Source organism: Bidens hawaiensis, unplaced genomic scaffold, assembly GCF_021521415.1.
Source record: "Bidens hawaiensis isolate Kalapana, Puna unplaced genomic scaffold, B.hawaiensis_p1.1 tig00006888_1, whole genome shotgun sequence".
In the NCBI taxonomy this organism is placed as follows: domain Eukaryota; kingdom Viridiplantae; phylum Streptophyta; class Magnoliopsida; order Asterales; family Asteraceae; genus Bidens; species Bidens hawaiensis.
This window is the reverse complement of record NW_027491469.1, coordinates 149,161-293,339: the sequence shown is the minus strand read 5'-3', so window position 1 is coordinate 293,339 and position 144,179 is coordinate 149,161. Positions and strand designations below refer to the sequence as shown.

The 144,179-nt window shown below is 35.1% G+C and overlaps 13 protein-coding genes and 3 pseudogenes across 16 annotated transcripts; 10 read left to right on the top strand and 6 right to left on the bottom strand.

Annotated features, from left to right (window-relative positions):
• Window positions 1-7,434: 7,434 nt before the first annotated feature.
• On the top strand, window positions 7,435-8,930 carry LOC143633728 (protein CHUP1, chloroplastic-like). Its single transcript, XM_077101975.1, has 3 exons — window positions 7,435-7,561; window positions 7,651-7,718; window positions 8,278-8,930. The coding sequence occupies exons 1-3, from the start codon at window positions 7,435-7,437 to the stop codon at window positions 8,887-8,889; spliced, it is 807 nt and encodes a 268-aa protein (XP_076958090.1). The 3' UTR covers window positions 8,890-8,930.
• A 338-nt stretch (window positions 8,931-9,268) lies between these two features.
• LOC143633727 (uncharacterized) lies at window positions 9,269-9,964 on the top strand. Its single transcript, XM_077101974.1, has one exon. It carries the CDS (start codon window positions 9,269-9,271, stop codon window positions 9,962-9,964), a length of 696 nt encoding a protein of 231 aa, XP_076958089.1.
• A 1,021-nt stretch (window positions 9,965-10,985) lies between these two features.
• LOC143633756 (GDSL esterase/lipase APG-like) lies at window positions 10,986-13,969 on the bottom strand. Its single transcript, XM_077102003.1, has 5 exons — window positions 13,677-13,969; window positions 12,784-12,914; window positions 12,176-12,406; window positions 11,506-11,761; window positions 10,986-11,347 (listed from the first exon to the last, which is right to left on the bottom strand). The coding sequence occupies exons 1-5, from the start codon at window positions 13,930-13,932 to the stop codon at window positions 11,151-11,153; spliced, it is 1,071 nt and encodes a 356-aa protein (XP_076958118.1). The 5' UTR covers window positions 13,933-13,969; the 3' UTR covers window positions 10,986-11,150.
• An 8,556-nt stretch (window positions 13,970-22,525) lies between these two features.
• LOC143633739 (thaumatin-like protein) lies at window positions 22,526-24,060 on the bottom strand (annotated as a pseudogene). Its single transcript, XR_013153720.1, has 2 exons — window positions 23,660-24,060; window positions 22,526-22,995 (listed from the first exon to the last, which is right to left on the bottom strand). The product of XR_013153720.1 is annotated as a thaumatin-like protein (transcript).
• A 33,266-nt stretch (window positions 24,061-57,326) lies between these two features.
• LOC143633755 (F-box/LRR-repeat protein 13-like) lies at window positions 57,327-61,109 on the top strand. The gene is made up of 4 exons (XM_077102002.1): window positions 57,327-57,381; window positions 58,826-60,379; window positions 60,481-60,654; window positions 60,748-61,109. The coding sequence occupies exons 2-4, from the start codon at window positions 58,901-58,903 to the stop codon at window positions 60,964-60,966; spliced, it is 1,872 nt and encodes a 623-aa protein (XP_076958117.1). The 5' UTR covers window positions 57,327-57,381; window positions 58,826-58,900; the 3' UTR covers window positions 60,967-61,109.
• Window positions 61,110-62,826: 1,717 nt separating this feature from the next.
• On the top strand, window positions 62,827-63,912 carry LOC143633726 (jacalin-related lectin 19 pseudogene; annotated as a pseudogene).
• A 2,081-nt stretch (window positions 63,913-65,993) lies between these two features.
• On the top strand, window positions 65,994-67,009 carry LOC143633738 (jacalin-related lectin 19-like). Its single transcript, XM_077101985.1, has 2 exons — window positions 65,994-66,428; window positions 66,511-67,009. The coding sequence occupies exons 1-2, from the start codon at window positions 66,249-66,251 to the stop codon at window positions 66,799-66,801; spliced, it is 471 nt and encodes a 156-aa protein (XP_076958100.1). The 5' UTR covers window positions 65,994-66,248; the 3' UTR covers window positions 66,802-67,009.
• A 992-nt stretch (window positions 67,010-68,001) lies between these two features.
• LOC143633725 (jacalin-related lectin 19 pseudogene) lies at window positions 68,002-69,409 on the top strand (annotated as a pseudogene).
• Window positions 69,410-70,437: 1,028 nt separating this feature from the next.
• On the top strand, window positions 70,438-80,377 carry LOC143633754 (jacalin-related lectin 19-like). Of its 2 annotated transcripts, XM_077102001.1 has the most exons (3): window positions 70,438-70,745; window positions 70,878-71,072; window positions 71,151-72,822. In XM_077102001.1, the coding sequence occupies exons 1-3, from the start codon at window positions 70,743-70,745 to the stop codon at window positions 71,508-71,510; spliced, it is 558 nt and encodes a 185-aa protein (XP_076958116.1). In that variant the 5' UTR covers window positions 70,438-70,742; the 3' UTR covers window positions 71,511-72,822. The 2 variants fall into 2 exon arrangements, 1 of the variants encoding a protein (XP_076958116.1); XR_013153723.1 differs by lacking the exons at window positions 70,438-70,745; window positions 71,151-72,822 and adding an exon at window positions 79,924-80,377 and having other exon boundaries at window positions 70,755-71,072.
• Window positions 80,378-89,135: 8,758 nt separating this feature from the next.
• Window positions 89,136-89,955, top strand: LOC143633737 (jacalin-related lectin 19-like). Its single transcript, XM_077101984.1, has 3 exons — window positions 89,136-89,197; window positions 89,299-89,493; window positions 89,577-89,955. The coding sequence occupies exons 1-3, from the start codon at window positions 89,195-89,197 to the stop codon at window positions 89,946-89,948; spliced, it is 570 nt and encodes a 189-aa protein (XP_076958099.1). The 5' UTR covers window positions 89,136-89,194; the 3' UTR covers window positions 89,949-89,955.
• A 1,831-nt stretch (window positions 89,956-91,786) lies between these two features.
• LOC143633753 (jacalin-related lectin 19-like) lies at window positions 91,787-92,636 on the top strand. Its single transcript, XM_077102000.1, has 3 exons — window positions 91,787-91,862; window positions 91,964-92,158; window positions 92,242-92,636. The coding sequence occupies exons 1-3, from the start codon at window positions 91,860-91,862 to the stop codon at window positions 92,611-92,613; spliced, it is 570 nt and encodes a 189-aa protein (XP_076958115.1). The 5' UTR covers window positions 91,787-91,859; the 3' UTR covers window positions 92,614-92,636.
• Window positions 92,637-92,863: 227 nt separating this feature from the next.
• Window positions 92,864-93,619, bottom strand: LOC143633751 (ESCRT-related protein CHMP1A). The gene has a single exon (XM_077101999.1). The coding sequence runs from the start codon at window positions 93,489-93,491 to the stop codon at window positions 92,880-92,882; it is 612 nt and encodes a 203-aa protein (XP_076958114.1). The 5' UTR covers window positions 93,492-93,619; the 3' UTR covers window positions 92,864-92,879.
• Window positions 93,620-104,422: 10,803 nt separating this feature from the next.
• LOC143633724 (anoctamin-like protein At1g73020) lies at window positions 104,423-108,194 on the top strand. Its single transcript, XM_077101972.1, has 16 exons — window positions 104,423-104,563; window positions 104,635-104,704; window positions 105,210-105,325; window positions 105,410-105,536; window positions 105,620-105,720; window positions 105,804-105,895; window positions 105,983-106,087; window positions 106,157-106,387; window positions 106,628-106,760; window positions 106,839-106,952; window positions 107,041-107,111; window positions 107,195-107,325; window positions 107,392-107,474; window positions 107,561-107,668; window positions 107,757-107,915; window positions 107,996-108,194. The coding sequence occupies exons 1-16, from the start codon at window positions 104,423-104,425 to the stop codon at window positions 108,125-108,127; spliced, it is 1,914 nt and encodes a 637-aa protein (XP_076958087.1). The 3' UTR covers window positions 108,128-108,194.
• Window positions 108,195-111,835: 3,641 nt separating this feature from the next.
• LOC143633750 (uncharacterized) lies at window positions 111,836-118,290 on the bottom strand. Its single transcript, XM_077101998.1, has 16 exons — window positions 118,110-118,290; window positions 116,178-116,776; window positions 115,954-116,083; window positions 115,354-115,555; window positions 115,101-115,187; window positions 114,955-115,014; window positions 114,786-114,872; window positions 114,471-114,542; window positions 114,348-114,403; window positions 113,990-114,075; window positions 113,814-113,904; window positions 113,580-113,737; window positions 113,355-113,446; window positions 113,188-113,262; window positions 112,973-113,046; window positions 111,836-112,296 (listed from the first exon to the last, which is right to left on the bottom strand). The coding sequence occupies exons 2-16, from the start codon at window positions 116,731-116,733 to the stop codon at window positions 112,221-112,223; spliced, it is 1,902 nt and encodes a 633-aa protein (XP_076958113.1). The 5' UTR covers window positions 116,734-116,776; window positions 118,110-118,290; the 3' UTR covers window positions 111,836-112,220.
• Window positions 118,291-125,718: 7,428 nt separating this feature from the next.
• LOC143633723 (uncharacterized) lies at window positions 125,719-133,289 on the bottom strand. Its single transcript, XM_077101971.1, has 13 exons — window positions 132,789-133,289; window positions 131,345-131,568; window positions 130,573-130,631; window positions 130,041-130,118; window positions 129,584-129,930; window positions 129,243-129,311; window positions 129,075-129,163; window positions 127,395-128,941; window positions 127,158-127,314; window positions 126,984-127,061; window positions 126,777-126,888; window positions 126,621-126,671; window positions 125,719-125,999 (listed from the first exon to the last, which is right to left on the bottom strand). Exons 1-13 carry the CDS (start codon window positions 133,287-133,289, stop codon window positions 125,949-125,951), a joined length of 3,363 nt encoding a protein of 1,120 aa, XP_076958086.1. The 3' UTR covers window positions 125,719-125,948.
• A 1,233-nt stretch (window positions 133,290-134,522) lies between these two features.
• Window positions 134,523-141,206, bottom strand: LOC143633749 (serine/threonine protein phosphatase 2A 55 kDa regulatory subunit B beta isoform-like). Of its 2 annotated transcripts, none has more exons than XM_077101997.1 (14): window positions 140,837-141,206; window positions 139,150-139,253; window positions 138,944-139,042; window positions 138,515-138,634; window positions 138,222-138,425; window positions 137,558-137,649; window positions 136,669-136,787; window positions 136,403-136,526; window positions 135,795-135,918; window positions 135,553-135,621; window positions 135,368-135,459; window positions 135,213-135,290; window positions 135,065-135,129; window positions 134,523-134,962 (listed from the first exon to the last, which is right to left on the bottom strand). In XM_077101997.1, the coding sequence occupies exons 1-14, from the start codon at window positions 140,952-140,954 to the stop codon at window positions 134,835-134,837; spliced, it is 1,536 nt and encodes a 511-aa protein (XP_076958112.1). In that variant the 5' UTR covers window positions 140,955-141,206; the 3' UTR covers window positions 134,523-134,834. The 2 variants fall into 2 exon arrangements, with proteins under 2 accessions (XP_076958112.1, XP_076958111.1); XM_077101996.1 differs by having other exon boundaries at window positions 138,219-138,425; window positions 140,837-141,205.
• Between the last annotated feature and the right edge of the window lie 2,973 nt (window positions 141,207-144,179).

The following is a 144,179-nucleotide window of genomic DNA, read 5'->3' as shown; positions in this document are numbered from 1 at the left end:
AGCGTGGGCTTGTGTGGTTACCACTAAAAGGTGTTACATTTTACTTATTCACGTTATTAATATTAAATGGAAATGTACCACTAGAAGGTACACGTTTGATGTCTACTTATTTATCTTGATTTAAATGCACAATTTCAAGATTTTTTTATTTATCTTTTTTAGTGTTCTAGAGTATGTGTTTATGTTGTAAAATGTGTGTGCATATTTGTTCTTAATGTTTAAGTAGCAATGTGAATTTGAAAACCTGAAAATCATGTGGGTTTCGGGTTGAACATGTTTAGCTAATTAAACGGGTCGGTTTGGGCAACCATGTGGGTTTACGGGTTTAACCTGTTTATTTATTAATATATTTTTAAAATGTGTTTTAAGTAGTAAATTAAATTGGCTGAGTATCTTACGTCAAAATTTTAAACTAAAAAAAAAATAAAATGATATTTTGTAATTAAAATGTAAGTGTTTTATGTTAATTTGTTTTCTTTGTTCTAAAATGTAAATCTCAAGTTTTGATATGTTAAAACAATAATTAAATAAGAAATTTGTAGGGTCAGACATGTCGTCTTCGATACAACCAGCAAATATTCGAGTCATGTTTGGGTTCCTTGTGACTTTCGTGATTTTAAGATTCGGGTTGGATTCGCCAACATACGAACACGGCTCGTTTATGTTCATGATGTTGTACATGAAACATATGACGAGTATTCAATTATTTAACAAGAATCATATTTATATTGTTTTCTAAAGTTTTCAAAGTATCTTATTAGGATTTTGTGATCTAGCCTTTAGTATATTTGGATATCAATTTAATTTGTTAGGATTTTATGAATCTAACCTTTAGTATATTTGGACATCAATTTAATGAAACTTTGCACTTGGGGTATTGGTACACTTGGCTATACAGAAACTATGCTTTTATGTGTATGTACTTAGTTTATTTCCTTTTGGGAACGATATAGTAGATCAAAACAATATAAAGTTAAATTCACTTTCACATATAATCATTTAGGACGAAATTGTGATTATATATATTTAGATTTTTTTGATATAAATAGTAATTGATTCTCGAATGTTAGAATGTTGTTTGCTTCCAACCGGTCATCGATCAAATAAATGTTCACCGAACTACTATGTATGCTCGAATCTACTATTCCATTTTATATACATCATAAGTGATAAGTATCATAGTACTATATCTTGCAAGTTTTATAATTCGTAAAATTATGGATATCTGAATCACGTAAATATCATTTTTAGACCAAAATAGTGTATTTGAAATTCAATTGGAAAATTACAAAAAAACGATGAACATGTTTTTCTGTTATGCGAAAAAAGTATTAGAAGATAATACTTGAGGAATTATCACAACGTTTAAGTTGAAACAACATAACTCTTCATGAAAAAAGATGTATGCCGGCTATTAGTGGTTAAAGTCGTAGGTAACAATTGGTAGTTAATGCTTATGACCGGTTTATCAATAATAAATTATCATCTAACTTGTTGATGACCATATTGATGTTGATCTAATTAAGTTACTACTAATCAGCTATGCTAATGATTAACATCATATATACAACTTTTCATCTAACATGAAAACTTCTAGGGGCATGCCCCTTCGAACCGCACCAAGAAGGCAATGCCTTCTCAAAACCCCAATGTTTATCAATATATATTAGGATTTTTTTTTGTAGCTTTATAACAAAAATCATTTAACTAAGACGACTTAACAAAACCAATATCACAATCACGTTGTATTTCATAAAATATATTGTAACATTAACGGAGAAGATGCTAGATATATTTTGACTAACCCATTCAAAAATTTTTATACAAATGATAGGTTTTATTTAATCTTGTGAAATACTAACACCAAAATATGAGGAAATAATACATGAAAATGGTTTAAATTATGGTACAATTTAAGGCGTTTTATGTATGCATATGCATTTGTTTAAATCAAAAAATAAAATGGGTTTAGGGAGTGAAGTGGTTGGGGGATGAATGAATGCGGCATCCATGTGATCGTATTAAAAAGCTTTCCATATTTCGTTTTGAAGACAGCTATGCTACACATGGTCTCCTACACCTTCGTACACCTAAGTTAACCCACACTCACCAATTACTTTGTCTATTGGCACCAAATTATCCTGCTTTGTATTGGCCATAGATCAATAATTCAAGTTTACATTTAAAATGGGCTTAAAATGCTTGTTGGAAAATAATTATTGTATATTAAATTGTAATTATCATATAATTAAAATGTAACATCACAGTCAGTGGTGAAGCTGGACGAAAACGTCAGAGGAGAGGTAGGGCTCAAAAGAGAGATAATTTGTAAGAAAAGAAACGAGTCTGATGAAATGAATAACCTGATAAACTGATATAGGATATATAATTTGTAAGAAAAGACACAAGCCCGGAGAATTGAAGTAAGATGTTGATGTTGTCTTTTACACATGACTTGTAACGTGTGGATATTTCTTGTATTCTTTTTTTTATATGTATATACAAAGTGTATATAAATTTTCAATACATAACATGCAATGCTCTTAAACGCAGTTTGAGAACTTGAAGGCTCAGTTAAAATGGGAATTAACTTACGGTGATGAAAATACAAAGTTTTTTTTACGGTATTGTAAATGGTAACCCAATAAAGGCGATGATCAGTTGAAATTTATTTTATTTTCGTCTTATGTATTGAAATGAAAAGTACACAAAAGCTATACTAGCTTCTATTTATTTGATTTTTTGCTGCTTATGAATCTATAAACATGTTTTTTCAACTTATACTATAAAAACGAAAATTTTATGCTTTTATTAACTTGAGTATAGTTTGATTGTAATTTAAAATTTTTTATTCAATTTTGCGTAAAACGATGCCTCCAAAATTATTTGCAGGATACGTCTAAGTTGTGCATTTGTGTCTCTTCACATATGCCACACTTCCGTATTACCTTTCACACTTTTTCTTAATTTTGATGCTTTTAAGTTTTAACTTAACATGTTGCCTCTCGATAGAGTATAGATTTGGAATGTCACGAAAAATTCTTAATTCGGATGACTATACCTCATGAATTACTTGATATCGATAGTATATATCGGACCCTGATTTTATACACTGAGCGTGGTACATTTAAGTTCGTTTATAAAAGAATCTAAATACTTATATAAACATAATACCATAGAAAAACATATTCTTCTACAATCCAAGTGAGTTTATAAACTTACTAATGAATGATTATTCCAACTCAGGATGAGGATATAAAATAAAGTTTGAATTAAAAGATGAATTAAAGTATATATTTTAATAATGCATGGAGTTGAGTTGAGTTGGATTGGAGTTAGTGGTCAGGAGTTGACTTTAAAAACTGCTAGCTCTTATTTGTTAAGGAGGTGCGTTAAGCGTTTGAGTTGGGAGATGGACATCACTTTAATGCCTTTGAAAGCGAAACCTTCGATGTATACATCACTACTGTACTGCTCCTTAGACGGTCATCTGGTTAAATAGTTCATTTATCCACAAAAGAACAAACATTGATACGTACGTTATGTGTTGTGGTTTAACTAGCAAGCAGAGATAGTTAAAGTGTCACGTCACTGTCACGCAGACAGTGTGATCACCTCAGTTGTAACGCCGGGTTTTTTACCTCCGCAACGAGCATCCTTATAGCTAGTAAATATGAAGACAAGGATAAAAAAATCCATAAGTTTATACATAAGACTTATGATTTTAGTTTTTATTTGTAGCTACCTACACTTTTAAAAATCAGTTGTAATTATTTTGATATAAACTTTAGAAATTTAACCATATAAAAAGAGACCAACACGTTAAAGTTTTTAAATTCGAGTGCTTTTTAATAAAATTCATAGAAGTGGTTTTTAATAATTCAGTTTTCAGTTTTTATTATGAGAAAAAAGTGTGGTTCTCGTCTTGATTTGTTCACATTTGTTATTTTAGTCTTAAAGTGTAAAATTTGTTTTTTCTGTCCATAAAGTTTCATTCTTGTTGCAAATTTTATCCATCTGATTAACCAATTTTGGACTGAAATAGCGTATTTTAATAAACCACAAGGAAAAACAATTGCTACGAAAATGAAACCATGTGGACGAAAAAGGCAAACTTTAAACTTTTGGACTAAAATAGTGAACAACCGCAGATACGAAAACCGCATTTTACTTTTATATATTTTGGTTCTATTATTTATTTAATTAAGTCGAAAGTTTTTGTTATTTTGACCAAGTCAAAAATTTCTGGTTACATGTATTTCGTTTAACCTTCTACTCGATATATTTGTTATTTTGACTAAATGCTTTATCACGTTAAACCTGCCAAATTCGTTTTTACTCGTAGCATTTAGAGATTGTTACGAGTCATTTTGATCAAGACTGGCATTTTTGCTTATGACACGTCTCACTTAACCACCAAAATCGGCACTAACATTAGCTCTAAGGATTATGTTTTGCTTCCGTTTTTGAACATCATATCGAAACCAAATATTGGCGATAACTAATTTTTTTAACCGGGCATAACTATGTATATGTTTTGGTACCAAATATTACTTTTATGAAATGTGAGACTAAATTTAAAATCCAACTAAACCTAAAAAAATGTCGTAGGTAATGTTCTTGAGAAGTAACCACCTCTTCAACGAGTTCCTGTCCTTCGATATCTTTGATGATATTGTTGACTTGTGTGGTAACGGTGTATGGTTGGATGCTGTCTCTTAGATATTTATTAGGGTAGTAAATATCTCTGATATATATTTAATGGTATGTTTTTCTATTATAATGTTTAAGTTGCAGACACATATCTAAAACTAGTTTTACTATAATTTGTTTTTCATGTGTGAACTTGGATTTGATCATGGTTGTACTATGATATTTATTATTTGTTACATAAGTAAAATGTTTGATCTGTTTTGAACATCTTTTAATGTTGTCTTCAACATCATGACGACTTATTTTCTTAATCGGTGACAAAGCATGCGTGGTAGCAATGTTGACGGTGGTTAATCGCTGTGACAACGCAAACATGGTGGATAACGGTGGTCTTGATACAATTCTGCTTAACATGGCAATGAATATTTTAAAAATTAGGCTAATATATACAGTAACAAGTCTTTCATCTGTTTAATGACATATAGACAGTTTTAAAAAACCGCTAAGTTTCAAGACCCGTGCAATTAAATTCACGACCAACCTTATTATATATATGTAACATGAATAAAGAAAACAAATGGTTAAGTGAGATGGAGGGGCATGTTTATTTTATTTTATTTTTTGGTGGTCATGGTTTCAATCTTCGTAAGTGTACAATATACTTAGCTGTTAAAAAAAACGAAGTATTACAACAATTAATATGGAAATTATAATACCAGTAAATCAACTAGCATATTAAATTGAACTGAATTATTATGTAGACACTTTACAACTAACATCTAATTATCTCTAATAAATCAACTAATACATTGCTAAGCATGAGGCAGCGTGTTTGAAGAATCAGCACGTGTTCATTCCATTTGCCCTCGACACTTTTGGATCCCTGGCTTTCGAGGCGGTTCGCTTCTTGGAGCGGGTGCAAAAGGTGGTCCACAGTGACTCGCAGAGCCCGAGGAACCAAGGATTTATATTTAGTAGAATAGGCTTTGCGATTCAAAAAAGGATAGCGGCACAACTTGTTGTTCGCTTACCCATTATTCAGATGTAGCTAGGTCTGTGTTATATATAGATAATAATGTCCGTAACAAATATAGGTTTATTTACTAAAAGAGTATACAAGTTTGATTATTAACCTTATGGCGTACAAATATGTGAACTATAACTTTAAAAATTACAATTCTGTAACCATGTCCAGCAAATATTATGACCATCTATTGAACAATGCTAAGGCCGAACGTGCCTCATTCTTACTTGCCATACCCACTTCCTAAACACATTTTAAAGCTTGTCATATTCCCTCCTTTGAACATTATTTGTCTCTTAAATGTATTTTTTTAAAAATGGGTTTTAAAAAAAATACTGTATTAAAAAAAACTAGCAATAAAAACGCTTTCTCTAAAAAAAAATTAAAAATATGATTACTTTGAAATAAAATAACGTTTTACAAATCCAAATACAACATTTTCTTCTTGCTTCAAATTAAGTTTTACAAAATCTAAATACAACGGTGCAAGAAAAAAATCCAATCGAATTAATACACAATACCAACCAAAACAACATCTAACAACTCAAACTAAGACAAACATCATACTAATCACAAAATGATGATCAAGAAAAAAAAACAGTTTAGAAGATGAATACCAATGCATATGATCGATCAAACACTTTATTATTTTAAGAGAAAACTGACTGAAAAACTCGTTACAATAATTCTTTATTGATCAAGTCACATATTTATGATCAAACCCTAAGTTGGTGACCAAAACATTATCATAATAATCATAATACAGTTAGAAAACTAAACCAACTTGACTGACTTGTCAACTTAGGTCCTTTCATATTCATCGAAATAAAGAACCGAAAGAATAGAGAAGGTGATGAAACTTAGACGATCCTTCGAATAGAACAAGACGAATTGATTCATTTCACTAAACGCATATGTGCCTTCTCTCGTATGTATGACACAATGGGTCCTGAGCCCAACTGTTAGCTTTAGCCCAAATTAAGACCAATCATCAACAACCCTTAATAGTACTCGTATGGTCTTATAGGCTTATTAGCCACAATTAGACGGCCCAGATCCATCACTCTCAATATATAATATGAAACACAAAACTAAACAAGTTAACCAACGACTTGTGTTTGAAAGTACATATGCCTTGTTTCAACGGTCCCTTGACAAACAAAAATTAGAATTTGAGGTGTAAAGGGTTCAAATCGGTCGTAAGATAATTATGATTGGTTCGCTAAAAGTAATAACTGTGTTCAACTTAAATGAGCTTAAGCTGAGAATTAAGTGTGTTTGTTAAACGCACTCAAGTTTCATTTATCCATTTCAAGTAGGCTCGCTAGCTAGCCAGGAGCTATTTCTTGTATTTTTATTTTATGTCAAATATATGTTTACAACGTAATTATTATTTTATTCACCAGACATATGAAACATGTTCTAGGCGTGTGATTCTTTCAACTCATAATAATTTTCTAAAAATACAACCATTATTGATCTAATAAAATACAATAATTTATTAATGAAGATAATGTTTAATCCTAATTCACCTGTAAACCATTGTCTCTTTATAAGTATTCCCCAATTTTGTTCCCAAATTAACATCATATATATACATTAAGGGTTTTGCTAATTCATTATTTTTCTCAAACGGGACATGTTTATAATTTGATTTTAGGATGAATCGAAAGCCGGTACGACGATCAAGAACGTGACAACAATTGCATGCTCCCATTAATGGTGAAATTTCTTTAGGGGTTGCATTCATCAAACAAATGGGGAACGAAAATATAGATATAGCCCCGGGAATATGGAAATTCGGGGCGGCTTTAGCATTGTCTCTTGGTGGTGTTCTTTATTCATTGATCATACACAAAAGATCGAAAGCTTCTCGAACCCCATGTGATTATCGTAAACATTCGGGTTATGTTGTTTGTTTTCCTACAAAAATTTATTTGTTCATAACTTTCTAATGAAGAATGTTTGTTCAGATTACAAAAGGCATGCGAATTCAAAGAGCAATCATCTCCATTTTGATCCTCAGGCATCAGATAAACATGTAAGAACCTGTTTATATATACCAATTTTGTTCTTTTATCATCTTTATATTTAAGATTTTTTAGTCTATAATAGTTATATAAATAATGGAAAATGGGTCAGTTATTGTGTATTATATATGAGGCTGGTTCTATGCGGAACAAAGTTGTTTGTCACTTGTGAAAAACAAATAACAAAATAAATTATTTATCTCTTTAATCTTAAAGACAACAAAAAGTATAAGGAAAAGATTGAAATACAAATTTTATTCATCTCACTTAAATATAAAAAAAAATATAATTTATGAACCAGTTTAATTTTCTATGTATATAACCAACAGATGTGTAAGTCATCTGTAGGTTATCTAATCTAAATATGTGTATATATATATTAAGTTATAAACATTTAAAAGTTAAATTAAATATATAAACATATTAATCTAATGATTTTTTATATACATAACATACACATAGTATGTAAAATGAAAACATCAACATTTAATAACAAGATTAAATGATTAAGATTTACTGTTTTTGTTCTTGCAATAATTTAGTGAAAGTCTTGGTTTTCTGGTACTGTAGGAGGAAAACAACACCGAATCTCGACAACCAAATATAGAATCTCCCAAAGGGTATTCACGAGCAGAAAAGGATACTCATGAGCAAGAGATCAAGAACCTAAGAAACACGGTCAGAATCCTAAAAGAAAGAGAGAGTAACTTAGAGATCGAGTTACTCGAATACTATGGTTTGAAAGAGCAAGAAACTGCGGTCATGGAGCTTCAAAACCGTCTAAAATTGAATAAAATGGAAGCTAAATTTTTTTCTCTAAAAATAGAGTCTTTACAATCTGATATTAGAAGATTTGAGGAACAAATGGCTGACTACAAGAAAGTTGTAGCGGATCTTGAAGCTGCACGAGCCAAAATAAAGACGTTGAAAAAGAAGATTAAATCAGAAGCCGAACAGAATGAAAAACAAAGTTTGGATTTCCAACAACGATTTGAAAAAATGCAGGAAGATGAACAAAAGATTGTGTCGGAAGTTGAAGAGTTGAGAAAAACTAACCATAATTTGCAAGCGGAAAACACGGATTTAGCTCATAGATTAGATTGTGTTCAAAATCTAGCTACATCAATGTTAGAAGATGGTGAGGTAAGCGGATCAATCCGATTTCTTTTACTTTATTTCTAACAAATTTTTAACTGTTTATTTCTCTGGGGATGATAAATAAACCCAATCCTGACGGGTAATGAGTCAAGTATGGGACCCATCACCCATATATGAGATTGGTTTTAAAATTTTCACGAATAAGATATTAACTGATACCTTACTGGTCATCAAAAATATGCATATCCGTTTACCCAAATCATATTGTGAACATTTTTTTATTAATGTTTTTTTATTCATCCTTTGGTAATAGAATACTTTACCAATTCACTAATTCTTAGTTTATATTTCTAATTTTATTGTATACTACATCTATATGAAAATTAAAATAGTAAAAAGTGTATTTAGAAATCCTAAAGAGTAACATTTCTCAATTCTCATGCCTTGTTGATTGAATCAGCAGATGGAAAAGGTCAAAGAAGAAAACGAAAATTTGAAGAAACAAAACGAAGATTTATCAAAAGAAAACGAACGATTGCAAGCAGACAGATGTACAGATGTGGAAGAACTCGTTTATCTTCGATGGATTAACGCATGCTTACGATACGAACTTAGGCATTATCAACCAGGACCTGGTAAAACCGCAGCTAGGGACCTTAGTAAAAAACTAAGCCCAAAATCCCAAGAGAAAGCAAAACAACTAATCCTCGAATATGCGGATAAAGAAGGTGGCATAGACTCCGAACAATGGTCAGTTTCTCAAGCCTCTATTATCACGGATTCAGGAGAGTTTAACGAATCTTTCATCGACAATCAGTTACATCACAGAAACGATAACGATACGTTCTTTGGTACGCTAATGCGAGTGATAAGAGGAAAAGATAGCCATAATAATGAGAATATTATTCCATGCAGTCCTTCTGAGAATCTAAGATTAAAATTACCATTAGGGGAGTCAAAAAAATTAACTCACAGCCATAGTGAATCAAACTTTTATAAATATCTTGAGTCAGCCGGCTACAATGGCGGTGGTCGTCGTCGTCGTTCGAATTCATCAGGTGGACATAAATCCGAGTTAGCGAAATATGCAGAAGCTTTGAAAGATTCTCGTCCCAAATCAAAGTCTCACAGAAGCTCCCCTTCAGGTTGTTTCTTTTAATTGTTTTCTTTTTTACAGAAAGCAAATGTATATGTATGATTATTATTTGTATCATACTAAATTAATTAGTAATCTTAAATACATAACAAATTAACAATTCAAAGTATTAAAAAAAAATAAGCCCAAATAAATCATTTGTATCATAATGATTATAAGATATAGCGGATCACGGACTGAGGTAAGCATTTACATCATCATCATTATCGTACTTAGTAAATCCCACCAATAGCAAAACTATGGTAGAGTCTGAGTAGGGTAAGATGTAGACAGTCTTACCTCTACCCCATAAGAATAGAGTGGCTGCTTCCGGTAAGACCCCCAACACGATAGTAGTTTTGCATCAAGCTTTGAACATAAGGCACATAACACTCAACCATCGGGAGACCCCGATTGGTGCATGTATACCATTGTTTTTCGGCTATCAACGCCACCACATGATGCCTGATTAACCTTCCGCCACTTTTAACGATATTTTCACGAGATTAGTAAAATAACGTCAAAATTAGTGCAATTTCACTTTTGCCTACCCGAGGGTTCACACATATAACATTATATGCGTGCACCGCAAGCAGGGTACTTTCAACCTGTTTTATTATCACGTTTAAAGTTGCGTAATTGTTTTTTTTTATCACATTTAAAACAAAAGTTAGAGGTACTTTCAACCCGTTTTATTTAAAACTCTTTTTATAGTAATATGATATTTGAAGTTCTTTTATTTAAATTAATATGAAAGAAGATGTAGCAAATGAAGCAAGTTCTTATGATTGTGATGTTGGTAGTTTTGTTTTAGTAGATAAGTAGTGTCCTAGTAACTCAGAGTTAGATGTGTAGATCAGTCTCGGTTTAGTTGTTTATTTCGATGAATATACAAACACATACGTGTAAATACGAATGTTGGATCTAATTCGGATATATGGTCTTGTAAATGAGTTGCAATAGATGAACAATAATTGTAGAAATAAGTATTGCTTTGAATCAAACAAATGTTAGATTATTCAAATATTTAATACACTCTTGTAAATAAGTTGTAATTGATGAACAATAACTGTAGAAATCTGAAACAAGTCTTTTACATGTGATATAAATACACAAGCAGAAAAACAGTAGTGGATGTAACAGAAACACAATTAACAGTGTACATGAATTATACAAAGTTTAATAAAAGAGTGCAGTAGTAATTATTTAATCAACTGATGAGTGAAATGCCTTGGAGGATTAAAGCATCAGCAAGAACTTGGTTAGCAGCTTCAGATGGATGAACACTGTCCCAAAACACAAACTGAGTCGCGTTGCTACATGTACCTATCGATTTCGGATTGCATAAAAACACGGTTGTTTCCACCCTTCCTGTTCCACAACACCCTCTTGTAGCCTCCACAAAACCTTAAGGAAATAAACACAAAACAATCATTAGTTGGCTAAAAAGATTCAAACAAACAGACACCAACTATTAAATGCAGGCTAAAAGGGTTCAAAACCATTACATTCTTGTCATAAAATAAAAAAATTTTGATTAAAAAATTTCGGTCAAATTATATTACCATGAGAAGCAGGATCTTTAACGAGGTCGTAGAGCGGTTGAAATATGTCAAAGATAACAATTTTGAGACCGGGGAGTTGTTTCCCGAGTTGGGTTGCTGCTGCATTCACCTTCTTGTTGAAGGCTTGAGCATCCGTGTTGAAACGGGCTACACATCCCTTTTCATGGGCCCCAAACAATGTTCTAACCGCAGGCAAGCACCCCAATGGTGGGAGCGATGTCACTCCGATTCTCCTTGCTCCTAACCCATACAAATCCTGTGGTTTGTTTGTAAAACAGTTATCAAATTAATTGATGCATTTACACATTGGCTAAGGAACTTGAACCCGACTGGTAAACCCGAAACGCAAAACATCCAAGATAGGTATTTGGATTTGGGACTAGTGTAAAAAAAAATCATTAATATGAAATGAGAGTATGGTAGTAGCTGATACCCGACCCAATTACCTGAAACATGCATAACCGTCTACCCAAACAATACTTGTAAACATTTTCTCTTTATTTTTATATATGTTTTGGTGTAATAAATAATCTACTTTTTTTTTAACAATATTTAAATGATCTACTGGTTAACTTTTTTTTCCTGAACGGTAAAATTTTAATCATTGTCATATGTGGGACCTGAAGCCAAGACTTAAACAGCTCCAAAACATAAAGGATAACAATATTACCTTAACAAAGCTTGAAAAGATTCCGACAAGGTACGATCCATACTGGTCCGCAGTGTATAGCTTGTTAATAAAGGGATTAACATAATAATTCTGAACGAAATCGCTGTTGCCCGCGCTAATCAAGTACAAAGCATCTTTAATTATGGAGGCTGATTTACTTCCTGCCACCTGTGCTAGTTTTCCTTGATACTCTTTGTAGTATGCCAGTTGTTGTGATAATGGAATTGCATGCTGCAAATTCACATAATTAACCTTTAGTTTATCATTATAAAAGTTACTTACATTACACTAACGAGTAAGGTCGTCTAGGAGGGGATACAAGGCTCAGCCGCCGTCTAAAGCATGTTGCCCAAAATTTTTAAATAAATTTATGTATATGTATATATATTAAAATAGTAAGAGATTGGGATGTTTTTTTTAATTATAATTAGCTTAAGCCTAAATTTTATAACTATAAATATAAATATAAGACGAGTTCACAATAAAGAAATTTTAACAAAATAATAGTTATATATAATAATATAGGGCCCATTTTATTTTACTCATATGAGACATCCGAAATCTCAGAAATAGCCCCGGCAACAAGATGTTATGGTTTGATGTTTTACGCTTGCAATGGCGGTTTTGTCATCGTAACCAGCTCCGGCAGACGCAAAATTAGCTCCGATCAGAAGCTTCTTTCCGGTAGCCTCCGGGCTGAGATACGCCGGTGGGTATGTGCTAAATCCCAGGGTATCAGCTGCAGTAAAGGAGCAAAGATTAATTAGATTTGTTGGTAGTTTTTAAGTTTATATAATATGTTTAAATTCTTAAAGAAAGTAGTTTGAAATAATTAATATTTTACAAAGACTACTAAAAGAAACCTATATCAATTAAAAAGTCACATAAAAAATAAAATTCTACATCCCAGCTAGCTAGGGATGGCAAACGAGTTCGAATCTGACAGGAAAACCTCAATTTCAAAATATTCGAGAATATTTGGTATGGGATCGGGTAAGGTATTTAATTTAGAGATTTTGAAAGAATGGGATGTTTATGATATCAAATGTCGTCCATCCCGAGTACATAAGACGTACATATACGCGTTTATCTGAACCATACCTACAAATGTTTTGGTTTTATTTTGTTTTGCCTTGTTAATCTATTAGTTTACTAATTTTTAAATTTTCTATAACAAAATTATGCAAAAATTAAATCAGTGACCTATTAATTAACTAAATTTTTAACTTTGGATAATAAAATTATAAAAAGTTAAATCATCAAGAATAGTATTTTGAAATCTCAACTTGTAAGTTTTAATAAACTAATGTCTATATTCAATTTCTATAACCAGCAGATATTGAGCCGAGTATGTAATTTCCGTTCAAAACCCGTATCATTGTCATCCCTAATCCAAACACTCAATAATGATATTCAACCTCTAAAAATCAGTTGTTTAAATAAATTTTAAAAAAATAAAATAATAATAATAATAATAATAATAATTTTCTAGTAAAGTTACCAGTGATATCAGTAGCTAGTTTGCCATTGCAAAATCTCCCAGTAGGTTGATGGTTCACAAAGTCACGTCCATAGGGCGGATAATTAGCTTTAAAAATAGTGGGAAGGTAATCATTGTTACCGACATCAACCGCGGAGTCACCAAACGCAATAATAGCTGGGACAACCGACGAGGAGTCTTGGGCTTCACCAACAGCGACAACAATAGCAACCACTGCTACAACGAGCCACCACATGGGTCTAGAATCCATGAACATGTTAAGTTAGGTTTGGAAATTGGAAGAAGTGTGTGAGTGTGAAGATAGACAGCAGTACGTGTTTATAAAGATGTTGCATTTAATGTAGGTCGTCAATGTTGGTACAAGATCAATAAAAGCAGTTAAAAGAGATATAGATGGGTGTTCGTTATTCAATATGCATTGATCATGGTTTTGGTTCGACATATGTGCATGACAAAAGCTAGTAGTTTTGAGCGTGGGCTTGTGTGGTTACCACTAAAAGGTGTTACATTTTACTTATTCACGTTATTAATATTAAATGGAAATGTACCACTAGAAGGTACACGTTTGATGTCTACTTATTTATCTTGATTTAAATGCACAATTTCAAGATTTTTTTATTTATCTTTTTTAGTGTTCTAGAGTATGTGTTTATGTTGTAAAATGTGTGTGCATATTTGTTCTTAATGTTTAAGTAGCAATGTGAATTTGAAAACCTGAAAATCATGTGGGTTTCGGGTTGAACATGTTTAGCTAATTAAACGGGTCGGTTTGGGCAACCATGTGGGTTTACGGGTTTAACCTGTTTATTTATTAATATATTTTTAAAATGTGTTTTAAGTAGTAAATTAAATTGGCTGAGTATCTTACGTCAAAATTTTAAACTAAAAAAAAAATAAAATGATATTTTGTAATTAAAATGTAAGTGTTTTATGTTAATTTGTTTTCTTTGTTCTAAAATGTAAATCTCAAGTTTTGATATGTTAAAACAATAATTAAATAAGAAATTTGTAGGGTCAGACATGTCGTCTTCGATACAACCAGCAAATATTCGAGTCATGTTTGGGTTCCTTGTGACTTTCGTGATTTTAAGATTCGGGTTGGATTCGCCAACATACGAACACGGCTCGTTTATGTTCATGATGTTGTACATGAAACATATGACGAGTATTCAATTATTTAACAAGAATCATATTTATATTGTTTTCTAAAGTTTTCAAAGTATCTTATTAGGATTTTGTGATCTAGCCTTTAGTATATTTGGATATCAATTTAATTTGTTAGGATTTTATGAATCTAACCTTTAGTATATTTGGACATCAATTTAATGAAACTTTGCACTTGGGGTATTGGTACACTTGGCTATACAGAAACTATGCTTTTATGTGTATGTACTTAGTTTATTTCCTTTTGGGAACGATATAGTAGATCAAAACAATATAAAGTTAAATTCACTTTCACATATAATCATTTAGGACGAAATTGTGATTATATATATTTAGATTTTTTTGATATAAATAGTAATTGATTCTCGAATGTTAGAATGTTGTTTGCTTCCAACCGGTCATCGATCAAATAAATGTTCACCGAACTACTATGTATGCTCGAATCTACTATTCCATTTTATATACATCATAAGTGATAAGTATCATAGTACTATATCTTGCAAGTTTTATAATTCGTAAAATTATGGATATCTGAATCACGTAAATATCATTTTTAGACCAAAATAGTGTATTTGAAATTCAATTGGAAAATTACAAAAAAACGATGAACATGTTTTTCTGTTATGCGAAAAAAGTATTAGAAGATAATACTTGAGGAATTATCACAACGTTTAAGTTGAAACAACATAACTCTTCATGAAAAAAGATGTATGCCGGCTATTAGTGGTTAAAGTCGTAGGTAACAATTGGTAGTTAATGCTTATGACCGGTTTATCAATAATAAATTATCATCTAACTTGTTGATGACCATATTGATGTTGATCTAATTAAGTTACTACTAATCAGCTATGCTAATGATTAACATCATATATACAACTTTTCATCTAACATGAAAACTTCTAGGGGCATGCCCCTTCGAACCGCACCAAGAAGGCAATGCCTTCTCAAAACCCCAATGTTTATCAATATATATTAGGATTTTTTTTTGTAGCTTTATAACAAAAATCATTTAACTAAGACGACTTAACAAAACCAATATCACAATCACGTTGTATTTCATAAAATATATTGTAACATTAACGGAGAAGATGCTAGATATATTTTGACTAACCCATTCAAAAATTTTTATACAAATGATAGGTTTTATTTAATCTTGTGAAATACTAACACCAAAATATGAGGAAATAATACATGAAAATGGTTTAAATTATGGTACAATTTAAGGCGTTTTATGTATGCATATGCATTTGTTTAAATCAAAAAATAAAATGGGTTTAGGGAGTGAAGTGGTTGGGGGATGAATGAATGCGGCATCCATGTGATCGTATTAAAAAGCTTTCCATATTTCGTTTTGAAGACAGCTATGCTACACATGGTCTCCTACACCTTCGTACACCTAAGTTAACCCACACTCACCAATTACTTTGTCTATTGGCACCAAATTATCCTGCTTTGTATTGGCCATAGATCAATAATTCAAGTTTACATTTAAAATGGGCTTAAAATGCTTGTTGGAAAATAATTATTGTATATTAAATTGTAATTATCATATAATTAAAATGTAACATCACAGTCAGTGGTGAAGCTGGACGAAAACGTCAGAGGAGAGGTAGGGCTCAAAAGAGAGATAATTTGTAAGAAAAGAAACGAGTCTGATGAAATGAATAACCTGATAAACTGATATAGGATATATAATTTGTAAGAAAAGACACAAGCCCGGAGAATTGAAGTAAGATGTTGATGTTGTCTTTTACACATGACTTGTAACGTGTGGATATTTCTTGTATTCTTTTTTTTATATGTATATACAAAGTGTATATAAATTTTCAATACATAACATGCAATGCTCTTAAACGCAGTTTGAGAACTTGAAGGCTCAGTTAAAATGGGAATTAACTTACGGTGATGAAAATACAAAGTTTTTTTTACGGTATTGTAAATGGTAACCCAATAAAGGCGATGATCAGTTGAAATTTATTTTATTTTCGTCTTATGTATTGAAATGAAAAGTACACAAAAGCTATACTAGCTTCTATTTATTTGATTTTTTGCTGCTTATGAATCTATAAACATGTTTTTTCAACTTATACTATAAAAACGAAAATTTTATGCTTTTATTAACTTGAGTATAGTTTGATTGTAATTTAAAATTTTTTATTCAATTTTGCGTAAAACGATGCCTCCAAAATTATTTGCAGGATACGTCTAAGTTGTGCATTTGTGTCTCTTCACATATGCCACACTTCCGTATTACCTTTCACACTTTTTCTTAATTTTGATGCTTTTAAGTTTTAACTTAACATGTTGCCTCTCGATAGAGTATAGATTTGGAATGTCACGAAAAATTCTTAATTCGGATGACTATACCTCATGAATTACTTGATATCGATAGTATATATCGGACCCTGATTTTATACACTGAGCGTGGTACATTTAAGTTCGTTTATAAAAGAATCTAAATACTTATATAAACATAATACCATAGAAAAACATATTCTTCTACAATCCAAGTGAGTTTATAAACTTACTAATGAATGATTATTCCAACTCAGGATGAGGATATAAAATAAAGTTTGAATTAAAAGATGAATTAAAGTATATATTTTAATAATGCATGGAGTTGAGTTGAGTTGGATTGGAGTTAGTGGTCAGGAGTTGACTTTAAAAACTGCTAGCTCTTATTTGTTAAGGAGGTGCGTTAAGCGTTTGAGTTGGGAGATGGACATCACTTTAATGCCTTTGAAAGCGAAACCTTCGATGTATACATCACTACTGTACTGCTCCTTAGACGGTCATCTGGTTAAATAGTTCATTTATCCACAAAAGAACAAACATTGATACGTACGTTATGTGTTGTGGTTTAACTAGCAAGCAGAGATAGTTAAAGTGTCACGTCACTGTCACGCAGACAGTGTGATCACCTCAGTTGTAACGCCGGGTTTTTTACCTCCGCAACGAGCATCCTTATAGCTAGTAAATATGAAGACAAGGATAAAAAAATCCATAAGTTTATACATAAGACTTATGATTTTAGTTTTTATTTGTAGCTACCTACACTTTTAAAAATCAGTTGTAATTATTTTGATATAAACTTTAGAAATTTAACCATATAAAAAGAGACCAACACGTTAAAGTTTTTAAATTCGAGTGCTTTTTAATAAAATTCATAGAAGTGGTTTTTAATAATTCAGTTTTCAGTTTTTATTATGAGAAAAAAGTGTGGTTCTCGTCTTGATTTGTTCACATTTGTTATTTTAGTCTTAAAGTGTAAAATTTGTTTTTTCTGTCCATAAAGTTTCATTCTTGTTGCAAATTTTATCCATCTGATTAACCAATTTTGGACTGAAATAGCGTATTTTAATAAACCACAAGGAAAAACAATTGCTACGAAAATGAAACCATGTGGACGAAAAAGGCAAACTTTAAACTTTTGGACTAAAATAGTGAACAACCGCAGATACGAAAACCGCATTTTACTTTTATATATTTTGGTTCTATTATTTATTTAATTAAGTCGAAAGTTTTTGTTATTTTGACCAAGTCAAAAATTTCTGGTTACATGTATTTCGTTTAACCTTCTACTCGATATATTTGTTATTTTGACTAAATGCTTTATCACGTTAAACCTGCCAAATTCGTTTTTACTCGTAGCATTTAGAGATTGTTACGAGTCATTTTGATCAAGACTGGCATTTTTGCTTATGACACGTCTCACTTAACCACCAAAATCGGCACTAACATTAGCTCTAAGGATTATGTTTTGCTTCCGTTTTTGAACATCATATCGAAACCAAATATTGGCGATAACTAATTTTTTTAACCGGGCATAACTATGTATATGTTTTGGTACCAAATATTACTTTTATGAAATGTGAGACTAAATTTAAAATCCAACTAAACCTAAAAAAATGTCGTAGGTAATGTTCTTGAGAAGTAACCACCTCTTCAACGAGTTCCTGTCCTTCGATATCTTTGATGATATTGTTGACTTGTGTGGTAACGGTGTATGGTTGGATGCTGTCTCTTAGATATTTATTAGGGTAGTAAATATCTCTGATATATATTTAATGGTATGTTTTTCTATTATAATGTTTAAGTTGCAGACACATATCTAAAACTAGTTTTACTATAATTTGTTTTTCATGTGTGAACTTGGATTTGATCATGGTTGTACTATGATATTTATTATTTGTTACATAAGTAAAATGTTTGATCTGTTTTGAACATCTTTTAATGTTGTCTTCAACATCATGACGACTTATTTTCTTAATCGGTGACAAAGCATGCGTGGTAGCAATGTTGACGGTGGTTAATCGCTGTGACAACGCAAACATGGTGGATAACGGTGGTCTTGATACAATTCTGCTTAACATGGCAATGAATATTTTAAAAATTAGGCTAATATATACAGTAACAAGTCTTTCATCTGTTTAATGACATATAGACAGTTTTAAAAAACCGCTAAGTTTCAAGACCCGTGCAATTAAATTCACGACCAACCTTATTATATATATGTAACATGAATAAAGAAAACAAATGGTTAAGTGAGATGGAGGGGCATGTTTATTTTATTTTATTTTTTGGTGGTCATGGTTTCAATCTTCGTAAGTGTACAATATACTTAGCTGTTAAAAAAAACGAAGTATTACAACAATTAATATGGAAATTATAATACCAGTAAATCAACTAGCATATTAAATTGAACTGAATTATTATGTAGACACTTTACAACTAACATCTAATTATCTCTAATAAATCAACTAATACATTGCTAAGCATGAGGCAGCGTGTTTGAAGAATCAGCACGTGTTCATTCCATTTGCCCTCGACACTTTTGGATCCCTGGCTTTCGAGGCGGTTCGCTTCTTGGAGCGGGTGCAAAAGGTGGTCCACAGTGACTCGCAGAGCCCGAGGAACCAAGGATTTATATTTAGTAGAATAGGCTTTGCGATTCAAAAAAGGATAGCGGCACAACTTGTTGTTCGCTTACCCATTATTCAGATGTAGCTAGGTCTGTGTTATATATAGATAATAATGTCCGTAACAAATATAGGTTTATTTACTAAAAGAGTATACAAGTTTGATTATTAACCTTATGGCGTACAAATATGTGAACTATAACTTTAAAAATTACAATTCTGTAACCATGTCCAGCAAATATTATGACCATCTATTGAACAATGCTAAGGCCGAACGTGCCTCATTCTTACTTGCCATACCCACTTCCTAAACACATTTTAAAGCTTGTCATATTCCCTCCTTTGAACATTATTTGTCTCTTAAATGTATTTTTTTAAAAATGGGTTTTAAAAAAAATACTGTATTAAAAAAAACTAGCAATAAAAACGCTTTCTCTAAAAAAAAATTAAAAATATGATTACTTTGAAATAAAATAACGTTTTACAAATCCAAATACAACATTTTCTTCTTGCTTCAAATTAAGTTTTACAAAATCTAAATACAACGGTGCAAGAAAAAAATCCAATCGAATTAATACACAATACCAACCAAAACAACATCTAACAACTCAAACTAAGACAAACATCATACTAATCACAAAATGATGATCAAGAAAAAAAAACAGTTTAGAAGATGAATACCAATGCATATGATCGATCAAACACTTTATTATTTTAAGAGAAAACTGACTGAAAAACTCGTTACAATAATTCTTTATTGATCAAGTCACATATTTATGATCAAACCCTAAGTTGGTGACCAAAACATTATCATAATAATCATAATACAGTTAGAAAACTAAACCAACTTGACTGACTTGTCAACTTAGGTCCTTTCATATTCATCGAAATAAAGAACCGAAAGAATAGAGAAGGTGATGAAACTTAGACGATCCTTCGAATAGAACAAGACGAATTGATTCATTTCACTAAACGCATATGTGCCTTCTCTCGTATGTATGACACAATGGGTCCTGAGCCCAACTGTTAGCTTTAGCCCAAATTAAGACCAATCATCAACAACCCTTAATAGTACTCGTATGGTCTTATAGGCTTATTAGCCACAATTAGACGGCCCAGATCCATCACTCTCAATATATAATATGAAACACAAAACTAAACAAGTTAACCAACGACTTGTGTTTGAAAGTACATATGCCTTGTTTCAACGGTCCCTTGACAAACAAAAATTAGAATTTGAGGTGTAAAGGGTTCAAATCGGTCGTAAGATAATTATGATTGGTTCGCTAAAAGTAATAACTGTGTTCAACTTAAATGAGCTTAAGCTGAGAATTAAGTGTGTTTGTTAAACGCACTCAAGTTTCATTTATCCATTTCAAGTAGGCTCGCTAGCTAGCCAGGAGCTATTTCTTGTATTTTTATTTTATGTCAAATATATGTTTACAACGTAATTATTATTTTATATAAAAATGAAAAGGTTAAATAATATACAATACGTAATATGTAAAAACTAACACCGTGAATATAAATAAAATGAATTATAAAGGTTTATAAGTATGTTGAAAATATAAAATGATAAATAATAACGAATGGAGCACGGACATGAAAAAGTACTCGCATACTAAGCTTGAGCTTCCCGTATTACGCTTCAAACGCTCCAAACAAGTCAAGCTCTAGCAGTTTGTTGTTACACCCCAACTACAACCAAAGTATATATATTTTAACTAATCTTCAATTTATCATGGCCTAATGAATGGGCCGAAAGAACTCAACAAGCCGTTAGTCCACCACCATATCATCCTACAAACGGCGCCGTTAAAACTCCAGATATTTAGGGTTTTAAAATACTTTACCAAAAGCAGTCAAACATTTATGTCTCCATCAACTACAAAGGTACAAACTCAAATCTTAAATTTAAAAACACCTAACTTTTTTGGTTTCTTAGAATCCAAAGCATAAAAGACAAGCCCATAACACAACCCCATATCATGTCATAGGTATATTAGATCTAGACAACATAGAGAGTCCATAAGACTTTTAACTAAAAATTATATAACATGAATGTTATGTCACTATCCAGGATTCCAGGGCCGTCTGGGATGGGGTGGTAGAGATGTCGACCGCTTTAGACCCGAAAATTTTTAAAAAAGTTATATGTATATATAACTTGTATTAGACTCGATCAAAAGTTTTGTTTAAACAGTACCCAATAATTCCGTACCCAAAAAATCCAAAGCATATACAATACTCGATAACTTATTATATTTGAGTTATCGAAATTGTATTTTACTTAAGGCCCGAATTCATTCTCGCCTTCAGTCCAAATACTTTTTAACAATTCTCGGAGACGGCCCTTTCACTATTATGTAAGTAGTGAGCATTAAGCAACTTATCATTTAGCAACCTCGTTGTAGTTTAACTAAAAAAATAATAGAAAAAAAGTGTGATTTATTGGTTTGAGATGGACCTCATCTCATTAATACAACTAGGGGGTTAATGGGTTGGCGTCAATGGGTTTAACGCCCAGCTTTCATAAGCTCGTCTTGATGTTTGGCGATGACAAGGCTTTGACGCCCGTAAGGTTAATTAGTTAATGCCTATAACATGTATCCCAACACACAACTCAAAATGCCCAAAATGACATTGCTTTAAGATTTGATTGCTACAAAAACGAGATCTGAATAACCAAATTTTACACTATTGGCTTATAGAATATAGTTCATAACTCATTTGCTTTTTTAGAATCCAAAGCATAAAAGACAAGCTCAAAACACAACACCATAAGATATCATAGATATAATAAATATAGAGAATCCATAAAAACATAACTCAAAAACACAAAGATCCAACTAGCTAAAATTTAAAAGCTATAATAATAGTTTAATCAATTCATCAATGGTGAGGACAGAAAGTAAGCAAATAGCTAGCTCCGGTGCAAGTAGCAATACTAGTCGGGTCATCGTAAGCGTACGAATAAGCTCTCGGACAAGCGACCTTAAATATCCTCGAATAAGCGGTCGGTTTGCACGTTTGGGGGTTACCAAAACTCCCGGTACAACAAAACCTCGGAGAGTTAAAAGCCGAACATGCGCTCTTACACGCGACCACTCGTCGCTTGTCATGTGACCTCACTTGCAATCCCACCGGACACATCATGTTTAGATCGCTAACGCACCCTGCGTACATGCATTTTTCCCGTACCCTTAAATGGTGTTATAGCAATTGGAAGGTTGTACCTGTTGGAAAATGTAGTGAAAAATTGGTTTTTAGTAACATTGGATACAAATAATATATATTTTTACATTTAAGTGAGTTTTTATTTACTTATATTTACTCGTTTTATGTACACCATATTGGTCATTGGAAAGCTTCAAATAAAAACGGCTAAAATACTTGAAAACTAAAATACTTGAAAACACGTGAAAACCACATTTCAACATTATTATTAAAAAGTTTATTTTTCTCTTTTTATATATTATATATTATTAATATTTTCCCAAAACAAAACGTACATGAATATATATAGATACATGAATTTAAAAAAAATATATATATACATAGATCGTAATCTATATATATTTATATAAGATACATGAAATTAAAATAAATAGTGTTTAAAAATGGTTTATACAATTATACAATTTTCGAGTTAAATGTAGATTTTATTTATAAAATATTAGAATGAGTAAATGATAACGGGTACTGATAGATAGTCTGATATTAAATCGGTACCAAACCGTACCAGGCCATTTTTCGGTACCAACACTTTTTTTTTATTTTCCAGAGATCTATCAGTACCGAGCTCGTCCATACTATAAAGTACCCTTATAAAATAAAACAAATAACTTTATTTAACATTAACATTATTATAATAAGAAGTGAACCTAAATGGTACATTACCCGTCAACCAGACTAACATCATAAAAATCCTGCTCAGCAGTGAGCGTGATTTCAGCCAACGTGGCCGGTGGGGCTCCACCGGCACCGTTGCAAAAAAGTGCGCCACCGCAGTCTCCGGTCACGCACTTCCCGCGACCGGAAGCATCAAACGCGCACCCCTCCCGGCCCCAGAGTCGGCCAGACCAGCCGGGAGGGAGCGGAAGTGTGTAAGACTTTTTAGGGGGCAGTTTAAACCCGCCTCTGGCAAGGACCGGGTGACCCGACCCGGGTTGGATTCCGGGCCAGATTGGGTGGGTGCATTTGTTGATCATTGTGATGGTGGTGCCTGAGATGACGTGGATGGAGATGAAGAAGATGGTGAAGAAGGTGAAGATGGAGTTAGAGTTAGACATGGTGTTGTAGTGAGAAAGTGAATGTGAGAGTGATGAGTAATGGTAAGTGTTGACTCAGAATAATGTTGGATACTTTCACACTATTTAACGTTGGATTTTATGCTTTTATGTTTTATGTTTCTTTCGGATACATTTATATTTTTTAAAATATTATATGTAGTGTGTTTTACCATGTGTTGGATTTAGTGTTCTATGTGGTGTGATACTAAGTGTCGTAGAACTTGTTAGATATTGTCTGAAATGTGAGTTGGGACTAACGATTACATATTCTTATATATATATCAAGTTTATAAAACAAAGTTTTTCAGTTGATCGATTTTGACCAATGAAAAGTATTGGTTGATGATTAATTGATGTCTTGACGTGATTTTACAACCATATTATACACTTATATCTTACATTTAAAAAAACAACATTTTGAAGTTGTGGTTTTTTACTTTCTGTGTTACGGACTAATGAAAATTGTTTCCATTGGGGCCCATCAAGTTAAAAATCAAAGTAACACGTTTGTAAATTGTAATTTGAATGTTACCAAACAACTAGGGGCTGTCTTGAGGAAGGGCAAGGTGAGCGACGCTCCTAGGGCGCACAAGTTTTAAATTGCTTTTTACTTTTTATGTATTATATATATATATATATATATATATATATATATATATATATATATTAAAGTACAACAGCCCATTTTCTCTACATGCATCGGAGATCTTAGATTTTTGAAATTTTTTGGGGACTACCTTCTTATAAACTCATTTAATATGTTTAGATAAGCAGATTAAAAAGTTCTGATTTTGTTACATGATTTTAAAAGTGTGCGGGTTATGGTTAATGGTCAAGTAGTCCTTTCACCAAATTACATGTGAGTTGTGACCTTCAACACCTGCCCCCGTTCGTGATAAACTATCAAATCTAGTTAAGCAGCCATGTGCATATCAACATGTAATGTGCAAACAATTTAATAGAAAAAATTGACAGAAATAATCATAAAACACTAACAAATAATACAACCTTGTAATAGCAAGTGAACACATACCTTTAGCAGTTGTAACTTATAAGTGTGTATTAACCGAAAATATATAATAACACGTTACATGTCAAAAGAGCAAAAAAGTGTAATGTTTAATTTAAACACAAACATGTCACAACATATCACACTAACTTAACAGCGAGAAAAACCGATGCCCGTGCTCTCCTCTTCTCTCGTCTCCTGCTCACCACGTTTTCGTCATTGTTTATGTCGTATCTTTGAAGATGGTCTTTTACCCGCAACTTAATAATCATATAAACAGTTTATATAATTTGTTAATTAAGTATTTATATTTGATATATTGGGATCGTACGAACATGTGTGACAGTGGAATCGGCTGACACCCATTGAATTAATCAAATCAAAGGGTGTGGTCACGTGACCACTCACTGTATCCTGCAGCTCTTTTACTGGCATCCACAAACAAACCCTTTGGATTTTTTCAACATCCTCTGTTCCCATTTTGATCTAACCTTTGGATTCACATGTTCACAAATATAAAAATATCTAGGCTCATGTTACTGATTTAACTAAAAAACACTAGACACAAGATATAAATTTTAATGTATTATTGTTAACATGTATTATTTTTTATATAATTATATAAAAAAGTTCAGCATGGTTTCTAAATGAGCTGAGCCAGAGCCAAAGTAAGCCCCGCTCATTAATTGGTGTGCTCACACGCTCGTTTGGATAGTATATAAGTCAATATTCCGGTTCAGACTGCGCTGAAGGCGGAAACAACTAACAAAGTTGCAGAACATGGTGTGTTTACAGAATTAAAACGCGTATATTATTTTTGCTTTCGATACATTTGGTTTCCTAGCTTAAAAGAATGTGAAGTTTTTGAATAGAATATAACGGGTCGTGCATGTAAAATTTTCGGCTCCTAATAACCAAAGCTTTGTTTTTAATTTGGTTTGCTAATCAGAAGAGGGTTACAACGAAACTTGTTACTTATTTACCCAAAGTTTTATTATAATCGTATGAGTCAATGAGAGATTCACATAATTAAAAGCAAAATGTGTTTATTAGAAATATTACTATCCGAGTGTAATTTTGTTTTGTAGCAATGGATGATTCATAGTTTCATACCCATGTTACAACAAGATAAAATGTAGTAAGAAAATAAATATTTTATTAGAAAAAGCAAGTTTGGATGAAGTATTAAATACGGATACATGTGGTACGTGGAAACATTATGAAATGTGAATAATGAATGTTTTAATGATCCAAACTTTAGGCAAATCTAATGCCCAAGATATTAAGGGAAAACTCATATGGGCCTAGCCTAAAAGAGAGAAGAATGGGCTTGAGAAACATAAATCGATGGTTCAAGCCTCTAGATGTCATCAATGTTTGGCCCATATGATGATAGCTAATTTTCTTCTTTATTTATTTGAAAGCATAGGAAAAAAACATCCTCACTTACTACACAAGATATAAAACAATAACATGAATATCAGGAAAATAATGAAGATTACAAAATGGTTATCACATTAAGCCAGAATCAATAATTCATAGAGAAGTAAAAAAGAATCGTATAATACACATGTATAATTTCTCAAAAATTAACTATACATACGTAATTAATTTGATTTAAAGGAACATCAAACACGCAAACGGTCCCTATTATAATCCAAATCCAATCATTAGAGTAGGCATACGAGTCAACCTCCATCGTTAACGTCAACCAACCAAGATGAGAATAACGCTCATTGTCAAGGTTATATCTATACTCTATAGCACTTAATAGTGAAGGCTTCTCGCACGTAAGTACGTAACCATCTTTATATAAACAAATATTTATATGATTCAATTAATTTTTTTTTTTTACAATTACTCGTCTTGTACGTATTTCAAAACATTAATGATTAATAACATAATAATATATAACAATTTAAGAATTTTCTATAACTTTACAAACGAAAATTTATAAACACATTAACCATACACTGTTAATCCAAAATCATATAAACTTTTGGCAACCTAAATTCGTACACGTTCTACTACGTACAAGTGTTTCATGCAGGTCACACAGTATCGTAAACCCGTTGATACCAAGGTAGTAAAAAAGGATTACTATGCATGGGAAAAGGTAACCCTAACACAACATTATTATTAACAACCTTTTCACTTACACTATATGCATTACCACTTGTACCATATCCAACTTGCTCAAATGCTTTCACTTGTGACCTCAAAAACTTCAAATAATTAGCAGCTTCATCAGGCATAGAAGCAGTATCCATTTTACTCCCACTGGGTACCAGTTTCTGCAAAACCCTAATCCGGTCACTTATCTTCTCCCTACGCCGCCGTGCCACCGCCGTCTGTGGGTCACTTGATATCCTCACGTTCTTCCTCCGTGGCTTCTCCACCACCTCCCGTCGGAAAAACTCACCGGCCAGAAAGCTGCCGTTCGGTATATCATCTCCTTCATTGTCTCGCCGGAATATTCTGTTTCCTGACGGAAATTGATACCGGATGACGTGGATTGAACCGGATCTGATCTGGGTTTCTTGAATCTTGGAGGGTTGTCGTTGAAAAACATGGAACTGTGGTTTGGTTTTTTGTCGGATGAGCATTGAGAAGACATGACGTCATCTGGTTGTTTTGTGACGTCACTAGGGTTTTTGGTAATGTGGGTACATAAGTTTTGGTAATTTGAGAAAATAACGGAAATGTCATCTTCATGATCACGCGATGTGTATGTATAAGTATCGTTATCTGTAGTGACGGACTCAGGACTTTTTATTGAGGCAGTGGTGGTGAGGGGAATTACGTTTTCGCCCTTGTGTAAACTATTGACTGGCGTCGTTTGAGGGTAATATTGACTAGGGTTGTTATCTGTGGTCACGGACCTAGGATTTTTTACTGTGGTGGTGGTGGTGAGGGGAATTATGTTTTTCTCCTCGTGTAAACTATTAATAGCGATTGTTTGACGCCAATATTGGCTAGCGGAACCAAAACTTGAGGCTACATAATCGGGTTTTGGAAGGTCTTGGATCGGGTTCAAGAAGATATTATCCGATCCAAAACTGAAGCTTTCTTCGATTTCTTGTTGGTGATGATTGAACCAACTCAATTCTTCCATATTCGTTAAAAATTCTTGGCGATTATGACACTTTGTAATGCATAATTATCGGATTATCCAAACTAGTGGATGTTGCAATTGAAGCAAAATTTTCTAAAGAGTTATGAAAGTTGAAGAAGAATATAATTTAGAAACCAAAGAGATGGAAGAGTTAAATGTGAGGTTGTATAATTTGTGCATGGATATGCTCATTGATGTTGTATGTTGTATATATAGTGGAGAAAGAGAGAGCTAGCTAGCGCATGTGGGACAACTTGGAAGTACAAAAACGACTTGTTAATTCTATCCACAATCCTAAAGAAACTTGGTCAAATCGATTTCTAACCCATCACATTTCTTTCAACGCATAACAAAAGAAGAACAAAAAATATTTTTTTGTTAGGCTGAGTGTTGTGGGCTAACGCCCAGAAGTCCACGACAAGCAAAAAAGACGCCCGTCCATATCCCTTGCTCGTTAACCCACTAGCGTTACTTTGATAGAATTTAATTGGGTACCATCCACTAACAACCAATCAAACTTTTTTTTTTTTTGTATTTTATTTAATTCTAGTTAAGCCACAACATATTAATTAAATAATGAGTTATTTAAAACTTATTTTCTCTGTGACAATGATTAACGATATGCACTATTAAGTTAGTACATAACATATAACCATATAAAACGAGTGTTCAATGAATTGATTTACTACTCTTAAAACATATAACTTGGTCAATCTAATTTCGGTGCATAGTGGAACTAGGCAACACATCACGACAGCCAATCAGACAATGAATGGGTTCCCATTCAAGATTCTTTTTAGATGTAAAAACTTCACTTTCATTTTTGTCCCGCCCTCCCAGTTATCATCATTAATCTTACTATTGTTCAATACCAATGTTAATTTGCCTGTTTATAAAACAAATAATTATATTTTTGTTTACATATTATAGTAGGAAAATTAAATTTTAATAACAACTATGATTTATTGCACGTGCACGACTTCTTGGGGGACCTGGGCTGGTCTCGGTCACTGCCTTTTATTCAGTTAATAGAGTAAAATTCGTAGTTTTTTTCGAAAAATTTTTATAGTTATTAACCGTGGTCACCCCTGATGTATTTTTCCAAAAATCTAACGGTCACCACTGATTTTTTTATATATTATACCCCATCTTTTGATTTTTTTTATGGATTCCGAATAATAAAAGCTTTGTTTTTATAAAACTCAAAAGTTAATGGGGCTATTTGTAAAAATAAAAACTTGCTTAAACAACACAATAAAAAAAGAAAAAAAGAGCGGGGATTGCAATTTTTGTTAGGGGTTGGAAAATAAGCGAACTGTTACCTCACGCCCTCACTTGCACCCCTATTCCTACGGAGACCATCATCCACTGCTGCCCACCGCCCATCGCCCTTTTATCAGCTGTTGGCAGCATGTAATAATTCACCTTTGTTTTGTTGTTAATCATTGTATTGCATTTATATTGATCAGTGTTGAAGGATTATAAAATTATAGTTTGTAATTGTGGAATTGGGGATGTGAGTAAATTGATCAACTAAGTTTATAGTTGGTATTGTATGGTGAAGTTTTAGTTTAACTCAACCATACGTAATCTTTTTAATTAGGTAAATCATGGGAAAGCAATGAAAATATTCAAGAATCGTCATTGCAATCAGATGTCATATGAATATGTCTCGAAAGCTTGATGGTTTACATAGAAAAAGATATTGCTGAAACATTTGATTCGGAATCCATAATTGAGGAATTCAAATAACTTAAAGGTCGTCAGGCTGCTTTGTAATTCTTCTTCTAGGTACTCACCATTCCTTTCGCATTATCATGAATATTTTAGGTATTTGTTGGTTAAAATTTTCTCTTGTTTTTTTATTGTAAAAACAAACGTTTGAATGAATAAAGAAAAATTAGATATGTAGATGTCATATTATTTGATTCGACCTGAACCAAATCACCAACACGAATCAAATCATCAACCCAAAATATTTTAGGTCCGTGACTTCGGTCACCCCATGACTAAGCGAAGGCTTCGACAAATGATAATACTAATTTTCACTTTTGTTGTAAAAAGAATCTAACTAACATAATCATCATAAATTTATATTTGATTCTCACTCATTTTCTCTCACATGAATAATGATTATAAACGAAAATGAGAAATGTAGTACAAAGTTGAGTATAAATTAAATGTACATTGAGTATATTATATATCTATGATCATTATCACACATGGATTGCTCGTGGCAACAAAAATGAATTAAGCTAAAATTATCATTAGTCTAAGTGTAACTTTGGATTATTATTGGCTAATAAGTGATAATTTGGATGATCAAAATCCGATTTTCCATTATAATATATTAATTTGCAAGTTTGATAGCCCAACTTTCAATAAGTTACACAACTAACCCCGTAACCTTTTAAATGATGACTTTTAAGTTCGTTAAGTTACACAAACAACTCTATACGTTTTCCTTTTTACATATAGTTGTACTCCTCAACTTTCATTAAATTACACAATTAATCGAACAACTTTTTTTAATTTTATTAACCCTCAAGTTCCAAAAAATTACACAAACAACCTAACAAGTTATTAATATGGTACCGAAGTCAAATCAACCAAACTCCCACCGCATCACCGTACGTTGGTTTTCTTTCACTCTATACATAGCCCCCCCCCCCCCCCCCCCCCCCACCACAACAAGCATGAACAAGCAACTAGTTTAGGTTAAAAAAACTAGTATAGGCTAAACAAACTTAAAACTAATAAATACTTTTGAATGAAAAAGAAATATGACGGTCCTACCCTCGTAATCAAAACATCAAAATCTTCTTAAAAACAAATGTGGAGTGTTGCTGCTTTTTTTTATCCGTGTGCTTGTTGCTAGGTTGTACACGATCAATATATCAAACCATATGGTATGGCTCCTCTCACATGTGAACCGCACACTTTTATTGACACGTGGCTTCATAGTACTGGTGTAATATCCACCTTCATGATCTATTTCCATGTTATCGTTTGTTTTATGAGGCTGGGGACCAAACAATAACATCCTTTGTACCTGCACCACTCAATACATAAACTCTTAAATTAAATTCAACAAAAATAGAGAGCAATCACAATTGGCAAAATAGATTTATATGTAAGTAATTACTGGGAGATTACGTATAAATTTCATGCAACATGCAATTCCAACACGAATTTCCAAAACAAAATGTTAGCCATAGTTTTGCTAAAGTATTGCAACAAAATAGTATAATAAAGATTTTAGTCGGAAAATTGTAGCTAACTCTCCAACGGAAAAAACATTTATCAGTTTCGTTAATTATTTTCATTTATAAATTATAATTAAGAGAATATCTCATAAAATAGTAATCAACTTCTAAAAGTGTTCCAATAGTAATCAATTTTTAAAAGTGTTTCAATTATTTTTCATTTATAAATTAGGTCACTGAATATTTTCCTCAAATCGGATCACTAAATCTTCAAATCGAGTCTAACCGGTTTTTTTGTGCGTCAAGAAAGAAATGGAGGATAAGATGTGGGGGTCGGAATTTGCAACATATGTAGTTATATTTTAAAAATTTTTAAAAACCGTTAATTATTTTAAAATTCAAAAATAATATATAAAAGTCACATCGCCACTCAACGTCAACATCAAAAAAGGCTAAAAAGATTTTTTTATGTGAAACTAAAAAGAAAAACGCTATAAAAACATGTTAAAATATGTAATTTAATAAAATATGAATGTTGAGTGACTTGATTGAAACACTTTGTAAAGTTGAGTGAATAAAGTTGTTGGGAAAAGGTTGGAAATGATTTTTCCAACATGTGTTTTTTCCAAGAAAATTTTTGTAGGAGAATCGACGAAACATGGAATATCAAGTTCAATTAATTACTTATGTTGTTCTATATAAGTGGTTATTTAACGATTGATTACGTTTTCATGGTTATTATTCCCTGAAAAAAATCTAATTGTATCTTTTAGTTTACTATAGTGATGAAAATTTTTGTGACCCGACCTGATCCAACCTGAAAATACAAGCGTCAAGTAAAGTTACTTCCGTGCATAAAAGGCCGACTACAGTAGAAAACAAACTTTGGTCTGCCATCTCACATATGCTAAACAAGATGAGATCGAGCTCAGCTCGACTCTTTTACAACTCTTTTGGAATTTTCCTTAGGAGGGGTCATATGTTTAATAAAAAACGAACAAGTTTTATTTATTAAATTGGTAAGAATGTTTGGAAGTCAAAAACTTTTTTTCCAAGAATGGTTAATAGGCCAGGCTACAAAACAAACTCAACTGGGTCAACGTCCAATGTTATTATCAACCATAATGAAACCAACTATATTGGACCACATGTCTAATGACTGATCTCGACCCGAGCCCAATTTTGAAACAATTAGTTTGAACAATTAATTAACTTCCCAATTATGAAACCATACATAAATAAGGATTATGACCATCTCATGTTGCCATGTTGGTTATGCTAACAAAGTCAACCAAAGGGCATTAGGCTCAATGGCATCCGGGTGTGTAATAAGTGTTCCTACCTTGGAAGTCGAGGGTTCAACCATGTGGTAGCCTGGTAGGCATGTCATAAGTAGAGTATTAGTTGTACGAAAAAAAATAAATCGACTAGAGTTTATAATCTAAAAATAATCGATCAAGCTCTCTCAAAATATGCCATTACAAGGTCTACAACGTAATTTGTCATAGGGCTAGTAAATTATGGTATGATCTGTTATTTGTTAACATTATATAGATTAACATGAAGTTAAACGACTTAGGGTTTATGTTAAATAAGTTCATGTTATTAATGGGTTGGTTAACATGTTAATGACACAATTAAAATGATGTCTAAAAGGGTTTAACATGCTAACGCATTTATAGTATGCACAACACATTTAACCATGTGTTTTAAATTGGTTAGCAAGTCCTTTATTTAAAAAAGCGTGTCTAGGGCTCGACTAGGCACTAGGTGCACTATGCTATACTACGCCTCATTAAATTGGTTTGCAAGTTCTTTGTTTAAAACAGCGTGTCCGAGGCTTGACTAGGCACTAGGTGCACTTACGCGCAAAGCCCATTGCTTTTGACCACCTATGGCACACGTCGTTCATAAATCGCACTTAAGGCACACTAGGCGTACTGAAAAACAACCCGAGGTGCTCGTGAGGCATGCACCTTTTGTACATCAAGTGTTTTTGCGCATCAAAATGTTGTACAATTTGCATCGTAGGCTGTACATGCATATTGTTAATATGATAATCATATATATAGTTTGTTTATAGATAACTTTGACCCTCGTACGAAAATCGGTGCGCCTTTGTAGTTCACGCTTTGTGCTTCGGTTTTAGACTATGTTGCTTTTGTGCTCTTCACGCTTTTTTAAACCCATAATAAGTCCACACAGTATGTTTAAGACTCATTTTTAAAAACAGCTTAATTTATAAGTTTTTAGATAATTAATGTGTCACACTTAAATTCCATTATGTAACCGTCTAATATAGTTCGTTAACAATCTTTACAATTATCGTGTTAGTTATGTCTTGTTATATTTATTACTCGTGTTTAGTGTGGCTATGTCATTCGTGTAATTACAAATACCTAATTTCAATTTTGCTAAACAAGTCGTGTCATATGTGTTACTGAATTAGTTATATTAAATGTGAAGTCCCAATTTCCGCGGAGAATATCATCAAGAACCGTGTCGGCATCCAATCAGGTTGGAATTTTCAGAGATGATGCAAAGGTCGGCATCATCTAGAACCATCTAATGTATTTACGATGGTGTATTGTCAACAACATTTGATATAAGTTCCATGAATCTATACAACCGAACTTGCCTTCATGATGCACTTAATCCATGAAAATTGATGTCTAAGGGTCCCTTGGCCCATGAGGACCTCTACCCCTTGTTGCAAACGGATATAAGATATAAGATATAAGATATATGCGACAAAAAGACCACACGGATTATTTATGATCTTGAGTTTAAAATTGAGCTATGATAAATTGAAACACTATATTTTTTTTCAATACTTTAGAAATAGTTATTGTATTAAATATGTTTAAACAATACTTCTAATAATTTAATAAAACAGTTCCAAGTTACACCATTACACATAATTTAATGAAAACATTTTTTTGTTACGTATTTTGAATGAAAAGTTAGTGAGAGACCCATACATGTGTGACAGTGACATGACGAGACGTCTTTTTCTTTTTAGTCCAATCACCACACATAGCTTAAGTACGTATGACCGGTGTAGGTTAATAAACATATATGCATAACCACAAACCATGAAGTGAGATAAATTAATACATGTGACCAAATACCAATGTAAGTTAAGATCATTTGCATCGGTAGGACGCTACTGGATGACTGTCAACCCCCCCCCCCCCCCCCTCTTATTATTTTCTCTTACCAACTTCACCCGGCCTCACACCACTCATCCAGACCAGTGGCGAAGCTTGGACTGAGGCACCGGGGGGGCCGAGCTCAAAATGCATACAAAATTTCACAAATGAGGGGGGGGGGGGGGGGGGGCGGAGCCGGAGTGCCGGACTCAAATTTTCGGCCAAAAAAGGCTAAACTTACACTACGTATAAAAATTTTCGGCTGAAAACGGGTAAATTTACACTACTGCACAAAAAAAACAGGGGGGCCGGGGCCACCCCTGGCCCCAATGAAGATTCGCCTCTGATCCAGACACGTTCACAACGTTGGACCCGCCATGCTCTCTCTCTCTCTTCCAGCGGGGCTCCAGGTTGGATACAGACGTGGAAGAAGAGCACCTGTTATGTATGGATACGGACCGTATTTATGTTTATTTAAAAGCCACCTCTATTACCCGAAAGCGAAAATTCATCCGGTTAGAGTTTTCTTTTACACGAGCCTCAAATATTAAACTGTTCCTTTTTATCACAAAAACTAACAACTTTTGGGCCCTACTTCAAATCATATAGCCTTGTTTGTTACAATAAAGCCCATTTATTATTCCACTCATCTAAGGCCCATGATCCATCAATACCTCCCCATAACATTCCCATCCTTCACCAACTCTCGATCACAATATGATGATAATTTAACCAGAAAATCATCATTTTTTTAATTTATCTATATAAAAATCACTTTTCACTTTATTTTACACAATTATTTCGTATACATTATTATGTAAGTGTAAAAAGAAAAAAAAAGCTAAAAAAGAATAGAATAAAGAAGTACTCCGTATTAGTTAATCCGTAATCGAATAGAAATGGCATGTAAACACTACGTTTTAATGAAATTAGTTGTATAAAATATCAAATAAATATAATAGTAGAAAGTCGGATGTGATGATCTATAAAAGGTGAACAAAGTTACAAGAATAAATATGTTTTTTTGGGTTAAGTTACAAGGTTGAGGCCAGGGGTGGCCCCGGCCCCATCCGTTAACATGATGAATATTAATTATTGTGTAAAAGATGGAATTGTTAAGGGGTTTAGGGACTTTCTGTGTTGTTAATTGTTACCATGATCATACTGTGTAAGGGGTGTTCACGGTTCGGTTTTTGAAATTTTGAAAACCGTTTTGTTTCAGTTTTTTTTTAGCTTGGGTTTGGTTACGGGTTTTTCGGTTTTGCAATTTGAGCTAGGGGTGTGCACGGTTTGGTTTAGGTCTGTTTTGGGCTAAAACCGAACTAAAACCTAAACTTTAGTTTATGAATTTTAGAAAACAGTTAGGTTTTAGTTTTTAAGTTTTCGGGTTGTGTTCGGTTTGACATTTGAGCTTGAAAGCGCCGGAAAAATAAATTAATCTATGCAGTCGATATTGCCGATATATCGGTTATCAGTCACTTGATAAAATATTGGTCAGAATATTGGTACTGATAATATCGACGATATTGAACCGATATATCACCGATATTTCCAATATCAATGTTTGAAGTCTTAATTATCAATTTTTAGTGTTCGATGTTAGTGTTTTAAGTCTTAATTAGTTCCTACTAGCGATTGACAATGTTTTGCTAGTTGCAAAAAGTTAATTTGTTAATGGTTGGAGAGTATACTTAATGTTTAGTGTTGAATTGCTATATATATGAATTTTACAGGATATTAAAATTACCGATATTTCACTGATAACTAAAATATCGGTCATTGATTGATATCCGATATTTTTTCGCATTAACTTCTTAGAAAAATAATGATTTGGGCATAAATCATTTTGTTAGTTCATAACTAATTGATTATAATACACTTGGACTAATTATTTGAGTTATAAATTTTTAAAATTGTTATAAATTACATACATGAAAATTTTAAATCTATAAATTTGGTATGTTCACTATGCGGGAGGAAAAACTGAATATGAGTATTGCCAAAGAGGTATGTTCACTGAGCCAGAGAAAAAACTGAGTATGGGTCAAAAACTGAATCGGATTTTATGACCCTGCGAAAGAACTGGATCAATATATATATATCCCTGACGCCACCCCCGCGGGCCGTTAGAAATTTTGCCAGAATTGCCAAAGGGGTATGTTCACTGAGCCGGAGAAAAAACTGAGTACGGGTCGAACCACTGAATCGGATCAGAAATTCTGTCTTGGTGACCTATATACAATTTTTAATGACCCTCGAGAATCGAATCAATATATATGCCCTGACGCCACCCTGCGGCTCGTTCGAAATTTTGCTAGAATTGCCAAAGGGGTATGTTCACTAAGCCGGAGAAAAAACAGAGTATGGGTCGAACCACTGAATCGGATCAGAAATTCGGTTTTGGTGATCTCCATACAATATTTTATGACCATTGGAAAGAATCGGATCAATATATATGCCCTGACGCCAACCCGCGACCCGTTCGAATTTTTGCCAGAATTGCCAAAGGGGTATGTTCACTGAGCCGGAGAAAAAACTAAGTATGGGTCGAACCATTGAATCAGATCAGAAATTCGGTCTTGGTAACCTCTATACAATATTTTATGACCCTGCGAATGAATCAGATAAAAAAATATGCCCTGACGCCACCCCGCGGCCCGTTCGAAATTTTGCTAGTATTGTCAAAGGTGTTTATTCACTGAGCCGGAGAAAAAACTGAGTGTGGGTCGAACCACTAAATCGGATCAGAAATTCGGTCTTGGTGACCTCCATACAATATTTTATGACCCTGCGAAAAAATCGGATCAATATTATGCCCTGACGCCACCCCGCGGCCAGTTCGAAATTTTGCCAGTATTGCCAAAGGGCTATGTTCACTGAACCGGAGAAAAAACAGAGTATGGGTCGAGCCACTGAATCGGATCATAAATTCGGTCTTGGTGACCTCCATACAATATTTTATGACCCTGCGAAAGAATCGGATCAATAACTATGTCCTGACTCCACCCGTGGTCCGTTCGAAATTTTGCTTGAATTGCCAAAGGGATATGTTCACTGAGCCGTAGAAAAAACTGATTGTGGGTCGAACCACTAAATCGGATCACAAATTCGGTCTTTGTGACCTCCATACAATATTTTATGACCCTACGAAAGAATCGGATCAATAATTATGCCCTAATGCCACCCCGCGGCCCGTTCGAAATTTTTCCAGAATTACCAAAGGGGTATATTCACTGAGCCGGAGAAAAAACTGAGTGTGGGTCGAACCACTGAATCGGATCATAAATTCGGTCTTGGAGACTTCCATATAATATTTTATGACGCTACGAAAGAATCGGATCAATAATTGTACCCTGACGCCACCCAGCAGTACGTTCGAAAATTTTCTAGTATTGCCAAAGGGGTATGTTCACCGAGCCGGAAGAAAAACTAAGTATGGGTCGAACCACTAAATCAGATTAGAAATTCCGTCTTGGAGACTTCCATATAATATTTTATGACCCTACGAAAGAATCAGATCAATAATTATGCTCTGACTCCACCCCGCAGTCCATTCGAAATTTTGCTAGTATTGCCAACGGAGTATGTTCACCGAACATGAGGAAAAACTGAGTATGGGTAGAACCACTGAAACGGATCAAAAATTCGATCTTGGAAACTTCCATACAATATTTCGTGACCCTATTGAAGAATCGGATCAATAATTATGCCATGGCGCCACCCCAGGGCCCGTTCGAAATTTCGCCAGTATTGACAAAGGGGTATGTTCACCGAGCCGGAGAAAAAAACTGAGAAAAAAACTAAACTAAACTAGAGAAAAAAGAATAAAAACTAAAACTAGCACTTTGCGCGTTGATTCCTCGGCAACGGCGCCATTTTGATTGATGTCGAAAGGTCAATCAAAAACATTTATAAATTACCTTTACTAGCAAGGGCAAGTAAGGTGTCGAATCCACAGGGAATCAGTGGAAAGTGCTAATCAAGTTCATACTTTATAAAATATTAAACTAAGTGGACAGACGATGTCAAGCGGTTTAAATATTGTTTGGTTGTAAAACAATTAAGAGAAAGATAACCAACTTCAGGTTTCAGGTTTTGAAGCAGACTAGACCAATTGATTAAACTTCTTTGGAAAATTCTTTTGATTACACCTATAATCAAAAGACTAGATATTTGACCTTACTGATTGACAGAACTTAATCCGAACAATTGGTTTTGATGAATAATAACCTAATTGATTACCAGTTTTAAGGTTTGATAAATGTAAGTGATTTAATGGTAAATGATAAACGGGCCAATGACTCAAAAGAACTTAATCCTAAAAGTTGATGACCACAAATCAATAAACTGATTAAAACACAAAACATTCAATTACAAAAAAACTGTTGAATGCATAAACAAATGTAAAGATTCAACTAACCGAATGATTAACCAAATCCAAATCCAATATTAAGGTTCAAAACCAAAAAGTCTAACCACAAACACAACCCTACGCCCGGAGATGGTCACAAAAGCTTTAGCCTAGCATATGCATCTTGAGGATCTTGATTCTTGGTTGTGATGATGATAACATGGATGATTTGTATGATTAGAATGAGTTTTGGTGGTATAAGATGGCCTCCAATAAGTCCCCCAACTGATAATTATTGAATGAATTCGATATTAGGGTTTTTGGGACTTAAATATGGAAGAAAAATCACTAAAAACCCGTTTTCCGTCAGACCAGACCGTAAGCTACGGTCTGGCCACCGTAAGCTACGGTCAGACCGTAAGCTACGATCTGGAGAGAGTGCTTTACGGTCTGCTAGGCCAAACACTGCTTCCTTCATAAAATCTTCGTTTAACTCTGTTTTCCTCCCCGTTTGCGGTCACGTCTTCGTAATTCAATTCCCTATCATCTCATAGATCATTACTTTCATTTCTACTCCATCATGAATGCTCCAAATTAGTTTCTTTAAGCTCCATTAAGCTCCGCACACCTGTAAACATAGAACCTATCAAAGTATTTGTGTTCGATACATATAAACAAGTAAAACACACAATATAAAACACTTAAGGCGTGTACTTTTACCCACACATCACATCCCCACACTTATCATTTGCTTGCCCTCAAGCAAACTCTCATGCAACACATACACCTCGATCGACGGTTCATCAATTATCAGTATTAATACTAGTAAAGTATAAGGTCATACCCAATTTCCAAGAACTGACACTGTCAAGGTTGATAATTTAATGATACATTTTAAAACTATGAAACCGCCCAAACGGGTGTACTTTGTTTCCGGTTAAGGCACTCATGTTCATACCCCTCATAATATAAGATCTCTCCTCTCAGTTTAATATCTGGACCAGCAAAAAAGGTGCTACTATCTCTCTGCCCTCAATACCAAGTATGAACACAATGTAATAAGCTTGGTAGCAAGTCATATCTCCACCCATTACACACTGGTTGCATAGAGAAAAGAACTAAGGGTTTTGCTGTGGCTTAGGTTGGGGTGTGAAAGTGGATTTATTTAGTAACTTATGGTGGATGAAACCTAATTTATTGACACCAACAAACAAACGAACGAACAAACAAACTCGCTAACTATTATTTACAACCAATAACGAATTTAAACACAACTCTTTTTGAGTTTTTCTTTGATTTTTTTTCTTTTTCTCTGTTTTTTTTTAAAACAAAAACTAACATCAATATACACAAACAAATGACCCGAGACATACGTACATTGTGTACTATGCTCGACAAACAACTTAAATACAACTCTTAACATACCAAGTTTCATCCACAAGGTTAAAACAAAAGGCCAAGGCAAACACGGCTTGTAATGTGGGTTTAAACAAACGAAAGGGAAAAGGCACAAACTTGGCTCCTAAGGGATAATGTAGGGTATGGAGTTTTTTTTTTTTTTTTTTAATATGTAAGGCCAATATAAAGTGGTTTTCTACAGTTCTATTTCTCCATACAAGTGGTGGTATTAAGATCTCGAAATGCATGAGACAACCAAGTTCTAGATATCATGGACATACCGGTTACTCTCGATTGTGGCACTCAAATGACATGTGTATATACTATATATTATATGTGTATTATATATAAAGCAAATCTCACACACATACCGGAGGAATTAGGCTGCCGATATGAAACATGTGTACCTGTCCCCATGACTCGTTATCCCCATCTAAACGGTTCCTTTTAATTGTCTAACTTTTGAAAAACATTTGCATTGGAAGACTTTCGAGAAGCTTAAAAATTGACCATGACCAAAGACCTCTACTTGGCATTAATACTAACAATTAACAAATTACAATTTCGGCTTTTGCGCACAATCAAGCTACTCTTAAGGCTAAAATTTTTTAATTTCTCCATTTTTCCATCCCCACACTTGAGATTTACATTGTCCACAATGTAACTCAGATTTTCAAAAACAGATGCAAACATGGGATATTCATACCAACTTCAATTCAAGGGACAACCAATTACCCATCTCCGAATTTAAATAAAGTTGCATACCATTAAACGAACCACATAAAGTTTTTAAACATAAGCATATATACTAACATCAACCACACGACCCGAAAGTTTATCACGCCACCCGACCACCCATAACACAATTATTAAACAGTCAACAACAAATAAAAGATATGGAGAGACACATAGACCTGATTCAAATCTCTTATGTCAAACGGGTCCTGCTGATGAGTACTTTTGCAACCTTGACCCACACTTCTTGAATATGATATGACAATATCTACTTCACCGAATCTTGACAAAACCACCATGAGCTTCCCCACACTTAGGGATCACTATGACCACAAAACACAAACAAAAAGTAACACGCAAAAAGAAAACCAAAAATAAAGAAAACAAAACAAAACAAAAGGTCGGGTTGCCTCCCGATCAGCGCTAAGTTTTTGTTAAGGTCTTCAGCCATACCGTTACCTGATTTGGCGGTTACGGTGGTCTAAGTGGACACTTCCCTACCGAATTCCCTATAAAAGCTCGGTAGTTGACACATCTCGGCTCCGCTTCTTCCTTCATGTTCAAGATGTCTAATAAACAGTTATTAGTCGGTGTGAATGAACATTTACCTTCAACGTTTCCCACATATGCCCGGTAATTCACACATCGAGCCCCCAACCTCTATCTTGAGATTAAAACACTAGGATTCGATCGTGGTCGAACCGAACATTTTTCCACTGAATTTCCCGTATATGCTCGGTAATTAAAATTTTGTGCCCATACCTTCTTCTCTATGGTGGACATGTGTGTAAACCGAATACAAGGCCACTTCACCATATTTTGTTCAAGGTCTTCCAAACTCACTTTTCTCTTCTTTGAAGTTGCACCATCACCCCAATCTTCATTTATATGCGTGCCAAAATGGGAGAACGACTGGGATTCACCTGGGTTACTTCAGTTACCGGTTCTTTAAAGGTTACTATGTCTTCAGTCGGGTCTAAACATTCAACTTCATGTCCTAAAAGATCCGAACTCTCCCCCTTATATCCTCATCATCAACCACAACTGATGCATTCATTGGCTCTTTGGTAACTAGAGGAATTGGTGTGGTATTAGTCTCCAAAACCAGATCCTCAAATTCATTCTCTGAAAGATCAAGAGCCTCTTCTATTACTTCCTCATCAACCATGGCATCACTAGCCAACTTTTCTTGTTCTTGTTCAATTTGAGCCACCTCTTCTAATAGTTGACTCACCAGTTATCTTGAGCGTCATTAAACTTCTCCTGGAGTTCTAACCTCTGATTTAAAGCCTGATTGTGAGCTTCTTGATCTCTCTTCATCTCCTTCAGAAAATCCATAACATCTTTCCAAGACACTTCTTTGTTACCCGAAGAATCTTCTTGATCTTGTTGATAATTTCTTTGATATGTACCACCATGATTATAATGTTGAGGGACTTCCTCGTATGTTGGTTGAGGATGTTCATGGTAGTAGTAGTCATCCTCCTCTTGATAACTTACAAAACTTGGCGTATCGGACCCTTCACTATCATACTCCAAATCATCCTCAAATTGGTAACAATTAATTCTTTTCTGAAAATGAGAATTGATTTGATACTAGTTTTCATGGTTACTTGTTGTCGACCCATAATAACCCTTATAATCAGATTGAGGCGATGAATAATTTTGGTACCGCATGTTGCGAACTTGCTGGTTGAAGCTCCTTTAGTTATCTGACTTGTAGAAGCCTTGAGAGTTTGCTAAAGGTGGTTCATGATATGATTGTGGATGGTATGAGTCATCATCCTCCATGACCTTATATAATTCATGTGGGTCATAGACCCGACTCCACATCATCTTGAGTTACCTGCACACATAAAACACAAGAATACCCCGCGTAAAATCAAACAAATAAAAAAACTAAACTAAACTAGAGAAAAAAGAATAAAAACTAAAACTAGCACTTTGCGCGTTGATTCCCCGGAAACGGCGCCATTTTGATCGATGTCGAAAGGTTAATCAAAAACATTTATAAATTACCTTTACTAGCAAGGGCAAGTAAGGTGTCGAATCCACAGGGAATCAGTGGAAAGTGCTAATCAAGTTCATACTTTATAAAATATTAAACTAAGTGGACAGACGATGTCAAGCGGTTTAAATATTGTTTGGTTGTAAAACAATTAAGAGAAAGATAACCAACTCCAGGTTTCAGGTTGTGAAGCAGACTAGACCAATTGATTAAACTTCTTTGGAAAATTCTTTTGATTACACCTATAATCAAAAGACTAGATATTTGACCTGTCACACCCGGCCCTGAGCGGCGGAAACAGCCGGGCGCGCTCGAGTGGGGATTGATAATTAAGCACGGGCCATTGCAAACATTCAAAGATTTTCATTGCGCATGAAAGGTTTAATACAAATACATTACATTGATTAAAAATTACATAAAAACATCCAAGTATAAAAACTGTTGAAGATTTCCACGCCATATCCCCTTGCGCGGCGGGAACAACCACGCGCATCGAAGGGATAGAACTAAAATCTTCCAAAAAGCTAGTTTTAGATGTTCAGCGTGAGGTACTCTAAGTGTGACTCCATGCGCTACCTAGTTATCTCCTGAAAGACACGTAAAAACATTTGAATCAGTATAAACTGAGTGAGTTCACAAGTTTTAGTAACTTGATAAATCGCATTGCATCATAGTCTTGATAAAAATCATATTGAAACACATTTCTGATTTCATGTCTAAACATATGCTTGATAATCCGTATGAAAACAGATCTGACAACATATTACTGATAGATCCGTTCCGCGGGTTACGCGCGAACGTTTCTGGGAAAACGTGCTCGTCCATGCAAAGGGGCGCCGCCACTACGAGCTAAATAATGTAATGCCGTCCCGCGGGTTACGCGTGGACATTTCTGAAAAACCGTGCTCGTCTATGCAAAGAGGCGCTGCCCCTACGAGCTAATCAATAATTCCGTCCCGCGGGTTACGCGCGGACGTTGTGCCGGAAAACAAGGCGCTCGTCCATGTAAAGAGGCGCGACCCCTACGAGCGGGCTCAATCCCATAGTACTGCCCCATTCTAGGCACTCGTCCATGCAAAGAGGTGCGACCCCTACGAGTGGGTGGATCAAACCGGCAGTCCCTACCCTTAGAGTTCCAATGGTAAAGTGATCACTTACTCGAGTTCTAGCGCACATACATCGAAAACCTTAGATAACCGTTTACATTGCTCATCATGAACATAACTTAAACACACAATCGCTTGCATAGCTTGTAAGTATACCATGATAAAACATTATTTAAGTACGTGTCCCTCGCCCCGAAAACAGTTTAAAAATAGTGAAAACAGTGAAAATAGGGGCTGTGAGACTCACCTGTGGTTCTTTAAGGGATTAATCGAGATTCGGGTTTTCTTGGTGTTGACCCCGGACTTGAAGGTCTATAATACGATTAAATAACAAGTATATATATATCAAGATCGAGAAATAAAAGAATATAAGGGTTGGAAAGTAGGTCTTAGGGTTATATTCTCGGCTTACCTAGTAACAGGAACGGAAATGGGAAATCAAACGGATGCTTGGGCGATGTTTTGTGCAGTTTGCAACTTTTAAGAGAGGAGTTTGAAGTGTGTTTGGGTGATAATTTAGGTCACATATTTATAGGCAAACTCAAGGGAACACAATCCCTTGCTTTAGGGGATTGAAATCTTTTCATATCTAAATGTAATGATGATAAAGTATGGAAGTTATTATTATTTACTTAAAAGTGGAGTGGTGGATAAAAGATTTTGATTTGATTTGGACAGAACATGCAGGTCTGTGGTTGGTGAGAGTAGGGTGGCTAACAGTATGCTTTTGTCAGTTGTACAGTAAAAAGTAGAAATCTCTGAAACACGCTACTGTTTCCTTTTGGGCGGGAGTAATCTCCTTATAACTGGAGAATAGACTAAGTGTTCGGCGCGTATAACTTTGTGCGCATAGCTTTCTGCGTATAGCTTTCTGCGTATAGCTTTCTGCGTATAGCTTTCTGCGTATAGGACATGTCTTTGCTGCGGGTAGGTACGTAACCTTCTCGCAGTTAGGGACATTTGAGTTTCATTTGTAGATTCTCCAGGTGGTCTTGGTATTTCAACATAGTGATCAGTCATGTTGAAGTCAATTCCATCTTGGAGCTTCAGACAAACTAGCTCTCAACGTTCCCACCATGCGGGTAGGTTAGTTCCCCTCCCGCACGCGCATAATTGGTTTGGGATGCACCCGCCTTAGCCTCATGCGTGGCGGTCAACCCATTTAGACAACATAGTTAAGTTTCATGAAAAACATAAGGCCAAAACGTTCGCGCATGGCGCATATAACATATGCACACGCTGGTTCTTAACATGGTGCGCTCGCGCAGGGCGCACATAATAAATGCACGCGCTGACTAACGTGGCGCGCTCGCGCAGGGCGCACATAACAAATGCACGCGCTGACTAACATGGCGCGCTCGCGCAGGGCGCACATAACAAATGCACGCGCTGACTAACATGGCGCGCACAATATTTACAATCACCTAATTATTAGGTTGATTACTTAGTTTAAGGGATTGGGAATATACCGGGTGTCACATTCTCCCCTCGTTAAACGAATTTCGTCCCGAAATTTAGGAGACGTTGCTGGCAGAAGCCATGCTCTGAAAGAGGTGTGGGTATTTCATGCGCATCTGGTCTTCTCTTTCCCAAGTGAATTCAGGCCCACGCCTCGAGTTCCATTGAACCTTTACTAACTTGATTTTGCTTCTGCGTAACTTTTGTTCTTTCCAATCGGTTACTGCTATAGGTTCTTCTACGAAGTGCAGCTGTTTGTCGATGTGAATCTCTTCCAACGGCAAAATCAACGTCTCGTCAGATAAGCACTTTTTGAGGTTGGACACATGAAACGTATCATGAACTCCACTGAGTTCGGCGGGTAAACGGAGTTTATAAGCAACCGGACCGATTCTTTCCAGGATCTCAAATGGTCCAATGAAGCGCGGATTCAACTTTCCTCGCTTGCCGAAACGGGGGACTCCTTTCCATGGAGAGACTTTCAAAAGTACTTCATCCCCTACTTGAAATTCCAATGGTTTCCTTCGCACATCTGCGTAGCTCTTCTGTCTGTCGCGCGCTGTCTTAAGGCGATCCCTTATCTGAAAAATCTTGTCTGTTGTTTCTTGGATCAATTCTGGACCAGTCATTTGCTTGTCACCTACTTCAGCCCAACACAGTGGGGATCTACACTTGCGCCCATACAAAGCTTCGAACGGCGCAGCCTTAATGCTTGTGTGATAACTGTTGTTGTATGAAAATTCAACCAATGGTAGATGAGTATCCCAGCTACCTTCGAAATCGATTGCGCATGCGCGTAGCATATCTTCCAATGTCTGGATTGTTCGCTCGCTTTGTCCATCCGTTTGAGGATGATATGCCGTACTCATGTCCAGACGAGTTCCTAAAGCCCCTTGTAACGATCTCCAAAACCTTGATGTGAACCGACTATCTCTATCAGAAATGATGGACACCGGGACTCCATGCTTTGAAACTACTTCTCGAATATACAATCGGGCTAACTTTTCCATCTTATCGGTTTCCTTGATCGGCAGGAAGTGTGCTGATTTAGTTAGCCGATCTACAATAACCCAAATCGTGTCATAACCCCCAGGTGTCCTTGGCAGTTTGGTGATGAAGTCCATAGAGATTTGTTCCCACTTCCACATGGGAATTTCTGGCTGCTGAAGCAACCCCGACGGCTTCTGGTATTCAGCCTTTACCTTTGAACACGTCAGGCATTTACTGACATACGTCGCGATGGCGCCTTTCAGATTGGGCCACCAGTACAGCGTTTTAATGTCTTGGTACATCTTGTCTGCGCCAGGATGTACGGAATACCGCGTCTTGTGAGCTTCGTTTAATACTTGCTCGCGCAATCCTCCCTTGAGAGGGACCCATATGCGGTTGGCAAAATATCGAGTGCTGTTTTCCTTGACCTCCAAATTCTTAATCATACCTCCAAGGGATTCGTTTTTAACAAACTCTGGTTTCAAGGCTTCTTGCTGAGCGTCTCGAACGCGGGTAGAGAGATCTGCGTGAATGGTCAACCTTAGAGCCTTGACTCGTAACGTTTTTATTCGCTCCTTCCTACTTAGTGCGTCTGCTACTACATTCGCCTTTCCAGGGTGATACTTTATTTCACAATCATAATCATTCAACAACTCCACCCATCTTCGTTGCCTCATGTTTAAATCCTTTTGATCAAATATATGTTGAAGGCTCTTGTGATCCGTAAAGATTATACACTTTGTACCATAGAGGTAATGGCGCCAAATCTTTAGTGCGAAGACAACCGCTCCAAGTTCCAGATCATGCGTTGTATAGTTCTTTTCGTTGGTCTTGAGTTGGCGCGAGGCATACGCTATGACTTTGTCTCGCTGCATAAGGACACATCCGAGTCCCTGATGTGAAGCGTCGCAGTAAACGACGATGTCATCCGTCCCCTCGGGTAGAGACAAAATTGGCGCACTACATAACTTCTGTTTCAACACTTGAAATGCCGCTTCCTGATTTTCTCCCCAAACATACATCTTATCTTTCTGAGTTAGCGCGGTCAGAGGTAGTGCTATCTTGGAGAAGTTCTCAATGAAGCGTCGATAGTAGCCAGCTAGCCCTAGGAATTGCCTTACCTCAGTTGGGGTTTTTGGCGCTTCCCAGTTTTCGATGGCCTTGACTTTGGAAGGATCAACGTGTATTCCTTTCTCGTTTACAACGTGACCGAGAAAGTGAACTTCTCTAAGCCAAAACTCGCACTTGGAAAACTTCGCATACAACTTTTCTTTCCTCAACAATTCCAAAATCAATCTCAGGTGTTGCTCATGCTCGGCCTTGGTCCGTGAGTAAATCAGAATATCATCTATAAACACAATCACAAACTTGTCCAAGTATGGTTTGCACACGCGGTTCATCAGATCCATGAACACAGCCGGCGCATTAGTTAGCCCGAAAGGCATCACTAAGAACTCATAATGGCCGTATCTAGTTCGGAAGGCTGTTTTCGGCACATCTTCCTCATGGACCCTAAGTTGGTGGTATCCTGACCGTAGATCTATCTTCGAATAATAACTGGATCCCTGCAACTGGTCAAATAAGTCGTCAATCCTCGGTAAGGGGTACCGATTCTTGACTGTCAGCTTATTCAGCTCCCTGTAGTCAATACACATTCTGAACGAACCATCCTTCTTCTTAACAAACAGTACTGGAGCTCCCCATGGTGAGAAGCTTGGGCGTATGAAACCCTTATCCAACAGTTCCTGTAACTGATTGGATAGCTCTTGCATCTCAGATGGAGCTAGTCGATAAGGCGCTCGAGCCACTGGCGCAGCCCCTGGGACTAAATCAATACGAAACTCGACTTGTCGCGGCGGCGGTAATCCGGGCAAATCTTCAGGAAAAACTTCTGGAAATTCGCGCACTACCGGTAAGTCTTCAATTCTTCGCTCATCTCCTTTCTCGACTACATGCGCCAGGAAGGCATAGCACCCTTTCCTTAGGCACTTACGCGCCTTTAGGCACGAAATCAGTTTCATCGCAACTCCCCTTCTTTCCCCTTGAATTACCAAGGTTTCTCCGTTCATCAGTGGGATCCGAACCTGCTTCTCATGGCAAATAACTTCCGCGCGGTTCTCGACTAACCAATCCATACCTACCACAATGTCAAAACTTCCCAAGTCTATTGGCAACAAGTTAATATTGAACCCGTGACCTCCCATGACTATAACACATTGTTCAGTTCTTTCGTTCGCGCATAACTGCCTACCATTGGCTAGTTCTATAGTATAAGGTGTGTCTAGCTTACTGGTTGCTAGACCTAGGGAGTCTTTAAACTCGGCGGATATAAAACTTAAGTCAGCGCCAGTATCAAATAAGACAGATGCAAAATGGCCGTTAAGCAAAAACGTACCGGTTACCACATTCGGCTCTTCTTTAGCTTCGCCTGCGCCGATCACAAAAGCTCTCCCGCGAGCTTGGTTCCCCTTTTGCGGGCAATCCCGACTAAAATGCCCTGGCTTTCCGCATGCGTAGCAGTTGTCGCTTGCTCCAGCTTCTCTGACACGGCAATTCATCGTCTTGTGCCCTGGTCTGCCACATTTGGCACATTCGATTTTTGCGCATTCACCTTCGTGGTGATACTTGCATTTGCTGCACCATGGGCGAGGCCCGCTGTATCCTTTTCTTGTTGGCTCCGCGGCTTGGATCGCGTAAACCCTTGCACTTTCCTGCTTCTTGAACGGTGGCTGCTTGAAGTCGGACCCTCGGTGGTGAGAGTTCCATTTCCTTTTGGGATCAAAGGTTCGCTGTTCGTTTCCGCGCGTAGTCAACATACCCGCACGGACCGTATCCCTTGTAAGGGTGATGGCCCGTGCTACCGCCTCATCAAAGGTTGGGGGTGCTGCGGCGTTGAGCGGAACCCTAACAACAGGAGGTAACCCAAAGATATACCTCTCGATCTTCTTTTCCTCCGTGTTTGCCATGTCTGGCACCAACTGGCAAAGTTCGTTGAACCGGTTGTTGTAGGCGTCGATATCCGTTCCTACCATGGTGTGGTTCCAGAATTCCTGTTGTAGACTCTGGATTTCTGCGCGAGAGCAGAACTTTCTCATCATCATCTCCTTCAGTTCCTCCCAGGTCTTGTGGAGAGCAACTTCTCGCCCCAACGTTTTCGTTTGAAGCTTCCACCAAGACGAAGCTGCCTCTTGGAACATGCAGGTCGCGTAAAGGACCTTCTGGTTCTTACTACATCCGCTAATGGAGAGAACTGTCTCCATCTTGTCAATCCAGTTGTAGAGCCCAATGGCCCCTTCGGTTCCCTTGAATGGCCAAGGCTTACAGGCCATGAATGTCTTGTAAGAGCATCCCTTGTCCAAGGCTCCTGATTCGGTTTCTGGGGTCTCATTCTGACGACCCTGACTTGATTCGGCCTTGCTGGCCTCATGTGTTGCGATCGCCTGCGCGATTATTTCCGCAAGTTCTTCGGGTGTCATGGTAATTCCTTTGGCTTTAGTTGGAGGCATTCTCGCTTTAAAAGAGTGAAAATATAAGACTTAGCGCATGTACTCTGAGCACATAATGTTATCATTATTTACTAGACACTGTGTGACCCGTGTTCCTAAGTGTGTGTATAGTTTCTTTTGAAAATATTCTTTGAAAAATATTTCATGCGATTCCCCAACAGTTATAGTCTAGGTTAAAACTTCTTTTCCTAGTTCGCTATAACCAGTGCTCTGATACCAATCTGTCACACCCGGCCCTGAGCGGCGGAAACAGCCGGGCGCGCTCGAGTGGGGATTGATAATTAAGCACGGGCCATTGCAAACATTCAAAGATTTTCATTGCGCATGAAAGGTTTAATACAAATACATTACATTGATTAAAAATTAAATAAAAACATCCAAGTATAAAAACTGTTGAAGATTTCCACGCCATATCCCCTTGCGCGGCGGGAACAACCACGCGCATCGAAGGGATAGAACTAAAATCTTCCAAAAAGCTAGTTTTAGATGTTCAGCGTGAGGTGCTCTAAGTGTGACTCCATGCGCTACCTAGTTATCTCCTGAAAGACACGTAAAAACATTTGAATCAGTATAAACTGAGTGAGTTCACAAGTTTTAGTAACTTGATAAATCGCATTGCATCATAGTCTTGATAAAAATCATATTGAAACACATTTCTGATTTCATGTCTAAACATATGCTTGATAATCCGTATGAAAACAGATCTGACAACATATTACTGATAGATCCGTTCCGCGGGTTACGCGCGAACGTTTCTGGGAAAACGTGCTCGTCCATGCAAAGGGGCGCCGCCACTACGAGCTAAATAATGTAATGCCGTCCCGCGGGTTACGCGTGGACATTTCTGAAAAACCGTGCTCGTCTATGCAAAGAGGCGCTGCCCCTACGAGCTAATCAATAATTCCGTCCCGCGGGTTACGCGCGGACGTTGTGCCGGAAAACAAGGCGCTCGTCCATGTAAAGAGGCGCGACCCCTACGAGCGGGCTCAATCCCATAGTACTGCCCCATTCTAGGCACTCGTCCATGCAAAGAGGTGCGACCCCTACGAGTGGGTGGATCAAACCGGCAGTCCCTACCCTTAGAGTTCCAATGGTAAAGTGATCACTTACTCGAGTTCTAGCGCACATACATCGAAAACCTTAGATAACCGTTTGCATTGCTCATCATGAACATAACTTAAACACACAATCGCTTGCATAGCTTGTAAGTATACCATGATAAAACATTATTTAAGTACGTGTCCCTCGCCCCGAAAACAGTTTAAAAATAGTGAAAACAGTGAAAATAGGGGCTGTGAGACTCACCTGTGGTTCTTTAAGGGATTAATCGAGATTCGGGTTTTCTTGGTGTTGACCCCGGACTTGAAGGTCTATAATACGATTAAATAACAAGTATATATATATCAAGATCGAGAAATAAAAGAATATAAGGGTTGGAAAGTAGGTCTTAGGGTTATATTCTCGGCTTACCTAGTAACAGGAACGGAAATGGGAAATCAAACGGATGCTTGGGCGATGTTTTGTGCAGTTTGCAACTTTTAAGAGAGGAGTTTGAAGTGTGTTTGGGTGATAATTTAGGTCACATATTTATAGGCAAACTCAAGGGAACACAATCCCTTGCTTTAGGGGATTGAAATCTTTTCATATCTAAATGTAATGATGATAAAGTATGGAAGTTATTATTATTTACTTAAAAGTGGAGTGGTGGATAAAAGATTTTGATTTGATTTGGACAGAACATGCAGGTCTGTGGTTGGTGAGAGTAGGGTGGCTAACAGTATGCTTTTGTCAGTTGTACAGTAAAAAGTAGAAATCTCTGAAACACGCTACTGTTTCCTTTTGGGCGGGAGTAATCTCCTTATAACTGGAGAATAGACTAAGTGTTCGGCGCGTATAACTTTGTGCGCATAGCTTTCTGCGTATAGCTTTCTGCGTATAGCTTTCTGCGTATAGGACATGTCTTTGCTGCGGGTAGGTACGTAACCTTCTCGCAGTTAGGGACATTTGAGTTTCATTTGTAGATTCTCCAGGTGGTCTTGGTATTTCAACATAGTGATCAGTCATGTTGAAGTCAATTCCATCTTGGAGCTTCAGACAAACTAGCTCTCAACGTTCCCACCATGCGGGTAGGTTAGTTCCCCTCCCGCACGCGCATAATTGGTTTGGGATGCACCCGCCTTAGCCTCATGCGTGGCGGTCAACCCATTTAGACAACATAGTTAAGTTTCATGAAAAACATAAGGCCAAAACGTTCGCGCATGGCGCATATAACATATGCACACGCTGGTTCTTAACATGGTGCGCTCGCGCAGGGCGCACATAATAAATGCACGCGCTGACTAACGTGGCGCGCTCGCGCAGGGCGCACATAACAAATGCACGCGCTGACTAACATGGCGCGCTCGCGCAGGGCGCACATAACAAATGCACGCGCTGACTAACATGGCGCGCACAATATTTACAATCACCTAATTATTAGGTTGATTACTTAGTTTAAGGGATTGGGAATATACCGGGTGTCACATGACCTTACTGATTGACAGAACTTAATCCGAACAATTGGTTTGGATGAATAATAACCTAATTAATTACCAGTTTTAAGGTTTGATAAATGTAAGTGATTTAATGGTAAATGATAAACGGGCCAATGACTCAAAAGAACTTAATCCTAAAAGTTGATGACCACAAATCAATAAACTGATAAAAACACAAAACATTCAATTACAAAAATACTGTTGAATGCATAAACAAATGTAAAGATTCAACTAACCGAATGATTAACCAAATCCAAATCCAATATTAAGGTTCAAAACCAAAAAGTCTAACCACAAACACAACCCTACGCCCGGAGATGGTCACAAAAGCTTTAGCCTAGCATATGCATCTTGAGGATCTTGATTCTTGGTTGTGATGATGATAACATGGATGATTTGTATGATTAGGATGAGTTTTGGTGGTATAAGATGGCCTCCAATAAGTCCCCCAACTGATAATTATTGAATGAATTCGATATTAGGGTTTTTGGGCTTTAAATATGGAAGAAAAATCACCAAAAACCCGTTTTCCGTCAGACCAGACCGTAAGCTACGGTCTGGCCACCGTAAGCTACGGTCAGACCGTAAGCTACGGTCTGGAGAGACTGCTTTACGGTCTGCTAGGCCAAACACTGCTTCTTTCATAAAATCTTCGTTTAACTCCGTTTTCCTCCCCGTTTGCGGTCACGTCTTCGTAATTCAATTCCCTATCATCTCATAGATCATTACTTTCATTTTCACTCCATCATGAATGCTCCAAATTAGCTTATTTAAGCTCCATTAAGCTCCGCACACCTGTAAACATATAACCTATCAAAGTATTTGTGTTCGATACATATAAACAAGTAAAACACACAATATAAAACACTTAAGGCGTGTACTTTTACCCGCACATCAGCTACGAAAGAATCGGATCAATAATTGTGCCCTGACGCCACCCAGCAGTATGTTCGAAAATTTTCCAGTATTGCCAAAGGGGTATGTTCACCGAGCCGGAAGAAAAACTGAGTATGGGTCGAACCACTAAATCAGATTAGAAATTCCGTCCTGGAGACTTCCATATAATATTTTATGACCCAACGAAAGAATCAGGTTAATAATTATGCTCTGACTCCACCCCGCAGTCCATTCGAAATTTTGCTAGTATTGCCAACGGAGTATGTTCACCGAACATGAGGAAAAACTGATTATGGGTCGAACCACTGAAACGGATCAGAAATTCGGTCTTGGAGACTTCCATACAATATTTTGTGACCCTACTGAAGAATCGAATCAATAATTATGCCATGGCGCCACCCCATGGCCCGTTCGAATTTAGCCAGTATTGACAAAAGAGTATGTTCACTGAGCCGGAGAAAAAAACTGAGAATGGGCCGAACCACTGAATAGGATCAGAAATTCGGTCTTGGTGACTTACATACAATATTTTATTACCCAGCGAAAGAATCGGATCAATATATATTCGTGACACCACCCCGCGGACCGTTCGAAATTTTGCCTGAATTGCATACGTTCACTAAACCGGATAAAAAACTGAGTATGGGTCGACCCACTGAATCGGATCAGAAATTCTGTCTTGGTGACCAATATACAATATTTTATGACCCTACGAAAGAATCGAATCAATAACTACGGCCCGACGCCACACCGCGGCACGTTCGAATTTTTGCCAGTATTGCCAAATGGGTATGTTCACTGAGCCGGAGAAAAAACTGAGTGTGGATCGAACCACTGAATCGGATCAGAAATCCGGTCTTGGCAACCTCCATAAAATATTTTATGACCCTGCGAAAGAATCAGATCAATAACTATGTTCACCGAGCCGGAGAAAAAAACTGAGTATGGGCCGAAACACTGAATCGGATCAGAAATTTGGTCTTGGTGACTTACATACAATATTTTATGACCCTGGGAAAGAATCGGATCAATATATATCCCTGACACCACCCCGCGGCCCGTTCGAAATTTTGCCTGAATTGCCAAAGGGGTATGTTCAATGAGCCAGAGAAAAAACTGATTATGGGTCGAACCACTGAATCAGATTAGAAATTCGGTCTTGGTGACCTATATACATTATTTTATGACCCTCTAAAGAATCAGATCAACAAATTTTTCCAGAATTGCCAATGGGGTTTGTTCACTGAGAAAGAGAAAAAACTAAGTGTGGGTCGAACCACTGATTCAGATCCGAAATTCGGTCTTGGTGACCTATATACAATATTTTATGACCTTCGAAAGAATCAGATATGCATATGCCCTGACGCCACCCCGCGTCCCGTTCGAAATTTTGCCAGAATTGCCAAAGGGGTATGTTCACTGAGCCGGAGAAAAAACAGAGTATGGGTCGAGCCATTGAATCGGATCTGAAATTCGGTCTTGGTGACCTGCATACAATATTTTATAACCCTGCGAAAGAATCAGATCAATAATTATGCCCTGATGCCACCCCGCGGCCCGTTCGAAATTTTCCCAGAATTGCCAAAAGGTATTTTCACTGAACCGGAGAAAGAATCGGATCAGAAATTTGGTCTTGGTGACCTCCATACAATATTTTATATCCCTACAAAAGAATCAGATCAATAACTATGCCCTGACGTCACCCCGCGGCCCGTTCGAAATTTTGCCAGAATTGCCAAAGGGGTATGTTCACTGAGCCGGAGAAAAAACTAAGTGTGGGTCGAACCACTGAATTAGATCAGAAATTCGGTCTTGGTGACCTCCATACAATATTTTTTGACCCTGCGAAAGAATCGGATCAATAATTATGCCCTGATGCCACCCCGCGGCCTGTTCGAAATTTTGCCAGTTTTGCCAAAGGGGTATGTTCTATGAGCCGGAGAAAAAACTGAGTGAGGGTCGAACTACTGAATCGGATCAGAAATTCGGTCTTGGTGACCTCCATACAATATTTTATGACCCTGCGAAAGAATCGGAGCAATAATTACGCTCTGACGCCACCCCGCGGCCCGTTCGAAATTTTGCCATAATTGCCAAAGGGTAAGTTCACTGAACCGGAGAAAAAACTGAGTCTGGGTCGAACCACTAAATCGGATTAGAAATTCGGTCTTGGGGACCTCCATACAATATTTTATGACCATGCCAAAGAATCGGATCAATAATTATGCCCTGACCCCGCTGCCCGTTCGAAATTTTGTTTAAATTGCCAAAGGGGTATGTTCACTGAGCCGTAGAAAAAACTGATGTGGGTCGAACCACTGAATCGTATCAGAAATTCGGTCTTGGTGTCCTCCATACAATATTTTATGACCTTACGAAAAAATCAGATCTATAATTATGCCCTAACGCCACCCCGCGGCCCGTTTGAAATTTTTCCATAATTGCCAAAGGGGTTTGTTCACTGAGCCGGAGAAAAAACTAAGTGTGGGTCAAACCACTGATTCAGATCAGAAATTCGGTCTTGGTGACCTATATACAATATTTTATGACCCTCGAAAGAATCGGATATATATATATGCCCTGACGCCACCCCGCGGCCCGTTCGAAATTTTGCCAGAATTGCCAAAGGGGTATGTTCACTAAGCCGGAGAAAAAACAGAGTATGGGTCGAGCCATTGAATCGGATCTGAAATTCGGTCTTGGTGACCTCCATACAATATTTTATGACCATTCGAAAGATTCAGATCAATATATATGCCCTGACGCCACCCCGCTGCCCGTTCAAAATTTTGCCAGTATTGCCAAAGAGGTATGTTCACTGAGCCGGAGAAAAAACTGAGTGTGGGTCGAACCTTTGAATCGAATCAGAAATTCGGTCTTGGTGACCTGCATACAATATTTTATGACCATGCGAAAGAATCAGATCAATAATTATGCCCTGATGCCAGCCCGCGGCCCGTTCGAAATTTTGCCAGAATTGCCAAAGGGTATGTTCACTGAGCCGGAGAAAGAAACGGATCAGAAATTCAGTCTTGGTGACCTTCATACAATATTTTATGACCCTACAAAAAAATTAGATCAATAACTATGCCCTGACGCTATCTCGCGGCTCGTTCGAAATTTTGCCAGAATTGCCAAAGGGTATGTTCACTGAGTCGGAGAAAGAATCGGATCAGAAATCGATCTTCCCAGAATTGCCAAAGGGTATGTTCACTGAGTATGGGTCGAACCACTGAATCGAATCAGAAATTCGGTCTTGGTGACTTACATACAATATTTTACGACCCTACGAAAGAAATCGGATCAATAATTATGCCCTGACGCCAATCTGCGGCCCGTTCGAAATTTTGACAGTATTGCTAATAAAAAGATTTGTACCAAAAATTAATAAGTTGAGGTTTTTTTGCGCAGTAGTTAAATTTACTCATTTTTAACCGACAATTTGATCCCGACCCCCTCCGTTTATGGCTTTTTCAATATGTATTTTCATCCGCCCCCTCGACATCTTTGTCCAAGCTTCGCCACTGATTATACATATACTGACATTTACAATTGTGAATATTTTCATGTGGTCTTGGTACTGAAATGCGTACCCTATAAGTAAGGTCGGGTAGTAAAACCTAGTATAAAAAATCGGGTTCCGGTTCCAAATTTGGTTTTTTTGTGCGAGCTCTAGTTTGAAGGTTTCATTCTCTATTTTTCTAATGGGCCTGATGTACAATCAACAAGCCCATTCAGTCATCCATCAATGAATCCAATCTCACGCATATAATAATAATAATAATAATAATAATAATAATAATCAAGGAGAACAACGATCCACCAAAACCTAGACCACCCCTGCGATTCGACGAATTCAATTCAGGTTAGTTTGTTAAATTAGTACGTTATATAATGATAATAATAATAATAATCGCATTATTATTATTATTATTATTATTGTTATTATTATACTTTTGATCTAAATCGATCTGTATCCGATGGATTTAATAGGTGTTTTTAATATTTGGGCGAATTTAGTTAGTGGGTTGATGTTAATTGTTTTGATTATTATTTATTTAGGGTTTTGAAATTTGAAGTTTTTAACATGATGAGTATTAATTATTGTGTAAAAGATGGAACTGTTAAGGGTTTATCGACTTTCTGTGTTGTTGCTTGTTACCATGATCATATTGTGTAGGGGGTGTGCACGGTTCGGTTTTTGGAATTTTTGAAAACCGTTTTGTTTCAGGTTTTTTTTAGCTTGGGTTTGGTTACAGGTTTTTCGGTTTTGCAATTTGAGCTAGGGGTGTGCACGGTTTGGTTTGGGTCTGTTTTGGGCTAAAACCGAACTAAAAACCTAAAATTTAGTTTTTGAATTTTTGAAAACAGTTCAGTTTTGGTTTTTTCGTTTTTGGGTTGTGTTCGGTTTGCCATTTGAGCTTGAAAGTGCCGGAAAAATAAATTAGCCAAAAATAATCTATGCAGTCGATATCGCCGGTATATCGGTTATCTGTCCCTTGATAAAATATTGGTCAGAATATTGGTACCGATAATATCGGCGATATTGGACTGATATATCACCGATATTTCCAATATCAGTGTTTTAAGTCTTAATTATCAATTTTTAGTGTTCAATGTTAGTATTTTAAGTCTTAATTAGTTCCTACTAGTGATTGGCAATGTTTTGCTAGTTGCAAAAAGTTAATTTGTTAATGGTTGGGAGAGTATACTTAATCTTTAGTGTTAAATTGCTACATATATATGAATTTTACATGATATTAAAATTATCGATATTTCACTGATAACTCAAATATCGGTCGTTGATCGATATCCGATATTTTTCCACATTAACTGCTTAGAAAAATAATGATTCGGGCAAAAATCATTTTGTTAGTTCATAACTAATTGATTATTATACACTTGGACTAAATATTTGAGTTACAAATTTTCAAAATTGTTATAAATTACTTAAATAAAAAATTTAAATCTATAAACTTGATTCGGTTCGGTCTTTGTTTTACTAAATGCCAAACCAAAACTGAACCGTTAGTTCACATTTTACAAAAAGCATAAAAGTAGAACATGGTTTTTGTTTCGGTTCGGTTTTTTTCAGTTTGGTCAGTGTCAGACTGGTTTCTTTCGGTTTCACGCACGTCCCTATTATCGTTTAACTTTTGATGTGTGTTTTTATCATAGGATTGGAAGATAGTTTACATATGCACTAATTAAATTTTCTGCTAGTGTGCTCTGAATAAGCTAATCATATCTATTAACATTGTGGTTCAATACAATGTTATGACATGTGGTTTATATCTATTTGCATCCAGGTTGCTGTGAATTGATAGTCTATATTATCGAAAGTAGTTTCTGCAGCATAAATCTAAGTCCTTCAGTAACTTAAAATGTTTATGAAAACCAGGCGGCTGCTTTTTGATAATAAGTTGAAGAGAAAACTTAATGCAAATAAGTTGTTGAGGATCAAAAGGAGGAAGCGCAAAACAGAACATTCATCTCGTTCGGGTGATTCAGTAGCGTGCAGTAAGAAACGAGTTTTACAAAATGTTGACGGTGAAGTGAAAGACGGTCAAACGTTGATTACTGGACCATATAAGAACGGTGTGTCGGTTATTAGGGAATCAAAGAGAACGCGTTCGTGTATTTCAAGGAAGGGTATTAAGGGAAGAAAGAAGAGGAAGATGGAAACGACTGATGAAGTTGATGAAATAGTCGAACCATTGGATCAAATCTCGGAACTACCCGAACACATTATCCACCAGATTCTTTCATGTCTTCGTTGTCCGAAAGATGTTACTCGAATCACTGTCTGGTCTAAGAAATGGAGATCGATATTTGCTTCGTTTTTCTCCTTTGACTTTGACCAGAAAAAGTTTAAAGCTTCAGGAAGATATAATCCCGATAAGTTTATAACTTTTGTCAACAGCTCGTTAGCAGAAAAACTAGGACCGATGCATAGTATTCAGAAGTTCAAAGTTTCTTTGTTTCAAGCTAATTTCAAGTTAATACCGCCCATGAGTAACTGGATTAACGCTGCTTTAAACAAAGATGTCAAAGAGCTAGAGATTCACGTGGAAGAAAATAACGTAAGAAGACATTATTTATTACCTAACATCGTTCTTACTTCCAAGAGTTTAACTTCACTAAAGTTGTATGGTTGCAAGTTTGGTAGTAATGTTATCATCAATCTGTGCAACTTAAAAGAGCTGTCAATAAAGAACGCACATGTAAACACAGATTTGATCAACAACTTCATTCAAGGCTGCCCGTCGGTCGAGGATTTGAGGCTAGTAAATTGCAAGGGAATAGGCCACTTACACATCTCAACTCTTGACAAGCTTCAACGGGTTCACTTACATGAATGCCATGGGCTTGTGTCAATCAACATCGCGTTGACCAGTCTTGTAAGTTTTATGTATTGGCTGAAGACCTCATGGTTATGCGATATAAACTTGTCAGGTTGTGAAAATCTCAAGTATTTATCGATTAAAGATCCGACCTTGACAGATGAAGTGTTTCAAGATATGCTCAAAAAGTTTTCATATCTTGAAAAATTAGTATTAAGAGAATGTACTCGTCTTGAGCAGATAACTATATTGAGCAAAACACTTACGGAACTATCTATAATCAGATGCAAAAAGAATATAGATCCTTTGATTAATGCACCGAATCTGACTGCCTTCGAGTTTTCTGGTGAGAGGATACCGTTTATTCCGTTTATGCTCTTGAATATTTCAAATTTGCATGTAGTGAAGCTACATTTACATCTTAGAAGAAAAGAATCTTATCCTTTTCGTGATCTGGAGAGATTTTTACGGATAATTGTAAAAACTGGAGGCTGGAAATCGATTGTTAGCTCCCATAAGGTATTAAGTTTCGTTTTGATTCTATGAATTCTACTCTTCTAATTTGATAAATGATAATTGACCTCTAATTTTATTCGTTTTGCTTCTTATTGCGGTTGAAGAATATAACTATTCATGAAGAATTACCAAAATTCGAACGTGTGTCATCAAAGAAACTCAAGTTAGAACTTATCAAATCTCCCATGAAGTTGAAGGATTTTGTTGATAATCTACTACGAATGTCTCGACCGAATATGTTATCGTTGGTGTCATCTTCCGATTCCGAGCTTTTAAATGTAATGTTTCTATGGTTTTGTTTTATTAAAGATTATGTTTTGTTGAATTCTTGGATTATGTTATTATAATCTATAATCTTTTTTCGGTTTTAGTTTTTGAAGGAGAAGATAATGTCAAGAGAAAGGAATCCCAAGTGCTGTACATATTACTCTAGGAAGTGCTGGCTACATCATATAAAAGATGTTACAATGGTGATACTGTTTGAAGGTGCGGAAAATGGAGACGAGGGTCATGATCTTCAACAAATTATGTTTAAATTTAACTGGAAATCTTCGGCTTCTGAACGACTAGAACTGGTAGATAGCTCTTAGAATCGTATTTATGGACGGATAGAGATTATAAATATCGATAACATGCGTGTCAAATGTAACTAATTTTATTTTGATTTTTAACATTTGAAAACCGAGGTTTCAAAAGATTGTGGTTTTGGCGTATAATGGACATCCTGCATTTGTGTTTTGGTTGCGTCCGGGTGTGATGATTTATAATGTTTTGCTCAGGTTCTTTTCTTTTTGTTGTGATTTGCTCAAAGTCATGAACACGCGTTTTACATTGATTGCTAAAAGCCTAAAACCATGTCATGTCGAACATATACCAATGCTCTATTAGTTTGGCAAATTGTAATAATGACATATTCGAAAAGGTTCTCTTTTATGAACCACTTGATCTTGATTCTTGATTAACCTTCGGTTTTGATGCGTAGCGTTTAGTTATATGCATAAAAAATAAAAAAAAATGGGAGCCTACAAAGGGGAGGAGAAGCGAGCATTAAAAGTAACTTCCCGTCTCTTCTATCCTTGCTTTTGCATTTAAATCTCGAATAAAATAATTAAAGTAAATATTATTATATATGTAAAACAATAAAAAAATTTATTTGGGCCCCTCAAATTTTTAGGCCATGCGCAGTTGCACCTTTCGCACATGCCCAAATCCTGCCCTGCAGACGACACACCACTTGTTGCAATATTTTAGCCGTTTCCTTCCGTAAAACTATTTCCACCCAAGTCACATAAACAGTCCATTAGGTTTGTAAAATTATAAAAACAGTCACTTTACAAAAACTTAACTACATATTTTATTTTGAATAAAAGATAGTGTTAGAACCTTAACATGTTACAAAATGAATATTATATAGACATACATGTATGCAACTTTTGAACATAAGCCTATAAAATATGACTAGGGCTAATAAGCCAAATCATAGAAACTGTCTGTAATTAGCTTTGAGCAATGAAAAATTTCTTCAAAGTTCGATTCGTCCGCTGAATACATCGCATCTTGCCAAAGTATATTTGCTAAACAAAAGGGGTAGCGTATTCCCGAATCGAGTTAGACTCTTTTTCTAGCACACGCACACTAATGAACTATATATTGTGTTTTATGTAACAAAAAACATGAGTTGAAAAGGAATCGAACAGGAATCAGTGCATGTTTTTTGTAAAAAAAACATGTGGTGGAAATTGGAATGGGATGCATGTTTGTATTTATAATACAAAACAGATGTTGGAAATATATGTACAAATAATATGTAGATATACATTTAGGTTATATATGAAATATATATTTAAAACTTTACGAGTTTACATTCTCTATATGCAAATGGGATATGATACTCAAATAATGTGCTTAAAATGATATTTGAAATGAAAGGTGTATTAAATGTCACACGTGTTTAAAAGTGTCACATACGCGTTTGAACAAACGATTTATAAGTGCGGAGGCAAAACGCTTGGTAAAAGTAAGTATTGGGTATTAAAATATTTACTCTCCTAGGGTAGACGCGATGTTTCTTTATTTATTTTTAACAGCAAACTTACCTGCTCCTGAACTTGCACCTTACCACTACAACTTCCTTGGATCTACGCGATGTTGTCTCATATCTCACAAAGACTAATTAAACATAGGAAACGTGTTGCTATCTTATACTAGTAAGACCACTTCCATCAGTACCGTTAATGCTCGAATTATTGTATCATGGGAAAGACACTTGTATAGACGTGAATGTTGTTTTAAGGTAAATATTGTAGGTTGTAAACTTGTAATCTCCTCTATAGATAAGCTAAATAGCGGGAGAAATAATATCAAAGAAGTGTTTCCAAAATCCTTTACTAAGTAATAAAAAACAAACTTTTTGGATAAAACGTGTTATAATCGAGTCGGACCTCTTCATTATGTCACCTCTAATGATTAATGGAAAAGGGAAAGCAAGATCCATGAACAAGGTGGCCAGGAAAGTATTATATTTATTCAGGCCACAAACTAATGTACATGTTTTATGTACAAAAACTGTCTTAGAAAAGAATCAGAATGTTGCATGTTTTATGTATGTTATCATAAGAGAAAGATCACTGTGGTGTAATGGAATGCAAAGGAAACAGGAATTGGAATTGACACTCGGATCAGAATCAGATGCTTATAGGCTATAGCATAGTAGATTAGTAGTACCCTTTTGCTTGTTTTTTAACCTATTTATACCACAATTTGTAGCAAGATAATCCATCATACACACAAATCTTTAATCTTATAGCAAATTTTTGAACTCATCATGGTATGAAACCCTTATTTTAAGCTTATTTAGTAGGATTACAATTTTTATTTTTTAAATTTAGTCTTTGATATTTAAATACATTGATATTTATATACAGAAGGGTAAGAGCAAGCAATTAGGACCATGGGGAGGAAATGGTGGAGACGAATGGGACGACGGAGTACATAGTGGAGTTAGAGAAATAACTCTTGTATATGGAAGCTGTATTGACTCAATCCGTGTAACATATGATAACGATGGTAAACCCTTTCTGGCTGAAAAACATGGTGGCTTTGGTGGAACGAAGTCCGCTCAGGTAAATACATTTTCACTTAATTTCCTTGCACTACATTTATAAAGTTGGAAAGTGATTTAAGGTACTTCTTATGGATTAATTTCAGATTAAGCTGCAGTATCCTGAGGAGTTCTTAGTAAGTGTTAGTGGGCACTATTGAGTATTGTCGTGTGGTCTATGGAGGTCGTCCTGTGATTCGATCACTCACTTTTAAGACCAACAAAAGAACATTTGGGCCATTTGGGGTTGAAGAAGGAACACCCCTTCAATATCTTGACAAATGGAGGCCGGATTGTAGGTTTCTACGGACGAAGCGGGTGGTTTCTGGATTCACTCGGGTTCTACTTAACAAGTCCAAAACCAAGCCTATTCCAAAGAATCCTTATGATGTTTACAAGGGCTTGAATGAACATCAGAAAACTATGGGATATAAAGACCCAAAATTGTATTGCTTAAACCTAAAATAAGCTGCTTATTAAAATAATTTGTATCAAACGATTCTTGTGCAAATTGTGGAGAATTTAATGATATTATTTCTATCATCAAAATGTCCCTTTCTTCTAATTTCATTACATAAGACTGTTCTCCCGACTCATTAGGGTGATGACTGTTTCATACGTGATACACGCGGTAGAAAGTAGTGTGACCTTCATAGGTTATCAAGTTGAGAGTTCTAAGCGTCGGGTTAAAATTAAGACACGTTAATACTAATCGGACCATGTGGAGGCTAAAACTCATCTTGTGAACGACTACTTCTTGGTGTCACTTTGTACATATGTATTTTACTTTATTTTGTTTTATTTTACAATTCATATAGTTTGTTGAAATCAATGTTAGCATTATTATTCGTCTTAATTAAATTTTATATCTTTGGGGCCACCATTGTATATGAAGATAGACATTTTAGGTGTCGTTTTCGTGTAATAGCATCGATTGCATATATTGGAAGGGGGAAAATTGTCCTGTTGGTTGGCGAGATCAGCAACAACGAGATGACCATCCACACCCGACCATTATGCTTGAGGTTTTGGTGCCACATGATCTTTGGGTTTGACATGCGACATACTTCAGTGTTGCACGATAAAACAACGATACAAATGTTATGGATCATTTATCCATTTTCAACGACCTCATCAATGGAGTTGCATCGACTTCTTCGTTTATTGCAAACGGGAACGGGTATAAGTACAATTATTATCTTGCAGATAGTATTAATACTAAATATGCCACATTTGTGAAAAATTCATATGTCCAAACGAAAGTGATCTTAAACGATGCCATATCAAAAAAAAGTTAAAGATTCGGGGAGAAAGGATGTCGAGCGCGCATTTGGTGCCCTCAACGAAAAAGGCACATCATTGTTAATCCGACACGCGTTTGAGAAAAAGGAGATATTATGTAATAGAATGCGTGCTTGTATTATTTTACGTAACATGAACATACGAGACAAAGGACGAGCGATGTATCAACACTATGAACCGAAAGACCAGCCTACCCTTTAGCTTACCAACATGAGAGACTAGTCAACCATGTGATGATCCGCGATAGTGAGGCACACTATGATCTCAAAGCGGATTTGGTTGACCATGTTTATCGATAGCTATTGAAGTGTTGTATTTTGTAGTGGTTAAAAAGTAAAAAAAAAAGTACTTTCTTAAAACAATAGTATTTTTATAATGTTTCTTTATATAAATTTATAAAACATTACTTTTTAAAAAATAAACCAATAATTAAATAATGTCAATCATCATGAAATTCTTACTTTTCAGGTCACTATGAGCAATGAGCATCCCATTAGGTCATACACCCGTTTGCTAGCGTAACGTGATCACAAAATACGTTTAGATGATGCCTACATGATATCACTATCATATAAGAAATTTATCTGTTTTCCATTTTCAATAACTTTAGACGGTCCAAAATTGAATATTGGTTGCATTTTTTTATTATTTATTTATTTTTTATCATTCCTTCCTAGTTCAATATTTCCAAGATGGTATATATTCAAAGAAAAAGCACAGAAGTATGACATGGGTGTTTTAAAAGGCATTGTCCATGTTTTCCCACTAGCTATAGTTCATGTTCTACATATACAACCATATAAAAAAGTATGGGATGAAAGGGAATCGGTGCATGTTTTATATATGTGAGTTGTGAATTATGAATGACCTCTTTATTGGAATGGAATCAGAATTTGTTGGATGTAATTCCCGAACCCGAGCTATGGGTTAGGAATTAGGTGTGGTGCCGGTTCGAGCTAATTGATCAATTTCATTAAGTAATTGATTATTATTGCAGTTTGAGATAATTATCTACTTTATCTATTAAAAAAAGGAGGATTTTTATTAATAAATAAATCGGAGTTTGTGTTCGTTTCTAATTGTAATCGGTTCTCTATAGTCTATATAACCTCATAGAATTATTTTTCTAAATCAATAATATTGGAGAGTTCATTTGAAATTGTGTGTGAATGTGTGATTCTTGTTTTCAACATTTGATTATAGTTCACACCTTGAGAATCTTCTTTTTGTTGGGATGGAATCATGGGCACTTTATTTGCTCTCTATAAGTAGTCTATAATTACTGTGCAAGAGCATTATAGACAATTATCACATCTTTCTTTGTAGAGACTTATCTTTCCATCAATTTCTTGGGCACATCATGGCATGGAATCCCAATCCCTTATTATGTTTATACTTGTGTTAATCCATCTTTTGTCCTAAATTATGAAAATGGACTAACTAATATTTGAATATTCGTAGGATGGTAGTATGGGACCATGGGGAGGATATGGAGGAGATGAATGGGATGATGGATTTCACACTGGAGTTCGAGAAATAACTCTTGTATACGGAAGTTGCATCGACTCAGTCCGTGTAACATATGATAACAACGGTAAACCCTTTCTTGCTGAAAAGCATGGCGGCCTTGGTGGAACGAAATCTGCTCAGGTTAATACATTTTCACTAAATTTCCATGCATCGTATATAAAGTTGGAAACTGATTTATGAATTTCTTATGGATTAATTTCAGATTAAGCTTCTATATCCTAGAGAGTTCTTAGTAAGTGTTACCGGACACTATTGTAGTGTTGTCTATGGAGGCAGTCCTGTGATCCGGTCACTCACTTTAAAGAGCAACAAAAGAACATTTGGACCATTTGGGGTTGAAGAAGGAACACCCTTCAACATCTCGACAAGTGGAGGCCGCATTGTAGGTTTCTATGGACGAAGCGGGTGGTTTCTGGATTCACTCGGTGTCTACCTATCAAGTTCAAAACCAAGCCTATTCCAAATAATCCTAATGATGTTTACAAGGGTTTGAATAACCAAGAGAAATATATAAAGGCCTTAACTGAGACACATGACAACCATAGCTAGTCTTAAAATAAAATAAATTGTTTATTTTTTGTTTTTTCTTTTAATTTATATTGCTCAAACCTAAAATAAGTTGTGTATAAGTATAATTTGTATCAGATGATTTGTGTGCAATTTGTGGTGCAACTAATGATATATTTTTTCTATCATCAAAATTTCCACCTTATTTTATCCTCATGTCTCAATTGAGGCTAAAACCGATAACTATTTGGTTGAAGATCATACACCTTTACCACTAGACGAAGCTAGTGGTAGCATTACATTTCTTCTAATTTCGTTATCTTTGAAGGAAGAAATAATTGATCAACATCTATTTATTTATTTATTTGAGTGCACTAAAAACTATTTATTCAATATTTCTCAACAATAATTGCACCATATATGCATCCCAATTATGCATCACATGAAGAACACAGTGATTAAGAAACCAATTATATACTTTACAACGTATCTCACACACTTATACTCCATTTCAATTTATTTAAACACAATGTATGTGAGGTCTTTGACACTCAATCTTGAACTGAATAATCGTAATGGTTATGTTCAATAAATAATATTCATGTAAGGAGATGTTTTTACTTTTTAGCCAATTTTCACCCATTATAAATATATCTTGCTTAGTATAGTCATAACCCAAAACATGCACTCATAAGTCATAAGCCATACATCATTTATGGACTTTTGTGAGATGTAACTACTTATACACTTAGTTGAGTCATTAATTACCCAAATAAACAAGAATTTTTAGTTTTTATTCATCCATAAGTTCATTATGAACTCACAATAAACTCATATTTTGGACTAGCTATAGGCTAGACTTAGGAAGTTTCTTCTCCTCCATATTCTCACTCTTAGACACCCAACACACACATACACGAGTGATCACAGGAGTTGACCTTAGGTGAGGGTTTTCCCGGGATCGAAACGAGTGTGTCGTGATGTGGTGAATTTAGCCAGTAGCTCATTTTGAGGATTCGTTGGGTGTTAAAAAAAAGATTGGTACCGTACCCATACCGGTACCCGTACCGAAAATCAATAAAGCCGAGTACCGAGTACCATACCGGATTTTATAGGTTAAGGTATTGGTATCGATAAAGGTAATTCAGTACGGTACCCGATTTGTTTTTTTTTTTTCAAATCTCCAATGATGTTAGTATCAAAACAGGTATTACCAGCAAAATAAATAAATTGAATCAGTACAATTACCAAATTAGCTAAATTGGTACGAGTACCTGTTGGACTATATGATTATTAATCGGTTGAGCCCATTTTTTAAATATTGAAGTTCTCAAATAAACCTTTACATATCGTACAAAATACAGAAATACCCATACTTGTAAATATTGAATACTAAATTCTAAAATCTTGGTATTGGTATCCATATTATCAATATGCGTACGGGTATTCGAAGAAAAAAAATCTCATTCCTAGGTAGAATAAAAAAAATCCATGTACATTCCAATAGTATTCAACACGCTAACTAATAAAAACACATACATACTTTCGGACAAAACGTGCTATAATTGAATTGGTAATATAAACAAAAGCAAGATCCATATAGGCCCGGAAGGTATTATTTATATATATTAATTCAGGCCACAAACTGATGTACATGTTTATGTACAAAAACTGTCTTAGCATGGAATCAAAATGTTGCATGTTTTATGTATGTTAGCACACGACAAAGATCTCTATAGTATAATGGAATGAAAAGAAAACTGGAATTGGAAATGATATTGGGATCGGAATCAGATGCTTATAGGCTATAGCACAGTAGTACCTTTTTAGTTTTTTTTTTAACCTATTTATACCACAATTTGTGTGCAAGATAATCCATCGTACACACAAATCTTTAATCCTATAGCAATTTTTTGAACTCATCATGGTATGAAACCCTTATCCTAAGCTTATTTAGGAGGTTTACAGTTTTTATTTTTTGAATTTTGTCATTGATATTAAAATACATTGATATTTATATATAGAAGGATAAGAACAAGCAATTAGGACCGTGGGGAGGAAATGGTGGAGACGAATGGGACGACGGAGTACATAGTGGAGTTAGAGAAATAACTCTTGTATATGGCAGTTGCATCGACTCAATCCGTGTAACATATGATAACAACGGTAAACCCTTTCTCGCTGAAAAACATGGTGGCTTTGGTGGAACTAAATCCGCACAGGTAAATTTTAAAAAAATTTCCCTATAAATTATTTGATGTTGGAAACTAATATATAAAGAAATTGTTATGGATTAACTTCAGATTAAGCTGCAATTTCCTGAGGAGATCTTAGTAAGTGTTAGCGGGCACTATTGTCGTGTGGTCTATGGAGGCCGTCCCGTGATCCGATCACTCAGTTTAAAGAGCAACAAAAGAACATTTGGGCCATTTGGGGTTGAAGAAGGAACACCCTTCAATATTTCAACAAACGGAGGTCGCATTGTAGGTTTTTATGGGCGAAGCGGGTGGTTTTTGGATTCACTCGGGTTATGCTTATCAAGTCCAAAACCTAGCCTATTCCAAAGAATCCTAATGATGTGTACAAGGTTTTGAATGAACATCAAAGACCTAAACCTGGGAATATGACTACTCTAGCTAGCCTTAAAATACAATAAATTGTTTGTGTACTTTAATATTTCTCAAACCTAAAATAAGTTGTGTATAAAACTAATTTGTATCACATGATTCGTGTGCAAATTGTGGAGCATGTAATGATATTATTTTATTATCAAAATATTCGTTTCTTCTCTTTCGGTTATATTTGAAGTTATAGTTGATCAACATTTATTTATTTGGTTATTTCCTTTACATTTACTCATTCAATAAAATCTATTGATTCAATGTTTCTCAAACAATAGTTGACCATCTACTCACACATTCATGAACAGAGTGGAACGCAGCGAAAACTGTCATACAATTACACAAACTAATATTACACATAAAAGACAGTTTAGTCAAGGTGACCTACGTTCACACATGCAACTAGGATTTTCTTCATTAACTTTGACCAAGAATTATAAGATATATGTGGGCGGTTTTTTAATATTTTTATATTAGGGCAATTTACATATTTCTTGGTCACTAAGAAATAACCCGGGTCTTGTTTATTATATATACCCGCATATGTACTTGTAATTCTTGGTCTCAGATAATAAAGAAGTTGTAGTTGCAGCCGCAGGCGCATGTCACCTTGACTAATGTCGTGTTCTTTATTTTATGTCCTTTCTCCGTGATATTCGTTTGTGCAATAGTGTGATAGTTTCCGTTGTGTGTCATCTGCTCATAGCAAGTCCTGTTGTGTTCTTTATTGCTGTGTCTTTAGTTTCGGCGTGATATTCATCATAATTTTCTAATTCCTAATTATGATGTCCAGCATTTATTTTAATATCTTAAACCGATAGCTAAGGTACATGTTTTATGTACAAAAAATGTCTTAGAATGGAATAACAAATTGTGAATGTTTCGCATATGCACTGTACAGAATTAACACCTTTCGGATGGAACAGAATTGTGATTGAAAGCAGAATCAGATACTTAGCACGAATCAACGGTAATCTGTGTACGTACAACATATTCTATATCACACAAATCATTAATTCATCATTTTATTTTAGTTTTTCAAGCAACGTCTTGGACTCTTCATGGCATGAAAAACTGTGTAAGGACCGGAAACGGAATCAGAATAAAATTAAAATAAGAGTTGGAACATGTTTTACGTATGTAAAATATAAAATGAAGACTCTTTGGGATGGAATCAAAACTCAAACAGGATGCCTAACATATTGTATTACTAGCTATATATGCTTGCTCTTTATAAGGCATTTATGTGTGGTTATCATTACAACTTCCTTGGAGTAAATCTTTCTAACAAGTCATCGGGTTCAACATGGTATGCAAATCCTTAACATACGCTTAATTATAATATTTTTTAAATTTGTATAAACCAAAGTTAGGCTCCCTAGCTAGCTTATATGTATTTTATAATGATCTCACTGATCGATATTTGAAATACATTCAACAGGATACAAGCATACAATTGGGACCATGGGGAGGAAATGTTGGGAACTATTGGGACGATGGAGTACACGGTGGAGTTAGAGGAATCACTCTTGTATACGGCAGTTGCATCGACTCGATCTGTATAACATATGATAACGATGGTAAATCTTTTCGGGCGGTAAAACATGGTGGCATGGGTGGAACCAAAAGTGCTCAGGTAAATTCTCAACTGAATTTAATTAGGTGTATTTATTAATTATATAGATTCCTGAAACTTTTCTTGGGCGAATTTCAGATTAAGCTGCAATATCCTGGGGAAATATTGGTAGGCGTCAGCGGGCATTTTTGCCCTGTGGTCTATGGGGGTTTCCCAATGATTAGATCGCTTACTTTTAGGAGTAACCGAAGAACGTTTGGGCCATTTGGTGTGGAAGACGGAACACCATTTAATTTCTTCACAAATAGAGGCCACATTGTAGGTTTTTATGGAAGAAGTGGGTGGTTATTGGATTCAATCGGGTTCCGATTATCAACCCATAAACCAAAGCTGTTCCAAAGGATCAAGATGATGATTAAAAGATATAACCGCCGTGTTGCGGACGATGGTGAAGATTGGAAAATCAATGGCTCAAAGGGTCATAGTTGGGGCATTTGAGTATCTTTAGATTGTTATGTGTGTATTTTGTTGAATCATTGTGTTAGTTGGGGCTCAAAGGGTTATGTTCTTGTACAAGAACATATATACTAAATAAAAGAACCTGTTGTAGTTTGCTGCATGACAAGTTGTCAAATTTTCACCTATATTATGCAATAAATTAACAAAATCCAGAAACTAACTTTTCATGATCGTCGAACCATCCAAATTCCAAACTAGAACAATTCGATCTATATCTGGCAGTATGTAGCATTGTATCCTATCCAAATTTGATATGTGGTAATTGAATTATAAAGAAGAAATCATAATTTGCAAAATATGTATTTGATTAACTTTGAATCCATGAATTAAAATTGATAAATACATTGTTCCTATTTATACAACGCCAGCAGTTGTTCTGGAACTAACATGATGATTGTCGGAGCGATACAACATTACATATTAATCCAACTAAAATTAATGATTAAAAGTTAAACCTAAGAACTCCAATTCTACGATATTTTGTCCTGTCAGAAAAAAAATAAATTGCACAAGTTGTGTTATCTAGATCTCCTAAGAAAAATTTGATAGGCGTTAGTGGGAAATTTTGCTGAAATTTGGACAATAGATTGTTTGGGCAAAAGTGCTGCTAACGCCTATCAAGATTCTTTCGAGACAAAAGCCTGAAGAGCCATCCTTGAAGCCTTGTGTCATCGTCTGCCTAGGCGCGCCTTTTTAATCCAAGAATACAATATAGTAGTATATTAATTACTACCGGAATATATAAAGTTACAGCTAGCATATAAGAAATTATTATGCTTTTTCATTTCAACGATTTCCGACTGCGCAAAACTGAATATTGGTGGCACTTTTTTACATCATTCCTTCTAGTTAAATCTTTGGAAAGATGGCATATATTCAAAGAAAAAGCAAAGGAAATGTCAAGGATGCTTTTATAGAAGGCACTGTCACTGTTATTCCCACTAGCTACAGTTCATGTTCTACATCTGTGAGCATTAAAAACACCTGGAATCCATGCAAATTGTGAATTGTGATTATGAAATATGAATGACCTCTTTGTTAGAATGGAATCAGAATCTTGTTTTTGTGGGAACGGATTTAGGGGCACTTTGTATGATCTCTATAAGTAGTCCATAATTAGTGTGCAAGAGGATTATACACAATTATCATTACATATTTCTTTATAGAGTCTTCTCTTTCCAGCAATTTCTTGAGCTCATCATGGCATGGAATCCCAATCCCTTATTATGTTGATACTTGTTGATTTAATCCCTCTTTTGTTCTAAATCATGAAAATGGTATTTAATATTGCAGGATGGTAGTATACTATTGGGACCATGGGGAGGACATGGAGGAGATGAATGGGATGATGGAGTACACACTGGAGTTAGAGAAATAACTCTTGTATACGAAAGTTGCATCGATTCAATCCGTGTAACATATGATAACAATGGTAAACCCTTTTTGGCTAAAAAACATGGTGGCGTTGGTGGATCCAAATCTGCTCAGGTATATTTTCACCAAATTTATCTAAATGCATCGATCTTATTTATATGGGATTATAACTAAGTAATTTCTTGTGAATTAATTACAGATTAAGCTGCAATTTCCAGATGAGATTTTGATAAGTGTTAGCGGGCACTATTGTCCAGTCGTCTATGGAGGCAGTCCTGTGATTCGGTCACTCACTTTCAAGACCAACAAAAGGACATATGGACCATTTGGGGTTGAAGAAGGAACACCCTTTAATTTCTTGACAAATGGAGGCCATATTGTCGGGTTTACTGGAAGAGGCGGGTGGTTTCTGGATTCACTTGGGTTCTACTTATCAAGCGCTAAACCAAACCTCTTTCAAAGATTCCACAAGATGTTTCACGGATTTAACCCTCTTGCTATCAGAGATGGTGAACACAACAGAAGCAAAGGCTCAAAAGGTTATAGGTGGGGCATATGATGATCCCTAAGTATTATAAGAATAATATATTGTAATTCATTGCAGGAGATGCAAATTTCATCTAGTATTTCATTGTTGTCTATCAAATAAGTACAATTCTAAATAAAAATGAATGACATTACCAATTGAATCTCAAACAACAGCATGTTTCATAACAATATATGCAAAGTACTAGTTTCAAGCAGTAGTAAAGAAGAACATAACACAAATATGATTCAGTCAAATGGAATGCGTGTTGGACCTGTTCTTGAACAACCATGATACTAATACTCCTCAACAAAACATTATGTTAATTTCTTTTTCAAGTTGTCTAATTAATATTCATTCGGTTGATGTGTTTCCATTGTGAAACCGGCAATCTAGGAAGACGCTAGAGCAACACCAAAAAAACAACTTACAAATGAATTACAAAGAAAAAAATACAGCAATCTTTCCATTTTAAAACTATAAACGGGGACATATTTTATTCCAAAATAAGGCTAAATATATATTATCTTCCATAACTTACATCAAACCGGCAAACTAGGAAGACGCTAGAGCAACACCAAAAATACAACTTACAAATGAATTAAAAAGAAAAAATACAGCAATCTTTCCATTTTAAAACTATAAACATGGACATATTTTATTCCAAAATAAGGCTAAAGATATATTATCTAAACCAACAAGCCGTCATTATAATCCCATGTAGAGCCTTCTACTTTTTATTGCATTACGAGACAATTTTATGTATACCGAGGAGATTGCGAACCATAAAAACAAGAATAGGAGGAATATTGCACCATGAGCATATGAAACTCCGAACCTGATTAGTAATTGACAATATTGTTAACCCCCCCCCCCCCCCCCCCCCCTGGAAAAAAAAGTTATTGGTCATTTGCTTGTGAATGAGAGAAGTGGCAATTTCTCCTACAACTGTGAATTTAAACAATTCACATGTGCACCATGAACAACGCCGACCCATTAGTATAACGACCCAAGTTTAAATTGATGATATATATATTACATTATACTTGTAAATGTCCATTTTAAATTGTCCCTGTGTTATTCACTGTCTTTTGAAATATCTCCGATAAAGTTATTTTCATGTCGTGTTCCAATACATTTATATTTTGCTTGGTTTTTTAAGAAAACAATCAAATATTGTCAAGCTTATGTTATAATGAGTTAGCGAGACTAATTTGGTTTTATGTTTAACCTATTTATTTAATTAAACGTGAAGCATAAAAAAATTGAATAGAAGAATCCAGTTATTTTTTAAAAGGCCTCACTTTTTTATTCACTCAGGGTCACAAAAATGGTTGAGACGATGAAATATAACTATTCATTTTGCAATTTGCCATTTCAATTGTCTAGATTACCCGTTTTTGCATTTAATTACTTGGTTTTGCTTGGCAAATCAAAAGAAAGGCGGTTAGTGTTAAATAAATCATTAGTCTTGTCTTGTAAGCAAATCCTGGTGATATGAAAGTTGTCGTTTGCAAAAAAAAATTGGTGATTTTTTTCATTTTGCTATTTGTCAAAAGGAAAGGAAAATGATACCTTACAAATGCGCAAGTGAAACTGTAAGATAATAATTTGGTTTGGTTATGTTTATGCTCGAGGTTCAAGTCGAGTATACTATTATTAGTTTGTTATTGTCGGTTCTAAATCCGGATAAAGAGCAATAAAATGAAAAGAAGCTCCGATCCATGAATTTTCATTTTGTTATGCCTTTAAACCATTTTACATCATAACATTTTATTCATCCAATACGATACACTAACACATTCATTACTCCCATAACATATAACGTGTATACGAATGTGACTATTTCACAGTTACAATAATGTTGCAGCTAGCATATAAGAAATGCATCTACTTTCCATTACAATAAGTTTCGATGGTCCAAAGCTGAATATTAGTGGCCCTCATTTTTTATAGTTCAATCTTTCTATAGCATATATTCAAAGAAAAAGTAGAGGGGAATATCAGAGGTAATTTTCCCACTAACGAAGTACAATTCATGTTCTACATATGCGAGCATAAAAAAAACATGTTCTATATATGTGAAAATAAAAAAAAAACCTCAAATGAAATAAGAATTAGTGCATAACTTTGTTTGCTCTATAAATATGTACGTAGTCTATAATCAGTTTCCAGGATCAAGATCAATATATTTTATAGACAATTATCACTACATCTTTCCATCAACTTCTTGGGCTCATCATGGCATGAAATCCCAATCCCTTATTATCTTTATACTTGATTTAATCCCTAACCTTATTATGAACATGGTCTCACTGATATTTGAATATTGCAGGATGGGGGTAAGCTATTGAGACCATTGGGAGGACATGGAGGAGTTGAATGGAATGATGGAGTACATTCCGGAGTAAGAGAAATAACTATTGTATATGGCAGATGCATCGACTCAATTCGTGTAACATATGATAACAATGGTAAACCCTTTCCGGCAGAAAAACATGGTGGCTTTGGTGGAACGAAATCGGCTCAAGTAAATACATTTTCACTAAATTTCCTTGCACTATATTCAAAGTTGGAAACTTATTTTTGGAGTTTCTTATGGATAAATTGCAGATTAAGCTGCAATATCCTGAGGAGATCTTAGTAAGTGTTAGCGGCCACTATTGCCGTGTGGTCTATGGAGGCAGCCCCGTGATTCGGTCACTCACTTTCAAGACCAACAAAAGAACATTTGGGCCATTTGGGGTTGAAGAAGGAACACCCTTTAACTTATTGGCCAATGGAGGCCATATTGTAGGGTTTACGGGAAGAGGCGGGTGGTTTCTGGATTCACTCGGCTTTCACTTATCAAGACCTAAACCAAACCTCTCTCAAAGATTCAACATAATGTTAAAAGGATTTAACCATCTTGCTATCGGAGATCGTAAACATAACAAGACCAAAGGCTCAAAAGGTTACAGGGGATACTCATATGCATATGAGTAATCCCCGCATAGAATAATTTCTTTGAACGTAATTTATAATTGCAGGAGATGCAATCAGTCTTTCATCTTGTATTTCGTTGTTATCCAATCAATAAGATGATACATGCAATTCTAATTACAATAAATGACATTACTAGTTGAATCTCATTATCTCAAACAGCAGCATGTATGTGTTTCATAATAACATATTGAGTAAAGTGTCATTTTTGTTCTTGTGGTTTGACCAACAATGCGAATTTAGTCCAAAAAGTTTATTTTTTGTATATAGACCCTCCACATTTCCCAGTTCTTGCTAATTACATCCAAATCACTAACTCTGTTAAATTTACTCGTTAAGGCAGAGGCAGACATGTCTTTTAACTCTTTTCTTATTATAATACTTATTTCAGTGAACCGCGATTTTCGTCCCTCTTGTTTGTCAAAATATGCAGTTTTAGTCAAGCAGTTTCAAATTTGCAATTCTTCCCTATGGTTTCATTTCACTTGCAATTAAACCCGAATTTCCTAATCTAGTTAAGTCTTGTCGTTAAACCCATCAGTGTGCCTTCATGTGAGGGGCAGTTTTGTTCCTTCTTTTTTCCTTTTTCCCCAAATACACCTCGTCCCCTCATGTGAGGGGGCTTGCGAATTAGGGTTAACGACCAGACTTATTTGGGGAGAACAAAAAAAAAACTAGTCGTCACGTGAGAGGTACGCAAATGGGTTAACGGCCAGACTTAACGAGGTTAATAAATTCGGGTTTAATTGCAAGTGAACTAAAACTACAAGAACGAAGATTGCAAACTTGAAACTATTAGACTAAAACCGCAGATTTGGACAAACCACAAGGACGAAAACTGCAGTTCACTTAAATAAGTATTATAATAAAGAAATAGTGAAAGGACATGTCTATCCATGACTTAACGATTAAATTAACGGGGTTAGTGATTTGGATGTAATTGGCAAGAACTGGGAAACTTGGAGGACCCATATGCAAAAATTAAACCTTTTGAACTAAATTCGCATTATTTGTCAAACCACAATGACGAAAATGACACTTTACTCTAACATATTCAAAGTACTAGTTTCAACCGGTAGAACATAACATAACATAGCATAAGCTCGGCTAGGTGCCTAGCTTGAGGTCATCTTCCTCAACCTTCTCATCATTCTTCGCTGCCACCCCCCCCCCCCCCCCCTTAAGGTTTTGGCAAGCTAATCGACACCTCGAGACCATAATCATCCGCCACTTGCAGCATCAAACTGTTCACTTCACCTTCCGGAGTCAAAAGCATATACTCCCCGCCATCAAACTCTCCATAAACTATTATATATATATACTAAAAACTAAAATATTGTCGGTCTCTCAAACTTACTATTCATGAAATTATGCATTATATTGATGACACGTGCTTTGGTGAGTATACAATTCAATTATTTACATGTTTAGATGTAATGTCAACATCAAACCTCATATTTCTATAGACTTTCTTTAATGGTCAATTCAGTTTATAGTTTTTATTGACACCAACTTAATTTAAATCTCACATAATTGGTTTGAATATATCAAAAAGACGAAGTGGTGTAGAATGTAAAAAAAGAGCAAAATAGGCACTTAACATATTATGCGTTAAACTGTTGGATTTCTATAGTGATAAGATTTCTTTTTAGTTTTCAGAAGATCTATATGCAACTCATGTTTTAATCTTAATCCAATTTTTTTAGAATTTCCATCTAAGAACCCGAAATGTCTAGACTACCATTGTCGGGTTCCAATTTCGAGCCCTTGGTGGCTTTAGCGTCGCTGTGGCTTCGCCAATTTTAGTGTTAACCATTCGTTAACCATGACATCGCCAATTTTAGTTTGTTGTTAGCGTTTCTTCTTCTTATTATTATTATTATTATTAGGATTAGTATAGGGACGGATATGATTGTGACATACTAAATGACTGCTGCAACACTACCATTACAATTTACAAATGGTTACTGGCGGCGCCAAAAGTCACACAGGTTGAGAAAACCGTTATTTACCCGCCCTTGTTCATGTATATATATCATGTAATGTAAATGTGATAATTGTGACTACCAAGATTTTTTTTATTATTATTATTTTTTTTTACTGGATTAGGTGGTTTTACAAAAATAAAAGTAAATTTAGGTGGCTGACTAAATTTTAAGTGTTTTTAAATAATTTGTTATATCAGATAGCGGATTATGAGACACATAAGCTAACTTTTCAAATAGCAATCCATGTCATCGTCCAAGTCCAAGTCATCATCTGAAAAAGGTGGTTTGCGTAATCCGCTATTTGAGATAGCTGCTTCCACATGTCACAATTGGATAACTTGGACTGCCACTTGGAAAAGAAGCACTTAAAATTTAGTCAGCCACTTAAAACTAATTTTCTTTGTAAAATCACCTAATTCAGTAAAAAATCGATCTTTCTGATCCTTGAAAGATCCTTTCTATCAATAAAACATCGTTTACATTATCCATTGTTGTGTATCCTTGTTCTCAATTTCATATATAATTACCAATTGTTATGCACTTTCTCATACGTACTATACCCAAATCTAATTCATTGATCGTTAATCCGTCCGCTTTCACCTGCATATTCACAAACAGGCTAGCGTTGACTCAAGCGACTTGATGATCAAGCGCATCGCCTTACCAATTGTTGTATCGAGTCGTGTGATGACCGTCGAACCTTGACAATAACCTAAGATAATTCAATATTTATTTTAATATATATAAAACCATATGATTTATTATTTTTAATTACTTTATTATTGAACTAATATAATCTATTAGCTGTATTTTCCAGACAAATTAATAATAATTATGTACAAAAAAAATATGTTAGAATGGAATCACAAATTTTGAATGTTTTATATATGCGCATTAAACAACTAACACCTTTTGTTTGCTCTTTATAACTGTAATTTGTGTACAATATATTCTTTTATATAGCAAAGTCTTGCTCTTTGTATCAACATGCAGTTGGTGGGAGCGAAAAGAATGAAAAAAGAAGTCGGAACATGTTTTACATATGTAGAATACAAAATAATAAAAAAACTCAAACAGAATCACTGTTTGCTCTTTATAAGACACCAATTTGTCAGCACGACATTTATGCACAATTATTATTGCATCTTCCTTGGAGTTAATCTTTCTAACAAGTAGTTTGGTTCAACATGGTATGCAAATCCTTAATATATGCGTAATTATAATTTTTTTTTAACTTTGTTTCAACCCAAGCTAAGCTCCCTAGCTAGCTTATATATATGTATATTAATAATGATCTCACTTATTGATATTTGAAATACATGCAACAGGATACAAGCATACAATTGGGACCATGGAGAGGAAATGTTGGCAAATATTGGGATGATGGAGTACACGGTGGAGTTAGAGGAATCACACTTGTGTACGGCAGTTGCATTGGCTCGATCTGTGTGTCATATGATAACGATGGTAAATCTTTTCGGGGGTAAAACATGGTGGCATGGGTGGAACCAAGAGTGCTCAGGTAAAATATTCTTAGATGGATTTAGGTGTACATATTGTATACATTTTCTGAAACTTTTCTTGATCGAATTTCAGATTAAACTGCAATTTCCTGAGGAAATCTTGGTAGGCGTCAGTGGGCATTTTTGCCCTGTGGTCTATGGAGGTTTCCCAATGATTAGATCGCTTACTTTTAGGAGTAACCGAAGAACATTTGGGCCATTTGGTGTGGAAGGCGAAACACCATTTAATTTCTTCACAAATAGAGGCCACATTGTAGGTTTTTATGGAAGAAGTGGGTGGTTATTGGATTCAATCGGGTTCCGGTTATCAACCCATAAACCAAAGCTGTTCCAAAGGATCCAGATGATGATTAAAAGATATAACCGCCGTGTCGTGGACGATGATGAAGATTGGAAAACCAAGGTCTCAAAAGGTCATAGTTGGGCCATTTGAGTATCTTTAGATTGTTATGTGTGCATGTGTGCATAACGATCATTATATTTCAATTAAAGCTGCAAAATCCACCCTTAACTAGTCGTGACCTAAACCCCCATAAATAATTAGGTTATATCGGCCTGCAAGTATCTAATCTGTTCGTCGTTTGGCCGTTGTCCTTAACCCGCTGTTCACCATCAGTTCATCCTCTAATCAGGTAATACATACATGTAACACGATCGTTTTCCATCACTGATTATTAACCCTAATGTTAATTGGATCAAAAGCAATGGATTGAACGAATGTAGAACTCTAGGGTTTATATCTATTTGGGGTTAATCTGGATTGTTAGATTTAAATGATTGTTTTTAATCTTTAACCATCAGACCATCTAGACCAACTGGTTGCTTGTGTTGGTGCTATCATCTGTGAGCCGGCCAGAGCGCGAGTTGAGCCCCGGCCAGCACAAAACCTTTTTATTTATTTGACTTCCTTGGTTTTTAATTGCTATATTGATTTTTTTTATGTTTTATAACTTAAATATAATTAGTATTAATTATCAAATAAACATCTTTTTATTTCAAACGACATCATTAAGTCATCGTTTCTTGTCGAATCTCGTTAAAAGCTTTTGTTTATATATTTATGTATGTATGAATTAAAAGTATGTATTTATGGTAGACCATATTCTTTATATTTAAAACTCGACACTTTAATGTTTCTCGTCGTTGAACGTCTTTTTAAACTTGCTCATATTTATATTATATATATATATTTATTTAATAAACTTATTAAAAAGATTTTATCAAAATATTATACATTACTACATATCATAACTAAATAATTACGCATTATTATCTACTTATTTATTCATTAGTATTTTATTATCTTACATCAAATATAGTTTACCGCAACTCATATTTATTTAAGCTAATTATTCATAAATTAAATTATATGATATACGAATGATTCTTTTAATTAAATAATAATGACTAATAATATTGTTTTCATAACAACAAATAATCCGAAGAGATCAATCGTTCAAACATAACATTACAACCCCAAGCATAACTTAATCACCTCGAAATCTTAATTTATTAAATCACGTTATATTCTTATAATTAATCTTATTATCATTAATAACTAGGAACGCTTGTCATCGCATCCCGAGAAGCTCGGACTCATTTAACTTAGTTTCTATCACCTTTTCATTATCGCTTGTTCCACTTTATCAGGTGAGTAATCACACCCCTATTTTACTTGTTTTCAAATGTTTTAGGGACACTTGCGTACCATTTATCAAATTATTTATCTTATTATTTCTCAAACGCAAACTGTGATCTTTGTGTTGTGTATCAATTGAATGACTGTTTGTTACTTGCTATTTGCTTATTTGCTTACTTGAATCGCATTCGGAGAGGTCCAACATAATCTCATTATAGTATGATCATACGACCGTCGTAGTGGCCGGAGCCCGATCGCATTGGCAATGGTTTCACCGACACTCATTACTTGCTTAACACTTTCATTGTTTATACTCACAAATAACATTTTTGCTTATTTTTGTCACACCCCGAAAATCTTATCTTAGCAGCGGAAGACTTAACTAAGTTAATTTCGGGTAATGACAGACGCCGATAGCCAAATCACGAAACAGAACGCTTAAATATATAAAAAGGCTTGTTTATTCATCAGAGTACACGTGTCATATTTTACATAATTTATTATTATTACAAGCCTACAGTTCCACATCATCAAAACACACGCATTCTCGGTTCCATCCCATTCAGCCCTCGCGATGCCTTCATCTTTCTCACTTACCTGAAAAGTATGTTAAAATAATTTTATCAACACGAATGTTGGTGAGTTTCTCAATTTAAAACCGGGATGTAACAGTTCTCGACTTTACACCCATTTTATTTATCATTCTTATCAATAATAATTTTTATTATTCACCATTCTTTTCAATGGGAATTTAATTTCCTCTTTTTCAAACATAGTTATATATTTCTTAAACAAAACATGTTAGTTGTAAACGAGCAAAGAGTACAACACATGTATGACTATCATTATAATAAACTCGAAACATACCAAAATCAAAATATTCCCACCTTTTCAACCAGAGCGACTGGAAGAGTGGAGGGTGTCGCCCCGATAGATCTACCAATATTTTTAGGCTCTTTTCCTCGGTTAACGGTTTTTCCTTTTATAATGACTCATCTCATTTAACACAATTTGTAAAATATATCTCTTTAATTTACATACTTTTCCCCCAAAAACAATTATAAATCATAAAACATTTAAAAGTGGAGATTTTACAAGAAAACTCACCGTTTCGGTAGATGATCAGTTATTCCAACCCGACTTGTGTCCTAATTATATAGCACACAATTAATATTTTATTCATATTTTAAGTTATTTCTTCAACTTAAAATATTTCACACATCTTGTTTCTTAAAAAAATGTTATTCTTTAATTCGTGCGTTTATTTTAGTTTTAATGACACATTGGCAATTCCGTTCAAGTCCAACTCCTATATGATCATTCAACACACACATGGTCTCTAAACTTATAAATTTAACCCAAGTAGCAACTAGCACATTTTATGCATAACTACTTAACATTTTGTCCAAGATTCTTTCATGGGTATGTAACATTTATTCCAAGCAATTATCTTATCAATCAAGTTAACACGCATGTTTACTCAAGTGTCATTATTCAATAACATATGTACAAGTCACTCAACATCATTAAACAAACTAAAGATTTACAAGTTGTTAACAATTAAAGTTTCTATTTTTAACATATTATCTTATTGTCAATATTTTATCCATAATTTTAAGCAAAGTAAAAGAGCCATTTTAACAACATATAACTATAACATTGAATTCTAATATGGACCTAATTAATATTAACAAGTTTCAAATATACCTATGTTCATGTGTAAGGCTAGATCATCATTTCATCAAATTATAACAATGAGATTTTCTTACAACCACACAATGACAATATTAGGCTGAGGGGTGTGGGGGGCTTTAATGAGGGCTCCAACCAATAATATTATGACGTGTGGCAGAGAGAGAAACTGGATAAGGGGAGTGTTGGAGCCCCCGTTGGAGCCCCTGGCCCTGGTATGGGGGGCTTTAATGGGGGCTTTAATGGGGTATAATTATATAGGAAAAAAAATTTTTTGGGTTTGGTCGGCTCCCAACGGTCAAAAAACCATCAAATCCCGTGCTTTTCTCTCTCTTCTCCCGCTAACCAGCTTGCGCCTGCATGTTTTTCCGCGCTAGCTCCCCGTTAGCGCCCCGGTTATCGCCCCGGTGGTGTGGTGTTAGCGCCTGGGGACGCAAGCGGAGGGGCTCTAGCGCCCCCGTTGAAGCCCCACACCCCTCAGCCTTACCTACATTGATTAAAAAGTAACTTACACACTTCCTCTATTCTCTTTCTCTCTCTCTCTCTCTCGTTTTCTCTTTCTTACAATTCCCAAAACCCATTTCATAGAATAATTCAAAAGAAGTCATATCATATATCAAGAATCAACCAAGTGACCAACTACCAATGAACAATTATACAAAGAGTTTTTCCCTCATGTGTGTATATAGGCATGTGGGTGTATGGCACCCCTCCCAACATACACAACATACTGTACACATACACATTCATATAATAATAATAATAGTAGTAGTACTATGACAAGAGTCATGATGTTATACAAAAGTACACTTTATCATGTATGTGTGTAGGCTCGTTACCCACCACACCCTTTAATCAATCAATTTACACACATATTATATATACACATATCCATATTCACACATGCATCATACCTACCTTTCTTGTCTTATTATTATTATTATCATTTTGACCTTTCAAGAACTAGAACTAACCATATAAATCATTGGCTCATTTTGTATGTATGCATGCATTATTAGTTTTATTCATGGGTTATGTTTTAAATCATCTATGAGTCTTTTCAAACTATTAAGTAGATTTGATCATTAAAACTAATAATGTGAAGACAAGTTAAGTACACATGCATACATATTACCTATAACTAGGTTCACTTTAAAGAATCTATGTGTACTTTTTCAAACATCAATATTTTTATTAACATAAAATCCACATGCATACTCTTCCTTCTCTCTTTCTCTCGGTTCTTTCTCTACCCATACCCAACACCCATTTATTTGTTCATCGTACTTTTAACACTAGTTCTACCTAACATGCAAGATAAAATATTGTTTTTAAGCATCTATAATAAACTAGATACTACATGCATATGCATGTATGTACGTGGGTTGTTGGTTTCCACACACACCATCGATTCACTCCCACACACATCCAAATCTCCATTTCATCATTTTAAATTAATTTATACTTTGTTTGTGTGAAATATCTAAGTCAAATTTTGAAACCAATAAAGCTTTGGTAAATAATCTAACCTTAGCTTATGGGTGAAAATAAAAGAAGAAGATGATAAGTGCTTGATTTCTTGGCTTTCTATGGCTTCTTTAAGAGCTCCTATTCCTTGTATGACCCTTCTAAACTTCCAAGTTAGCTTAACCCGAGATAGTTTCTTGAGTATTTTTAGTATGATGAAAGAAAATGGTGGTGATGATAGCGTAAGGAGGTGACCAACGGTGGAGAGAGAGCAAGAAAGAAAGTTATGGGTTTGCTTTGTGACTAAAGTTTTTGGTGTTGGGTCTTGGTTTTCTACATGTTGTGTAATTTAGTGAAGTAAATATGATGAGGATGAAAGGAAATGGTGGTGGTTGATTGTGTTTTATAAAGATGGAGGGAAAGTAGGATTGATGAGTTAAGAGATGTAGACTTGAAATGTGGAAGGTAGATAACTAGGGTGTAAGTGAGGTGGTCAGAGATGAAGGTTCCAACACACTCAATCTATATTATGCAATGATTGTGAAAAGATTTTGCATGCAAACAATGGGTTGTAATGTGGTATACGGTTTAGGTAAGAAAATATGGAAGGATTTTGTGATGATGTGACTTTTTAAACAAAGTCTTAAGTTTTTAGTTTATCGTTTGTCGAACTTTAACTATCTAAACGAACTCCATTTCTAATAAATTTTGTCAGACTTTATCCGATTTTGGATTCCTGACGCAACAAGCCTAAGAACATAATTTTTGGTGGTGTTGGGTTTCGGATTCATACGGTGTCCGCTACCGGATCTTAACCGCAAACTTTTTAATTTTCGCGCAACGAAAAATTCTAAAAATAAGTTTATCACTTATGTCCCCTATTTTTACTAATTATAAAATTTTTCGGATCGTTCTCGACTATTTTGGACTTTTCAACTTCTCGGGGTATCGCCAGTGTTCGTTACACGCAGTGTCCGTTACGCGACAAATTTAAACTTTTTGAACATAAACAATTATAACACACATATTCTTAAAGACTTTATTATTTTATTTATTACAATATTTTATTCAGATAAGCACTATTACATTAACCGCGGTTTAAGGCTAATTTTTCCGGGGTTTCACAATTTTTACTCTATTATTTATATCATTATATATTATCATTTTGTTCGTGTCAAAACTGGTGAATCTACTCACTAAACATGTGTTGTTGTCAAATATATATATTTTGTACGCATTTGCAAGTTATAGATTGGATTGCTTATCGAACTGAAGCTCACGTAGAGATAACCTTAGGATATTAAACATAAACAAGAATAGTTGGTTTTGTATTGTAATTTTCTCTATTTTTGTTGTACTTAAATGTTCGTTGACAATTAATAAATTAATTAGATATTTTCGTTTTACAATTGCATGATAGTACCTTGTGAGCTGTGGCAATCAGTTCGCGCCCCGACATTTCCGGCTTAGGTTGGGGTGTGACATGGTAGCACTTTTCTACATGATTCCTTCAGGTGCAATCTTTGACAAGATATGGTATGTATTCAAAGAAAAAGCAGAAAGGTGTGATAGGTGTTTTAATATAAAAGGCACTGCGCTTTTCTTCCCACTAAAAAAACCTGGCATGGAATGAGAATCAGTGCATGTTTTATGTATGTGAATTGTAAATTGTGATTATGAAATTGTGAATTGACCTCTTTGTTGGAATGGAATCAGAACCAGAATCTTCTCTTTGTTGGAATGGAATCCGGGCACTTTGTTTGCTCTATAGAAGTAGTCGGTAATTAGTGTGCAAGAGCATTATACACAATTATCACTGCATCTAATTTCTTTATAGAGATTTGCAAATTTATCTAGTACTTCATTCTTGTCTATCCAATAGTTACAATTCTAATTAAAATGAATGACATTACTAGTTGAATCTCATAATAATATATGCAAAGTACTAGTTTCAGTCAAAAGGAATGCACGTTCAACATGTTCTCAATTTAGGGCCCGTCTAACCTTGTAGTGAGTAGTGACGGCATGTCTTTGGTATAGGGTATTAGTCGTTGATACAAGAGATAAAAAAACTTATTTAAAGAAAAAACAATATAAAAGCTTTTTATAATTTAAAAAAAAATCTATTTTGTCTATGCCAACGACATGTCGCCAGCTCTAATTTTCTTTACGGCGCTAAACTTTCCCACCTCTCCCAACCCTTAAATCAATGACATATCATAGCTATAGAGGTTGACTAGTCACAATTTTGAGAAACGCTAAAGCTATGACATGTTGTTGCTACAAGTCTATTTAATTATGCTGACAACACTTGTTGCTATATGCGTTGTGAGCGAAGGGTCAAATTCTTGTAGTGAGTTCTTGAACAGCCATGATACTCACCTCAACAAAATATTATGTTAATTAACTGTATATTCAACTTGTCTAGTCATTCACTTCATGTCGTCGCTATAGACATTGTGAGCATAGGGTCAAATTCTTGTAGTGACTTCTTGAACAACCAATATACTCAGATCGACAAAACATTCTATTAATTGCCTATTCATGTTGCCTATTCATTCACTTCATGTGTTTCCATTGTGCAATTGGTTATAATTAAGTGTAATTGCTTATTCAAGTCATTAGTCAAAACATATTTTCCTAACATATTCTTCACATTAATTTTCCTATTCAATTGTAATTATTCTCTTTATTAGCTTTTCCTAGTTATTACTCTTGTAAATTAGCTTATGTGATTGTATATATGTCACTAAAGTGAAACGAGAATATCATTAGAAATAATTTGTTTAGGCCAAACGTACTGGGGCGAGAAGTGAGAGCGATGGGGGCGATTTGAGAGGGGGGAGTACCGTCCCTCGGGTGATATTGGGGCGAAAAGGGGCGGGGGCGGGAGGGTTTTGTCGCCGGAAGGGGGAAATAAGTATTATTGTTTTAATAATATGTGAGTGTTATATATATATATTGGGGAGGGTTATTTTGAGAACCATTGTGAGTTTTAAGAACTCAATTTTGAACCACACATTTAATTAAATGATATGAAATATGTGGCTGAGATTAAATTTAATTAAAAAATGAACCAGAAGAGAGAATAAGTATTTGTGATAATTACACAAGTTTAAACGTTAGTTACACATGTGTAAAAAGTCGATTCGGTGTGTAAAAAAATACCGTAATTTTTTGTACATCACTTACACTTACGTATTACACATGTGTAAAAAAATTTCGAGAAAAAAAAATTGTTACGTTGAGTTCTTTCGAGTTCTTAAAACTCAAAGTGGTTCTCAAAAGAAATGAATCCTATATATATATTATATAACTATTTATAGCCCCTCCACCATTACACCCCAAAAACAAATTCTCACCCCTTACTGACTGGACGTCACGTATCGCAATTTGTCTCAATTTTGTAGCCCCTTCACTACGCATAACCTTGTAGTAATATGCTAGATTTGTGTCAGATTGCTAGGCCTATGTCTCTATCTTTAGTACCAATTTTTGGCATCTTGTTTCAAACTAACAATTTATCCTACAAATGTAAATTTAAACAATTCTCATTTTGCTTCTTTTATAGATGTCAAAATTACCCATTTTTTGCATAAAATTATTGGGTTTTGCTTAGCAGATCAAAAGAAAAACGGTTAGTGTTACAAGGTACACGTAAACCTTAGTCTTGTAGACAATTAATGATTTTATTTTTCACTGTTTATACATTTTTTTTCTATTTTGCGACATGTCGAAAGGAAAGAAAATGATTCCCTACAAATGTGCAAGTGTAACTACAAGATAATAATTTTTGTTTGGTTGTGCTCACACCCGCAGTTCAAGTGCAATATATGAATTTTAGTTTATAATTGCCCGTTTTAAGTCTAGATACAGAATAATAAAATTGAAAATATGGCCTGAATTTTCATTTTGTTTTACGCCTCTAAACATATCGAGACGCTTCTAAAGGCATGCGTATATACCATTTCACATTTAACATTTAACATTTAACATTTTATATATCCAATATGATATGCTAGTATATTCATTACTCCCATAACGTATAACGCGTATACAAACATGACTATTTCGTAATTACAATAATGTTACAACTAGCACATAAGAAATGAATCTACAATGCTATGGCATGTATTCAAAGAAAAAGCAAATGGTATGTTTAGAAAGCATTATCCCTTTTTTCCCACTATCTACAGTTCATGTTCTACATATGCGATCATAATAAAAAAAAACATGTTCTACATATGTGAGCATAATAAAACCTGGAATGAAAGAATTAGTGCATAAAAAGCTTTATGCATGTGAATTGTGATTATGAAATGTGAATGACCTCTTAGCATTGTAGTGCTTTGTTTGCTCTATATATGTAGTCTATAATTAGTGTGCAATAGCATTATAGCAAGAGCAAGATACACAATTATCACATCTTTCTTTGTAGAGACTTCTCTTTCAAACAATTTCTTGAGTTCATCATGGTATTGAATCCTAATCTCTTGTTATCTTTTTATACTTGTTTTATCTGTAAACTTTTTATCTAAATTATGAACTTGGTCTCACTTATAACTGAATATTGCAGGACGGTAGTAAACTATTGGGACCTTGGGGAGGACATGGAGGAGTTGAATGGAATGATGGAGTACACACCGGAGTAAGAGAAATAACTATTGTATATGGCAGATGCATCGACTCAATCCGTGTAACATATGATAACAATGGTAAACCCTTTCCGGCAGAAAAACATGGTGGCTTTGGTGGAACGAAATCGGCTCAAGTAAATACATTTTCACTAAATTTCCTTGCACTATATTCAAAGTTGGAAATTGATTCATAAAATTTCTTATGGATTAATTACAGATTAAGTTGCAGTACCCTGAGGAGATATTAGTAAGTGTTAGCGGGCACTATTGTCGTGTGGTATATGGAGGTAGCCCTGTGATCCGGTCGCTCACTTTCAAGACCAACAAAAGGACATTTGGGCCATTTGGGGTTGAAGAAGGAACACCCTTTAATATATTGGCAAATGGAGGTCATATTGTAGGGTTTACGGGAAGAGGCGGGTGGTTTCTAGATTCACTCGGGTTCTACTTATCAACCCCTAAACCAAACCTCTCTCAAAGATTCAACATAATGCTTAAAGGAGTTAACCATCTTGCTATCAAAGATGATAAACATAACAAGACTAAAGGCTCAAAAGGTTATAGAGGATACTCATATGCATATGAGTAATCTCCAACTTTTTTTTGTTAAACAACCAATTTGGATCACTGATGGGCCACTGACCCACCCGATCATCTTCATTCATGTATTTTAGATGTAGTACAATTGTCATTACCCGTTATTAGATATCATTGTCGCAAACAACGAATGTATTCATTTCTTAATAATATATGCAAGGTATGAGTTTCAAGCAGCAAAACATAACATGACATAGCATAGCATAACATAACACAAACACAAGTCAGTCAAATTTAAATAACCAAATGTAAGGGTATAAATACTAATTGTGTACCGACATTTCAAAGTTTGATAATAATAATAATAATAACAACAACAATAATAATAATATTGTGTGTGTATTTTATTTCTTTGTGTCTCTGAGAGTCCTTGCACATTCAGGTGCATACTCATCCAAATCATAATAATCTTGTTCATCCAAAATCATGATCATATATCAAATAAAGGATCCGAGCAACATATCAAGCCCTAAGCAAAACCTCTTTCAATATAATGCTTAAATGATTTACCTTCTTGCTATCAGAGATGATGAACATAACAAAACCAAAGGCTCAAAGGGTTATAGGTGGGGCATACGAGTATCCCTAAATATAAGAATTTCTTTGTAATCATTGCAATAGATGCAAATTTCATCTAGTATTTCATTGTTGTCTATCCAATAAGTACACTTCTAAATAAATGAATGACATTACGAGTTGAATCTCAAACAGCTGCATGTTTCATAATAATATATGCATAGTACTAGTTTCAAGCAGCAGTTAAGAACAACATAACACAAATATGATTCAGTCAAATATATGCATAGTACTAGTTTCAAACAACACTTTAAATATGATTCAGTCAAATATATGCATAGTACTAGTTTCAAACAACACTTTAAATATGATTCAGTCAAATATTGGATGCGCGTTGGATCTATTTAGCTGTCTCAGAATCGGCCAGAGGTTGAGTGTGTTTGGTTAACTAAAAACTCACCTATTAATGGTTCATGAAGCCACATGTTGAATGGTTCAGAACCTACCTCTTAATCAATCAGGTCTAATAGCCTCTTAGTGTTCAAATGTAAACCTTAGTCTTGTAGAAATTAATGTTTTTTTTTCATTTCTTTTTCGTTTTGCTGTTTTATTTTTCTTTTCTTTTTTCGTCTTGATACTTGTCAAAAGGAAAGAAAATGATTCCCTACGATTGTGCAAGTGAACCTATATAATAACTTTGGTTTGGTTGTTCTCAAACCCGTGGTTCAAGTACAATATATATACCAATTTTAGTTTATTATTGCCGATTATAAGTTTGGATAAAGAACAATAAAACTGAAAAAATGCGCTGAATTTTCATTTTGTTTTGTCTCTAAACATATTGAGGCGCTTCTGATGCCATGCGTAAATACCATTTAACATTATAACGTTTTATATATGCAATATGATATAAGAGTATATTCTTTACTACCATAGTATATAGCGTGTACACGAATGTGACTATTTCATAGTTACAATAATGTCACAACTAGCATATAAGAAATGTTACACCTGTGGCATATATTCAAAGAAAACATAGAGGGGAATGTCAAGAGGTATTTTTTAGAAAGCATTATCCCTTTTTTTCCCACTAACTACAGTTCATGTTCTACATATAAAAAAACATGTACTATATATGTGGACATGAAAAATACTAAAAAATAAAAATAAATAAATAAATAAACTGGAATGAAATAAGAATCAGTGCATAAAATGTTTTAGGCATGTGAATGAGCTCTTTGTCAGAATGGGAATAAGGATTTATAGTGCTTTGTTTGCTCTATATATATGTAGTCCATAATCAGCGTGCAATTGCAAGAGCAAGATACACAATTATCATTACATCTTTCTTTGTAGAGACTTCTCCTTCCAACAACTTCTAGGACTCATGGTATGGAATCCTAATCCCATCTTTATACTTGCTTTAATCTAATATCTAAAACTTTTTATCTAAATTATGAACATGGTCTCACTGATAATTGAATATTGTAGGATGGTAGCATACAATTGGGACCATGGGGAGGACATGGAGGAGTTGAATGGAACGACCGAATACACAGTGGAGTTAGAGAAATAAGTCTTGTATACAGCAGCTGCGTCGACTCAATTCGTGTAACATATGATAACAATGGTAAACCTTTTTTGGCTGAAAAACATGGTGGCTTTGGTGGAATGAAATCTGCTCAGGTAAATACATTTTCACTATATTTCCTTGCACTATATTAAAAGTTAGAAACTGATTTTTGAAATTTATTATGGGTTAATTTCAGATTAAATTGCAATATCCTGAGGAGATCTTAGTAAGTGTTAGCGGGCACTATTGCCGTGTGGTCTATGGAGGCAACCCCGTGATTCGGTCACTCACTTTCAAGACCAACAAAAGGACATTTGGGCCATTTGGGGTTGAAGAAGGAACACCCTTTAATTTCTTGACAAATGAAGGCCATATTGTCGGGTTTACGGGAAGAGGCGGGTGGTTTCTGGATTCACTCGGGTTTTACTTGTCAGCCCCTAAACCAAACCTCTCTCAAAGATTCAACATTATGCTTAAAGGAGTTAACCATCTTGCTATCAAAGATGATAAACATAACAAGACTAAAGGCTCAAAAGGTTATAGAGGATACTCATATGCGTATGAGTAATCCCCAACATGTTTTTTTTTTTTTGAACGGCCAATTTGGATCACTGATAGGCTAATTAAAATGAATGTCATTACTCGTTATTAAATCTCATTATCTCAAACAACGAATGCATTCGTTTCATGATAACATTGGCAAAGTACCAGTTTCAAGAAGCAGAACATAACATAGCATAGCATAACATAACACAACATAAGTCAGTCAAATATACATATCCAATCTGACAATTAACATAAAACGAAATACTCGAATCCACATAAAACTTTAAACTACCCACGAGCTTTAAGCTCCTCAAGACGCCTAGCGAGATCATCCTCCTCAACCTTCTCACTACTCTTCGTCGCCACAGCGTGTCCAGCCGGCTGCGGCAACCCAACCGACACCTCCAAACCATAATCATCCGCCACTTGCTGCATCAAACTATTAACCTCCCCTTCGGGAGTACTCAACGACGTACTCCCCGCCATCGAACTCTCCATAAACTCCGCCTGCACCTCCATATTCACAAACTGCTTCTCAAACTGATCCATAGTTTCCGACATCTTCTGCAAATTACCCGTAGCTAGCGTCGACTCAAGCGATTTCACAATCGACCCCATCGACTTACTAATCGTCTGCATCTTCGCCTGTGTATCGAGCCGGGCGACAACCGCGTCAAGTCTAGACGACAACCGAAGGTAATTCATCTGTTCGCTACGCTTTCGGATGGCGTTTTCGGCGTAAATACGGGCTCCGTCCATATTACCTTTCTCGATTGCTTTCTTGACTTTGAGTTTTTCTGATTTCTCGTCTTTTTCGCACTTTCTGGCTTGGCGTTGAAGGCTCTTGGAGGTGAATTTGAGCTCCATGATCTGATTCATCAGTTTCTCGGCTTGACCCATGATTTGTTTGGTGGTGAATTGAAGGATTTGAGAGTGAATTTGGTTATTGGAATGAATCTGGTGATTGATCGTAAAGATTTTGAGCTAGGGTTTGGTGAATTTGGGTGTTTCGTTGAAGGTTCAATTGGGGTGATATTTTTATAAATAAATATAATAATGCGGATGTATCATGTATGAGTCTATGACCGTTGCTTTGTGGGTCTGGTGTCACACGGTGTAATCCGTGTCTAGCTACTATTATTAAATATCCAAATCATCTATTGATATTTTCAAAGGTTAAATTTGTAGATTATTATTAAGCTTGGGTAATACACGCATCAGAATACTTATTTAAACAAGGAGTATTGGTTTTTAATATTACCAACTTTCACCCGTTGATAGATATCACTCTCAACTTATGATTTGTTACCCGCCATTCCCAACTTTCATCATATTTGTTTCTGGCACTCCCAAACTTAACGAACCTTAACTCCGTTAATTTTTTGCTGACGTGGCATTGTTATTGCTGATGTGGCATTGTTTTTGCTGACCTGGCACTTTCTAATGAAATAATAAAAAAACTAATAATAATAATATTCATCATCTCAATTTGTCTCCATCTTCTTCCTCACACCCAACCAGGGGCGGATCTATAGTAGAAATGGGTGGTTCCCCGGAACCACCCGAGTTTCGAAATAATAGTGTATTTGTATATATAAAACATTAGAGGAACCACCTTATAAATTAGGAAGGAACCACCTTAAAAACATTTGAAACGCTTGGCCAGCTGGTAAGGTGCAAGTTTTGTAACTTGAAGGTCACAAGTTCAATTCCGGATTTCCATATAATTTTTGAACTTTTTTTCTTGAACTCTTCCTTTTTACTAACTACTGCACAACCCATTTAGGGTTTTATTAGTCAAAAAATAAAACACACCGACACTAAACACAATGGCGCCTGCTATCTCCCCTGTCCCCTCGTCCCCGTCGGCCGTTCCCCGACCACCACCGCAGCTTTTCCGGCCGTTCTCCAACCTCCTGCCTTCTTCTCCTCCTGTCTTCTACTCTTCCTTGAAGCTCGATTGCTCGAATCCTCCCACTTTGAAGGTAAGTTTGCATTCATTTGTTAAATGTTAATTGTTCTTGACTTGTTAATTGTTCTTGATTGCTAACTACTTAATTGTTAGGTTATTTGTTAAATTTAGTTTTAATGGCTTGTGGTCACGAATAATATATTTCAAATCATGGTTGTTGGTGTTGGGTGTTAAAATAGTTGGAAAGATAAGAGTGGTGGTGTTGGTGGATATTTTTTGTTGAGGTAAGGTTAATTGTGTGAATATGGTTTCTAACCGGCCCGAACCTCAAACGGACCCGGAATTTATTATTGTATTTTTATTATGTAATGAACTTTGCCCGAACCATCTAACCGACCCGAACCTCAAACCGACCCGGAATTTTTTATACCCGATTCTATGAAATTGAATCATCTAAAAGTTGTGCACCACCTGAAAAAAATTCCTGGATCCGCCACTGCACCCAACCACCACCTTCAAAACACACGACCCTCATCTTTATCGTCACACTCGCCGGAGTACAGTGTTGGCAAGCCTTCAATGATCTCGTGCACTTGATTCACCTCTTCCGCTCCTCCGACGTACCGGTCGCCAATGAAAATATCAGGTAACATCAGATTCATAATTTCCGATGAATCTGCCACCGTGAAGTTATTCAACTCCTTGATGAACCGTGAGTCCATCGAGAGATCCCGTTCGTCGATTGAGACACGAAAATTGTTTAGATTCGCTCGTACGATCTGACAAGCCTCGAACATTGATCACGGGGCTCGTCATGTACACAATAACTCAAGCCCCCGGAATCGGAATCAGACGGTTAGGTTTCGTCATTTTCTCCGTCGCCGTAGATTTCGCCGGAGCTAGGGTTTGCTTGATGGAGAAGGCACTTGCGAGTTTGGTGGTGAGGTAGACACCGTGGAAAATTGATAGTCTTCTAGAGGCTACCGGAGAGCATGGTCGTACTGGTGGTCTGTGGGGGGTAGCTTGCCGGCGTGACAAAGATGGATGTGTGTTTTGAAGGTGGTGATTGGGGGTGTGGAAGAAGGAGGAAAGGGGGATAGGGTGAGATGATGATGATTATTTTTATCATTTCATTAGTAAGTGCCACGTCAATAATGCCAAATCAGAAAGAACACTGCCACATCAGCAAATAAAACTAACGGAGTTAGAGCTCGTTAAGTTCGGGAGTGCTAGAAACAAATAAGGTGAAAGTTGGGAGTGGCGGGTAACAAATCATAAGTTGAGAGTGATATCTACCAACGGGTGAAAGTTGGGAGTATTTAAAACCAATATCCCTTTAAACAACAGCTATACGAGTTGTATAGGTGTAAAGTCAAGTCATTTTCGGTCAGGATTATCAGATTTTATTCATTGTATCGTATAGCCCCTATACAAGCCGTATAGGCTATATGACTCGTATAGATTACAAAATATTAAAAATAACATCTGAGTTGGTTATAAAATAGAAACACGTAATTTAAAAGTAAATAGTTTGCTCCATACCAATCAAACAACTTTCTATAGAAGATCACAAATCATCACATAAATCTATCATGTTTTAAGCCTATATCCCAATATTACAATCAACCAAACAACTTGTCGTATAATCTTACAAAGCAACACACAAATCTTAAATAGTTAGAGCAAGAAAAGTCGATACCTAGTATGTATCGTATACCATCTATACGACTCGTATAGACTAGAAAATAATTAAATTACGGGTCAAAGTATTGGCTAACATGCTGTCTATATGAGTCGTAAAGACCCTATACGGCTTGGCTCGTATAGATCAGACGAGGTAAGTGGGCTATACGAGCCTGAAAACCTATACGGCTCGTATAGACTGCAAAAAGTTGTCACACTAGCACCTCCTTACGTATGTTAATAACTTAGGGTTATACGACTCGTATAGACTTATTTATACACCAGGGGTTGGTGTTTGAATATAACCACCCTTATTATTTATTTATTGTTATTATTATTATTATTATTATTATTATTATTATTATTTGGAACGTGTCAACTTTTAAAAGTAACAAGAAGCTGGTCAATCAAACATACATCAAAAATACAACTTCAAGTACTATCTACTCAACTATTTACAAAGTAAATACTCAGAATGAAAATGAATACCATTTCTTATATATAGTTCTACGATCTTTCTCATATTCTTTACTCATAGCAGCGTGTTGAAATATTACAAATATTAAGGAATTTACTAAATCTAGTTGTTGATTTTCATATTTGTGTGTATGTTTTAACGAGCTGGGTTCTGGATTAGGCTTGAAATTGATACATGCAAATGTGTTTGAAGCGGTTTGTTTGATCGTAGGCTTAATTGTTCGTGGGATCGTGGGATATAGTTTCTGATGTAATTATATCCATAAGAGATCCATGGACATTATGTAACATCTTAAAAGCAAACAAGTCTTCATTTATCATCTCTGATTCATCGATGTCTTGATTATCAGTCTTAGGATCACCGTCTCGATCAGAATTGATTACCATCTCGATTTGTCTTCATTAGATGATTATCAAGAACACATCCTCAAATCATTCTTCGTCGCGCTTGGTTTTCGTCTACTGACACTTTCTCTAATCTCTTGGATTACTGGTTTTGTTTGTTAGTGTTTCTTCTTTGTTTAAATTGATGAAACCTTCTAATGATGTCATTCTTTGCCTTCCATATGAGCTAAAAGCGAGAGAGAGTGATTGCTTGGATGGCCGGTTACTTGGCTTCATGTACCTTTGTATTGAGATGGGTATTAAAAAGATCTTTCAACTCAAATGCATAGATCGATGGTATGTGACCAACTACTTACAAATTGCTATATGACCAAGGCAACATAACATTGTTGTAACTATATGGAACCTAACATCGAATTCTGTCAAAAAGGTTTGGTTAATTTTGTATAAGACATCTATTCTATAGTTTTAGAAAAAATATGTATGTGATTTATCAAAAGGAAATAAAAAGAATCAATAAAAATGACAATACCTTTAATCATGTATGTGGACATTAGCTACAAAAGTTGGAAACTTTAATCCTACTTTAGCATAGCAAAGTATAATTTACTATTTCTTATTTCCATTGGTTGCTTTTCATCGATTGGAACTAATTCGCATAACATATTCCGAATATCATTTTCTTTACTATTATTATTATTATTATTAAAACGTCACAACCTTTCGGTTTAACAATCTCACCCGTAACGCACGATTCTAAAATCGGTTTTTATTAGGCCGTGTGTTATGAAAAGGTGTGGGGCGTCAATCACCTTCTTTTAAACGTTATGCCATTTTCACATGGAAAGGTTGGGGTGCCAAACACATGAATTGTGTTGAATGCTCCTTTAGACGCCAACTAACTAACTAGCGAGACAATGGGTTCTAATGTGTGAGGTCATTATAAATCAAACCAATCACGTCCTCTTCACTCATCGTTTTATATTAAAAAAACATTAAATAATAATAAAATTGTGTTTTATTTAAACAATTACACAGATTTGATGGATTTGTTAGTTAATGTTCTACTGTCTGCATGACAGTGATGCGGCATTACTTAGTGTGTGGGTTTGTTAAATGTTTCGATATTACTTTTCTCAAAGGTTTAACCCCCGTCACAACACGCACGCGAGATAACAAAAACTCCTTTTAATTTAACATAAAAAATAATAAAAAACTTCAAAAAAACTGAGGTGGAGAAATCAAATCACATTGGATCCTTAAGTAGGAAGTTTGAACAGCAGCAACGTGCCAACGGGTCCCAAAATGGTAACCTTTTGACCTGGAATTACGAACTAATTTTGAAATTTAAATTCTCAAATATAAATATACTAGGTTATAACCCGTGTATTACACGGGGCTGGGTACCAAATATTTCGAAATTAAGAATAATAAGGTGAAGCATGACATACTATTAAACACGAATTATTCATAATTTGTTGAAGCATTATTAGAAAAATAAAACAATCAAACGATGTTAAAGATCAAGTTTCAACAAAGCGTTTTCCACTCGGCAACAAATGATTTGAAGTGTCATTAATATAAAAAATTAAACTTAAGATGGGATTAGGATTTGGAAGGATTGCGACAAACTGCTTTGAAACAATAATAAACTTGGACGAAAACCAATTTTAACTTTTGTTAACCTAATCATGAACCGACTTTAAAAACAAAAGAAAATGATTTTGTACACCTCTACTTGTATCTGCCCAACCAGAAGGTGTAACAACCTCGTCTCAATTCAACACCTAGGTGCTTCGGGGTCTTGACTTTGAACACGTAGATTACATATAAATATATAATGATCAACATTAAATTTATTCAATAACACTACTAAGAGTTTAACATACAATAAGATCACCGAAACTTTAATGTCTTTTAAGAGATTAAAAAAAACTTGTAGTTAGAATTTATAAGCCAAAAGTCTATGATAAAAACTTGTGGTTAGAATTTATAAGCCAAAAGTCTATGATATCTCATCATGCTCTACGCTAACAAAATCATAACATTATCAACTGACGGGCTGATCGTGATTTCCATACCCGTTACCCGATGCAACTCCACCATCGTACATGTCTGATTCTTGATTCTGTCCCATTCCATACCCGGGCTCATATCCGTATCCGCCACCACCATACCCTTGCTTTACCTCATAGTTTCTGTAAAAACAAATCAGGAATGCCAATCATAAAATAAAAACGTTTGGGGCACAACCTGTTAAACCATGTAAGATCCATTTAGTACATTTACAAACTACAACCTGGTTACAACCTGTTTAATTAAATGGGCTTCACGGGTCATGTTATGTGTTAGGGTTAAGGTTGATTACTTGATATACACAATCGTATATAAACCGTGTTATGGGTTCATTAACTCAAGTCTACACGATTATACCACCCCTAAGTGAACTCTATGCAGTGGTTATGTGAAAACGAAAAAACTACTAACATGTTTTGTATTTAGAAATAGTTAATAATCGTCGAACAATAAATCTCAGGTTGGCCATTTTTAAAGATCAACAAAGAACTATTCATAAGTTCATGTTCATTTATTTAATCAATTGAAAAAAAATCGATTATGTTGGCTTATTACATAAATGAACTTTTAGTTGAAACAACTAATTAATAATTTGTTCGTTTACAACACTACAAATATTAAATGAAAATAAAGATAAAAGTACGTATTCTTCGGGTTTCGAGTTTATTCTTGTCCTAACACTTCAAACTACCAACACCACCATCGGACGGCGGAGCTGGTTGCTGGGCAACATGGGTCTCGACGACTATCCTTTTGCTCTATTAAAGCTTTTGAAACCGAAGAAGAACCCGTAACATGGAATTATAATTAAGTTCGTGGAGTATACCTGAATTGTAAGTGATATGTTGTTTCTATAACCACAAAGAGGAATTGATGAAGGGGTAGAATTGTAGCTTGATTCCGAATTGACCCAATTCCTAAAATGCCCCTATGCAAAAATTTGACCCGTATCAAAATCTTTAAACACTAAAAGCTTCTTTTTTATCTGTACCCCGTAATATCACTCAGTCCGTTTCAATATGGAATTATACATATACCGAAAAACTATAATTCGAGAAAATTATGCATATTGCAACAAATCTGACCTGTTTGCACATTAAAAATTAAATTGCAAACTGTTTAATTGCTTCAGGATTGTGTAAAGATTGCAATTGGTTGAAGTATTTTTATAATTAAAGAGTCATACCAGTTCTTTGCAACCAAAACCTTCTAATACTCAATGAATGGCTAAACAGTTTCAAGTTGTAAGAAAAAAGTAAACATAGATTCATTATTTTGGTTCTTGTATTTTAGAACTAAATAAAGATTCATCATTACCTCTTAAATTAAGTTTTGACACTTAGTGAAGATTTATTGTTGGGTAAAATATGTTGGAGGGTACTAACCTCCCTGCTTGAAGACTAAAGTTGGCGTTATGGTGATTATGTCACTGGGTACGTGTCGTCTCCGATGAGATGTGATTTTCCTGGCCATAGTGTAATGTGATTATGTGAACTGAGTTGCTGCTGGCAATTAAAGGAGGCGTTAGTAATAGAAATTGTGATTCGATGTTGTTTAATGTTAAAGGAATTATGACATGGTGTGTCCTTTATCTGGACCATTCTTGATATTTTGTCTGACTTAGTGTGATTGGCCTTGGATCTTCAATAGCACCATAAAATGTTTGACTTAAGGTAGTCCATCTGAACCAAATATGTCACAATTAAATATTTTAACCGAAAGAATAGAAATAAGTTAACATAAAATGTCTTACTTGTTAGTTTAAATCCGAGTAAACCTTTTAACTTCAATCTCAACTGATTGAGCTCAATCATTTTTGCAGCTACCAATTCGTGCAGTTTTGATGCACTTCTTCTACACAGAGACAGAGAGGCTTTTGTATTATGAAATATAATGTGTTTGTAAGTCAATTTTTTTTTATGATTAATTTGGATTACTTTTTTCATTATATAGAAACATAGATATTACATCAACATAGCAGGTAGGCAGGCAACAAGCTGTGTCGCCGCCCCTTTCTGAATTGCAAACCCTAACCTGCTAAAAACATACCCCTGCCTCTTTGGAGTCGACACATTGCTATGCACAACCCGTTGGACCCTGATTAGGAAACGGATAGCTTCCGGTGCCAAGGAGCCAAAGGTATCAAAAGCCAGAGGGACAAAAACATGTTGGTTCTCTTCGCAGGTTTTAGCATGTTTCTCCACCTTCTTCGATTCAGCCCTTTTCATTGCTTGCCCAGCTACAAACCCATTATCCCTCAAACCAGCTAAGGGAGATACCCCTGTGAGGTCAACACAAGCGTGTTTTCCCCCGGCCCAACCAAAGACGAGCAAATCTGCCGGTCGCAGAGTGGATCTCCCTTCCGTGGGGTCTGTAAGGAAGTTTATGGGGGCTTCCTTTTTAGCTGATATCCCAGCTCGCCTTAAGATGTCCCAAAGAACGTCCCGCACCCAATCATGTCGGTATTTGAACCCAGCCATCTCCTTGCAATGAACCGCATGCTCTCCGAATTTATCCAGGCAAGCCTTACGGCAGATCGGACATGTTTCGTCTTCTGGGTACATTGGACCATCAAACGGTACTTAAGAATGGCCCTATACTCGACCGCAGACATGCTTTAGCCCAAGCCATCAATCGGGATAACGGTCATAAAATCTTGGGCATGAGGACCTTGTAAGCATTCAATAACCGCCTTCTGTCGGGGGGACAATCCAAAAACTTCTCCCAGGCTCTGAGCGATTTTGCCAAAAAGGGCATTCGCCAAAGTTTTTTGAGGCTTTGGTGGGGCAGTGTCCATATTAGAGAAACCGCCAATGTCAAAGTCTGGGAGAGTGCCATTTAGGCGTTCCAGGGCCTGCACGTAGTCTAAGTCCAGGTCGACAACTCCGCTATTCCTTAAGATGTGATTCTGTAGCTTCCAAGACTGAGCCCTCGACGCTACAAAAGCTTAAACCCCAACATCATGAGCTGAAAGAAGGCCTAAACCCCCTAAGCGCATCGGTAAAGATGCAAGTCGCCACTGAAGATCCCCAAAGAACGGGCCTCCACATACAACTATGTCTTCGATGGCTTCTCGAAGCCCCTTATCAAAACAGGATACCGCATCATCCATCATATGGGGGTGGCATGTTCGTAACCCAAAAGGCAACTTAGCAACCCCCATGCAAGACCTAAGCAGGAGGAGTTCGCTCTGGGGATCCCTAAGGCAAGGTAAGAGTTTCATAAGATCAACCGCATGAGATGCTCTCCGCCTCGCCAACTCCTTAATAAAGTAGGGATCTCGACTAACAGCCCCTCCAAGGAGCTTTACCCCTCTCTCTGGTCTACCAATCCCACTAGGGAAGAGCCCATCTTTGACTTTCACCCCATTACACGCTGGCCAAAAAACCTCGGTTTTCTTAATATTAAGTTGCAGCCCCAATGATGGCCCTTCCGAGCTGATAATGTCTAGAGCTTTAGCGACTTTGTTGGCACCACCAATAATAGTCCCATCATCCAAGTACCAAGCATGAAATGGGAGGTTACATTCATTTTGTACCCGGAGAACAAGAGGGTGTAATGCTAAGGCAAAGAGGAGGGGCCCAAGGGGGTCTCCCTGCTGAACCCCAGTAGTAGCCCCTATACAGTCATCACCAACGTACAACCTAGCCGGCTGGGCATAAAGGAACTGGACCCATAGATAGATAGACGGGCAATGATGATGAACCTCCCGGAGAAGGGCTGTGCAGTCGACCATATTGAAGGCGTTGGAGAAGTCCACGGTAAGCATAGCTAAAGAACCGTCCGCGTGAAAGGAATTAAGGAACCGGTTCGCGCTGTAAAGCACCGCCTCTGCCCCATTAGGAGTCCCCACCCCAAACTGAAAGTCCCCTAAATACTGAGTCATTTCCTTCCCAACCATCTTCATAGCCACTTCACAGCAATGGGCCGAATTCCATTATCCGGCTTTAATAAAGGGGTAAGGGGGGCCGAAGCAATAAACTCAGCGAGCACCTTGGGGCACAGACCCCCTAGCCATAAGTTGACGACTTCAGTGATGGCTGAGAGCAGACCCATGGAAGTCACTGATCCCTCACCACTAAGAGCGTCCAACAAGTGTTGCGCCCGCATCCCGTCTCTCCCGCATGAGGTCCTTAGGAATTGCTTATAAATTATCAATGTAGATACAAAAACAATTACAAGTTGCTATTGAGTAAATTGTTTAGTATATTTTGATACACTGAATTGCAATATAATAAGCAATTTGATGAATCAGAAAACATCATATAAACAAACCATTGAATCGGGACAAAAAAACTACAAATATTTGTTTGGTCTTTCAATAACTATAAATAATTAGCCTTTAAATAAACATCCATGAATGCATTTCAAACTTATTAAGGAAGAATTAAGGTAAAATGAATTACCTTTAAGACTTGAGTCATTTAGGACTTAGGATAAACTATTTTTGTAGCTATAATCCTCCATATTATACTTCGCACCTTGCAGCAGACCTCCCAGCCATATCAATTCCATTAAAAAAACCACCGCCCCTTCATCAATCCGCTTCCACCCGCACTGATGAAGAACACTATGAACCTTAATTTTTGCATACAAAGATAATACCTAAAATTAAGATCCTAATACTAATTAATGTCAGATTCGTGAAAACAAAAACCCTAAATAGTTCCATATACAAACCTTAACTATACCCAGATTTTGATCGTAGAAGATTAAACTGAAACCTTGAGGAAGTCACGAGAGGGAGGTGATGATTGATCAGGGACGAACTTGCGAAGACGTGGGAGTTAAGAGGGTTACCTAAAACCGTAATAAGAAACCGTCAAATTCTGCAATGTGGTGATGTCACCAAAACCAAAACAGACAGTAAAAAATAAAAAAGGCTGGGTTGTGTGTGAATGACACATGAGCTTCTTTTATTATAACAGTAGATAAGTATTAAGTAAACAGTAGCAATAACCAAGTCATCAATAAGTTGGCCGGAAAGCCAACTCAGCATTCGCCGGCAATTAGTCACTTTATTCCGTCCGTCAAAGAATAATAATATTATCATCGAAGTTCATAACAATAAGTAACATTCATCATTCTTCACCATTGAAAGCCAACTCAGCCGCCGGTTGGGCCCACCAGGCGCCACGTGTCCACCATTAATCTCGAATTCTAAGACACTTGTCGTTTCTAATTTCACACGAATCCCATTTTGCCCAACAGCACCCGAATCATCCATTTCGAACCCCCAATTCCACAAAACCCTAACCATGACGTCATCATCATCATTCCAAATCAAATAATAATAATAATAATAATAATAATAATAATAATAATAATTTGGCCGGAAATGGATGCGTTTGAAATGGGTGTGGTTGTTTGTAAGAAGACAACAGTTGTTGACCAAATTGTTGACCTTCTTGTTGACCAGTTTCAGAACATTGGCTTGATTGTTGACAGAGTTGCTGGTCTTAATGATGAATTCCTCAAGGTAAGATTATGTTTAATGTGTTAATTATTATGGGTTGGTTGGTTGGTTAATTGTTATGAATTTGTTAACAGTTAGCAGCACCTGTTGAGGTTTTAATGAAGGCAGCTGCTGAATTACAGTTGAAGAAAAGAACCCATATAGGTAAACTCTGGTTTATTCGGTTCGGATAGACAATGCAATTGGAAACGGATATACATAGATATAGGTGAACTTGCAATAGCCCTAAGTTCTGTCATTTCTTGTTTACGATGTTATATCAACATATGGCACTGTGTTATATAAATTTAGAGGTGTGCACGGTTCAGTTCGGTTCGATTATCAGGCTTGACAGAAACTGAAAGCGAGTCACCAGTTAATCTATTTTATTACCCAATCGGTCTTTGATTAGTTTGTCGGTTTAATTTCGGTTAATAACCAAAACCGAACTTGGATTTTTTCTTAGAAATACATGGATTGGAGGTATAAGTACATGAAATTGAGGTATAAATAAATGAAATGGAGGTATACATTAAACGAATGGTTTAATTCGGTTAACTGAGGGTAACGATAACCGATTTCAGTTGATTAGGTTAACTTCGGTTTGGTTTCGTCGGGTTTTGGTTAGTGGTTTGGTTATTGCTCACCCCCACATATAATATTGTTGCAGGGGTGGATTTACAGTTTGAATGGGACGAGGTGGATGCTTTTATCAGACAGTCTGATGGTTCTTTGTTCTGTTGGTGTGAGCGGTTTCGTTGTTATAATCATATGATATATGGAATTGTGAGTTACAATTTATACATGCTTCTAAATAACTTTAATCATACACAACATTTCATAAATGTTTAGTAACATGAAAATTTACAGGTTAACGAGAGTGATACTGCTATTATTTTGAAATCCGACAGCAAAGACGTTAGATGGGAGCCCGGGAAACCTCTTTTGTGGAAGTTGGAAAAAGAAGGCATGGTTAAAGAGGTCTTTCCTATCCATGGTTTGCCACTTTTTCGAACTTTTATTTATTTGTTTATTTAAATCGTTTTTTTACGTTATAAGTGACATGATTTTGTTTAAAAGATGAAGTAAAGAGGAAGCGGCTTTTGAAATATTGGGCTTTGAACTGGCGGGACTTTATAAATCAACCCCTTGATGAAATCTATGCTTACTATGGAGCAAAAGTAAGAATGTTTTTTTTTTATTTTTTTTTATGAATAATCTAGAATTAATTTCATGTATGATGATATATTCTTTTGCATTGTAGATTGCAATGTATTTTGCTTTCATCGGAATGTACACAAAGTGGTTGTTTTTCCCGGCTGCATTAGGAGTTCTTGTGCAATTAGTAGATTTTGGGTAGGTCACGTATGACTTATTGTTTATTAGTCACCTAAAGTCTTCAAATTCTAATAATTATGTGTTTTCTCTTATTTTTTATTCCAGATCTTTGCAGTTCATTATACTTCCGTTTTTCTTTCTATGCATAATATCATGGGCCGTTTTCTTTCTCCAATTTTGGAAGCGAAAAAACTCTACACTTTTAGCAAGGTAATATATAATATTATATACTCTATATTTTAAAATTTTATTTATTAATTTTCGCTTTACAAAATGTAGCTGGCAAATCTGTTATTCGGTTGGATCAGAGTCTGCTTATAAATATATGTATTCAGAATGGAGTTCTTTACATTTGTCTGAGAAAGAGAAGTTTCAAAGAGACGAATGGTTAGGTCATATGTTAAGATTCAGAAACGATGCAATTATTATATTAAGTATCATATGTCTCCAGCTTCCGTTTGAACTGGCGTATGCACATTTGTACGAGATCATTGGCTCTGATATAATGAAGTAAGCATCCAATTTTATATTTTTTTAATTTTACATTTAACTATTGTTCATTTTGGTTCAATCAATCAATCAATCAATCATGCCCAGTAAAATCCCACCGACAGCAAAGCTATAAGTAGGGTCTGGGGAGGGTGGGATGTAGGCACACCGTACCTCTATCCAAAGGAATAAAGAGGTGGCTTCCAGAGAGACCCTCGGCTCTCTATTGTTCATTTTGGTTAAAAGTAGTATTTTATTCAGGTTTGGGTTAACGGCCATCTACCTATTTTCCATTCAATATTTCACACAAATTGGAGGGAAGGTGTCGGTGAAGTTAATCAAGCATGAGAAAAACGAGAGCTCTGAATACAGGGCTAACAGTTTGATTTACAAGGTCAGAACCGAACTTTATATTCTTGTTAATCGTCTCATTTAACTATATTAGTTTATAAATCAAATTTTGTTCGTGTAGGTGTTTGGGCTATACTTCATGCAGTCATACATTGGATTACTTTATCACGCAATTCTGCATCGCAACTTCATGACTCTTCGTCAAGTAATAACTCAACGTCTAATCATATCAGAGGTGGCCAAATATTACTTTTTTTTTTCTCTCAATTTAGTGTTTTTATGTTATTCAAAGTTAACTTATTTAATCGGAATATATCCTGCAGTTGCTCGAAAATCTGATGGAAAACGCTCTGCCATACATCAAATACAGCTATAGAAAATATAGAGCTTTTCGGTAAGTCTCTTTGACTTTGGTCTTTACTTTGACCACCGTAACGTTTATTGTAGCTTTTTATTGGTCACTGTTTATTTGTTTAGTAACAAGAGAAAAAGGGAAAAAGGAATGGCGGCCAGGAAATCTTATTTTAATTCGAGAGTTGAAAAGGAGTATTTTAAGCCTATATATTCTGCCAGTATTGGTGATGAACTCGAAGACGGGCTCTTCGATGGTAATGCTTATTAGTTTCTATCCTCGTTTCAATACCACCATAATAATATTAAAAAACTATTCGCAGAATTTCTTGAACTGGCGTTGCAATTTGGAATGGTTATGATGTTTGCCTGCGCTTTTCCTCCTGCGTTTGCTTTCGCTGCATTGGTAAATTTAAAACTTATGCGTAAATTAAATAAATTTGACTTGTAAAATGGGAGTTTAAACATTTTTTATTTTATGGTTTTGTAAAGAACAACGTTACAGAAATTAGAGCAGACGCGTTAAAGATTCTTGCAATGTATAGAAGGCCGGTTCCTCGAGTTTCTGCTACAATAGGTGCCTGGCTCAACATATTTCAGGTACTATTTGATTTGAATATGTCATTTGTTTTTCAACTATTTTCTTCTCTTTTTGATATTAATTTTAATTTTTGATCTTAATTTATAGTTTTTGATAGTTGTATCTATATGCACCAACTGCATACTTCTAGTATGTTTATACGATCGAGAAGGCAATTGGAATATATCTCCCGGTCTTGCAGCCATCCTCATAATGGAACATGTTCTCCTTCTCATCAAGTTTGGCTTCTCAAAGATCGTACCCGAGGTATACTTATTTCCAGATGTTATATACTTATATATGTGCATATATGTATGATGTAATATGCTAAAAAAAACAATGTGTAGGAACCTGATTGGGTAAAAGCGAACCGGATGAAGAACGCAACACAAGCGCAAAACATGTGTTCTAAACAACTTTTAAGAAACATTTCGATTCGTAGAGGAACACTCGTTACACGTACACCAAATGATGATTAAATGTGTGTTAATATTAGAATCAGTATACCACTATTATAGATTAGGTAACTCAATTTTTGTATCTAAGAGAAAAAAATCTAAGTCTTAGGATATAGTATAATAGTATATTTCAGTCATTTTTGTTTATAGAGTCCATTCATCTAATGTTAACAAATTATGTATTCGAAAAAACACACGCATACAAACGCTCTTTATTTACATTCGGGTTATCTGTGCTGACGTGGCTGTCCATGTTGACGCATGCAGACACTCGTTATTTACATTTGGGCCCTCTGTGCTGACGTGGCGGTCAGTTATGGTCAGATAATAGACGACTGTCCAGGCTGGCAAATGGTTCGTCTTATTGGTTAAGATTCAGATTCAGCTAGTCACAGGAGTTTCGAGAGTTTCCTTCGCTGACTTGGCGGGTAGCAAACCGATCGCTGACTTGGCGGGCGTATCTGACAACTGCCTTCGCCCATCTCTGGATTTCGGACTTGAACTTTCTTGAATCAAGTCGTTTTAGCGATTTGATTCCCGGGTCGATTGATATCTCCATGAAGGAGAAGCATCGGTCGTAGCGTTGTTTCTTGGCGGTCATGGTGGTGGTGGTGGCGGTGTTGGTGGTGGTGATTGCTTCCATATGAAGGTGGTGGAGGTGAAGTTTATTATTTTAAGATTTGAAGTCCCTACCAATGCTTATAAAGGGTTTGAATTTGCTTGGAGAATAATCGTTACACAAACGTGTGGGTTAGGATCTTATTGACCGTTGACTTTTCAAATATACTCATTTTGCATATGTATTTGGTTAATGATGACGTTTGATTTATTATCATATGGTAAAGTGTGATTAGAGGGGTCCAAAAGCGTAAACGAATAAGGTCTCAAGTTCAAATCACATCACAATTGGGTTATGTCTGGAACAGGAGATGATGTGTTTGGGCTACTCAACGTTATTTGCGATCACGGACGTATTAAGTCGCTTTTTATCGTTGCGTTACCCTGGGTAGTCCGGATTGTATATGCTGGTCGTTCATAAAATGCATATTTTGAATAAAGCAATCAAATATCATATATACAATTTTGAGTGCAATGGTTTTGAATTACTTTACCCTTTACACATCATAATGTATAAATTATGTTATTATACTTAGAAATGATGATACCGGTGTACAAATTATCGATGATTTGTTGGTTGAAATATGCGTCGCGATACCTGATATTGATAATTTCTGATGCATAACTATAAAAGCCAACCTAGTGCGTGACTGCGTGTTACTTATTATGCATTGGGTTTCCGGATATACCATTTTTATGGTATTATAAGATAAAGAAACATTATATGTTATGATGTTTATTATTGAAAACCCGATCTTAAACTCACCTAAGAATCAGACTTTAAGGTGTCTCCTAATAAAAATAATTTGAATAACAACTTAAAATTACTATTTATTATATTTTCCAGTTATACAATACTTTTATATAATCTTTGGATGTTTAGGTAGATTAGTAAATAACTAAATACTTTCATTAACCTTTCTATCTTTAAATATTATAATAATTACATTAATTTGATATTGAAAATAGTATGATAATACAAGTGTTTGAATAAGTAACTTATTGTCGGCTTGCTTGTAAGGCAAGTAATTTGAAACATGAACACGTAACTTGTTGCATAACTGCTCCCAACCACAGCTACTTATTTATAATATTCTTGTAACCTTTTTATAAAGTTTCTAGTAGTTGATATGGTATAAACATTTTTTAGTAACTTTGTTAGGATCTGGTTGACGAATGGTAACAACTAGACGTGTAAACGAGTCGAGCTGCTCGTTAGCTATTTGATAATGACATGTTAAACTAAATGTTTAGCTAGTCTTGCGAGTAAGGGTGCAAACGAGCCGAGTAGTTTAAGCTCGGTTTGATAAAAAGCTCGAAACGAGCAGAGTTTTTTCAAGCTTGAGCTGAGTCAGATCCTCAAATAAAGCTCGTTTAGTTATCGTGCCCGAGCTCGAGCCTTGTATGGGAAGCTTGTTTAGGATCGTCGAACGTAACAAGTCTTGTGTATTTTTGAGTTTTACCACGTTTGGATTTTTATGTATTAATTCCACACTGCATAGTCGAGCTTGAGCCAAACTTAGGCTCATTTAAAGTTTTTCTCAAAATATATAAAATAATAAAAGATGTATAATTTAATAAATAAATAATAAAAATGTACAGCCCGAGCTTGGAAAAACAACTCACCGGCCTAGCACGAGCTTTGGAAAAAAAAACTCGAAACGAGCCAAGTTTTGCCTCATCTCAGCTCAACTCGGCTCGTTTACACCCCTACTTACGAGCCTAAATGAATTTATAATTTATTGTATAGTATTCTAATCAGTTTAAACTTTAAACATTGAATGGTTGATGGTAAAAGGCACATTGGTTTTGATTTTTGAAAGTTCTTTCTAAAGTCAAAAGATAAACTTCATGAAAAAAGTTTATGGGTGTTTCTTGTTGATGTTTTATAAACACATATTTCATGTGAAGTTTTGTTGTAACAATTTTTATAATGATCTTCATTTAACTTTGTGGCATGATCCACATGTACTTTTTATTAGGGCATCTCCAATGGGTGTATTGAAATTCCACATGGAGTAGGTTTAAATTTCAAAATAGTGATATGCTTCATTGCAGGTATGTTAGAAAAAATGTGTACTGAAAACACAAACCATTGATATCTCTTTGAAGGTGGGGCCAACAACCATAACAACCACATTTATTTATTATAATGCATGCCCAGAATTTTTATTTAAAGTTATTAAACTTTTTATTAGATTAAACCCTATAATATACTATGTGTGTATATGTTCAAGTATGTTTTTTAAACCCTAAAATATACGCACATTCATTCACATATATCACAAAAACAAATAGCCTAGTTTAGTTATTATTTGTTCAAGTATGTTTTTAGATTTATTTTTTAAAATGGTGTATGTTTTAAGTGTAATTTTAAAGTGTTGTTTTTTCTAGTAATTATTTTGTTATTATTTAACGTATTTAATATATAGGTAATATAAAATAATTAATGTAAAAGATATAAATTGATTTAGATTAAATAAAGGAAAAAGTATGTGATGAGGTGGTGGTTTAAAACACAAACAGGTAAATAACAATTGGAGAAGAAAGAAATGTTTTTGTAGATTGGTTTGAAATCGATGTGGCATGTTGAGTTGGCAGTTTGAAATCAAAACCAATGTTATGCATTGGAGATGCTCTTAGTATTTATGTATATTTGCAAAGTTGTTTGCTTTAGTTAGCATATTGTTATATTTACCAACTTAACATAGATAAATAGGGTTAAAAAGTTCAAACTTAAAAACGGGCGTGACTTAGGCTACAAGTGAAATTACGGGGCCCATTCCAGGCAACAGCGTCTTGACCAGTTGTCAGCCCAAAATCCATCATTTAAGCCTCTAATTTTATCCAAAAAGACTTTTCATTAAAGATTCGCATCATTAAAAACCTTCAATAAATAAGTAGGCGCGTTTATCTGTATAAAGGAATCTATTGTAATGCTTTTATTTATTCATAAATTTAATAAAAGTCTTTCTTCTTGAAAATTAGTTTATCTAGATTTTATCGCTTCCACTCTGCATCTGGCAGTCAATTAGATTTCAAATAAACTTTTTTCGAACCAAATATCAAGCCATGAGATTTTTGAACCTAAATTAGATTTACATAGCGTATAAAACAAATATAGAGGCAATAACTATTTGATTCTTTTATAACTACTATGACCTATGGATAAAAACTACTCGTTAAAATCTTGAATCAAGCCGAGCTTAAACGAGCAATCCCCAACACCACGCATATTTAAAGATACACAAACTCGTGTTGAACACGAAATGTTTTTTGCTCTCAATCAAATGATAATTTATTATTTCTCACTTTTTAAATTAAAACCAATACACACAATCCTACATATATCTTAAAACACACAAACTGCCTAGGATAAACAGCATGCATAATCTTAATAATATGTCTTGTTACCTAAAACTATATACACACACAATGATTTTCGCTTTCCAACACATTACCGCTTGCATATAGCGGATGATCAATGCTAGATGATCTACACGCATCCTTGTTCCGACATACTGGTAGCAATCGTCAAAAACGCAGAGATTACGCTACCATGTATCAAAGCCCTAGACAACCAATACAAGAAGAATGTTAGCAGTCGACACATTTACTCAAACGGGTCGCTTTGAGTTGTGTTTTATCTCAAACAAGTTAATGTGGGTTATGGTTCAAATAAAGGAAATTGCTAATGCAAAATTTAAATAAACGTAATGAAAATGACACTTAACTCTAGAATTAAAAAAACTCAAAATGACTCTTTTACCTCTGACTTAACGGGCAAAATAGACGGGCGGCAGCGGGGGGGGGGGGGGGGGGGTGTAGAAAAAACTACTAAAATGGCATGTTTTTTAAACGTGAAGTATCCAGTTGCAATGAATTCAAAAACGGTACTAAAGTTGCGTAGTTGAACAAACCACATGTATGAAAATGGCACTTAACTCTATTAAAAAATAAACAGGTCAATAGATCAAACGGGTTAAAAGTTGACCGTAACGCATGCAACCTTGGAAAAACATTTTAATTTAGTAAAAAAAAAAAGTTGAAACAAAATATCATCTATTTTTAAGCACACAACCTTTAAAATCATTTTTTATTCAAAAATGTAGATAATAATTTTAATGTAACCATTTTAATTCAATGATCAAGATTTTTATTGAAACTTTTTTTTCTTGTAATTCTAACTAACACAATAAGCATTATTGTTATTTTCTGTATGTGTAATTATGCATTTGAGAATCTTACTCTGGACTCTCTTTCTGATAACCAAATTCTGCTGCTGCTTTGAGAGCCCGTTGGTACGTCTGTTTCATTGCTTCCTGTCATTAAAAAAAGTAACAACGGTTCACAAAAGAGTAAATTGCATTAATAAAAATAAAAATAAATAAAAAAACAATTGACCCGTATTTAAACAAACGAAGAAAACCGAACTTGTAATTTTCATGAAATTAGTTTCTTGCCTGTAATTTGGACTCGAAGTCCTCGGGTGCCCAGTTAAGATTGTACTCTTTCAGCTCAAGCTCACCAGCAACAACCTAGACAATATCATATAAAAATAATTAAAACATTAATAAAAATTTGTGCCGATTTATATAACAAGATGTACGTCATTAATATGTATGCATACCCCTCCGGTACCAGCAGCTATGGAAGGAGCAATTAGAACATTGGCTCCTTTCAACACATCTAGTGCTTCGGAAGTACATGCCATGTTTGATCCTAAAAAATAATACAAATAATTACCAAAATAAACATAAAAAAATAAAAAATAATAAAAAAATAGAAGAAATAATAATAATAATAATAATAATTACAGATTTACAGGTGGCTAAAATGAGGGAAAAAAAATCACCTTCAATAAGTATACGGCATCCCAAATTAACGAGATTAATGGCATCCGAATGATCGATTTCATTTTGTGAAGCACAAGGGAAAGCAACATCACATCTTTCATTCCAAGGTTTTGCTTCATCATAGTACTTAGCACGTGCATAAGTCTTCGAATAATCTCTGGATATATTAAAGGAACGTATATCAAGTAAAGAACGATAAAAATGAAGTATGTATTTTCGAGAGGTACAAAAACCTTAAACTTCGATGTTGTGCTTTGATGTCTCTAAGGAAAGATAGTTTCATGAAATCAAAGCCGTCTTCGTCAACTAGATAACCTTTTGAATCTGTAAAAATTTGTTGGCGCATATAACGCGTTATTAGATTATGTTAAATAAGTTAAATCTATCGAGTGTTGAAAAATGAAAGAACCTGATACTGTGATGGGAAGAGCTCCATATGCAATAAGCTTTTCTAAAACATGCATTGCTATCTTCCCGGACCCACTAACCACACATCTAAAAATAAAATAAAAAAAAACATAATTACTAAATCCATATTCAAAGCATGTTTTAAAAAGCTAAGGATAACGTATGTTGAGGCCACGGGCAAAGAACATGTCAAATGACAAAAACACCCTTAAAAGTTTTGAAAAGACGTAATACGCATTAAAATTGTTGTCTTTTCAAGAATTTCAAGGGCATTTTCGTCATTGGACATTTTTTGTCGGAACTGTTGAAACCAAATATGAACTTGGGCTTAAAAAAATAAATATAGTTTGGTGAAAAACCTTAGTCCTTTGAGTTCTTTATTCATGTCTGCAAGCATAAGTTGTGCAAAGAAAACCTGTAAAAAAAACAATACAATTTCTTAAACCATTTTTTAATAAATGCAAAAAATAGCAAAAGCTTACCAGTCCATAACCAGTAGCTTCAGTACGTAGGCTGGAACCGGACCAATTAAGTCTCGGACCTGTAAAACTTCCCTGCCCGAAAATATTACAAAAATCAAATACAGAAAACACAAACAAATCCAAAGTTTAATAAAAAAACATCATGAAAATATTATAAAAACGACAGGAAGTAATTTAATTTACTTAAAGTGAAGAAATAATATTTTGCAAATTAAGATTATAGTTTTAAATAATTTAATTTATCTTAAATTCGAGAAAAGTAAAGACCCGTTTTCCCCGTTCGAACAATTACCCATTTTGCCACGTCAGCCTCACCTGAGAATGTCCAGCCAAGCGTCTATATTGGCCATACAGAAAGCCCATTTCACGGGTGCCAACGCCCATCTCCTCAGAAGGAAGATCCTGATATTATCATGAAAAAAAGATTGCACGTGTCATACTAATAAATATTAGAATACAAAAGCAATAAACGTGATTTGGATACCTTATCGGGACTAATGTAACGATACAGCTCGTCCATATAGCTCTGGCAGAAGTGCATAATCTACAAACAAGAACGACATAGAAATCACAATTTTATTTAAAACGCATCATAAACGAGTACATTGATATAAAGATTAAACGAAGTACCTCATTGTCACTTTTCCCTTTGGGATCAAAATCACTTCCACCCGATGCTCCTCCAAGTCGATAAGGAGATAATGCAGTCCTTAATGTCTGCAGTCAAAAGTCGAAAGTCAAAGTTGGAAAAACTCAAAACTATGGCTGTGAAATGCATAAAAGAAGACGACCCGTGAAAGAAAATTCACGAAAAAGATAACGGGAGCTGAAAAATATGACCTTTATTTAAAAATATTAAAGAAGGTAAAAGATGGAAACTTGCCTGCTGAAAACCGAGAAACTTGGCGATACTTAAGTTCATTAAAGGGTGAAAACGAAGGCCTCCTCTACATGGGCCCAAGGTCTGGTTAAACTGGACCCGAAACCCACGATTGACGTGCATTTCACCTCTATCATCAACCCATGGAACTCGAAAGATAATTGTACGCTCAGGTTCTAACAACCGCTCCATTGTATTGACATAACTACATGTTAAAAAAAACAATGATAAAAGAAACTCATTAAGAGTGACAAGATATTCGGGTTGGGTCGGTAATAGATCAAAATTGGTACTTTTAGGTTCAGTTTGGGTCGGTAATAGATCAGAATTTGTCCATTTCTTTAATTTTATAAACAGTCAACTTATTCAATATGACTACAAATCATATTACCCAAAAAACAATCTTATCCTTTTTAGTGACAGGTTTAAAAAGGTTGTACGCATAATTACGCTTTCGGCGACTTTCGACCCGCTTCTTTTTTAGCTTTTACTTCTTTTTTTATGCACAATCCAAATGGCACCTATTTAGGTGAGCGGGGCGAAACTGCCACCCCTACTATTAGAGCAAATAAAATCAATACAATCCACTTTGAGAAAACACACCCTGAGTTTTTTGAAATGACTCTTTCAAGAGAGCGTATAACTTCTTGCACAGATTGTATGAACTCGAGCTCATTAGGATCTCGTTTTAGTGCGGCTTCAACAATCGATCCAGCCGATTTTGACATGAGAGCTGTCATAAATGTTATATTATCATTAAAAAAATAAAATAAAAATATATATAAAAAAACTTGAATATTTTAATAATGATAAAAAACAGTACAAACCTTTAACATATATGGGCTTGTCAGCAATGATCTTATCTTTAGAGGCCAACTGGAGACGAAGAGCCTCTTTATGAAGCAAACTGTTGTTATGTTCTTCTAACGCACTCATTTGCATATTTCTACTGCCTTCATTTCCATAAGGGTTTCTTCTATGTTTCCTACCATATTCCCTGCAAATCGAGCAAAATATCCTCGTCGTACCTTCTTTCATATCCACATAGGCCCATTTGTACGTGTCGGCCCATTCTTCCCGCCATCTTTTCACCACTTTTTTCTTTCTTTTGGCGGGAATTGACTTTAACAATTCTTGATTGTCGCTTGGAAGTTGTGAAACAACGACCATATTCTTGTTTTCATCATGATCATCAGCTGAAGATTCTTGTGGCGGAACGGTAATCAAAGGAGTGTGAGCAAACGTCGGGTCGTCGTCACTGGGCCCGATTTCTAAATCGATTTCTCCACCGAGCTCTCTGACCACCAAATGATGCCTTTGTTGAATCAAGCTGATGTCATCCATTGCAGAATCCATCCCTAGCCCGACAACTGGAATCAACATTCAGCATCACAAGTGTAATCCCTCCTCGGGCTGTTTGTTGAATCTGTATGAATGTAAAGATATATATTTAGACGAGATTATGTGGTTTCATATGATTAGAATCAGATAATTAGTTGTAATAAAACGGACAACTAATTATCTGCTTTATTGGTTTCACAAATAAGCTGTGTATGTTACTTATGGTATTAAAAGATTATAACAATCAACAAAGAAAGAATGAATTCTGTTACATTATGTGTGCCGACATAAAAGATATGCAATACAAAGTAAATACATCAGAATAAAAAAATATAAATAAAAAGTCTTTTTTAAGGTGAGTTGTTGCATATATAACATTGTCATGATAAGGAACTAAGGAAGTGATGATAACTATTTTTCCCAAATTACATCTAACGGTACTAAGATGTGTAATCTATTACAACCGGAGTAATGATAATGATAATTCCAAAAATAAATGTAACAGATAGAAACAATAACATGCCTTTTTACTACAATTTAATGTGTATATCATCATGTTTGAGCATTAACGGGATGCGTACACAAGCCGCTATGCTCATACCAACTACCACTACGACACGTCTTCTTTTCCCATCAAATTAGTTTTAGTGGTTAGGACTTTACGTAACCGAGTTCTACACGTAATCATCTGACTATAAAGTGATCAAAAAATCAATTTCATCCTAGCTGAAACAAAACCGACTTTACCCATGTCCATGGTTGTAAAAAAACGTGTCAGTCAAAATAGAAAAACTTATATCTAAAATTTGGTATGTATATGTATAATTTTTCATATAAATTTTAATCTGATTAATCCTAAATACTCCCTATTAACCCTGATAAATCGCTTGTTCCTACCCCACAGCTCGACTAGCACCTAGCGAGTTCTACAACACTGCGAGTGTCTATTTTAGATAATCATAATGTGCCAACTGCCAAACACTCAAAACTCTTGAATAACTACACACTCAACACCATCAAATATGATTATCACAACTCGAAAGTCGAAACAACAAAAGCACATCGAACCTGATTAAAACACAAAGCTGAAGCTTAATGCAACCGACCTATCTTCTGTTTCTACATTAACTAAAAATAAAAATAAAAACCCTAAAATAATGAAATTAAAAAAAAAAGATTATTAATTTCTCAAGATACAATTTTTTCCCCTTTTTTACATATACCCATTAATCTAATTCATCGTTTGAATCAATTAATCAAACAACACAACAAAAAAAACCCCTAATTTGAGCTTCGGGTACAATACCCAAATCCACCCAATTCAAGATTCATAACCCAATTGATTCTGACCCAAAGATTGAAACTTTATTTCAATTAAACGTAATAAAGATAAAATTAAAGGGGATTTGAGGACTTACAGAACTGGTGTTTGACTATGTTGACTGTTTAATGAAGTGGGTCAACTGGGAATTGAAGGTTGATTGAGCATTGGATTGATTTGGTGGTGGATGATCATAAGCATAAGAAAGTGTGGATAATAATAATAATAATAATAATAATAATAATAATAATAATAATAATAATAATATTAATAATATTAATCTGTAGAAAGAAAGAAAGAGGGTGAGTTATTGATAGCTCAAGAAAGTTGGGTGTTTTTTCAATTTATGGAAACAGAGCTACAAAGAGCAGTGGAAGATTGGAATATTATTATTATTATTATTATTATTATTATTATTCAGAAAATTGAATTTTAATAATAGTTCATACGAAGAATGTGACAAATGACATGGTTTTTGTTATTAAGAATTTAAGATAGGCTAACCAATAAGTAATCCAGTCTACTATAAGTAAGTTGTAACTGTCATTTAATCATTTATGTGGTTTTAAACACAGGTGTAATATAGTCATTGAAATAACAATTAGTTGGTTATTTATTAGGGGCACAGACAATTACTTAGTTAGAGTAAATTTCTACAGACAGAGTAAAAGGTACGAGTGTTATGGTATCAATTATTAGTTCATAGTTTGAATTACTAAACCTAATTTATTGAAGGGGATGTTACTTTGCGGTATTAAGGTGTGTGGGAAAGTGACTTATTCCGTGTGATTGATGGTTTTAGAGGGTGTGTTTAGATGTTAAAAATGTTTATTACAAGCCTTGGCTACCAACAAGGGGCTTTGATGTAAAATACAAAAATAAGAAATTGTTGACACATGACTAAATGAGAGAGATTAGATTTTCAGGCTTTTCCTTTTAAGTTTCATGAAAATCCAAATATAAATAAATAAAAGACCTTTTGTGGGTAAAAAGTCAAATGTGAAAAGGTTGGTTACAAGGCTATGCGTAGTGGAGGGGCTACAAATTAAGGCGTTTTGCGTTGTGTGGCGTCCAGCCAGCAAGGGGTGAAAATTTGTTTTTGGGGTGTAATGGTGTAGGGGCTACAATAGTAATATAATATATATATATATATATGTGTGTGTTTATGTGTATATATAACACACACACACATACTAATATAATAATAATATCTTCTTCTTCTTCCACGGCGACTTCTTCTCCTCGCCCGCACCCCTTTTCGCCCAGAAATCGCCCAGGGGGGCGGTGTTCGCGGCCCTTCTCGCCCGAGTTGTAGACCCACTACACTCAGCCTAAAGGGTTGAAAAATACTTGTAATTTTAGATTACACTAACATAGACACTTGTTAATTCTACTCCTAAATCTACATTATTATCGACTACGGGACTCAAGCCCTCAATTGTCATAAACAAACTATGTAGCCTAAATAAATAAGATTTTGAGAAAATAAATATAAAATTTTAAATGATTAGTTCAAATAAACCAACGGGGTCAGTTATGTAAAATACTATAATACTTAAATCTGGCAAAATAAATAATGTTATTCTTAGAATACAACTCAACTTCTACTTAAGAAGAAAAAAGTCACAAATATGTTAGTCATAATTTTAACAACTTATTACAATACTATAATAAGAAAGAATACATAAAAAAAAATTTCTATAGTCAAAATGAATAAAAGAATGGTGATTATTTGTCAAAATTCTCTTTAAGAAAAAAAAAAGATGGGTCCGATGTCATACTTTTGTAATCTTAATACATTAAAAAGTAGGCTAGGCATTGTAATTTAAGAAAGAAAAACAATAACAAATCATGAATATATATATATATATATAAAAGGTAAATCACAATTATCTTTACAATTTGTATCACTAAAAATTATGAGAGTTGTCTTTTTCCCATTCTTTAAGGGTAAGGATTAAGTCATAATTATAATAGAGTTGTTGTAACGCTCACTTTAATATAATTGAGAATAAAACTTAAATTATATCTCTATACTATAGTTTATAAAGTGAATACATGGATTTTCTATAACTCTATATGCTAAAAGATGTTTTAGTTTTCTAACTATAGTCAAAAACACAAACCCTTGTATAAGTACGAAGACTAGGGATGGAACAAAATGGTGACAGAATTATTCATCAGGGTTGATATCAAGGTAAATCTATGAAGGAAATGTACGTCGATGGTTAAAATATGTGGATGCGTTTACGTTTCGTTTATATTTCTGACTAGGCATTAAGTAGTCAAATTTTAGACGTAAATGCATTTCTATTTCGTCAATTCAAATACGGTATTCCTGTGTTTGCTTCTAATAGGATGCATACATGTTAAGAATGAGCTCGGAACAAAGAACCAAAACATTGTTAATGATAATAAAATTAAAATACATGTCATGAAACATATGATCATATATATTCGATACATTGACATATAATAATATATTTTCGATACATCTTCTCGACTTCATTAGCTTAAGGTTGTATGAAAGGATAAAATGATGGATTAATCTAAAAGAGACTTGTTTATAGACTGAGTGCAAGCTTGAACTAAACAAATATCATAATTTCGTTGAACAAGAATCACGAATCGATACAACAACTATGCACTGATCGCCCACGATCCCCATAATTTAAGGTAGGGTGGATTGCCAAAAAGGAAGTTTCCAACCACCGTAACCACATCACCCCCAAGCAGCCGAGACGGTTCATATACTTTTAAGCTTGAGACCAAGTTTGTCCGGCTCGACCCATGAATAGTCACAAGTACCATCCAAACACTTCAAACAAGTTTATCACCATTTGTAAACATAGTACAAAACCAAAACAAAATCATATATAATAAGAGTCAAATGTATCCGGATTCCTTTTCTTATAATCTTATCCAAAATCCCAGATGCTAAGAAACATGTTCGCTAGAATGGGCCAATGGGGTCCTCCACTTGTTACCAAACAGGAATTACCATACACACTACAAATTGTCAAATCCTTATTCGGATTCCAATTTTATCTCTACCATATCATAGTATTGTTTTCTTAATAACCAATATCATAGAATAATAGTGCTGGAATCGAACCGAACCAAACCAAACCAAACAATGCCATGTTTAAGTTCATCCGCTAAGCTTTTATCGAACAAGCGAATTATTCATGAACACCTAATGGAACAAAATATGTTCATTCATTTAATTTAAGAAAAATACTTGTTCGCGAACGTTTCACGAACACAAATGAACACAAACAATGTTATGTTTGATTTGTCTAAACGAGAATGCCCAATTTCAACTATTTGGTTTGGCTATCAAGTCTATGTTGGTGTTTCTTTTAACATTCATATTCATGTATCAATTTTACGTATAAATCAAATAATAGTTAATAATTTTGCTTAAATATATGCTACGATTAAAAAATCATTAAAAAAATATTAAAACCTCTAATAAACAATCATAAACAAATACATTAACTGCTGCCCATTCATTTAGTTAATCGAACGAAATTCCTTATGTTTATTTATTTATTTGAAGTCATCTTCAATTCCCATGGCAAACATTTGTTCACACGAATAAGCACAAAATACATATTAAAAAAAACGTAGCAAATACATAACATGTTAATCACTTAATTGTTACATAACCAGAGACTAATTAATTAGCATACAACTAATAACAATAATCATAACTTACATTAGCAAGTAAACACGTAATCGGTATTTGAGTTTCGGTTTCGGTTTGGTTTTCGGTTTCTTCAATCCTCGTAAATCCGACTGTAACACCCCAACTCGGAACGGGCTGGCGTGTTACTATTACAGATATCAAATCAACGCCACAATCCAAAATACAAAAAAAAAATCAATGCAACCTATGTTTGAACTTCATTATTCTCTCTCATCACTGATCTCCCTGATTTCCCGAATTACCTGTTAGCAAATAAGACAGACACAAACAAGAAAATACGGCTGAGCCAAAAATTGCCCAGTAACGGAGAGAACAATAGTACAGGTAAAAGCATACATAAGACAAAACACATACTGAAATAAAACTGAAACTATTGCGGATATAAAACCACGTTTTAGACCGAACTATAATTAAATGCGAAACATAATCCGATACACGATCGGGACGTAATCTGAATATACTCAAATTTAATCAAATGCAGATACACATATCAAAACGGACCAGAAATATAGCGAAACAAAATATAATTACTAAAATACACGACGATGATGTTAAAATAAATAGGTCGTGTAATACGGAAGCACCCAGAGCCTAAACAGAGGGGTACACAGCTAGCTAGTCCATGCACCAAGGAGACGGTGTGGGTGGCGTGCACACATTGTTCCATCTCAAACAGAAGTCAGAAGTCAGGAGTCAGGAGTCGGAGCTAAGATCGATCTATAAGCCTCTAAGTGGCCAAGGTACTACATGAGTACTTTCAGAGACGCCGTGAACTTTGATTACGCACTGTCACGATAAGTGCCATGTCAGGAGTCAGGAGTCAGAGCTAAGATCGATCTATACGCCTCTAAGTGGCCAAGGTACTACATGAGTACTTTCAGAGACGCCGTGAACTTTGATTACGCACTGTCACGATAAGTGCCATGTCGTTGACGCCCCAACGACAAGTCAGAAATGCCCGGGTAACAGAGTACTGAACTAAAGTCGTATAACTAAAAGATATTTAAACAGGAACATGCAATAATGAATTCAAAATATCTATAACCTATTGCATGCTACAAAATTAATATAACCATATCGTACGAATAAACCGAACTAGATAACAAAAATCCGCACTACGAAGTGACGGACATCGAATATAAAATGGACTAGAACCAATACTATGAGTGAAGAAAAACAGAATCCGTACAACAAAGTAGCGGACTATAATTAATACTAAGAGTAACAAAAACAGAAACCATACTTATGAAGTAACAAGAAACAGAATCCGTACCTTAATCAAAAGTGAAAACCAAGGTAAAGTCAACGTTGTCCGCCAATTGTACGAGAACCTCGACGGCCGAACAGAACGAATTAGATAGGCGAGGTAAGTCGCAGCGGTTGTGATTGTTTTCTTTGTCAACAACAGTTAGCGGTTGCGGGTGGCGGTTTAACTCGGAAGAAAACGGGGGTTGCAGATGGTGGCGACAGCAAGCGGCGAAAAGGGTGGGGTAATGCCGTAATGGATGATTTGGCAAAACGGAACCGAAGAAGAGAAGCTATTGATGAAGCTGAATTTGTTGCCGATTTTTCAAGAATAATCTGAGGTTTATAGAGTATATATGGACGAAAGGAAATCGTGATTGACAACCTACGAATACGGGTTGTAGATGTACTTGAAGGTGGTGATAAGGTAAGTTCAAATTTTAAAGAATCATATCTTGAAATTATAGGATTATGTGTGCTTATTATCTATCTATTTATTTAAATTGTTTATTTATATGAGTTTGCAACGATATACTACAATAATAATATTCAAATTCTACTTAATGGTATCTTTACTCAAATCATAAGAGATAATATATATATATATGTATATATATATATATATATATATATATATATATATATATATATCGTTAACAAGTTAACCCACGTATATATATTATCTTATCTCTAATACCATTTGATTACATATCAAATTTGAGTTCCCAACGAAATTCTAAATTCAATACAATTTCCATTAAACCATAATCATTTAAATAATCATCTTATTTTATTATCATAAAATTTAGCTATTATAATTATTATCTGAAAAATTCGGATATTACACCGACACTCGTCGGTTTCGGGATTCTCCTCACAAAACGAATGTAACGGGTCTTTATTCTCATCCAACTTCCGTCATAGATCCGCTTTGGCCTGACTAACCTCTTCCACTTCATCCCACGCCACCTTACACTCGTCGGACTCACGATTTGCTTCGCATACTTGCTTTGCTTCGGCTACTTTGGCTTCAATTAACTCCGTCAGCTTCTTCTCTCTCATCATTGTGCCTTTGTATTTCGCTGATCCGCCGCCGGTTACGGCGTTGGATACGGGTACGGAGGTACGGTGAGTGCGGATCGGAGTGGTGGTGGATCTGAAGGATGGTGGAAGGTTGAAGGGTACGGTAGTCGTCTGCATAGCTTGTGAAGCTTTGAGAAGACTCGTGAATTGCTTTTTTGGTTGTGGAAATGGAAGAATAATAATGGTGAATGAATTGGTGGGGAATAATATTATTAATAATAATATTAATGAAAGACTAACTTAACCATATGGATTCTAGATTATTCTTTTATCAACGTTTATTCCTTGGATTCCAACACGTTATTATTCTAGATTATTCTTTTATCAACGTTTATTCCTTGGATTCCAACACGTTATTTATACTTGGCGAAGGTTGGATAAGAATATCGGGGATCAGACTCAAAACGTATAAAGAATTTCATAAACACGGGAGGTTTATATTTTTTGTCGAAACCGATAAATTTACACTGTGTAAAGACAAGAATGTCGGGAAGGTGGGGGGGGTATCAGACTTAAAACATAAAAAGAATTCATAAACGAAGGGGTGGTTCAAATTTTCGGTTGAAAACAGGTAAATTTACGTTACGTATAAAAAAATTATGGGAAAATGGGGTAAATTTACACTACGCGAAAAAACAGGGGGACAGGGCCACCGCTGGCCCTCACTATGTTTCGCCCGTGTATACATCATAGGTCGTGTGTGAAAAGTGATTAAAAAGTGATTAAACAGGTTATTTTGATAGTTACAGAGGTTGCATGATATGAAGAAAAAGTCATGCGTTTGTATGATATTTTTTATTGACAAAGAAACAATCGTAACAAAGTCATAGGAGTTGTATGACCTTTTTCAACATGTTCGACGTGTATGATGGACGAAAAGTCGAAAAGGGTAATATGACTTGCATAGCTTGACATTTAAGCTGATATATACTTTGAAGGTGGTCACTAAGACACATAATGTATCTTAGCATTATGTTACAAAAGTAGGAATATAGCATAGACTTACACAAACAACAAATCTAACTCTTAAGCTAACTTTTACAAAATCATATGGCAAATAGTAATTGTAACCCGTGGAGGTCTCGAGTTCACTTTGGTAAAACGATCTTAGGTTTGAATCTAGTTTTTACTAGTTATCTATCACCATTAAGGCTAAGGCGCTAATAAGCACCTAATTATCTCTACACTAAGGTCATATGTAATAGTTAATGTCCCTTAATGGCATTTTCATCCATATCATCACTCTTTTTAACCAAAAACATGTGTAATGAGTAGCGCCCCTTAATGCCCTCCAATCGTTACCACAATACCACTTCAATCCATATACGGCTTTATTATAAAAACGCTCTTCCTCTATAACGCTTAACAGTGCCCCTATAATACCTCATTACGCATGGCCTAAGGTTTAAACCAACTTTCGCAGGTTTTTGGAGTCCCTAACAAAACCAACAATATGATACTAGTCACATTTATGAATAGATTTACTTTGTATAAAGAAAAAAGGCTTCTAAGATCCAGTTTTGGATCAGATAATTCAATCAAACTGAACTAATAACCTTTTCAACTCTAAATCACTGTGCACTACACATATTACAACCCAAACCAAAACCACTTATTAAAAAACAAACAAAAAAATAACATAGAATAAGTACATGTACAGTTATATACAACTAATCCAAAACTTTTCCCTACCAAACCCTCAACAAGATGTCATTTAACTTCACCAGTCACCACCTTCATGCACAGCCAACAACTTGGTTTATCAATACTGCAGGTAGATCCCAAAAACACTGAAAAAAAGAACTATAAATAAAAAAAGAAAACAAAAGATTTGAGTTTCTTCTCTATGTTACACTTTCTTTTCCTATTTTATACATCGATGTTGCACTTCATATTTCATCCTTTCGTTTGTTTCTCAACGAAGTCTCTAATCGCCTCCTTCAAATGCTGGATTAAAAAAAATGGTAATTTTAATGGAGCGCATCATATTCTGATTAATACTACCTTCACTAAAGCTAAAACCAGTTATTTCCTAAATTAAAGATTGCATAAAGTTGTGAGGCACTGAGACCAACTACTAGATAGTGGCAAAACAGATGGTCGGGTGGGCTTTGTAACGAGTAACAGTGAAATGGCTGACTTTGCACACAAGACGTAGACTATTTATGAATGTATAGATTTCAAAACTTAACAGTAAGTACCTTTCCGTTAAGTTTATAAGTCAAATGTATTTAATCATTTCTAAAATAAATCAACGACTTGTGTGTCAATTCAACAACAGTTCATAGGTTTTTGTCAATTTTTAACCAAATATTTTAGGTTCCTTAAAAATGGTTTTGATATTAAGTTACCATTGTACACGCTAAGATATTCCATAAACCACAAAAATTTACCATTGTACCCTTCAATTACGAGGAAAAAGAACACAACAATGAAAGGGTAAGATTGTACTTTTCAAAAGTTCTAGTGGCGTATGAATAATTTGATTAAGTAGGTTTCTATGCATTAAAAATACACCCGCCCAACCCATTTGGGTGCACAAATAAGATTGAGGAGTTGGATAGAAACCTGTAGTTCATGATGAAGCACAACAAATATCTTCTTCAGCCGTTTATGTTTCTGCAACATTAAATACTTCCATGATTAACACCAAAAAGCTTAGAAATGCTTATTGTTACAGATAGTTCAACAAAGAACGTGAAATTAATTAGATATTTGATGTACCGTTCCACACTGGCGATAAGATTCCATTAACTGCTCCAATATTTTGTTATATCTTTCGACATCTCTTCCTTTAGCAAGCTCAAGGTCCCTTCTAAAGTTTTGAAACTCGTTTCTAGATATTTAAGATGAAATTAATTAGACAATGATATTCAAGGAGGCCTGACTTAAAATAAAACAACACAAAAATACAGATAAACGTAGTAAAACCTGTAAGATTCTAGAATCTTATTCAACGTATGGTAGCAATCATACTTCTCATGATACTCCTGCACATACTCATTGTACCTAAACATGCAGAATACAAGTATACAAATCATTATATAAAATTATAAACAATGTCAACCAAATAGCAATAACCGTAAGAACTAAAAATATACTTACTGAGAAAGATCCCGTATTGGTTCCTTCATCTCTGGCTCATCTTTTTCGTACTTCGTATATGAAGCAATACTGTCATCAGAACAAGATTCCATTTGCCTCCTTTTTGTTTCATTGTTATTCCTACCATTTATCATCCAAGAATCCTTCTTTTTTTCTCCTAAAAATCCTTAGACTTAAGTTTTCTCTTATCTTTAATGGTAATAGGCATCCCTTGTTTCTCATGCTTATGTGGCACACCCACATGCCCTTTTCTTTGACTCTCTGTGTTGACCATGTACCCTTCGGAACCAATTGCAATCCCCTGGCTTGCGCCGGCTTCATTATGTCTACCTTTATTGTTCTGAGAACCAGATTTCAGATGATCTGGTTTTGACAGTGACGGTTTACCATTAAACCGTGTGAAATCATCTGCATGATCCTCAGAAACAACCTTGTTAGGTATGTTTGACATGTCATTAGGTTTTGTTTTACTGTCATCAAGATTCCAGTAATCTGAACTTGATTTGGCCTCTGACTGTTTAAACGAATTATTTCTCCCAAAACGCTTTTCTTCATGCCAATTCTCACGTAACTCACCGGTTTCTAAATCAGAGAGCTTTCTTTGAAGTGTGGGTCCGCGTCCGTTTATTACAGTTGACTTTTTTAAGTCAACAGGCAAATTTTTAATCTGGGATGTTGACGGTAACTCCAATTCCTTACTTTTTCCAATTAAACCACCGTATTTCTTTTGATGAGAACTCGAAGGTTTGCCTCCAGAATTCTTTGGAGGTCTTCTATCCTTAGGATGACCATCTTCATCACGTGTTTCTTTGTTAACTCTATTATCTTTTTGCATGAAAAACACATCATTTCCTTGTGGGCCCCTATCAGAGAACCCAACAATGTCATCCAGGTCATCAGGAGGATTTGCTTGTGAAGCATTAAGATCAATTTGTCTCGGGTCAGATCTCGGGGAATCTGAAGTAGAATTTCCAAAAAAGTCACGGTTGTTGACATTTTCATAGTCATAATTAGACATGTCACCAACAGTCCGGCCCATCGTTCTGGGCCCATCAATAGATCTGGAGTTTGACCGGGCCTGATTTCTTGACTTTAATCTTTTCGCGTTTTCGTTTTCATCAAAATGCTTCTCATCAGATCCCCTTTTAGATGTAGTGGTTCTTGATACAACTCTTTTAGCAGGATCATGAACTTCATGCACTTGATCATAATGAAGATGATCAATGAAGTGATTTGTGGTATCATCAGCATAATTATCCTCAGCTTTGTGGTTATCTCCAAACAAATCTTTTTCAAGATCAAGTAAATCAGAGCCATGACCGTCATCCTTTTCATCAGGCATATTATGTGGTGCATATCCTAATTCATGATCCAAAGGTTGTAAGTTTTGCTTGGGTTCTTTATCATCATCACTCATGATATCTACATCTTCATCAGACCCTTGTTTGCTGTTTAAAGAAGCATCACTATCACTGTCACTGCTACTACCAGCAGGACTTTTGCTGTCACTTCCACTGTCACTGCTGTCACTTTCACTGTCACTGTCACTTCCACTCCTGCTAGAGCTAACTGCAGGATCTTTCTTATGGTGAGAAACTTTTTTATCACTAAATACATCTGGGGAGAGATTGTCGGTATCACTCTTTTCTAAAATATTTAAGTCTTCATAAGGTTCAGAAATTAGGTGAGATGGTTCTTCAAATTCCTTCACATCATTGGCTCTCGAAGGGAAGCTAGATTCAGGAGCAGTTGTTACTCTAAAATGATTATTGTTCTCTGGAGAACTGAAATAGGGGATATCAGAAATTAGATTCCAGCAAATGGCATAAATAATCAACTAATAATGACAATGTTTAACTTAGAACAAAAAAGATTACTTAATTCTCACATAAAAATGAAAACATTAGTTAGTCTAACCTTCCACTTTCAGATAAAGATTTCCTGAAACTTTGTGACTCAAAATCAGGCTTCAATATGTATTTTCCTGGAGCTTGGAACACAGCAATCTGAACGAAATAACAATGTCATTCAGCAGTCCTGACGAAAACGATACTGAATAATAAATACTAGTTTAGTATCACTTACCCTTTTCAAGATGGGCTCAATTTGCTTCACAGATTTGGGAATGGTTTCTCCAACAGCTCTCTCCAGAGCCTAAAAGGTAGGATGAGAATGCATAAGAGAGAGAATGAAAAAAAAAAATTATATGTAAAGTTCACACATGATAGGTTAAATAAAAGAAAATGGTACAAACAAAAGCTGTTTTCTAAAAGATATACTGCATATATAAGATGTAATTTGACCCGTTTGAGATGTAAAACACTTTGGGCAACATTCAACCCCAGTTGACCGGTTCCTCTTTTACTTATTTTTTATAATTTGACCCGTTTGAGATGTAAAACACACGAAAGAGGCCGATTTCTTACCTTGAGGTTCATTCCTTGTGGTTTATCCATAAGAAGAGAAACTAGCAAACTTTGCACATCAGTAGGTTGGTTTCCAAATCTTTCATTGCTCCCTGGTTTATTCTGTACAATACCAGCAGGAACTCTGTTGAACATTTCTCTCTCAAATGTGCTAGCATTCTCTTTACTAGATTGAGTCAAAGTAGCATCGCCTCTATTTGTATGTAATTTATTAAGGTTGTTACGTCTAAGCGGAGACAATGGTACAACAGACTGATCAGGTGTCGATAGAAGTGGTGAAGCCGATGCCCTAATTTTGGAAGAAGTTGACGAGAATCCAGGTTTCCCACCAGATTTAGGAGGAATCACTGCTATAACAGATACGTGATAGTTATAAAGAGTGCAAAAATTCGCTTTAAAACACATTTATATTTGTAGATATACATTATCATTAGTATATCATTATAAGATTCCTTACCTGAAGAAGTTTCAGCTTTCATCTTTTTGAAAGGGGGGTCTTTCTTTTGTTTGTATGACCCTCTCCATGCATTATTTACTGAAACCAATAAATTAATACAAAATTTTAATATGAAGTTTGAAATTTCAGATATTAAGACGTGAAGTTTGAAACTTAAGATATTAAGATATGATTTATTGGTTATACGTATATATGCAAGCATTTCAAATAGCAAAATAGTAAAATAAGAATGGCAACAGGAAACCCTAAAAGAAAGGACATTGACACATGCAAACTTTTTGTGGATTAGACTCTTTAACAAATAACATTAATTGAAGAATAAAAAATGTTTCCTCACACTGACGAATGTATGAGATGGATTAAAAAACAAAACAAGTTGAACCAGGACTCCTAAACTCTTAAACCATTCATTCAGTTCCAAAGACTCATCTCGCTGACAAGCCACCTTATTTTATGCATCGATGCAAACTACATGCATAAAGTACAAAACATGTATCACACAAAGGAGAATTAGTGGCAACCGATATGATACCTTCAGCAGCGGCCTTCAATTGATTCTTCATAGATGGATTTGGGTCTAAAACAATGGCTCTGTCAAAAAAAAAAATTCAAAACGGTTATTTATCAATAGTCACACAGTGTCGGATTTTAACCATCAATAACTGACAATCTAAAAAGGGTTGTTAAAAAATGTGGTTAGCCCGTAGCCCTAAGGGATAAGTTTAAAAAATCCCTTACATTGAATGGCATCAATCATGTGATGATTGTAATTGTAAGAAATACCTTTTTACATTTGTTATGAATGGGCTGATTAAAGACTTTAAATGGTAAATATTGTAGTGTATGCTTCTTCCACATGATAGCTTGTTTATTGATGATTATACTAGAGTTATGAAAAAATGAAGAATGTATCTAAACCCTAAGATGGATGGTTTGGTCAGACCAAAAATTAATTCCAACTTTAGTGAGACCAGCTGACAATGATAAGCAGGTTGAAGATGCAACAAGTACATGCATATACAGGACAAGTGGTAGTAATACATTACTCTGCATGTGAACAACTAAAGGGATCTTTTACACTTAACTATGGGAGAACATTAAGGAGACCATTACGTGTGTATAAGCAACAATATAAGGAGATTCAGTAGGCGAGCATTTCAGAAGTGCTAGTTAACAGATCATAAACAGAAGCATGAAGAGTGAGGTGCAGCAGAAACACATAACCTAGCAATTAATCACAGCGTAAACTGCAACACGTAAGTGATCACGAATATAATATTGGTCATATAAAACATAAAACATACTTTCGTGATTTGTGCTTGCGTTCTGCCTCCACTGTCCGCATTTTAACATGGTTTTTAACAGAATCGTCTAATTCACGTTGAACATTCAACTTCCGCCAAGCACTTCCCGATTCAACAAGCAAATCATCTCCATCACCACTTTGGCATTCTTCATATATGTCACATAGGTGACCAGTTTCTTGGGACCATGTGAATCTGAACTCCTTTCCCCCTACATTTATGACCTGAAAGAGTATGAAAAAAACTAATAAGTTTTGAAGATTTAATAGCAAAACATAAAGATACAGTTTCTAACCAAGATATATGCTCTCTGTAATTTCATAAAACCATCTGTTTGATCAGAAAACCTATGAAGCAATTGCAGAACTGTTGTTACAGTACATGATCTTCTCCTATGTGCACAATTCTCATGAAAGATACAATTATGTTTAGTTTAGTGTCAAACCTCCAAACTACATATAATAGTGCTATGTGTACTAATATTTTAACTTAACGAGGGATTTTACGCAAAGAAACTTAACTTGTGAACCAGTAAACCTAAAATTCATTGATATACGCTATAGAGATGATTAAGCTTACAGAAATACACCATCTGTTTAATCAAAAAACCTATGAAGCAATTGCAGAACTGTTGTTACAGTACATCACCCTCTCCTTCTATGTGCACAATTCTCGTGACAATTTCAATTATATTTCGTAACAAACCTAACACTATGTGTATTAGTATTAAACATAGCAGGGGATTTTTGGCAAAGCAACTTAAACTGTAAACCTGTAAACCAGTAAACCTATAATTCTTGTGCACAATTCTTGTATTATTTCGATTATGTTTAGTGGCAAACCTAATACTTTAACCTAGCAAGGGAATTTAGGCAAGGCAGCTTAATTTGTGAGCCACTAAACCAAAAATCCATCAAATAATTCATTTCCACAATTCCACTAGACCTCTATGCTGCAGTATGATCAATAGAGACAAACAAGCAACAGCATAAACATCCAATTTACACAGATCTAGGTTAATCACGCATCAAACTGAAATACAGAAAATGCATAAAACGGTAAATAGACAAACATATAGTTATACAGTACTGACTACTGACTAAGACACATGCTATATTGCTATCTGTAGTTTCATAGATATAACTAACCTTACAGAAATACACAATCTGTTTAATCAGAAAACCTATTAACCAATCACCGAATTGTCGTTACAGTACATGATCCTCTCCTATGTGCACAATTCTCATGATAATTTCAATTATGAGTATTAATACTTTAACCTAGCAACTTAAATTGTGAACCAGTAAACCTAAAATTCATCAAATTATTCATTTCCACAAACAATTAGCATATTGAACACTGATCTATATTTAATTACTCATCAAATTGAAACTATTATGCATAAAACAGTTAATAAGTCAATATTCAGATAAACTAAACCTACATTTCCATTAGTATTATTCGCACTGGAATCAAACTTAATCCTCGCAACACCGCCATCCGCTTCAAACCGCTTGATCTCTTCAACGAGAACAGGCGAAAGCCGAATAAGCATACCGAAGTTGAGAACATTATTATTATTACGAACTAAACTAAACGATTCTTCGGCTGTGGATACTGAATTGGATTCGGTAGGTGTGTTATTGCTAGGGTTAGGTGACCGGATTGACGCCGTTGGACGGAAGACGGTTGGAAGGCCGAGTGGATGTTCCGTTTGATTGGACCGCCGCCGCGGCCGCGGTTGAGCTTGCCGGAACCGCCGTACATTGCCGGACGTCAGGGTTTTGTGACGGAGTGAGTAATCTGGTACGGTGGTGGATACCGTCACAAGGAAAAGATGTGAAGGAATTTGAGAATTCTTTGGTTTATTTTTTAGTTTTTTTATATTTTTTGTTTCATATCCGGATATCGGGATGCGCGTGTCTTCTGATTCGGGTAAAACCATAAATCTAAGACTAACGCTTGTAAATACTAGTCCGTAGGCATGACAGTACAGTGAGATAAAACTCATTCAATTCAATGATCCAACTAGTGAACGTCGCTTACTCGCCCAGTCTTTCATTATTATTTTGGTGCTGCTGAAACTAAATAACATAGGCAAGAATCAAACATATGTTATATGAAAAATCAAGTATCTTCGTTACTACTCTGATACAAACTCATTTGGACTAATTTACAAATAAACCAAACTTATTTATAAAACTAAAAATATAATAAATGCGAGTTCAAGATATGAAAGGAAGCTTCCTTTTAGGGGAAAGTTTTTCAAATTAAATCATCTTGAAAAAAATATATAAAAGGGGAAAGTATGAAAGTAGTAAAAGTATTTAAAAAGTAGTTAGAAAGAAAAGACGTTTTACATTTGAGGAAAGGTCTCCCGCTTTATTCTATATATTATTTTTACTGTATTTTATTGATATTTAATATATGAGAAAGTGCATTAATCAGTTTATAATGTATTGCAACGTATTAATTTTGATAGTGAAAAGTTGATACGTGCATCACGGTTGATGCAAAATCTAACCGTGTCATCAACTTTAAAGTTTTGACAAAATTTCCACTCATCCTCTCTCTTTTCTATTACTTGTTTAAGAAACCATGTTTAAATATTTTGATAGCTTTTCTACCAAACAAAATTACATATTTCTCTTATTTAAAAGAGTTTTTAAACTTTTTTTATTTTCAACATTAGGAGTAAGATCAAAATACAAAGGTAAAAAAGAAAAGGTCTGACCAAATGTTGATTAAAAATAGCATATTCACCCTCCATATGTTCTTACACAACTCATTAGTTACACCTTGTTCAACACTATACTTAAATTCTACCCTTTCAAACGGAACATCGGCTTTAACAATCCCATCTCCGTCTACCAAAATGACCGGAAACATTTCAAAAGGTAGACAATATACACATCCAGTTGAAATGTGATATGATTGCATCGCGATGCCTAAGAACACGATCTTAACCGTTGATACTAGTCATAACCGTTGATACTGGCTTTAGTTAACTAGCAAATAATACAAAATCATAGTTTCATTTATGCTCAACGTGTAACAAAAGGTGAGGTGAATTTCAAATTTCAGTATAGTACAAAAAGATTAAACAATAAGAAAACCAACTAAAAATGCAAATATTATTCTACAATATCCCGTAAATAATATATAAACTTTTAATAGCCTGCAATGCAAGTAAGCTAGTTGCATGGCTGTTTCCCAACTAAAACTACATCTCAACTACAATCCCAATCTGTTTCTCTTAACACAAAAACAACCAAACAAAAAAACATCCCTTTTGCAATTATAAATCTAACTTCTTTATCAAAAAAACCAAAAAGAAATAATGGAGGGTCAGGATTTAACAAAAGGCCCAACATTTGTGGATGAAAAAGAAGACAGAATTTGTGACATCTTCTAGAACCTTTTTGACACCTTCTTTACGTGTGTATGCTAAAATCGTCTAGAACCTTTTCTTCATGGGTAGATTTGTAATTTATGCATAGTACATGTACAAACTGTTTGCAGCAGCACAAGCAATGGAGTTTTCGGTCGGATGCCACGCTAAGTGAAGTAACTTTGTAGTGAAATCTAGCGTCGTATCATTCCCCGGGCTCTCTCCCCCTAGTTAATAAATAATCATCGAAACTCAAGTTAATGAAATTTTGTACCAGAAACGATCGATTTTATTATTAATTGACAGAGAAATAAAAAAAGACGACTAACCTCGTCTAACCACACGGGTTAGGCTGCTGCTTAAAGATCTTGCAGGAGTCTGCTGCACTTGTCGCCTGGTCCAATTCGGTTGTAATTAATTTTTAACGTGTTACATAGGTAAATTAAACAAATTTATATAAAATATAAAAGATAATACCTCATTGGGTTTTTGCTAGCTTCAAGGGTAGTGTCTTCAGTACTGTTGGGGCTCGATCCAAATACGCGGAAAAGATTGCTGGAATTTAGTTTAACGAGTGAGTAGGTGAGCAAAGGTAACAAAATAACATTTTATAAATTCAGTACAGGAATTACCTGTAAGAACCAGTTGCTACTCGCTTACCATCACCGCTTAAACAGCACTCAAATTTATCAAAGATTGAATCGTTTTCATATAAGTCACATAGCTGGAGATTATCATTTGCAAAATATCAATAATCTCGGTGCAAAAACATATAAAAATAGCTTCAAAAGGTTTGGTGAGTTCAGGAGGTATATACCCTTGGTCTTAAGTATTCATGAACCTGAAACGTTGAAACTGGACCCGAGTCCATGTTGATGTCCCATAACTGCACAAATCAGTTACATTTTTAGTGATCAACCGTTGATGATTCCAAAAGGTATAACTAATTTGTGTTTAATATAATTCTAAAAGAATTGGAAAAAATATAGCATACACACCGGACAACTTTTGACTCGTTACAAATGTAAACAGAATTACAAATATAATAGAAATATAAACCTTTAGGGTCATGTAATCGCGGCTTAGTATATATCGTCCATCCCTTGAAAATTTAATATCTGAAATAGATGCTATTATCTCAGTAAAAAATGATCTTGAACCAGGTGACTCGTGCTCCTCAAACCTGCAAAATACAAGTGTCATGAGAAAATAATGGAAACTAAAATGGGCAAATTACACGAAATAGAAACGAACTTCACACTTTTTCGTGATATTGGCAACTGAAATGTATCACTGATTTTAGCAACCAAATAGGCCTTTAATATGCCACATTGCCAATGGTATTTGATTCGACATTTAATAACTTTTTAATGTGATTGTTATAAAACAATACTGTCCAGACTTGTAAACAAAATTTATTCTTTTTATCTTTTTTAACATATGCACTATATGTGGAGGACGACATGGCATCAAACTATGCCACGTCACTAAATATGAGGTTGGCTGCTAAATCAGTAACAAACTGTAATTTGGTTTCAATTATATGCCTAAATAAAAGTTGGTCGCAAATATCAGAAAAATGTGTAATGTTAGCGTTTCTATTTCGTGGCAGTTTGCCCAACCAGAATTGTATAAAAAGAATATTAAAAAACCACCAAAATACTAACAATTTAGAATGTCTATCACACAATGCAGATTGACGCTGGTCAATAAGACGAATGGATCCTTTTGAACTACTATATGCTAGTGTGTTACAGTGAGTAGGATGAAATTCTGCTGATGTAATAACCTCTGCAAGTGAGCCAAAATATGAATGAGAGTCGATAAAGTCATAAATGGTTAATTAATACAAAATCAGATGAACATATGCATATAATAAGAGAAATTTATATTTAAATTGCTGGTAAATAAGTTTAGGTGCTAAAATATGTACCGGTGAGGTCCTCCATATTTGCAGGCTTCACATCCACAATGTTGAAACTTTGATTGCTAATTTCCAAATTCCAAAGGTTTATCCGAAGATCATCAGCCGATATGAATGTTTCACCATCACTAATGCAAACAACAAATAGTAATTATAAAACCAGTAGACACAACTATTGATGAATGCCTGATGAAAAGACCTCATAGGAACAAGCTTTGCTACCATTCATATATCAAAACAGATATTATATCCTGAACTTCCATAGAAACTTGATAACTATCTTCAAATTGATTTAAGTTCATATGACCATAAACATCACATCTAAAATTAGTAAATATTCAGAAATAAATTCTCACGAGCCCAAGTCTTAGTTATTCCAATGTAGGTGGCGAGTCATAAAATTAATATACATGACGCATATCATTATTAGATATTCAAAAAAAAAAAAAACTCTCATGGTCCTGTTCTTATAGTTATACTAATTTAGGTAGTAGGAAAAGAGAATGACTTATATTTACTATTCACTTGTTTGTAAATGAATAAAAAGTTTGGTTAGTTTGATTCTTCAACATTAACTAGTAACTATAATTAACAGATTATAAGACTAATAATCTACAACTCATTTCATCCTTTTTCCTACATAAATTGATGTAAAGGTAAATAGCCATAAGTCTATCGTATTACAAATTATGTGTTACTGATAAGAAAAGGCCAATGTTCTTCTCATAAATGAGCAGTCAGTAGATCAGGGGTACGTAATTGACTCTAATTCGCTTGTTCTTAGCCTTTGACTATTAGTTACTACTGGGATAAACATGCCAAATTTAATTCCTGAAAATGTTTGGGATAATGATAAGATCAACCTGACGATAACATGAAAAGGAACTGAATATCCAACCTGTTATTTGATATAGAATTGATATGATAATCATGAGCATGAGCATACACTCTTCTACATCTTGCAACAAGGTTTGTCTCATTACTGGTTACCTACAAAATTTACCTTCGTGTTATGTTAAATAAAATAAAGCAAAAGATAAGCAAAAAAAAATATTACAATGCTAAACTTGATTTGCATTTAGAAACTGATTATCTGATTTTTGCAACTTGTAATCATACTAATCAGTCTCATTTTAGCTACAACAAAACTGATTATCAAACAGTAATACAAATATCCTAATAAGGAAGACTTTTACTCACATCTTATAAGATGTAACTCCTTTTTGACAAGGATATCCTTTTTGGTCTATGTATGAATTAACTTTTAAGAAAATCAGAATTTCTTGAACTCCCAAACAACTAATTATCTGATAATTACAATTCCAAACACAAAAAGCAAGTCCAAACAAACACTTATCCTTCAGCTTGTTTTTTACAGCTGAATTATCTGTCTCGAATTCACATATCATATTCAAAACACAAATCCAAACACTCCCTAAAGAACATCTTTATAATCAATGAAAAGACTGATATCACTATCACTAGCTAGCCTGTTTTCACCTGTAAATGCAATAGTTGAAAACACATGTAAAACATATAAAGCACGAGTTGAGTACAACTACCAGGGGTAAGCGCAATGACTGAATTGCCCCTGCAGAAAAGTCCTTGTTCAAACTAGTGGAAGATTTATCTTTGTACTCCCCATTTGCAGTATTTGACAAATTGCTAACTGAAGAAATACTAGAACTTGCAATACTTCCATTTCCAACAGCTTTTAAAGGGTCCACATTCAAGTCGGCAACTTTCTTAATCTTTTTTTCTTGAACCTGAAATGTCAACAAATTTTGTTCATTTATGAGCATGCCACAAAAAGAAACAAAAGAGAAACAAAATATATTGAAGTAAATCTTAGGACCTTCCAGTATTTGATAGTTTTGTCATTAGTAGACAGAAGAAAAAGGGCACCATTGGCAGTTTGGCACCACCTGATCTTGTTAATTTTCTCCTCAATCTCCAAACTCTTTAAATAATCAAACTGAAAGCAAAAGTTGAGATAAATAATAAGCAATTCCTTGTTCTAATTCTTGTAACAAACAACTAGTGTGTCAAATATGATTACAAAAACTATATTGTTTCAATTTTCAATAGTAATCTAACTTCTTCAATGAAACGATTCAAGAGGTTTTGTGCATACAAACTACACTTTAAGCAACTTTTAGATCAGTTTTACCTGTTTTTCTAGCAAACTTTCGTTAGATATAAAACATAACCCAAATTAATCATTCATACATAAATGTCTCAAAATTGACACGCTACACAATTGGATATATAACAGAAACAATACCTCAGGTTCATGACTCTGGAACTCGGTTTTGTAACGGAATTCTGGATGCCTGGTTCTCGGGTAATCGGTTTTCTCTAAATCCTTTCTACTTCCACCTTGCTACATAATTAAATGAGATTTATAAATTGCAAAATACAAAAAATGATAAAAAATGAAACACACAAAAGAGAGAAATAAAAATCTAAAGAAATCATATCATATCGAACCTCCTTATTATCAGTCCTCTCGAATAATACCACCCTTCCCCCACGATCACCAGTAGCAAGATGGTCGCCACTTTTATCAAACTCAATTGCCGAAATAATATCAACTGTCACACAAGTGGAAACAGCTCAGACAGCTTAGAATAAGTGCAAAAAGGCTGTTAAATAAACATTATGCATATAACTGGCCGTTGTCACTAATATTTTGTCAACAAGATTCACGTCATTTTGTCGATTATAGAAACAAGTTAGCGCTTGCAGCATTCAATATTTTTAGCATCCATGATATTTTAAAGTTTAAACAATAAAAATTACACACGATATAATCACCAAGGCATAAACCGACACAACATAATCAGCATGCAATAATTATCTGTTTCTAGGTTATAGCAACTATAAGAATCACACCTCGACCTCTTACTTTAACTAAAAGTCTAAAACTTTATTAGTGCCCTTTGATATGCAGTTTAAAATGACTGCAACCTATATTTTATTTGCATGGATATCATCTCCGCGCAATACTAACCTAAGGTGACTTTTCTTTACAATCATTAAAATACAAAAAGTAAGTATTTCAAACACAACTCAAGAACTCCACGCAGTTTTATTCATTTGAAAATATCTTATAAATCTTCACTTATGAATATATAAAATTCAAACTTTCAACAGAAGATACTACAAATCCAAAAAAAAATAAACTATAACTATAATACCTACATATATAACATTAACAGTAAATAATTAAATAAACATTATGCATATAAATAGCCATTGTCACTAATATTTTGTAAACAAGATTTGGGTCATTATGTCGATTATAGATTACATGTTAGCACTTACAAGATTCAATATCTTTACCTTTTATGATATTTTAAACAATACAAACTACACGCGATATAATCACCGGTAAGGCATAAACCGGCACAAGATGCAACAATTACCAGTTTCTAGGTTATGAATCACACCTCCTACTTAAATTATATATCTTTAGTGGTGTGCTTTTATATGCCATAAAGTTTGATTGTAACCTATATTTTGTTCGCAAAGATATCATCTCATCAAAATACTAACCTAAGGTAACTTTTCTTTACAATCATTAAAATACAAAAAGTAAGTATTTCAAACACAACTCAAGAACTCCACGCAACTTCCCCTAGTTCTCGAGGTTTTATTCATTAGAAAACATCTAATAAATCTTCACCTACGAATATATGAAATTCAAACTTTCAACAAAAGATACTACAAATCCACAACATATCAACCAATAACTAGATTTACATATACAACATTAACAGTAAGTTATTAAATACACAATCATATACATGACACAATGACAAAATATTTATTATTTGATCAGATTTACCCTGACTTTATTAGTTAGATTTCTCTATACATCAAAGTAAATTAGTTTCACACACACACAATTAATAACACCAGAACAAAATATTCATTTCAAGTAGCTAATTAAATTCAACAATATAGCTAACCAACTAAACAACAACTTCATCACTCTCATTACATAACTAATAATAATTAGGTCAACAACTTATTCAACTTTTTCACAAATCAACAATGAATCAGCAATGTATCGATCAGATAACTAGATCAAACCCTAACCTTATGATAATAATAATAATAATTATAATAATAATAATCCAATTAACTTATCAACTACAAACTCTAGGTTTACCTTCCTGAACCTCTTCACCGGCGGTACGTTCACCAAACACCTGTGAAAACTTCCAGTCCAGCGGCGGCGGAGGACTCGCCGGAGCTGGTTTAACGCCGGCGACATCACCACCGGTCATTGCTTCGTACGTAATCTTCTTCTAAACCTAATCGCTTTCGTTAATTAATTACTCAATTAATTAGCGAATAACAAATTAATCGAGTCGTAACTGAAATCAAATCAAATAATCAAATCGCTTTTACGCAATTATTATTATTATTATTCGTTAAGATCGTAGCTTGTGAACCGTTGGATGAATTCATTCATTCATCTATTAATAATAATCATCATCGTCATCGTCATCGTCATCATCATCATCATCCGAATCGATTCATAGTTTTGAGATTTAATTTAATTTTTCTCTCTCTAGACCACACACAATAAAACTCGTTGCGTCACAGCGGATCATTTCTTCATTTTTTATATATTTTTTTATTTTTTTTTATTTGGTTGATTTGTCGTTTAGGAAGATGTGTGTGAATGATGGGTGTGGGTGATGGAATAAGCGTGACAGTCAGTGACTGTAGCAGAAAGTTAATATTAATAATAATAAACTCGATGGACATTGGTTTCGAGGAGCTGTGCACGACCGGGGTTGAGTTAGTGATGACACATGGTCTCTGGTTTTGTAAAATGACACTTCTACCCTTCTTTTTTATTTATTGTTTACTCGTGTGGTCCATTGTGGCTTGAACGGGTGGAGAACGACCTCTTTAAATCACGCATTGTTCATTCAGAATAAGATTATGTTTTCTCAAATATGATATTCCATTGATGAATGGATATGAAGCTGTTGTGTGGTAGTCCATGTAAGTTATAGAATAGTGATTGTTAGTTTATTACGAGACTGGAGACATCACGGGACTTAACATTTCGATTGAAGGTGAACTTGAAACTAGAATACATGCAAGGGAAACGGTTAATCTCAACATCGGATTATTGCGCTTAATTTATTCATGTGATGAACTAACGGTTGAGTAGTTGACGATCTAGTTTTGTCTTTTTGTCTTCGATTAATTGAAATAGTCTGCATAAGACTTCACTGAAAATTGATATTCAAGAAAAAGATATTAATAATATACGCCCTCATAAATTGGATGTGGTTTAATGGTAGCGCTCACTTTACTAGTGAGGGGTAGGGGATTCAAACCTCACTATCACTAATTTATATGGGAGATATGAGGGATGACTCTGGCTTGCCAGGGTTCGAATCCTGATCTCATCCAGTTTTACCGGCCCCTTGCTCGTTCCGTTTGGCGGGCGTGGGGTTGGGTTTTATCCAGGGAATCCCTCAATAGGTGGACCGCTAGGGTCTCCGTCCGTCCAGACTCGTGGCCGGCTCGGGCTACCTTTAGCCAATGGGGACGCGTACGGAGTACCCGGGTCACTTAGTTGATCGTTCCAATATAATATATATATATATATATATATATATATATATATATATATATATATACACACACACGCCCTCAACTCTAAGAGGCATCGGGCGATTGTCTGATTGTCTCTACTAAATGGGTTAGTCCCACGTTAGCATTATATCATAAGATTAATCACGTAACACTACAATCCTCACCATAATTGAACAATTTAAAGTGGTTATGGATTTGTTGAAACAATGTCTCACTGGATTAATTAAGTTTAGTATTTTGGAGGCATGCTATTAGTCTAGTTGTGGAGTAGTTTCTACACCCTAATTCAAGTACAAAAATAAGCACAAGTATGATAAAAAGATTAGTGGGTTGTTTGGTATTTTAATGATTTTATTAACATGTTAAATCTGAATTAGTCAAATGTAAAGTGTATTTGGTTCAATAAAAAAACACAATTGAAGTCTCTTAATAATTAGGTTTCAGATACTTGTTGAATGATTAAGATGTTACCTTTTTAATCGGTCATGTTTTTAATAAATCAGCACTTGTCAAACAACCCCTAAGAGAGTAATGAAATATAAAGATATAAAGTTGTTTGTTATGGGCTAACACTCATTGCTACCTCACTCATATTGGGCGTTAAACACCCAACATGTTAGTTAAAGAAAGACGTCAAAGTGGTGAGTGTCACCCCAATAATGCCCAACCGAGAGAAGAGAGACGAGGATTTTATGTACCCAACCAATCACCAATATTCTTAAAACTTCTTTCTTTTATTTATCCTTTTAGTTCAACCATAACAACCTTGTGAATGGTGGGCTACTTAAAGCTCCACTACCTACGTAACAATGACGTGACACTTTTTTTGGGAGCCTACAAGGCTACAACACATGGTCTAACTATGTCACGTTGATTTATTCAACCCAAACACGAACCATGTTTGCTTCATGTAAAAATATCAATTGTGATTATTCTGACAATGGTCCCCATAATCGCTATTTAGGAGATTCCCATGGGTACGATTTTGGGGTTTCACTTATTATGGCCGTTACATGTCTATTTTGAGACCATCTTTTGTCTTTATTTGAGTATACGAGATCTTTTTATTGTTGGTATGTTATTTTGGGGGTGTTATCCCTAAACACGTATTCAAATTTATGTGTTTGAAATGTAGTTTATTGTTAAACACATGTGAGATGTATCTGTTTGAATTTGCAACATTTGAATTTCAGTAATATTCAGTTTCTACGTCTAAAAAACTAGAAATCAAGACTTATTAACCAAAATACCAAAGTAGCTTCAAAATCTGATCCACTTAAACCCATATAACCTGATGGACCATGGCTTTTAAATCAGCCCAACACAACAAAACATAAGTAAATAGCCCAGCAGAATAACATATATGCCTATATGGTCTTCAGGATTCAGGCATTACCATCACTTCACTAAGATTTTGCTCAAATGGAATAAGAGAATACACAATACGATGTTTTTGAGGGTTGGTTTTTTTGGTGTTTTTACACGTTATCAGATTTTATACAACATGGACAAGATTTTGAGACTCATTGTTGGAATAAGTTCTTAGGTAAGAACTAGAAAAAATGAGATTGAGGTGGGCTCTTTTGCAGGTGGTGGGCTTGGGTGGGGAGTTTACTTTTGAGTGTAAAAAGTGGTGATTATAAGACAATGTTTTTTTTATTGTTTTTAAGATTTCTTATTGGTGTATTTTGGATGTCTTTAAATAATTATGTTTTTTTGACGTGACAGATGATTATGTATATTTTTTATTTTATTTTTTAGGAGTCCTTACTGTGGATGCTCTATGTCAAATTTAACCCAATATCATAATTGTTTATTATATTTTTAAAACTTTTATTTATTGTATATCACTTATTTAGTTAAACAATTAAGCCTATGTTTTTACTAGTTTT

Excerpts from the sequence above, each read along its gene's own strand:
- LOC143633728 (XM_077101975.1), top strand. The coding sequence starts at position 7,435 with ATGGGGAACGAAAATATAGATATAGCCCCGGGAATATGGAAATTCGGG. Across the intron at positions 7,562-7,650 it reads GAAAGCTTCTCGAACCCCAT|ATTACAAAAGGCATGCGAAT; the intron begins GTGATTATCGTA and ends ATGTTTGTTCAG. Across the intron at positions 7,719-8,277 it reads CTCAGGCATCAGATAAACAT|GAGGAAAACAACACCGAATC; the intron begins GTAAGAACCTGT and ends CTGGTACTGTAG.
- LOC143633727 (XM_077101974.1), top strand. The coding sequence starts at position 9,269 with ATGGAAAAGGTCAAAGAAGAAAACGAAAATTTGAAGAAACAAAACGAA.
- LOC143633756 (XM_077102003.1), bottom strand. The coding sequence starts at position 13,932 with ATGTTCATGGATTCTAGACCCATGTGGTGGCTCGTTGTAGCAGTGGTT. Across the intron at positions 12,915-13,676 it reads ACTAGCTACTGATATCACTG|CTGATACCCTGGGATTTAGC; the intron begins GTAACTTTACTA and ends CCTTTACTGCAG. Across the intron at positions 12,407-12,783 it reads ACAAAACCGCCATTGCAAGC|CATGCAATTCCATTATCACA; the intron begins GTAAAACATCAA and ends GTGAATTTGCAG.
- LOC143633755 (XM_077102002.1), top strand. The coding sequence starts at position 58,901 with ATGTTTATGAAAACCAGGCGGCTGCTTTTTGATAATAAGTTGAAGAGA. Across the intron at positions 60,380-60,480 it reads CGATTGTTAGCTCCCATAAG|AATATAACTATTCATGAAGA; the intron begins GTATTAAGTTTC and ends TTGCGGTTGAAG. Across the intron at positions 60,655-60,747 it reads CCGATTCCGAGCTTTTAAAT|TTTTTGAAGGAGAAGATAAT; the intron begins GTAATGTTTCTA and ends TTTCGGTTTTAG.
- LOC143633738 (XM_077101985.1), top strand. The coding sequence starts at position 66,249 with ATGGGACCATGGGGAGGATATGGAGGAGATGAATGGGATGATGGATTT. Across the intron at positions 66,429-66,510 it reads GTGGAACGAAATCTGCTCAG|ATTAAGCTTCTATATCCTAG; the intron begins GTTAATACATTT and ends GATTAATTTCAG.
- LOC143633754 (XM_077102001.1), top strand. Across the intron at positions 71,073-71,150 it reads GTGGAACCAAAAGTGCTCAG|ATTAAGCTGCAATATCCTGG; the intron begins GTAAATTCTCAA and ends GGCGAATTTCAG.
- LOC143633737 (XM_077101984.1), top strand. Across the intron at positions 89,494-89,576 it reads GTGGAACGAAATCGGCTCAA|ATTAAGTTGCAGTACCCTGA; the intron begins GTAAATACATTT and ends GATTAATTACAG.
- LOC143633753 (XM_077102000.1), top strand. Across the intron at positions 92,159-92,241 it reads GTGGAATGAAATCTGCTCAG|ATTAAATTGCAATATCCTGA; the intron begins GTAAATACATTT and ends GGTTAATTTCAG.
- LOC143633751 (XM_077101999.1), bottom strand. The coding sequence starts at position 93,491 with ATGGGTCAAGCCGAGAAACTGATGAATCAGATCATGGAGCTCAAATTC.
- LOC143633724 (XM_077101972.1), top strand. The coding sequence starts at position 104,423 with ATGGATGCGTTTGAAATGGGTGTGGTTGTTTGTAAGAAGACAACAGTT. Across the intron at positions 106,761-106,838 it reads CTAACAGTTTGATTTACAAG|GTGTTTGGGCTATACTTCAT; the intron begins GTCAGAACCGAA and ends TTGTTCGTGTAG. Across the intron at positions 107,669-107,756 it reads CCTGGCTCAACATATTTCAG|TTTTTGATAGTTGTATCTAT; the intron begins GTACTATTTGAT and ends CTTAATTTATAG.
- LOC143633750 (XM_077101998.1), bottom strand. The coding sequence starts at position 116,733 with ATGTTGATTCCAGTTGTCGGGCTAGGGATGGATTCTGCAATGGATGAC. Across the intron at positions 115,556-115,953 it reads GTCATTTCAAAAAACTCAGG|TTATGTCAATACAATGGAGC; the intron begins GTGTGTTTTCTC and ends TTTAACATGTAG. Across the intron at positions 113,905-113,989 it reads TCTTCCCATCACAGTATCAG|ATTCAAAAGGTTATCTAGTT; the intron begins GTTCTTTCATTT and ends AAATTTTTACAG.
- LOC143633723 (XM_077101971.1), bottom strand. The coding sequence starts at position 133,289 with ATGGTTTTACCCGAATCAGAAGACACGCGCATCCCGATATCCGGATAT. Across the intron at positions 130,632-131,344 it reads CGCAAGCACAAATCACGAAA|AGCCATTGTTTTAGACCCAA; the intron begins GTATGTTTTATG and ends TTTTTTTGACAG. Across the intron at positions 127,062-127,157 it reads CCAATACGGGATCTTTCTCA|GTACAATGAGTATGTGCAGG; the intron begins GTAAGTATATTT and ends CTGCATGTTTAG.
- LOC143633749 (XM_077101996.1), bottom strand. The coding sequence starts at position 140,954 with ATGACCGGTGGTGATGTCGCCGGCGTTAAACCAGCTCCGGCGAGTCCT. Across the intron at positions 139,254-140,836 it reads CGGTGAAGAGGTTCAGGAAG|TTGATATTATTTCGGCAATT; the intron begins GTAAACCTAGAG and ends CTTGTGTGACAG. Across the intron at positions 135,130-135,212 it reads GCTAGCAAAAACCCAATGAG|GCGACAAGTGCAGCAGACTC; the intron begins GTATTATCTTTT and ends GAATTGGACCAG.